The 144,179-nt window shown below is 43.9% G+C and overlaps 1 protein-coding gene across 1 annotated transcript; it reads right to left on the bottom strand.

Moving 5' to 3' along the window:
* Window positions 1–53,367: 53,367 nt before the first annotated feature.
* LOC311144160 (protein shisa-6-like) lies at window positions 53,368–112,837 on the bottom strand (the record flags this gene model as incomplete). The annotated part of the gene is made up of 8 exons (XM_084180153.1): window positions 53,368–53,996; window positions 58,704–58,871; window positions 59,811–59,831; window positions 60,973–61,038; window positions 100,352–100,423; window positions 101,251–101,343; window positions 106,325–106,473; window positions 112,293–112,837. 8 exons carry the CDS (start codon window positions 112,835–112,837, stop codon window positions 53,368–53,370), a joined length of 1,743 nt encoding a protein of 580 aa, XP_084036279.1.
* Window positions 112,838–144,179: the final 31,342 nt, after the last annotated feature.

Consider the following 144,179-nt stretch of genomic DNA (forward strand, 5'->3'; position numbering starts at 1 on the left):
ACTGTATCTCAATTCCAGTGGGTCAGAAGTTTACATACACTAAGTTGATTGTGCCTTTAAACAGCTTGGAAAATTCCAGAAAATGATAGCATGGCTTTTGTAGGTGTACCTGTGGATGTATTTCAAGGCCTACCTTCAAACTCAGTGCCTCTTTGCTTGACATCATGGGAAAATCAAAAGAAATCAGCCAAGACCTCAGAAGAAAAATTGTAGACCTCCACAAGTATGGTTCATCCTTGGGAGCAATTTCCAAATGCCTGAAGGTACCACGTTCATCTGTACAAACAAAAGTACACAAGTATAAACACCATGGGACCACGCAGCCGTCATACCGCTCAGGAAGGAGACGCGTTCTGTCTCCTAGAGATGAACGTACTTTGGTGCAAATCAATCCCAGAACAACAGCAAAGGACCTTGTGAATTTGCTGGAGGAAACAGGTACAAAAGTATCTATATCCACAGTAAAATGAGTCCTATATCGACATAACCTGAAAGGCCGCTCAGCAAGGAAGAAGCCACTGCTCCAAAACCGCCATATAAAAACCAGACTACGGTTTGCACATGGGGACAAAAATCATACTTTTTGAGAAATGTCCTCTGGTCTGATGAAACAAAAATATAACTGTTTGGCCAGAATTACCATCGTTATGTTTGGAGGAAAACGGGGGCTAATGCAAGCCGAAGAACATCATCCCAACCGTGAAGCACGGGGGTGGCAGCATCATGCTGTGGGGGTGCTTTGCTGCAGGAGGGACTGGTGCACTTCACAAAATAGATCATGTTGAAGGACAATTATGTGGATATATTGAAGCAACCTGTCAAGATATCAGTCAGGAAGTTAAAGCTTGGTCCCAAATGGGTCTTCCAAATGGACAATGATCCCAATCATACTTCCAAAGTTGTGGCAAAATTGCTTAAGGACAACAAAGTCAAGGTATTGGAGTGGCCATCACAAAGTCCTGACCTCAATCTTATAGAAAATGTGTGGGCAGAACTGAAAAAGCGTGTGCGAGCAAGGCCTACAAACCTGACTCAGTTACACCAGCTTTGTCAGGAGGAATGGGCCAAAATTCACCCAACTTATTGTGGGAAGCTTGTGGAAGGCTACCCGAAACGTTTGACCCAAGTTAAACAATTTAAAGGCAATGCTACCAAATACTAATTGAGTGTATGTAAACTTCTGACCCACTGGGAATGTGATGAAAGAAATAAAAGCTGACATTTCACATTCTTAAAATAAAGTGGTGATCCTAACTGACCTAAAACAGGGAATTTTGACTAGGATTAAATGTCAGGAATTGTGAAAAACTGAGTTTAAATGTATTTGGCTAAGGTGTATGTAAACTTCTGACTTCAACTGTATATCATGCAATCAATCTAAGTACCGTACTGTAACACCTTTCATAATGGGTTAAAATATGTGTCACGGTTTCGGCCGAGGCGGCCCCTCCTCCTTGTTCGGGCAGGTTTCGGCGGTCGTCGTCTCCGGAGTACTAGCTGCCACCGTTCTATGTTTCATGTTTGATTGGTTTTGTCTGTTTGTCACACCTGTTTTGTGTTATGTCTCATTAAGCACCCTATTTAGTTCCTTGTTGTGAGTTTAGGTGTTGTGTGTAATTGTTCCCGTTGTCGTGTTGCTGCGCTACCCGTTTCGGTGCGCTATTTTTAGCTTACCTCCTTGTTTCTTTAGGAGAGGATTACGCACATGTTTAGTGCGCCCGTTTGTTTACGCCTGTGTGCGCTTTTCTCGCCTCCGGGCTGTTTTGGATTATATTTTGTGTGATCTACTAAAAGTCTTTATTGGACTTAACTTCTGCGTCCTGCGCCTGATTCCACACCACACCTACCTACAGCAACACCTGACAGAATTACACACCTTCGCATGGAATCAGCAGGAGCACCCACCGACATCATGGAGGAGCGTCTCCGTGGTCAAGACGATCGGATTAACCAGATCGGGCACGCCCTGGACCGGGTGATGAACATTCTCCATCGTTGGGAGACCAGCGATGTACCCACACCTCCACCTACCGCACCATCACCATCGGTCAGCCCGCCCGTCCAACAACCGGAACCCAGTGGGATTCGGCTCTCGCTCCCGAGGGCGTACGACGGCACCGCTGCCGGGTGTCAGGGGTTCCTGTTACAGGTGGAACTCTACCTTGCCACCGTACACCCGGCGCCCTCGGGACACGAGAGCATTTCCGCCCTCATCTCCTGTCTCACCGGCAAGGCGTTGGAGTGGGCCAACGCCGAATGGAGGAGAATAGACGCCGCCACTGTCACCTATGCGGAGTTCTCCCGCCGCTTCCGTGCGGTCTTCGACCATCCACCAGAAGGGAAGGCGGCGGGGGAGCGTCTATTCTACCTCCGACAGGGGATGAGGAGCGCTCAAGAGTTTGCGCTGGAGTTCCGGACTCTAGCGGCAGATGCAGGGTGGAATGAGCGGGCCCTCATAGACCACTTTAGATGCAGCCTCCGGGAGGACGTCCGCAGAGAGTTAGTGTGCAGGGATACTACACTATCATTTGACCAGTTGGTGGACATGGCCATTCGGCTGGACACCCTGCTCGCGACCCGCGGACGTCCCAGGTGGGGGTCGCCCATTCCACCCTCCAGCGCCTCCGAGCCGAGCCCGATGGAGCTCGGAGGTGCTGGCGCTAGAGGGGGGAGAAGAAGGAGCCCGAGGGGGGCGGTCTCCTGCACCAACTGTGGCCGCGGAGGGCACACCGCGGCTAGGTGCTGGGGAGGGTCCCCTGGTGAGGGAGACGGCAGGTCACACATTGGGGAGTCCTCCCAGGTGAGTAGGCGCCCTACTTACCCAGAGCTTTCTGTCGTACACATAACTATACCTGTTTGTTTTCCACAGGTTGCACCTCGTTCCCAGCATAAGGCGCTAGTCGATTCAGGCGCAGCTGGGAATTTTGTAGATCGTAAATTCTGTGTTGAGTTAGGGATTCCCCTCCTTCCGGTTGATAAGCCTTTCCCTGTACATGCCCTAGATAGTCGTCCGTTAGGATCTGGGTTGATTAGGGAGGTCACGGCGCCACTTAGGATGAAGACGCAGGGGGGTCATGAGGAGACGATTCAAGTCTATCTGATCGACTCTCCTGCGTATCCGGTGGTACTGGGGCTTCCCTGGTTGATTACCCATGATCCTACGATTTCGTGGCGAGAGAAGGCTCTTAAAGGGTGGTCTGCTCAGTGTGAGGGGCTATGTCTGGGTGTTTCCGTAGGGGCGACCTCGGTGGAGAGTCCGAACCAGATGCCAGCACTGCACATTCCGCCTGAGTATGAGGATTTGGTATTCGTATTTAGTAAGACAAGAGCGGCACGGTTGCCGCCTCATAGACAGGGGGATTGTGCGATAGACCTCCAGGCAGGAGCTGCGCTCCCGCGAAGCCATGTGTATCCTTTGTCACAGGAGGAGAAAGGGGCAATGGAGACATATATTGCCGAGTCTCTGAGACAGGGATACATACGGCCCTCCACTTCTCCCGCGTCCTCAAGCTTCTTTTTTGTGAAGAAAAAGGATGGAGGTTTGCGTCCGTGTATTGATTACCGCGGTCTCAATCAGGTGACTGTGAAATATAGTTATCCACTCCCGCTGATTGCGACCATGATGGAGTCCTTACACGGGGCACGGTTCTTCACAAAATTGGACCTCAGGAGCGCATATAACTTGGTGCGCATTAGGGAGGGCGATGAGTGGAAGACAGCATTTAGTACTACCTCCGGCCATTACGAGTATCTCGTCATGCCATATGGTTTAATGAATGCTCCATCAGTCTTCCAATCTTTTGTAGATGAGATTTTCCGGGACATGCAGGCGCAGGGAGTAGTGGTGTACATAGATGATATTCTAGTATACAGTTCTACTCGGGCCGAGCATGTAGCCCTGGTGCGCAGGGTATTGAGGAGATTGTTGGAGCATGACCTGTATGTCAAAGCCGAGAAATGTCTGTTCTTTCAGGAGTCAGTCTCCTTTTTGGGTTACCAGTTGTCTGCGTCAGGGGTGAGAATAGAGGTTGACCGTGTGTCTGCCGTGCGTAATTGGCAAACCCCAACTACGGTTAAAGAGGTGCAGCGGTTCTTGGGTTTTGCAAATTACTACCGGAGGTTTATCCGGGGTTTTGGACAGGTGGCAGCTCCCATAACGTCTCTTCTGAAGGGGGGTCCTGTGCGCTTGCGGTGGTCGGCTGAGGCGGACAGGGCTTTTGGGAGACTGAAGGACCTGTTTACCTCGGCTCCAGTGCTGGCGCACCCGGATCCCACTTTACCCTTCCAAGTAGAGGTAGACGCGTCTGAGGCCGGTATCGGGGCAGTTCTTTCACAACGGTCCGGCACACCACCTAAACTCCGCCCCTGTGCTTTTTATTCTAAAAAGCTCAGTCCGGCGGAGCGGAATTATGACGTAGGGGACAGGGAGCTGTTAGCCGTAGTACAGGCCCTAAAGGTGTGGAGGCATTGGCTTGAGGGGGCTCAACACCCTTTCCTCATTCTGACTGACCACCGTAACCTGGAATACATTCGGGCAGCTAGGAGACTGAATCCTCGCCAGGCTCGATGGACTATGTTTCTCGCCCGGTTTGTGTTCAAGATCACTTACATCCCTGGGTCCCAGAACGGGAAGGCAGATGCCCTTTAGGGCCTGTACTACGGCTAACAGCTCCCTGTCCCCTACGTCATAATTCCGCTCCGCCGGACTGAGCTTTTTAGAATAAAAAGCACAGGGGCGGAGTTTAGGTGGTGTGCCGGACCGTTGTGAAAGAACTGCCCCGATACCGGCCTCAGACGCTTGCCCAGGGGTAAATTACAACCCCTGCCCGTTCCACAACGACCCTGGTCTCACCTCTCGGTTGATTTTGTTACCGACCTTCCCTCCTCACAAGGGAATACCACCATCCTGGTCGTTGTGGATCGGTTCTCGAAGGCCTGTCGTCTCCTTCCCATGCCGGGTCTTCCTACTGCCCTACAGACCGCTGAGGCTCTATTTACTCACGTCTTCCGGCATTACGGGGTACCCGAGGATATAGTGTCTGATCGAGGCCCCCAGTTTACCTCCAGAGTCTGGAGAGCCTTTATGGAACGGTTGGGGGTTTCGGTGAGCCTTACCTCGGGTTACCACCCGGAGAGTAATGGGCAGGTCGAACGAGTCAACCAGGATGTGGGTAGGTTTCTGAGGTCATATTGTCAGGGCCGGCCGGAGGAGTGGGCGAGATATGTGCCCTGGGTCGAGATGGCACAGAACTCTCTCCGCCACTCCTCCACTAAACTAACCCCTATCCAGTGTGTGTTAGGGTACCAGCCGGTTCTGGCACCTTGGCATGAGAGCCAGATCGAGGCCCCTGCTGTGGATGAGTGGGTGTGGCGCTCGGAGGAGACGTGGAACGCTGCACACGTCCATCTGCAGCGAGCCATCCGTCAACAGAAGACGAGCGCCGACCTCCACCGCAGTGAGGGGCCAGTGTACGCACCTGGAGATCGAGTCTGGCTATCAACCAGAAACCTGCCCCTCTGCCTGCCCTGCCGGAAGCTGGGTCGGCGGTTTGTGGGGCCTTTTAAAGTCCTGAGGAGATTGAACGAGGTGTGTTACAGGTTACAACTGCCCATTGATTACAAGAATATTAACCCCTCGTTCCATGTGTCTCTCCTCAGGCCGGTGGTAGCTGGTCCACTCCAGGACTTTGAGATAGAAGAGACTCCTCCGCCCCCGTTGGACATCGAGGGGGCTCCGGCGTACACTGTTCGGACCATCCTAGATTCGAGACGCCGGATGGGGGGTCTCCAATATCTCGTGGAGTGGGAGGGGTACGGCCCGGAGGAGCGGTGCTGGGTGCCGAGGAGGGACATTCTGGACCCGTCCCTGCTGACCGAATTCCATCGTGGTCATCCTACGCGCCCTGCTCCGCGTCCTCCTGGTCGTCCCCGAGGCCGGGGGCGGCGCACGGCTGGAGCCGCGCGTCAAGGGGGGGGTACTGTCACGGTTTCGGCCGAGGCGGCCCCTCCTCCTTGTTCGGGCAGGTTTCGGCGGTCGTCGTCTCCGGAGTACTAGCTGCCACCGTTCTATGTTTCATGTTTGATTGGTTTTGTCTGTTTGTCACACCTGTTTTGTGTTATGTCTCATTAAGCACCCTGTTTAGTTCCTTGTTGTGAGTTTAGGTGTTGTGTGTAATTGTTCCCGTTGTCGTGTTGCTGCACTACCCGTTTCGGTGCGCTATTTGTAGCTTACCTCCTTGTTTCTTTAGGAGAGGATTACGCACATGTTTAGTGCGCCCGTTAGTTTACGCCTGTGTGCGCTTTTCTCGCCTCCGGGCTGTTTTGGATTATATTTTGTGTGATCTACTAAAAGTCTTTGTTGGACTTAACTTCTGCGTCCTGCGCCTGATTCCACACCACACCTACCTACAGCAACACCTGACAATATGACAGTCACAGCATTTTGATTTATAGCCTTGTCACTGTACTCTGGGGATTTGTTTTATGAGAAACAGTTTTATGAGAAACAGTTTTTGGTGGTACGTGATAATATACTGATCAGTATTAACATATTCTAGGAAGCCTTAATTTTGCTGCTCTCACAGTTCATTATAAAGTGATGTTTACTGAGGGACTAACATACTGAATAATTCATGAGTGTGTTATTTTCCCCTTGTATCAGTTTTTGCCTGCTACAAACTGTCTTCCTGCATTTTAATCATTGTTAAGCCTCTTCAGACTTCAGGGACAGCTCAGCCATAATAATAAAAAAGGATTTGACCTTAACGCTGTTATCTTTTCACAATGGGAAATGCACATTCATTACTTCTGTGTGGTGTTTATCAAATAACATATTAGTCGGAGCTTCAAAACCAGTTTAAAGGTCAGTATACAATTTATTCTCAAAAGATCTTCAGTTTTACCCTCTCCTTTTCTCTCCAGAGTTGACGGAGCAGCAGTTTAGCCTCAGTGTACTTTGACTCAATACTTAAGGGATTCTTCACCACAAAAACACATTCCTTTTTAATTAAGATAAGATGAGATGAAAGGTGTGTTCTCCAGTATGGACTCATAATGGTGAAGGAGTGACAAAGAAGGTTGAGTCTTCTAGAGGTGGGGTTTAGGCTTTTTAATAATCCGCACTCCATGGATTTCACTCCTGCAGAAATCAAGGTCACGGAGTGTCTTCAGAATCTAGGACGCCTCGCCCTGTGAGACCTGCCGTTCATCTCACACCTATTATCATGGTGTGGTGGCAGAACGGTGGGTACAACACATGTAGACCGTGTGCACCACAATACTGCTATGTTAGTTCCAATTGGGGAGATAACAGGATGTTCATTGTGTAGGCAAAAAGGTCAGACCTCCTCAAAGTTTACAATGCAATCTGCTCAAATGTTGGTCGGAAATTTGTTGCACAGGGAATAGGGAAATGGGACATGGGGACTTTGATATGAGTTTTGGTAGATTGGAGGGGAATTTATGGCATATATGCCAACCATTCTAGCTGAATTTCAGAAACCTGTGTGTGCATGTGTGAATGCGTGTGTGTGTGTTAAATATACCTAGTGCTTGGCGAATGGGTCTTAGGCCTCATGTTGCACTCTCCACTCCAGCATTGTTGACTAATTGATTGACTATGTGAACTTTTGAACTACCGATCTGCTGGAGGCTTTCAGTGTTGTCTGGTTTAGAGAAACTTAAAAGAGAACAAGAGTATTTTTCCTTTTGTGTGCTTACCAGTGCTCCCGCAGTGTATTCCTCTGAGGGATCTCAGCCTAGTTGCCTAGATTCAATTGTTCTGCCGTAGAGCAGAGCTGTTAAACTAGCAGAGAGCTCTTGCAAAAGTAAATTGCCCCCTCTGCAAATATTAAAAAATATAGAGTGAACACACTTCTTAAGACCTTCATGGCCCTTGATGAGAATGTGTTTGTTGCATGCTCTGTACACAAGTGGAACCACAAGAAGTTATGTAATACAGAGGATTTCTCTCTCTTTCTCTCTGCACGCACACACACACACACACACACACACACACACACACAATGGAAAACACCTATGTTGGTGGTTAGTCCCACATCTTGTTGACAGAGGAATTTGCTGTGAACGCTCCATTTCCAGCATATTAAACAACATGGAGGCTAACACCTTGAATTTAGTTCTCTCTTTAGACAGAGGAAACTGGTCCCAGCTCTCCTGCTCCTCTGTTACCATCAGTAACAGTGTAGTTGATTCAAACAGACCTGCTCAGTTAGGGAGAGATTGAAATGTACACAACAGTTACCCGGAGGAAAATGGGGGAGGTTCATGCTTTTTCAATTTCAGTCAGGGGGATGGTTTAGTATATTTTTTAATGTAATTGTAATTGTAGTTTGTAATCGATTAAATGTCATATTGCTCAGGGTTTGAGAATTAGTTGCTTATTATAGTACCTCATGTGTGCCTGATGATGCCCCTCATCCCTGATTCTCTGCTGGGAGAGCAATATCAACTGAGCCTAGTGTGGTCTCAATAAAATGATCCATAGCCTATACTATAGGCTATAGGCCTAGGCTATATGAAGAGCATGCTCGGAGAAGCACAGGGAAAGGTTCTTTTCCTAAGAAATTGTACTTCCTTCCCGAGTTTTTATGCTGCTGGGATCGTGTATATAAAATAGGCTACACTGCGTTATACACTGCAATGGATAGGCGTTCCCAATCATGAGCCTCGGCCTGCCCTTCTCTTGCTGATGTAAACCCTTTTGTGCTGCCAAACCAATGATTGTGTTGTGTGCGGTGGCACTTCAGGAGGCAAGTCAATTTGTAAAAAAAATATTATAATAATATCTGTGCACGCAGACTAGGCCTACTGATGTCCTGTTCAGTTTGAGAGGGAGACCGCAAAGATGAGAAGGACCGGAGTTAAGCTTGCTACGGCTATAATTCATTTAAATAAAAACAATATGTTTCGTTGCCCATAATGAAGCTATTTATCAGAGTTATTGACCTCACAATAAGCCATGTTCGAGTAATTTACATAACTTACATTACTATGAAGCGGCAGTCGCTGAGATGGACAGCGCATGGGTGCTGAAAGTAGGCTAATTCGAGGAGGCCTAATTCATTTAAACAGTCTTCATTTTAATTTGACTTTAGGCTACTAACAACAAGAGGTCTTTGTGATGGAGCCTATTTCTTCCTATTCAAGAAATAAGAGGTAGGCCTACCTGTTTGACAGACAAAATTATAGTCTACTATCCATAGATTCTGTCAGACAATTCCTTCAGTCACCATTAGGGTTGAATATTTTCCCGGTATTTTACCAATGTTCCATCCCGAAAATAAATTTTCTCCCGGTATTTCCCGATAAAACCAGAAGTGTCATTCAAAAGCATATAAATACTGTATGTCTGGATTTGATTAGAGCTTTGATCGGCATGAAAATTCAAGCCTGATGCTACCTGAGCCTGATGAACCATACATTAAATACATTTTATGAGCCCTACATTAAATACATTTTATGAGCCCTACATTAAATACATTTTATGAGCCCTACATTAAAGACATTTTATGAGCCCAAGCCCAAAAAAGCCCAAATGATTGTGGCCAAAATATCCATAGATAGCTATGCTCTCTTGGGTAAATAAATGAAACAACCTCCAGTAGGCTAATCTTTTTGAGTGTGGACTGTATTACTGTACTGTATTGTATTAATCTGTATTATATGTGCTGAAATTACGCACCTTGTTCAAACCATAAAGCTGGGAGAGAACATGCGATGCTGGTGCAGGACATGAGGCCTACAAAGTTACAATTATAGGCTAGCGATTAGATTTTAATTTTGAAATATAATAGGGCCTATTTCCCATTTATGTAATTAGTAGGCTGACACATATATACCTTTCATAATATTTCCCCCAATGTTATTAGCCTACATCCTCTTTCTCCCTCTATTGTTGCTTCATTCCTTCCTAGCTTTCAACAGTTAAATGAAATAAGTTTCGTTGTCCTTACATTCATCATTGTAATGACATGTTTGAATAATATAGGACTATAGAATAAGATGCAGATGGCTTTCACTTCTCTTCATGAAGATTGAATGGTTATTGGTCTGAATAAATAACTGCTATAGCCTACCACCATCGCGCATTCGCTCTTCTTTCAAACCACCCATTCTATTGGCTGCCGTATTTAACATTCAGCAAACAAGAGCTGCATCCCTCTTCGAATAGTCTATTAAATAAGAAATGCTAAACAAAAATGTCCAGCAAGCTATTGTAGCCTAGCTTTTCCAAGGACTCCAGTGTTTTTTAAGGAGAGGCCAACGGAGCACAGGTGCGTATTGCGCAGGAGACAAGAGGCTATAAGTTAGAAGCTTAATATGCATAACCCATCATTTATTAGCTAAATATAATGATAATACTGCATTGAATTTATTACCTGAAAGAGGTAATCTAGGACATCTATATATATATATATATATATATATATATATATATATATATATATATATATATATCAATCTTGAAGTGGATGATCTATTCTGGATGCAATTTGAATGGAATTGATGGAGAGAGAGAAAGACTGCGAGAGAGTGCTAGTGTGTGTACTGATTTAAAGCAACGATATTCGTGTGATTAGGCTGTTTTAAAACTCTAAAATTTTCTTAAATTATGTTTACAATAAAAAAATAAGGTGACCCTCGAAAGCCAGATGGAGATGTGTAAATTAGATGCGCACTCAGTCCGTATATTACTGTAGCATGGAGTATGCTGCAGCAAATGCAGGCCTACCAGTCATAAGAAAAAAAGTTACCATGATGAGATGATAGGTCTACATGCATTGTGAACTGCGCTCCATACTGAGATCATGCAGATAGCAGAGAGAAGGCCATAGAGAAGCCAGATTTAGACATTGCATATCATTTAACAGTTCCATTTTACATCATGCTGTTCATATAAATAATGTATTATAATTTACCAGTTTATCACAGTTATTTATTCCTGGAAAAGGGAGTGGGAGTGGCCAATTACGCACGGCTGAAATGCGATCTCCCTCCATCTCCACACCTGAGGTGGTAATGCGGTATCTGAGGAAGGAGATGGAGTACTGAAAAACATACACTTCTTTGCCTTGGCATAAAGGTCATTTTCCAACAGTCGGGCCAGCACTTTGCGAAGCAGGGACACATGCTCGGCGCGCGTAGCGGAATACACCAGAATGTCATCGATGTAGAACACTACACCGCGACCAAGCATGTCCCGAAACACCTCGTTCACAAAGGACTGGAAGACGGATGGACATTCATCAAATTCGTAGGACATCACCAGGTATTCATAATGCCCCGTGGTTGTGCTGAATGCTGTCTTCCACTCATCCCCCTCTCGGATACGTACCAGGTTGTACGCACTCCTGAGATCTAATTTGGTGAAGAAGCGCGCCCCATGCATTGACTCGATCACTGACGGAATGAGGGGGAGAGGATAACTAAATCTGATCGTCTCCTTGTTCAGTGGTCGATAATCAATGCACGGGCGCAGACCGCTGTCTTTCTTCTTCACAAAGAAGAAACTAGAGGAGGCGGGTGAAGTGGAGGGACGTATATACCCCTGGCGCAGGGACTCAGTGACGTATGTTTCCATAGCCGCCACCTGCGACAGGGGGTACACATGACTCCTGGGAGGTACAGCGTCTACCCAGAGGTTTATCGCGCAATCCCCCGCCTGATGAGGTGGTATCTTGGTAGCCTGCGTTTTTTGAAAATGCGTGCGCCAAATCGAGGTATTCGGGGGGAATGCGCACGGTGGAGGTACTGTCTGGACTTTCCACCGTTGTTGCACCAACGGAAACACCTAGACACCTACCCTGACACTCTCGCGACCACCCCGTGAGAACCCTCTGCGGCCATGAGAAGGTGGGGTTGTGGAGTGCTAACCAAATACCCTAATACCACAGGGAAAGCAGGGGACTCAACAATAAAAAAAGTGATCTGCTCACAATGAGTCTCCTGGGTAATCATGGTGACTGGTGCAGTAACTTCCTGAACAAACCCGGATCCTAATGGTCGACTATCAAGTGCTCTGATGGGGAGTGGAATGGATAGGGGAACCAATGAAATGCCTAGACGGCGTGAGAATGCCCTGTCCATAAAGTTCCCAGCTGCGCCTGAATCGACTAGCGCCTTACACTGGGGAACTACCATGTGATCGGGAAAGTAGATGGGTAGGGTACAGTGCACAGCAGAGGGCTCTGAACGAGTGTGGGTGTTCGATACCTGGGGTAATGCGAGAGTGGCCTGCCTGCCGCCTCCAGTCCCTTCGTGCCACCAGAGTGGCACTGTTGCTGTCATCCTCCGCTCTCTCGGACGGCGGCTCCACCCAGCTCCATCAGCTCGGGATCTGAGTCGGCTGGGGTGGGAACGGGCAGACCCCTTCCAGGATGTCCTCTGGCTGCCAGCAGGTTGTCCAAACGGATGGCCATGTCCACCAGTTGCATGAAGGACAGCATGGTGTCCCGGCAGGCTAGCTCCCGTCGGACGTCCTCCCGCAGATGGCACCGGAAATGGTCGATCAGGGCCTGCTCGTTCCACCCGGACCCCGCTGCAAGAGTCCGAAACTCCAAAGCGAAGTTCTGTGCGGTCCTCGTCCCCTGCCTCAGGTGGACCAGCCACTCGCCCACCTCTCGACCTTCGGGCGGGTGATCGAAGACAGCCCGAAAGAGGCGAGCGAACTCCTCGTAGTTCTCCAATGCGGCTCCTCCTTCGTTCCAAACCGCGTTGGCCCACTCCAGGGCTTTCCCCGAGTGGCCAGCTAACCGGGTGGCCAGCTGGTCTCGACAGATCGGCTCCTCTCCTCTCCAGGCGTTGGACAACCTGAAGAACCCGATCCATCGCTTCCCCCAAGCTGGCCAGCATCGTGGAATGCTCCTGGACCCGTGCCACGAATCCAGGCATGCGCTCCTCTCCCGCTGACTCCATTTCGGGTGGGTGATTCTGTGATGAGTGTGATTAGAAGGAGTCAGGCGCAGGAGGGTAAATCACTGAATACAGACTTTATTCCGTCGTACACAGTTGCGCTGGATAGTGACAACAAAATACAGGCACAGGGGAATAATCTACCCCGGCAATACAAGGTACGAGTAGCTCCACCGAGCTACATTCAACTCACATAAAACAATCACCCACAAGGACAAGGGGGCAGAGGGAACACTTATACACAGACTAATGAGGGGATATGAACCAGGTGTGTGTAACTGACAAGACAAGACAAATGGAATGATGATATATGGAGCGGCAGTGGCTAGTAAGCCGGTGACAACGAACGCCGAAGCCTGCCTGAACAAGGAGGGGAGGCAGCCTCGGCGGAAGTCGTGACACATGCACCGAATACAACAGGTGTATACCTTACAGTGAAACGCTTACAAGCCCTTAACCAACATTGCAGTTTTAAGAAAGAATACCTAAAAAAAATAAGTGTTACGTGAATTATTTAACAAACTATTTTAGTGTCTCTGTGCGTCTCCCAAAAGGTTGTAAGTCTTTTGGGATTTAAGTAACGGCCAGAGTCCCGGTCTGCATAGTCAGAGATATTTATTCATTGAGAATTCTGCCATCACAATTTCAGAGTCCATCTTTTATACTCATACGTCATACAAAAAGAAATCCCTTCCCTCTGTAGGCGGGCTGTAGTTTTCCACTCTAAAACTGCTCTACTGACCTTCAGTTCACACACACACACACACATATACACACATGCATACACACATACATACACACACACACACACACATATCCTACTCCCTGCTTTACTCAGTTATTGCCGTTCTCACAATATTCTGCAACATGTTTTCATAACAGTTTCTCCCCTCCCTAAATTGGGATGCCTCTTTATCTTAGTTTCTCAGTTGTCTTTGTTGTCTGGCCTAACTCTTACTCACATTGCTAAATAGTGGCTCAATGCCATAGCCTTTACTGGTCCTACACTCACACATTTCTAACACATTATACACAGTTTCATGGTGTAATAATTAGTCATTAATAATAAATCTATCAATTCCACCCTTTGACTAAATATTACACACATACAAAATATATGTTGTTATAGAAATGAATCACACTCATTGAAGTATATAAGTTGGTTTGCATATAAAAACATTACAGGTTCATCAGTGTTACCCCATGATTAAAAGCGTAACGTTACTTTTTAGCAATGGTAACTAGTACATCATACTTAAAACGAGACTTTAATACACAAAAGATCATTACAATAACTTTTAAACTAGAGATTTATAGTTCTAGGAAAACATCCAGTCTCAAACTATCTGGATCGTCGTCGTCCTCCACCAAGCCTGGTAGGTCATATCCTTAATTCCTTAGGTCGGAGTCCGGGATTGGGCCGTATCTGTCACGATCGCCTAAGAAGTATGACCAAAGCGCAGCGTTGGGAGTGAACATCTTGACTTTAATAATTCAACACGAGAATACAAAACAAACCACGATCGTGAAGTCCTCAGTGACAACTACTGAACAATGAACAAAAACCCACAACCCCAAGGTGAACAATGACAGTTTAAATATGGCTCCCAATCAGAGATAACGAGCCGACAGCTGACACTCGTTACCACTGATTGGGAGTCACTCAACCAAACACAGAAACAACCAATAACCACCCAACCAACCCAAACACAACAATACTTAACACACTCTGGCTAAAATACCAAGTCCCGGAACCAGAGCGTGACAGTACCCCCCCCTAAAGGCGCGGACTGCGACCGCGCCTCAAAAACCCAAATAGGGGAGGGCTGGGTGGGTGTTGCTCCTCGGAGGCGGCTCCGGCTCCGGGCTTGACCACCACCCTACATAACTCCCCCCGTAATGGCCCCGGTCCAATCCAACCCAGCTGGCTGGATCCAAACTGATGACGCGCACCCCTAGCTTGGCGCGTGAGACAGGAACGGACCGGACCTGGCCGACGATACGCACCCTCGGCTTGGTGCGTGGAGCCGGAACGGACCTCCTCAGGTTGACGACTCGCCTCCCTGGCTTGGTGCGAGGAGCAGGAATAGGCTGAACCAGGTTGACGACTCGCCCCCTTAGCCTGGTGCGAGTGGCAGGAACAGTCCGGGTTGGGCCGGCGACGCACACCGTAGTCTTGGTGCGTAGAGCAGAGACAGGCCGGGCTGGGCTGGCGACGCACCCCCTAGGCTTGGTGCGTAGAGCAGGGACAGGCCGGGCTGGGCTGGCGAAACGCACCACAGACTTGGTGCGGGGCGCAGGAACAGGCCGGGCTGGGCTGGCGACGCACCCCATAGGCTTGGTGCGTAGAGCAGGGACAGGCCGGGCTGGGCTGGCGAAACGCACCACAGACTTGGTGCGGGGCGCAGGAACAGGCCGGGCTGGGCTGGCGACGCACCCCGTAGGCTTGGTGCGTTGAGCAGGGACAGGCCGGGCTGGGCTGGCGACGCGCACCGTAGGTTCAATGCGAGGAACAGGAACAGACAGAACCGCACTGGGGACACACACCCCTGGCCCTACACGGGGATCAGGAACGGGCCGGACCGGACTGGTAACACACCCCAGTACCTCTCGCCATGCCTCCACACTTTCCTTCCCCTTCGTAACCAGTGGCCCCCTTAAACTGGCGGCCATATCTGCCAACCTCTTGCACTCCTCCGGGCCGTACACCTTCTGCCCCGACGTCGTGAGCCCCCCCCTAAAAATTTTCTGGGGGTCTCTCCTCCCCGTGGACCAGGCATCTATCTTCCTCGCCAGACTCTCCAGACTCTCCATCCTCTGCTCCCAAGTCCAACCTCTCTCCTCCTCACGCGGCTTGACCCAGTCGAAGTGGATATCCGCTAGAGTTGCTTCTGGCGTTGGCTCCTGGACACGCTGCTTGGTCTCGTTGTGGTGGGTTTTTCTGTCACGATCGCCTAAGAAGTATGACCAAAGCGCAGCGTTGGGAGTGAACATCTTGACTTTAATAATTCAACACGAGAATACAAAACAAACCACGATCGTGAAGTCCTCAGTGACAACTACTGAACAATGAACAAAAACCCACAACCCCAAGGTGAACAATGACAGTTTAAATATGGCTCCCAATCAGAGATAACGAGCCGACAGCTGACACTCGTTACCACTGATTGGGAGTCACTCAACCAAACACAGAAACAACCAATAACAGCGCCGGAAGAAGATGGCTGCCGTTTTACAGCCCTCTAACCAATTGTACTATTATGTGTGTTTTTCCGCGTTATTTGTAATTTATTTTGTACATAATGTTTATGCCATCGTCTCTTATAACCAAAGAGAGCTTCTGGATATCAGGACAGCGATTACTCACCTCGCGTTGGACGAACACTTTTTCTTCAACGAGGCGTTCGCGAAGGATATTCTACAGACTCCAGACAAGGCCCAGATCCCCGTCATTCGCGTGAGGAAGAGACGGAGATACCGTGGACGTAGGTCGGGGTGCCTTGTAAAGATCCGACGGCGAACGAGTAAACTGCCTCTCCCATCAATCCTATTAGCCAACGTTCAAGCTTTGGATAATAAAATGGACGATTTAAGATTACGGTTATCCTACCAACGGGACATTAAAAACTGTAATATCTTATGTTTCACGGAGTCGTGGCTGAATGACAACAATGACAACATTCAGCTAGCAGGCTATACGCTACATCGGCAGGACAGAACGGCAGACTCGGGTAAGACGAGGGGTGGCGGTCTCTGTATTTTTGTAAACAACAGCTGGTGCACAAAATCAAATACTAAGGAAGTCTCAAGGTTTTGCTCGCCTGAGGTAGAGTATCTTATGATAAGCTGTAGACCACACTATTTACCAAGAGAGTTTTCATCTATACTTTTCATAGCTGTCTATTTACCACCACAAACCAATGCTGGCATTAAGATTGCACTGAATGAGTTGTACAAGGCCATTAATCAACAGGAAAACGCTCATCCAGATGCAGCGCTCCTAGTAGCAGGGGACTTTAATGCAGGGAAACTTAAATCCGTTCTACCTCATTTCTACCAGCATGTTAAATGTGCAACCAGAGGGGAAAAAACTCTAGACCACCTTTACTCCACACACAGAGACGCATACAAAGCTCTCCCTCGCCCTCCATTTGGCAAATCTGACCATAACTCTATCCTCCTGATTCCTGCTTATAAGCAAAAACTGAAGCAGGAAGCACCAGTGACTCGGCTAATAAAAAAGTGGTCAGATGACGCAGATGCTAAGCTACAGGACTGTTTTGCTAGCACAGACTGGAACATGTTCAGGGATTCTTCAGACAGCATTGAGGAGTACACCACATCAGTCACTGGCTTCATCAATAAGTGCATCGATGATGTCGTCCCCACAGTGACCGTACGTACATACCCCAACCAGAAGCCATGGATTACAGGAAACATCCGCACTGAGCTAAAGGGTAGAGCTGCCGCTTTCAAGGAACGGGACTCTAACCCGGACGCTTATAAGAAATCCCGCTATGACCTCCGACGAACCATCAAACAGGCAAAGAGTCAATACAGGTCTAAGATTGAATCATACTACACTGGCTCTGACGCTCGTCGGATGTGGCAGGGCTTGAAAACTATTACAGACTACAAAGGGAAGCACAGCCGCGAGCTGCCCAGTGACACAAGCCTACCAGACGAGCTAAACCACTTCTATGCTCGCTTCGAGGCAAGCAACACTGAAGCATGCATGAGAGCACCAGCTGTTCCGGACGACTATGTGATCACGCTCTCCGTAGCCGATGTGAGTAAGACTTTTAAGCAGGTCAACATTCACAAGGCCGCAGGGCCAGACGGATTACCAGGACGTGTACTCCGAGCATGTGCTGACCAACTGGCAAGTGTCTTCACTGACATTTTCAACATGTCCCTGACTGAGTCTGTAATACCAACATGTTTCAAGCAGACCACCATAGTCCCCGTGCCCAAGAACTCTAAGATAACCTGCCTAAATGACTACCGACCCGTGGCACTGACGTCTGTAGCCATGAAGTGCTTTGAAAGACTGGTCATGGCTCACATCAACAGCATAATCCCAGAAACCCTAGACCCACTCCAATTTGCATACCGCCCCAACAGATCCACAGATGATGCAATCTCTATCGCACTCCACACTGCCCTTTCCCACCTGGACAAGAGGAACACCTACGTGAGAATGCTATTCATTGACTACAGCTCAGCATTCAACACCATAGTGCCCTCAAAGCTCATCACTAAGCTAAGGATCCTGGGACTAAACACCTCCCTCTGCAACTGGATCCTGGACTTCCTGACGGGCCGCCCCCAGGTGGTAAGGGTAGGTAACAACACATCTGCCACACTGATCCTCAACACGGGGGCCCCTCAGGGGTGCGTGCTCAGTCCCCTCCTGTACTCTCTGTTCACCCATGACTGCATGGCCAGGCACGACTCCAACACCATCATTAAGTTTGCCGACGACACAACAGTGGTAGGCCTGATCACCGACAACGATGAGACAGCCTATAGGGAGGAGGTCAGAGATCTGGCCGTGTGGTGCCAGGACAACAACCTCTCCCTCAACGTGACCAAGACAAAGGAGATGATTGTGGACTACAGGAAAAAAAAGAGGACTGAGCACGCCCCCATTCTCATCGACGGGGCTGTAGTGGAACAGGTTGAGAGCTTCAAGTTCCTTGGTGTCCACATCACCAACGAACTATCATGGTCCAAACACACCAAGACAGTCGTGAAGAGGGCACGACAAAGCCTATTCCCCCTCAGGAGACTAAAAAGATTTGGCATGGGTCCTCAGATCCTCAAAAAATTCTACAGCTGCACCATCGAGAGCATCCTGACTGGTTGCATCACCGCCTGGTATGGCAACTGCTTGGCCTCTGACCGCAAGGCACTACAGAGGGTAGTGCGTACGGCCCAGTACATCACTGGGGCAAAGCTCCCTGCCATCCAGGACCTCTATACCAGGCGGTGTCAGAGGAAGGCCCTCAAAATTGTCAAAGACTCCAGTCACCCTAGTCATAGACTGTTCTCTCTGCTACCGCACGGCAAGCGGTACCGGAGTGCCAAGTCTAGGTCCAAAAGACTTCTCAACAGCTTCTACCCCCAAGCCATAAGACTCCTGAACAGCTAATCATGGCTACCCGGACTATTTGCACTGCCCCCCCACCCCATCCTTTTTACGCTGCTGCTACTCTGTTAAGTATTTATGCATAGTCACTTTAACTCTACCCACATGTACATATTGCCTCAACTGCCTCAACTGGCCGGTGCCCCCGCACGTTTACTATGCAACGGTACCCCCCTGTATATATAGCCTCCCTACTGTCACTTTATTCTATTGTATATATAGCCTCCCTACTGTCACTTTATTTTTTACTTCTGCTCTTTTTTTCTCAACACTTTTTTGTTGTTGTTTTATTCTTACTTTTTTGTTTAAAATAAATGCACTGTTGGTTAAGGGCTGTAAGTAAGCATTTCACTGTAATGTCTGCACCTGTTGTATTCGGCGCATGTGACCAATAAAATTTGATTTGATTTGATTTGATTAACCACCCAACCAACCCAAACACAACAATACTTAACACACTCTGGCTAAAATACCAAGTCCCGGAACCAGAGCGTGACAGTATCTCACCATCTGTTGGGAAACCACCTTCTCCATCTCCTTTTCTCACCAACCCTCAGACACAGGAAATAAGACAACATCCACAAAGAACAAGTATACCCATAGAAGCTATAACTTCACCCAGAATAGTTACAACAATAGTTTTCCATTTACCAAATATGTTATCAAACCAACCGTTTATGGAGCTATCAATACCAGAGTTCTCAGCCAGTTCGTTTGCCAGCGTGGTGAGTCCCTGAAGCGCTTTGGTCACGGACCCGTCCGGTGCTGTATTGTTGGGGATGAAAGTACAGCACATAGATCCAAACAGAACACAAACTCCATCCCGCTCAGCCAAAAGCATATCTAAAGCTATTCTATTCTGCCATGTCATTAAGCTAGTTGCCGCTGTCTGCTCAGCTAATCCCTTTGTTGCATCACAAGTGTGGTTTATAAATCTTTACTGGTTATAGTACATATAATTTATCCAACCTACGCTTTTATTAATTGTTGACCACCAGAAAATACTTGATTCAAACCCAGCTGCGATTTGATTCCTAGCTTTGAATTCTTCTGGAACCCCTCGAGGTACTCCTATCCCATCAATATATATCCTTTCATCAAAGGATCCCGGGAGGAGGTCCCACTTTCTACGTGACAACTCACCAATCTCTGACACGTTTGATTGTTTGCGTATGTAGGTGAGTTCACAATCTGTTATCACCACACAACCATCAGATGTCAGCACGGGCCTGGTTTTGGTTCCTAAAATCCTCTGGCTGCAACAAAGAGGAGAGATTAGTCATGGTCTCTTTAGTTGTGACATTCTCTGTGTGGGAGCAGGAGCTAAGATGCCCAACCCTGTATCCTATCTTACTAGTCCTAGAAAAACAATAAGAATCCCCTGAGACTTCAAACGGAGGCAACCTAGGTCGGGGTGACTTTGTTATCGGGGGATACAGATAGTGCAAGTTACTACAAGACTCCTTCACCACAGCCCCGGTCTGACTACCTCCGTCAGAGAGGTTTACAATATAGGGTGCCCCAGTTGAAGAGGATATCTCACTTGTTCAGGTCTGTAACCTGTTTTAGCGTAATTCAGACTTTCAGACAGTACCTACATTTACATTTACATTTTAGTCATTTAGCAGACGCTCTTATCCAGAGCGACTTACAGGAGCAATTAGGGTTAAGTGCCTTGCTCAAGGGCACATTAACGTCATTTAGCAGACGCTCTTAGCCAGAGCGACTCACAAATTGGTGCGTTCACCCTATAGCCAGTGGGATAACCACTTTACAATTTGGGGGGGGGGGGGGGGTTAGAAGGAATACTTTATCCTATCCCAGGTATTCCTTAAAGAGGTGGGGTTTCAAATGTCTCCGGAAGGTGGTGAGTGACTCCGCTGTCCTGGCGTCGTGAGGGAGCTTGTTCCACCATTGGGGTGCCAGAGCAGCGAACAGTTTTGACTGGGCTGAGCGGGAGCTATGCTTCCGCAGAGGAAGGGGAGCCAGCAGGCCAGAGGTGGATGAACGCAATGCCCTCGTTTGGGTGTAGGGACTGATCAGAGCCTGAAGGTACAGAGGTGCCGTTCCCCTCACTGCTCCATAGGCAAGCACCATGGTCTTGTAGCGGATGCGAGCTTCAACTGGAAGCCAGTGGAGTGTGCGGAGGAGGGGGGTGACGTGAGAGAACTTGGGAAGGTTGAACACCAGACGGGCTGCGGCATTCTGGATGAGTTGTAGGGGTTTAATGGCACAGGCAGGGAGGCCAGCCAACAGCGAGTTGCAGTAGTCCAGACGGGAGATGACAAGTGCCTGGACCAGGACCTGCGCCGCTTCCTGTGTAAGGCAGGGTCGCACTCTCCGAATGTTGTAGAGCATGAACCTGCAGGAGCGGGTCACCGCCTTGATGTTGGCGGAGAACGACAGGGTGTTGTCCAGGGTCACGCCTAGGCTCTTCGCACTCTGGGAGGAGGACACAGCGGAGTTGTCAACCGTGATGGCGAGATCATGGAACGGGCAGTCCTTCCCCGGGAGGAAGAGCAGCTCCGTCTTGCCAGGGTTCAGCTTGAGGTGGTGATCCGTCATCCATACTGATATGTCTGCCAGACATGCAGAGATGCGATTCGCCACCTGGTTATCAGAAGGGGGAAAGGAGAAGATTAGTTGTGTATCGTCAGCGTAGCAATGATAGGAAAGGCCATGTGAGGATATGACAGAGCCAAGTGACTTGGTGTATAGGGAGAAAAGGAGAGGGCCTAGAACCGAGCCCTGGGGGACACCAGTGGTGAGAGCACGTGGTGCGGAGACAGCTTCCCGCCACGCCACTTGGTAGGAGCGACCGGTCAGGTAGGACGCAATCCAGGAGTGAGCCGCGCCGGAGATGCCCAGCTCGGAGAGGGTGGAGAGGAGGATCTGATGGTTCACAGTATCAAAGGCAGCAGACAGGTCTAGAAGGACAAGAGCAGAGGAGAGAGAGTTAGCTTTAGCAGTGCGGAGAGTCTCCGTGACACAGAGAAGAGCAGTCTCAGTTGAATGACCAGTCCTGAAACCTGATTGGTTTGGATCAAGAAGGTCATTCTGAGAGAGATAGCAAGAGAGTTGGCTAAAGACGGCACGCTCAATAGTTTTGGAAAGAAAAGAAAGAAGGGATACTGGTCTGTAGTTGTTGACATCAGTGGGGTCGAGTGTTGGTTTTTTGAGAAGGGGAGCAACTCTCGCTCTCTTGAAGACGGAAGGGACATGGCCAGCGGTCAAGGATGAGTTGATCAGCGAGGTGAGGTAGGGGAGAAGGTCACCGGAGATGGTCTGGAGAAGGGAGGAGGGGATGGGGTCAAGCGGGCAGGTTGTTGGGCGGCCTGCAGTCACAAGTCGCAGGATTTTATCTGGAGAGAGAGGGGAGAAAGAAGTCAAAGCATAGGGTAGGGCAGTGTGAGCAGGACCAGCAGTGTCATTAGACTTAACAAACGAGGATCGGATGTCGTCAACCTTCTTTTCAAAGTGGTTGACGAAGTCATCCACAGAGAGAGAGGAGGGGGGGGGGGGGGGGGGGGGGGAGGATTCAGGAGGGAGGAAAATGTGGCAAAGAGCTTCCTAGGGTTAGAGGCAGATGCTTGGAATTTAGAGTGGTAGAAGGTGGCCTTAGCAGCAGAAACAGATGAAGAAAATGTAGAGAGGAGGGAGTGAAAAGATGCCAGGTCGGCAGGGAGTTTAGTTTTCTTCCATTTCCGCTCCGCTGCCCGGAGCTCTGTTCTGTGAGCTCGCAATGAGTCATCAAGCCACGGAGCTGGAGGGGAGGACCGAGCCGGCCGGGAGGATAGGGGACACAGAGAGTCAAAGGATGCAGAAAGGGAGGAGAGGAGGGTTGAGGAGGCAGAATCAGGAGATTGGAGGGAGAAGGATTGAGCAGAGGGAAGAGATGATAGGATGGAAGAGGAGAGAGTAGTGGGAGAGAGAGAGCGAAGGTTGCGGCGGCGCATTACCATCTGTGTAGGGGCAGAGTGAGTAGTGTGGGAGGAGAGTGAGAGAGAAAAGGAAACAAAGTAGTGGTCGGAGACATGGAGGGGAGTTGCAGTGAGATTAGTAGAGGAGCAGCATCTAGTGAAGATGAGGTCAAGCGTATTGCCTGCCTTGTGAGTAGGGGGGGACGGTGAGAGGGTGAGGTCAAAAGAGGAGAGGAGTGGAAAGAAGGAGGCAGAGAGAAATGAGTCAAATGTGGACATAGGGAGGTTGAAATCCCCCAAAACTGTGAGGGGTGAGCCATCCTCAGGGAAGGAACTTATCAAGGCGTCAAGCTCATTGATGAACTCTCCAAGGGAACCTGGAGGGCGATAGATGACAAGGATATTAAGCTTAAATGGGCTAGTGACTGTGACAGCATGGAATTCAAATGAGGAGATAGACAGATGGGTTAGGGGAAAAATTGAGAATGTCCACTTGGGAGAGATGAGGATTCCTGTACCACCACCCCTCTGACCAGATGCTCTCGGGGTATGCGAGAACACATGGTCAGACGAGGAGAGAGCAGTAGGAGTAGCAGTGTTTTCAGTGGTGATCCATGTTTCCGTCAGCGCCAGGAAGTCGAGGGACTGGAGGTTGGCATAGGCTGGGATGAAGTCAGCTTTGTTGGCAGCAGAACGGCAGTTCCAGAGGCTGCCGGCGACCTGGAACTCCACGTGGGTGGTGCGTGCAGGGACCACCAGGTTAGAGAGGCAGCAGCCACGCGGTGTGGTGCGTTTGTGTAGCCTGTGCAGAGAGGAGAGAACAGGGATAGGCAGAGGCATAGTTGACAGGCTGTAGCAAATGGCTACAAAAATGCAGAGGAGATCGGAATGAAATGGGCTAAGCATCTGGGAGCGGAGAGAGCAGGGCCTCCCTCACCAAAAACTTCTACCTCAGAAACTAAAATTGTTTCACTGAACCACCCGAACAAAAACTCTCCCAACTTCCGCCTTTAGAAATCAGAATTGTTGTGAACCACAGCGGTTCAATGTTTAAAGGAATAGACTCAACCCACTTTATTCAGCTAGCCAACTATGACACCATAGCCAACTAGCAAGCTAGCATCCAATAACAATAACACACCGTTTAGCACCAACACTTGGTCACAACAAACCACCAATAATGTGATAACACACTAAACAGATCATTCGTGTCTGTGTCAAGTTCCTTTCATGACGCAGCAATGATTAGACGTTGGCTAGCTAGGACAAGTATATTGTAGTTAGCTACTACAGTACAGCTAGCTGGTCGTGTTGGGGAGCTAGCAATGGCCACTGTGTTGACTTTGTTTGAAGAACGGCTAGCTAGCTAGCTTCGTGCTACAGCCGGCACGGCCGAGGACGCTGCCAAGACACAGTAACTACCCACAACAACCCACGAAGCCTAGCTATGACGCCGTAGCTAACTTGCAAGCTAGCATCCATTAACACACAATTTAGCATCAATACTTGGTTACAACAAACTGCCAAGAGTGTGTTAGCACACTAAACAGATAATTCAAGTCCGTGTCTAGTTCCTTTCATAACGCATAACGCAGCAAAAAATTAAACGTTGGCTAGGACTACATTAACATTGGAAACAGCTCTCCAGCGTTGCTAATCGTTACCAGTAGCTACCCGCTAGCTAGCTAGCCTCGTGCTTCGATACTAACCTACAATTGCCTACGGAAACCTACAATAACAACAATACTAACCTATAATAAATACAATACCTAACTACAGCTAACTACCTACCTACGATCTAATACATGGTTAAGCAAAAAATTAAACGTTGGCTAGGACTACATTAACATTGGAACCAGCTCTCCAGCGTTGCTAATCGTTACCAGTAGCTACCCGCTAGCTAGCTAGCCTCGTGCTTCGATACTAACCTACAATTACCTACGGAAACCTACAATAACAACAATACTAACCTATAATAAATACAATACCTAACTACAGCTAACTACCTACCTACGATCTAATACATGGTTAAGCAAAAAATTAAACGTTGGCTAGGACTACATTAACATTGGAAACAGTTCTCCAGCGTTGCTAAACGTTACCAGTAGCTACCCGCTAGCTAGCTAGCCTCGTGCTTCGATACTAACCTACAATTACCTACGGAAACCTACAATAACAACAATACTAACCTATAATAAATACAATACCTAACTACAGCTAACTACCTACCTACGATCTAATACATGGTTAAGCAAAAAATTAAACGTTGGCTAGGACTACATTAACATTGGAAACAGTTCTCCAGCGTTGCTAAACGTTACCAGTAGCTACCCGCTATTTAGCTAGCCTCGTGCTTCGATACTAACCTACAATTACCTACGGAAACCTACAATAACAACAATACTAACCTATAATAAATACAATACCTAACTACAGCTAACTACCTACCTACCTACCTACGATCTAATACATGGTTAAGCTTTACTCAACACCATATGAGAAGCTTACCTCCAGCTAGAGAAAAACACGACCTCTCCCTCTCCCGACTCCCGACTGGGTCGCACTGCCATTTCTGGTAATTCCCTACTTTCACAATACTACACCTGTCCTTAAACTGTGTATGGAGATTGACATATCCCCCCCGCTTGGTATGAGCAACTACATAGTCCCAGGATATACATGGTGACATACATATGGTGATGTCCTTCCCTACAGTCCCTAGTACTTCCCCTTTCCCTACATCTAGTTGTCTCCTATGCCTTCATAGACTGTGTTAAGGTATTATTTTATCAACTTGTTGTTAGGTTAACTACTACTTCTGGCGGATCAGGAGGGTTTGAGTGTGTTAGGAATATGGCCCCCACAATCAGACAGCTACCTACCGTCAGGAGACCTGTGAATCCCCACCCTCGCCCTGAGAACATGTCAGATGCCAGAGACCAACCCATTGCTTTACCTTCTGTCGAACTCACACAGAGATGATCAGACAGGGTAAGGGAATCTTCGTTAAGGAGCCAACCCCCGAGCCCTAGTGGTGATCGGTTCTTTCTCCTAACTCTGTGTTTGTTCGTCAGGTGTAACTGGGTTTACCTTTTTGCAGTGAGTGACATGCACCAAGGTGGATCTTTCGGCGATTCTTACAGCGAAGGCCGTCACCAACAGGACCTGATATAGACCTTCCCAACGGGGCTGCTTCCAGTTTTTCTTCTTTAGGGACTGGATCCACACCCAGTCTCCTGGTTAGATAGAGTGGGTCACCTTCTCCTTTAGTTCACCTGTGGGGCACAAAACCTCTGACATACAGGTGTGGTTAATAAACTACCTTCTCACGTGTTCTGCTAGGGTGCTCTCTAGTTCTATGTCTGCCTGTCTGGTCCTGCCAACTGTGGCATTCTGTAAGGTCTTCCAAACACTTTCTCAAAGGGGGATAACCCATCTTTATCTGGGGTTACTCTAAATTTCTTCCCTTCACTCCGTGATAACTCAATAAAATCCATTTCCAATTGCTGGAAAGGGTACTTAGCCGGAGGATACTCACCCTGAGGTGCCCTTTGTCTGCCCTGGTGATTATTTTGAGCACAGATAACACATCTTGAACAAAAGTTTTTTTTGTTATTATTATTATTTTTAAATATAATTAGTAATCCCATGTGCAACAAAGTGTTGTCTAATCTGTTCTACCATCCATCCCTCCTTTTGACACATGTCACTGCCCATGTGTCAATATTATCACCTACCTAACAATCACTTAGGTAATATTGGTAATTTATCATCCAATTGCCATCCCTTATTTTTATTTATTGGTAAAATAAACTATCTTAAAGTCCTCCTCTCATGCCTTTAGAATTTACCAGTGTGGATGATTAATTAACACCAGAAAGTTAAAACAGAGTTCAGAGGCAATTGAAATTCCATCCCATAGTATACCAAACATTACCATTATTCTAAATATTTAATACATGTTACTTATCCCAAGTGTTCATTAATCCTCATGACATTCATTCTCATAAGAAATCATATATACCCCAAACTCAGCCAAAACCTAAAAAACTCCATAGAATTCACTGTGTGCTCCTCTAAGACCTATCACCCTTGACCTGCTGAAAACCCCAAAAATTGATACAACAAGGCTTTATAAACATCATACTAGGTGTGTTGTTTTTTATTTGAAAACCCCAATTTAAAAAAACAACAACCAAACAGCCAGGTCATGAGGACTCCTGATTTCTCTCTTCCCCTTCTGCCTACAGTTTCTTAACTGGTGCCCTTTCCTTGCACAGTAACTACACGGTTCCTCACATTCTCTAGCAAAATGTCCCGTTTTGTCACAATTGTAACACTTCCACTCACTCCTGTCTCCACTATTACCATTTCCTTCTTGTCTGTCTTTGCTACCGTAACCTCTCTTCTCTCCTAGGTATTGACTAATAGTCTCACTGTCTCTAATTCAACACAAAACCCCATCATCCAATGTACTCCCAGCAGAACTGAAAAAAACTAAACAGACTGTGATTTCCAGGACACTGCACCTTTGTTTCTGGCCTCACTATCTCCCCGAGAATTGGCCCTCCCTCAAGGTCCCTCACAATCTGCTCTTGGTAAACTGCAAACCTTTTATTGCTTCTGGTTTCATAGGGTATTGCTCTGGAACTTCACAAATGCTCTGGAACTTCTTTTAAGTCTGACTCCTGTTGTTCTGTCAACAGGTATTCCTCTCCTCAGCATCTGCTATTCTCATCTAAATGTACTATCTGTGGATGGGCTGTGTTGATCGCCACTCACAATATTGACCCAATCAGTGATCCTCTTACCCTTGGATACCCACTGGCCCATGTCTTTCCAGTCCTCTGCTGGCTCCTTTACTAGGGACACATGTGGGCTCCATATTTCCCTGAACAGTCTCTGACTTTGGGGCCCTAGTTCCACCTCCACAACTGCGTGGGTGTTGTCATAGTGAAACCATTTCAAGACTATAGTCCTTTCTGTGGTTTTAAATAATGCTTCCTCATATATTGCATCTGGACCTGGGTGTTTGTTATACCAGAGAGTACAGTGTAGGTCATCGGGGGACATTTTAGTGGGGCCTGGTACTACTACATCAGCAAGTTCCATCAAGGTTCGGGGAATATAAATTATTCCCCCCCTTAACAATTCTTGCCTATACCAATAACATGGCTCCCCTTCCCCACAGACCACCATATTGTCTCTGACTATGTGTACTTTCATTCCCCTCTCAGCGGAAATGACAGCCACATTCAATTTAGTCATTACATCACGTCCTAGTAAATTTACCCGACACAGCTTAGATATCAGGATGGGTATGGTTGCCTCTCATCCTGATTGGTCATGTTTTAGGGTTATTGGGGCTGATAACCTTTCAATAAATTGATGACCAGAGGCAGATCGCACTATGATTTTCTCCCCATCAATCCTGACTCCATCTGGCTTGTCTGTTGCACAGATTGCTGTCCTGCAGGCTCCCGTATCACAAAGGAATTTCATTTTCATACCCATTACTGTCAATGTCAAATAAGGTTTCTGTTCCTGTTGAAGTGCTAAGTCAATAGTAGCCAATTCAAACACCTCACAATTTGGATCAAAGGGTTCCTTTGTCTTCCCCCCACTAGAGTCTACTATTTCTCCCTCAAGGACTAGTCACGCCTTATCTTCCTCTTCCTCACGCTCAAAGCTGGGGGATGGACTTCTCTCTCTCTCTCTTCTCTCTTTTCTCTCTTTTCTCTCCCCGGTTTCCCTTCTTGCCCTCTCCTTTATGTTTGCAGCGGGAAAAGTTATGGCCTATCTTGCCACAGTATTTACACAGGGCCTCACATTCTTTGGCGAAGTGCCCTCCCTTGTTACAGTTAAAGCCCCTATTCTCCCCCCCTCCGTGGCCTTCACTCTTTCCTGCCTTATCTCCTCTCTCTCCTAAGTTTCTAGTTCTACCCGCCATCTCTCCCAGAGTGGCAATTAGTTACTCTGCATCTTCCTCTTCTTTCTTGGCTCTGTCCTGTCTGTTATTCTGCTCATGATGGATTGCATGTCTCTCTGAGGCTATTACACAATTCAGTTATTTTCCCAACATACTCTCCGTGATCGGCCCATGGCAAAAGTGTCCTCTGGGCATCCCCTGAAACCCACTGCCCTCTAACGGCAGCCCAAACCTTACTATTCCTGTTTTGGGGTGGGTCATTCCTTCTACCGCTCTGGCCACGTCCTCTGTGTTCATGGCCTGTCTGCTAAATGGCATATTATTATTATTACTGTATACATCTAAGGTTGCTGGGGCCCCTTTCATTCCCCGCCAATAGATTAGGTAAGGCTATCAGTGGGTACTGGCCCCCTCCTACTCTCTCTCTCTCTCACTGCTTATTTCTCCTTTACACACCTTATGTATCTGTTTAAGCATGGATTCGAGTTTATCTGCGTCTAGACGTCCCTCAAAACCATACCTCTCCCTCCACCTGGTTACATAATGGAGATTTCTTCTATCCCTGGATTCCATTTTAATTACATCAAGTATTTCTCGTCCCCAGTAAATTCTGGGACCTCTTGTGAGGATTTGCCCCCCCATGGTTGGTACTGTTAAAAATCCCTTAGCCACCTCTTCTATATAACAAGTCAATTTAACAAGTAATTCAAAATAGCTTCACACAACAACACCTTGAATCACCCCTTCCTGTATATGTAATCTTGACTAGTCCCCCAGAATTATCTCATACTTTTACAGAGGGATTGATCCCCACAATGTAATCTTGATAATTCCTGACAGTCTCATACAACAGGAATGGGTTCTCTATACAACCACCTGGAATTATTCATGTGACTTTTGAGCAAACATTAGGTCTCACACGTATACAACCTTACATGATTATTGGTGTTATATCGGTAACCTGGAGTTTATAAGGCTCCAGAACGGATAGAGTTACAGCAAAATCTACAGTTGTTTGTGACTTTTGACTTTACTAATATTCTATTTCTCACACATGCTATTTTAATTCCTTCTGGTGTACTTTTTGTATTTGTTTAACCCGGATTATTTGTTGACTGTTCAATAATCTCTTACAGGTTCCATCCCATAGGTGTACTTTTAATAGTTCCTTCTATTTCAACACCGGGTAGTTTCTTTTGGTAATGGCCTATTACCGTGAATCGTTACGGACCCACCAACAGGTTGACTAGTCCCCCAGAATTATCTCCTACTCTACGGAGGAGTCTATCCTCACAATGTAATCTTGATAATTCCTGACAGTCCCCTACATTTCACTTAAAATGGCTACGCATTGATCAATTTGCTACTTTTCAATATTTTAGCAAGTTCTCAAATCAATTTCACCAAGTAATGAATAAAGACTACTGACCTTATCCTTGCAGCCGAGATTCAATGTAGGTTTGGATTCCGTCACCGTCTCTGTCATTAATCAGGTGTCCTCTGGCCTGTTTTAACCCTTAATGTCAAAGGGCAGGACTTTCTATTTACGAATGTATCATTCGCCCGTCGACGGTTTTCAGAGTTACCTGGAATGACAGAAACAGGGTATTGGAGTCCGGCTCAGAAGGACCAAGCTGTTACGTGAATTATTTAACAAACTATTTTAGTGTCTCTGTGCGTCTCCCAAAAGGTTGTAAGTCTTTTGGGATTTAAGTAACGGCCAGAGTCCCGGTCTGCATAGTCAGAGATATTTATTCATTGAGAATTCTGCCATCACAATTTCAGAGTCCATCTTTTATACTCATACGTCATACAAAATAAATCCCTTCCCTCTGTAGGCTGGCTGTAGTTTTCCACTCTAAAACTGCTCTACTGACCTTCAGTTCACACACACACACACATATACACACATGCATACACACATACATACACACACACACACACATATCCTACTCCCTGCTTTACTCAGTTATTGCCGTTCTCACAATATTCTGCACCATGTTTTCATAACAGTTTCTCCCCTCCCTAAATTGGGAGGCCTCTTTATCTTAGTTTCTCAGTTGTCTTTGTTGTCTGGCCTAACTCTTACTCACATTGCTAAATAGTGGCTCAATGCCATAGCCTTTACTGGTCCTACACTCACACATTTCTAACACATTATACACTGTTTCAGGGTGTAATAATTAGTCATTAATAATTAATCTATCAATAAGAAATAAAAGTAACAAATAATTAAAGAGCAGCAGTAAAATAACAATAGCGAGGCTATATACAGGGGGTACCGGTACCGAGTCAATGTGCGGGGGCACCGGTTAGTCGAGGTAATTGAGGTAATATGTACATGTAGGTAGAGTTATTAAAGTGACTATGCATAGATAATAAACAGAGTGTAGCAGCAGCGTAAAATAGGTGTGAGGGGGGGGGCAATGCAAATAGTCTGGGTAGCCATTTGATTAGGTGTTCAGGAGTCTTATGGCTTGGGGGTAGAAGCTGTTTAGAAGCCTCTTGGACCTAGACTTGGTGCTCCGGTACCACTTGCCATGCAGTAGCAGAGAGAACAGTTTATGACGAGGGTGGCTGGAGTCTTTGACAATTTTTAGGGCCTTCCTCTGACACCGCCTGGTATAGAGGTCCTGCATGGCAGGAAGCTTGGCCCCAGTGATGTACTGGGCTTTACGCACTACCCTCTGTAGTGCCTTGTGGTCAGAGGCCGAGCAGTTGCCATACCAGGCAGTGATGCAACCAGTCAGGATGCTCTCGATGGTGCAGCTGTAGAACCTTTTGAGGATCTGAGGACCCATGCCAAATCTTTTCAGTCTCCTTAGGGTGAATAGGTTTTGTTGTGCCCTTTTCCCGACTGTCTTGGTGTGTTTGGACCATGTTAGTTTGTTGGTGATGTAGACACCAAGGAACATGAAGCTCTCCACCGGCTCCACTACAGCCCGTCGATGAGAATGGGGGCGTGCTCGGCCCTCTTCTTTTTCCTGTAGTCCACAATCATCTCCTTTGTCTTGGTCACGTTGAGGGAGAGGTTGTTGTCCTGGCACCACACGGCCAGGTCTCTGACCTCCTCTCTATAGACTGTCTCGTCGTTGTCGGTGATCAGGCCTACCACTGTTGTGTCATCGGAAAACTTAATGATGGTGTTGGAGTCGTGCCTGGCCATGCAGTCATGAGTGAACAGGGAGTACAGGAGGGGACTGAGCACGCACCCCTGAGGGGCCCCCGTGTTGAGGATCAGCGTGGTGGATGTGTTGTTACCTACCCGTACCACCTGGGGGCGGACGTCAGGAAGTCCAGGATCCAGTTGCAGAGGGAGGTGTTTAGTCCCAGGGTCCTTAGCTTAGTGATGAGCTTTGAGGGAACTATGGTGTTGAACGCTGAGCTGTAGTCAATGAATAACATTCTCACATAGGTGTTCCTTTTGTCCAGGTGTGAAAGGGCAGTGTGGAGCGCAATAGAGATTGCATCATCTGTGGATCTGTTGGGGCGGTATGCAAATTGGAGTGGGTCAAGTGTTTCTGGGATAATGGTGTTGATGTGAGCCATGAGCAGCCTTTCAAAGCACTTCATGGCTACAGACGTTAGTGCTACGGGTCGGTAGTCATTTAGGCAGGTTACCTTAGTGTTCTTGGACACAGGGACTGTGGTGGTCTGCTTGAAACATGTTGGTATTACAGACTCAGACAGGGAGAGGTTGAAAAAGTCAGTGAATACACTTGCCAGTTGGTCAGCGCATGCTCAGAGTACATGTCCTGGTAATCCGTCTGGCCCTGCGGCCTTGTGAATGTTGACCTGTTTAAAGGTCTTACTCACATCGGCTATGGAGAGCGTGATCACACAGTCGTCTGGAACAGCTGATGCTCTCATGCATGTTTCAGTGTTACTTGCCTCGAAGAAAGCATAGAAGTAATTTAGCTCGTTTGGTAGGCTTGTGTCACTGGGCAGCTTGCGGCTGTGCTTCCCTTTGTAGTCTGTAATAGTCTGCAAGCCCTGCCACATCCGACGAGTGTCGGAGCCGGTGTAGTACGATTCGATCTTAGTCCTGTATTGACGCTTTGCTTGTTTGAGGGTTCGTCGGAGGGCGTAGCGGGATTTCTTATAAGCTTCCGGGTTAGAGTCCCGCTCCTTGAAAGCGGCAGCTCTACCCTTTAGCTCAGTGCGAATGTTGCCTGTAATCTATGGCTTCTGGTTGGGGTATGTACGTACAGTCACTGTGGGGATGACGTCATCGATGCACTTATTGATGAAGCCAGTGACTGATGTGGTGTACTCCTCAATGCCATCGGAAGAATCCCGGAACATATTCCATAGAGAGAGAGAGAGAGAGAGAGAGGGAGAGGAGGAGGACCAGATGGAGAGTGAATTGTGGACTGTGTATGTATGTGTGGTGATTAATGGAAGCGGTTGTCAATAAGACAATGCAGACAGCATATTAATTAAGGTGGCAGAAACCACTGACAATAATTGAAAACACTTCCTGAGAGGTAGTGGATAAGTCGAGAGTGGAGAAATTCAAGCAATTTTAAGACTTTCGACTTCAGCAGTTCATGGTTGATTAATCCGTATGACTGCAGTTGTTTTGACAGGTTCTGAGTCACAACAATACAGAATTCATGACTGACTTTGTTAAACATGATTTAACCCTTAAGGTGGGGAATTCCGACCCGAGTTAAGTGTGTATAAATGGAACGTAATTCCCTTTTATACACTGTTCTCTCTATGCGTATTCTGACCTTGAACTTAAGCATGAGAATAGCATGCTATTCACCCGCTATTAGTTCGAGTGGAGATATAAGAAATGAAAGTGTGGCGGAGGTGAGTCTACGTATTCTGACCTTGATTCAATTCCCTCATAATTCCACCAACTTTGTGGAAAAAGCAGTGGAAAAAGCATCTACTTAATTTTTTCTGATAGAAATAACAGCATTCACCATACACTGTAATTTATAAATTGCTAAGAGCTATTGATAAGAGCAAGGTAAATAAGTAATCTGTTTGGAGAAGGGGATTGTAAATACACATAGCAATTGTTTTGTATGATTTTTCCTGGAGACTAATGTGAAACCAGTCTTATGGAAGCAAACTGAAATCATATTAACATGACATGTGTTGCGGACCCTTTTCCACAGTGAAGTAGGCTATAAATAGCTGTGCCGTTATTCAGAATTTGTATTGTATGCCCTCATAATTTGCGTGGATGAAATTTGGAGACCCAAGCTATAGGCTTCTGTAGGGCTGAACCTGCGCTTTAGAATGTTTTAATTATATGCCCGGGCTTTAATCCATTTTATTTTACAATTTGTATCATGTTAAATATTAGCCACTATCAGGAACCACCGTCAGTAAGACTCACATACATTTATAACTGTCACTTTAGTGTTAGTTTTCTTCAATTTGTAGCTTACATTTTGCATCCTTCCATTCCATTCCGTTTACCTTTCTTTCCTCTATCACGTCCGTGTAAATTGTTCCTGAGGATTGCTAGCAATACTGGATCATATTAAGCTAATTTTGTGCAATAATTTGGGACATCTAGATATTTGAATCATTATGGAACTCAGACCACACGTAGCAGTTTAAACCTGGAGCCTGGTGCACGGTTCACAACTACTGGACCGTTGACATCACAATTCCATGATTAGTGAGGATTAGGGTAGATTAATAAGACTATTGTTCAAATCTTATTGTACACTTTTTTCCAACTTCCAATATTTCATGGATTGAACTTGATTATGAAAACTTTCAGGATGAATCAAACACTGTATATCTGATTAATCAATATATTTTGTGTATAAAGGCTCTCCAAACCTGTTTTTTTCTATGATTCATACATACTTTCCTAACCCAAAATTGTGCCTAAATTAGCCCCCCCCCCAAAAAAAGCCAAATATATTTAAACTCAGTTTTTCACAATTCCTGACATTTAATCCTAGTAAAAATTCCCTGTCTTAGGTCAGTTAGGATCACCACTTTATTTTAAGAATGTGAAATGTCAGAATAATTGTAGAGAGAATTATTTATTTAAGCTTTTATTTATTTCATCACATTCCCAGTGGGTCAGAAGTTTACAAACACTCAATTAGTATTTGGTAGCATTGACTTTAAATTGGTTCAAACGTTTTGGGTAGCCTTCCACAAGCTTCCCACAATAAGTTGGGTGAATTTTGGCCCATTCCTCCTGACAGAGCTGGTGTAACTGACTCAGGTTTGTAGGCCTCCTTGCTCGCACACACTTTTTCAGTTCTGCCCATACATTTTCTATAGGATTGAGGTCAGGGCTTTGTGATGGCCACTCCAATACCTTGACTTTGTTGTCCTTAAGCCATTTTGCCACAACTTTGGAAGTATGCTTGGGGTCATTGTCCATTTGGAAGACCCATTTGCAACCAAGCTTTAACTTCTTGACTGATGTCTTGAGATGTTGCTTCATTATATCCACATCATTTTCCTTCCTCATGATGCCATCTATTTTGTGAAGTGCACCAGTCCCTCCTGCAGCAAAGCACCCCCACAGCATGATGCTGCCACCCCGTGCTTCACGGTTGGGATGGTGTTCTTCGGCTTGCAAGCAGCCCCCTTTTTCCTCCAAACATAATGATGGTCATTATGGCCAAACAATTTTATTTTTATTTCATCAGACCAGAGGACATTTCTCCAAAAAGTACGATCTTTGTCCCTATGTGCAGTTGCAAACCGTAGTCTGGCTTTTTTATGGCGGTTTTGGAGCAGTGGCTTCTTCCTTGCTGAGCGGCCTTTCAGGTTATGTCGATATAGGACTCATTATACTGTGGATATAGATACTTTTGTACCTGTTTCCTCCAGCATCTTCACAAGGTCCTTTGCTGTTGTTCTGGGATTGATTTGCACCAAAGTACGTTCATCTCTAGGAGACAGAACGCGTCTCCTTCCTGAGTGGTATGACGGCTGCGTGGTCCCATGGTGTTTATACTTGCGTACTATTGTTTGTACAGATGAACGTGGTACCTACAGGTGTTTGGAAATTGCTCCCAAGGATGAACCAGACTTGTGGAAGTCTACAAATTTTTTCTGAGGTCTTGGCTGATTTATTTTGATTTTCCCATGATGTCAAGCAAAGAGACACTGAATTTGAAGGTAGGCCTTGAAATACATCCACAGGTACACCTCCAATTGACTCAAATGATGTAAATTAGCCTATCAGAAGCTTCTAAAGCCATGCCATCATTTTCTGGAATTTTCCAAGCTGTTTAAAGGCACAGTCAACTTCGTGTATGTAAAATCCTGACCCACTGGAATTGTGATACAGTGAATTATAAGTGAAATAATCTGTCTGTAAACAATTGTTGGAAAAATTACTTTTGTCATGCACAAAGTAGATGTCCTAAACGACTTGCCAAAACTATAGTTTGTTAACAAGAAATTTGTGGAGTGGTTAAAAAACGAGTTTTAATGACTTGTTTTAGTGTATGTAAACTTCCGACTTCAACTGTAAATGCATGGGGTCCATTGTCCTGCTTGCGAACGTAAGCAACCATTTAAATTTAAACAGGTTTTCCGGCACAAAATGCATATCAGACAATTAAAATCCTTGATTTACTTGCATATGACAGAACGCTAAATTGTAGCTGGTCCCATCAAATAACATGGCACACGTTAACCCTATGCTAACCGCAACAGGCGGCACTGATTATACCCTGGCACAAATTCTTCATCAGCCCATCAAAGATCTTAGGCTTTATATCGACCAACCAATGGAATTTCTTAAATGAGGTAAATAGGTATTTGAAATCTACAAATTCAAGGTTTACTTTTGTTCAGTTGGTCTGTAACAAAATGTTGTGTGCCAACATTGCATTGATGCGTCATTGACTAGGCTACTAGCTACTAGTAGGAAGTGTTTTCCAACATTAAGACTGTCGATTCGAGTCCTATGGATTCGCGATAAACTTCTTTAAAAAAATAGCAATACTGCCATCTGTAGGATGATAAAGAGAGTGCAAACTACAATCCTACTGTGCACTTTGTAATGCTCATCCTACTCATGTCAAATAAAGCATATGTGACAAAGCAGATGATTATAAAAATGCATATAAAACGTTGTAGGCCTACATTTAGATGTACACGTCCATGTAATATAGCCTATGATATGATTACTAGGCAATAGCAGTGTGTTGTGTACAAGGCTGAAGAAATAGGTAGTGGAGAGTGGGGTAATTTAAACAATTTTTTACATTCAGCATCACTCCATCAAGGGAAATATTGTATTATTTCTAACAAAGATTTCTACATATATTTTAGGATGTTGTGTATCCCTGGAAATAATCAGAATGCATGTAAACGTTCCAGTTTTGAAAACATAGCTTTTCAAAAAAAAAGTGGTCTATTGGCACAACTTACTCCGGGTATGGGGTAAATTGAGCCTAGGACAGGGTTAGTTGAGTCGCGTACAAATTTCTGTACTGAATTAAATATTACCACTACCTTTTTAAAACCATGTCTCAATCACAATAACTTTTCTGTCTTTTAATAATTTTAAGCATATTTTAACAAAGGATTAACACGTAACAAACACTTTGTACTTTTTAAAAACACTTTTAACATAGGCCCGGCCCTGTTATTACCTCATGTCCCAGTGATAATGCCTTGCATTACGCCTGGGAAGAAAACATTGGCTCAACTTACCCCCCATGGCCAAAAGCCTCAACTTACCCCAAGGCAAACATTTTAATATATTAACCCACACAGCTACAAGGATGAAACCCTCCCACGACTGTAATATTTATGTGATGACGCTTTGTTTATTATTATGGTCTATGTAATGTGGTTTCTCCTAAACCCATCTCTCTTACTACAGTGCTCCATTGAAAAGCTACTCCCATGAGCTGTACAGTAGAAAGGTTTTCCATTATTACTCCCCTGATTGTTGTAATTAGGGTTATTACAGTAATCATCATCATCATTTGCTGGGCAGATGCCCTTTCCCACTTAGTCCTTTCTCACAGTAGGCTCATAACCTCACACTGTGGCTGAAAGCAGCCAAGGTGATGAGGGCCCAGATCAGCGATATGAGAGAACGTGGAAGGCCGCCCGTGGTCTGGTGGCGCTTAGTCAGGCCTCATTATGAAATGATCCTAATAGTATATCCATTATGTATCATTACCTGCATACAGCCACTTCTCATGATCATCCATTAATTTACCACTCGATGAGGGGAAGTTCTGGCTGGCGAAGCAGCTGAGTGGCCGATGACTTGAGCTGACTGAAGGATCATTATTGGTTTTACTGAAAGTCGAACATCGTCATAGCCGCCCACAGGCCTTTACAACACCAAACCTCACCAACTGTAGTTACACTCGTTATACCCTCTCCCTTCTCCTTCCTCCACCCAACCACACCATTCCGCAGTGAGAATACCTTGGGCGCCTACGAGCCTGCACGCTATCCAATTGACTGCCCTCATTTAAGTGGTGGCTAAGTAGTGTTGGGGGGGATCAATACTGTCAGCCTGTGGGGGCTGTGTGGGGGCTGCATGGGGGATGTATGGGGGCTGTGTGTGTGCTTGGGGGATTTAGTGCTTGGAACAATGCTGGGCGCTGTTAGGTGCATTCATCATCTGACTCCCACGGTCAGCTAGTCAGCACTGAATGTCATGCTGTTAACACTCCTCACACACAGGCCACCCTTAGCACCGACACTTACTCTCTGCATTTACATGTTGCCCACATCCATAGCCTATATTGTACCCATGGGCCCTGGAGCTGCAGTGGTGAACCATTTATTACACACACTCAGTCAATGTCGTCCAATCTTGGCTATGTTTCTGAATAGGTTATTAAAGTTTAATTGCTGTAGAGGAAATGGCTACTATTTCCCTTCTGGTTGGTCAACACCTGTTATTTTAGTTTTTACTGTATTGTAAGTGACAGGGGAGTGTGCTACTTGGTCCCCATTCCTCATAGTATTCCTTCCCTGTACTGTGCTATCAATCCTAAACAATCCTATTCTCCATGGTGTTGTGGATTCTGATCTGATCAGGTACGTAGGTGGTGAGACAGAAGGTCAACCCCAGTCCTCTGAATTTCTTCACCTCACAAGTCAGCTTAACCAACAAATGCCAACTGTAATACAGAAGAATGAAATACAGGAGAAGTCTGTCATACTCTTAAGTTGTCATGTTGCTCAAATTCATCCCAGAAGGATAGAAAGGTCACTCCATAAAAAACCTGGCCTCAAAGCAGTAGTCTGGTGAAATGTGCAGTGAATGACAAGAGCCATGGCAGAAACAACATGGCCGTCTTCATGTTGGCTGTGGCTTTTTCTTTGAACTGTTTACTCTGAGGTAAAGCCACAACTTCTCTGATATCAGAGAACTCCCTTGAGTTGTATGACTTAGAATATACAGATGTAGGATCTACATTTGACCTACAGTGGGGAGAACAAGTATTTGATACACTGCCGATTTTGCAGGTTTTCCTACTTACAAAGCATGTAGAGGTCTGTAATTTTTATCCAGAAAATCACATTGTATGATTTTAAAGTAATTAATTTGCATTTTATTGCATGACATAAGTATTTGATCACCTACCAACCAGTAAGAATTCCGGCTCTCACAGACCTGTTAGTTTTTCTTTAAGAAGCCCTCCTGTTCTCCACTCGTTACCTGTATAAAAGACACCTGTCCACACACTCAATCAAACAGACTCCAACCTCTCCACAATGGCCAAGACCAGAGAGCTGTGTAAGGACATCAGGGATAAAATTGTAGACCTGCACAAGGCTGGTATGGGCTACAGGACAATAGGCAAGCAGCTTGGTGAGAAGGCAACAACTGTTGGCGCAATTATTAGAAAATGGAAGAAGGTCAAGATGACGGTCAATCACCCTCGGTCTGGGGCTCCATGCAAGATCTCACCTCGTGGGGCATCAATGATCATGAGGAAGGTGAGGGATCAGCCCAGAACTACACGGCAGGACCTGGTCAATGACCTGAAGAGTGCTGGGACCACAGTCTCAAAGAAAACCATTAGTAACACACTACGCCGTCATAGATTAAAATCCTGCAGCGCACGCAAGGTCCCCCTGCTCAAGCCAGCGCATGTCCAGGCCCGTCTAAAGTTTGCCAATTACCATCTGGATGATCCAGAGGAGGAATGGGAGAAGGTCATGTGGTCTGATGAGACAAAAATAGAGCTTTTTGGTCTTAAACTCCACTCGCCATGTTTGAAGGAAGAAGAAGTATGAGTACAACCCCAAGAACACCATCCCAACCATGAAGCATGGAGGTGGAAACATCATTCTTTGGGGATGCTTTCTGCAAAGGGGACAGGACGACAGCACCGTATTGAGGGGAGGATGGATGGGGCCATGTATCGCGAGATCTTGGCCAACAACCTCCTTCCCTCAGTAAGAGCATTGAAGATGGGTCGTGGCTGGATCTTCCAGCATGACAACGATCCGAAACACACAGCCAGGGCAACTAAGGAGTGGCTCCGTAAGAAGCATCTCAAGGTCCTGGAGTGGCCTAGCCAGTCTCCAGACCTGAACCCAATAGAAAATCTTTGGAGGGAGCTGAAAGTCCGTATTGCCCAGCGACAGCCCCAAAACCTGAAGGATCTGGAGAAGGTCTGTATGGAGGAGTGGGCCAAAATCCCTGCTGCAGTGTGTGCAAACCTGGTCAAGACCTACAGGAAACGTATGATCACTGTAATTGCAAACAAAAGTTTATGTACCAAATATTAAGTTCTGCTTTTCTGATGTATCAAATACTTATGTCATGCAATAAAATGCAAATTAATTCCTTAAAAATCATACAATGTGATTTTCTGGATTTTTGTTTTAGATTCCGTCTCTCACAGTTGAAGTGTACCTATGATAAAAATTACAGACCTCTACATGCTTTGTAAGTAGGAAAACCTGCAAAATCGGCAGTGTATCAAATACTTGTTCTCCCCACTGTATATTGTCACAGCAAAATAATCCTGCAGCAACAGGAGTTGAACGTTTATTCTATAATGTTGCTTGATTGGTGGTTAGGCTATTAGCTGGCCAAAAGTAGGCTACATGAAAAATGTAATACTGTTAGTGTGGGTTTTCAGTGAATATATGTAAATCACAAAGCGGTTCAGGAAAATTCTCAGTAACTTTCGGTCTGTTAATGTGTCTGACCACTGCTGTTTCCTTCTTATCACACAAGTTCCAATAGCCATGACCTATTCCCATCTAAATGCAAATGGGAGGGTCCTACACAATGTGAAAACCATAGCTGTTTCCCATTTATCTGTACACAATTGTAACCACAAGGCTTTTGTTTTCATGTTGCGAGGAAGTGTTTTCTTCTGACTCTGTGAATTTAAAGAGGCTTTGAAATTGCACTGGCTGTTCTGGAAACAGTGGGTATTAAGATGTGTGTCATCAGAGTAATGGCAGTCATAATGTATTCTGTTGTTACTGTGAGTGCCATTAGGTCAGTGACCTCTGTCGATAGTACAATACAGCAGATTCAAATTCTCAGGGGAAGAGGAAGGGAAGAAGAGCTAATAATGCTCCCCTATTGATTTGAATCATTAATGTGTAGTTAACAACTTTACCTATGTCATATCGAGTAAATGCTGGCAATTATTGCTGATAAACAAAGGAGTCTGCTCATACTGAACCTTTGATCATAAGTTTTATTCATATCACAAGCTTTCAGCATGAGTTACAGGAGTCAAGATCCCCCGGAGAGCAGTGTTCTCGAATTGTGATGGCTGCTCTGCTTTCCTGTGCCCCCAGCATATACTTATAAACAATGTAAAAATATGGGTTGCTCCCTCTGCGGTCCAATCACCGGTCTCCCCTGGGGCGTCACCCTACCACTGGCTACTTTTGACCTAACATAAACAACATTCTTTCAGTTCCACTTAAAACCATTAACAAAGACATAATCCTAATACACGACATATCCCCCCTTCGAGACTAACTAAAAGTCTCGAAAACAAACAGAATAGGATTATGACAAGTAACAATTTATCTTATTGAGTATTTTTAACCTTAAACCAAAAAACATTATTCTCTACAGTGTATATACCTTTCTATGAAATATGAATAACTGTTTATGAAGTGTGAATACATTACTATGAAATATGAACAAATCTTTATGGAGTGTGAGAGCGAAAAACTGTCTGGCAACCTTCATTCCAAATCCATCCATCAATCAAGACAGTAAAATTCTCTCACGGTCCCTCTGCCCCAGGCAACCACCTAGATACTCCAGATAAACTCATAAATCCCTATCAATGCATTTGAAACTATGATGCAATTAAATACACATGTAAGCCCCTGCAAACAAAATACTATCCAAAAAATGTCCACACCAAGGCTGGTCAACCCATCGGACCCTATAGTGGACCTCTCCCTGCCTAGACTCCCTGTCCCTAAGCATTCACGAAATAAACAAAAACATCTAAGTTCCCCACATGTATTCAATAACATCAAATATCATTCTACAAAAATTAATACCTAAGAATATGACACAAATTATGTATTACACATGCAAATATGTCTATATTTCATTGCAGACACTGGAATGTAGTCCACTACACTTCATCTCCCCCGTAGTCTCCTCTTCCAATGTATTGTTGATGATGGAATCGGAATCTTTCCACACCCTCCTTGCTCCATCTCCTCCAGTCATTGTCCTTTCATATTGTCCCTTCATATTGTCCTTGTTTGAGTATTTCAATCTCCACATATTCCCCCAAATGCTTCTGGAAGAAAAGAAAAGACCAAAAGACCATCTTTTGCAAAACAACACTTTCAAATTAAACATCAATATCAACTAAGAATATAAAAATTATATATAAATGATGTATGAATCAATATAAATGATAGAATAATGAAATAGGATAATGTGATCCATTCATACACTTCCCCCCTTTGATTCATAAAATCATACTAAAATCACCCTAATATTGAAAAAAAAAAAAGAAAAATGATCAAATATTCAAAAAGGATATTTATCATCCAGTCCCACTTGTCCATCTTCATCCAGATCAGGAACAGTCAACAACGGCATCTGAGTGTTGTCTCCAGGTATCACTACTCCAACCTATCTCAATATCATAGCTTTCTCAAAGGTCAGTAACAAATTACAAACATCACACACAGTGCTATCAAAACTGCTATTAAAATGTAATCCATCACTGCTCCTACTGGCCTACCTGATCTTGCAACCAAGTCTTCGCTGACCATCCAGCTCCTTCAGATCTACCAAATGCATCCCTTATATTCTTCAACGCATAGTGATACTATCTGAACTATCTGGACTCAAAGTATAACTAATATTATCAATATGATCTTCCCAAATGTTACACCATACCATGGAAAAAGTCCCCCCTTCTCCCTTAGATTTATCCTTCAATGATAGGCTTGAAGACTATGACATGTCGCCATGTCTCTTTTCACCCTATTTTCAACCCTAGATTTATCTGTGTCCGGTGCTACCCCTCTTATAATGGTAGAAACCTCATATGGAAGCTTCAACGTTGACATGTAACAACATCCTGTCCATCCATAGGGTAAGAATATATACGCTTTATCACCACAAACCCTCCAAATATCTCTAAAATTCCCAATAGTCACATTGTCAGGCAAAAGTTAATCTTTCACCATCAAAGTCTTGCTGTTCCTACTACCTGGAACATAAAAAGTAACATTATATTTCTCATTACTACCCTTAAGGTCATGCTTACCCAAAGTTATCATATAATCATCACAATCTGATATTCCCATAAACATACCCCTTATATCATATGTTTTATTAGAACAAAAACAACTTTTAGCCCTCAATGGTTTCACCTCCAATGCTTCAGGGTTTGCTGTTACCTGATTTTCCTTCCCATCTAACAAATTCACACAAGTTAATTCACTTAACCCAATAACACTTAAACCTAGGCTTAAACAAATGTTTTGACAACGACATTATTTTATCTGTTACTGATTGTTGCTGATACAACAGTCATGACAAAGCATAAGATTGACACATACTTGATAGAGGTCGAGCGACCGTCTCTAAAATATTTGGTGCTGGAATTCTCAACAGACATGTACCCTCAAGATTCCTCCCTGATCTTACAGAATGAGCTAGCTGCTGGAACCAAAGATTCCTACCTGCCCATCCATTTTTAATTTTCACAACAGAAGAATCAAACCCATCCATTTAGTTTCTCTCTTCCCTAACGAGCGGTACTGATCAGATACCTCTCCTTGTCTGTCATTAAAATCAAAGACCTCATCCTGTACCTCCATGATAGTGTCCTTCACTATTTCAAATGAATCTATATTCTTCTCTACCACTATCTGCTCTCCTATTTTAACCCTATTCGTACTGTCATTGACAGCACTCTCCATCCGTAACATAAACCCCTGAGTCCTTCTTGCTACCCCCTTTAATTTCAGAAAAGTTGTTGTCGGTGTCGGTGTCATACTTCCTACATTTGCTATTGCCATCGTATCATTAATCCCTTCCAAAGTTACCATTAAAGTAGTTGATTTAGTTGATTTATTAACACCCTTAACTACTTCTAGTGGGAAAGTTCCCGATATCCTCTGTGTATTATTTACTGTTGGAGTGGCTACTGTAATCTACTCCTCCTGAACTCCTTCGGTGACTGTGGAATCTTCAACAGATTTCTCATCTTCCATTTTAAGCATCACTTTACGAATTACATAGCCTTTTAACCAATAATTCTTAACCGGAACCAATTTTAATGCTTGCACTAGATAAGTACACATATATTCTCCCTGATCTTTCTCTGTAACATTACGCAAAATAAATGAACAATCACTCATAACCCTCTTCCACTTCATATCGTTGTACAAAATATACTTCCTTTGACTAGGTGCAACAGCTTCTACATCTGGTCCTGATAACAATACTTCTTCTCCATAATTATCTCTCCATGTGGGAGGAATGTCCCCATCCTAACCCTAATAACAGTCTTTTCCTCTAAAATTGGTGCTGGAGCTATTGGTTCCCTTATAATCAAATGCGATATATTTATGGCTTTAATAACTATCAATGTTGACAGAGTTAAATTGCTTCTCACTGTTGTTTTAATAGACTGACGTGTTAATGTCCTTATTGTTACTTCATCTAGTTTCCCCAAAGCTTTGAACTCTTTGCTTGTACTTCCATCTATCACCACTAGTGTCAAATGACGTCAATGTAACTTACATTCACTCTCTCTCTTCCTACTCTAACTTTGAACCTTAGCTTACTGTCTTAGAGTTCCTTCAACCCTAGTTCTCCTAACTTTTTTTAATCTAATCTTTCCTCCTAACCTTTAAAAACCTTTTCCACTGATTTATTCACAAAATCCTTTACCACCAAATTTTTAGAATATGTGATTGGGAAGTCCCCACCTGCTTCTGACTTCTTTACACACAGACTTGGCAAACGACTAAACACCTTTTAGCCTAGCCTGAAATCTCTTGGTGTAGGAATGTAACCCAGAATAACAGTCACCCCTTTTAACTTTATTTCCCAGACAGATTGTCTAATAGGCAGTCTAATAGATTATCATCCTTCCTATGATATTATCTTTTTAAGCAAATATGATTCCCAAAAACCCTACTTTTTTTTAAAATCCTCTACCAGACAGTCGTCTAGTATACATCTTATTGTACAGTTCAATTGACACAATGCATCTCTTTCCAACAATGCAATAGGTATATGTTCTAATATTAGTATGTCTATTTTAATTTCTCCTTGATTTTTATAGCAGAGCTCAATTGGTTCCTTAAGAGTAATTAGCTGTTTTACTACCTCAAATCCCTATCCTAATTAGTTAATTTTACATAGTGAGATGTTTAACCTCTTTAGGCTGAACACAGATAAAAGCTTTTCCACTATTCACCTCTCCTAGTCCTTTGTTTTTACTTCAATTGTTAGATATTTTCTTCCTAATTGGTGCTATCAGCTGACACCCCCCTTCGTATCTTCTAGGCTCTAGAATCCTTGCTCCGGACCCCTGTAGGGGTTCACCTGGAGAACAGGTGATTTTGACTTGCCCCTGTATCTTCCTCTGAAATTCCCTCTGATGTTTCCTCCTGACTTGTTGCACTCACAGGTAAAGTGACCAACCTGTCCACAATTATAACACTCTTCTGAAAGTTGCTGGAAGTGTAGCTGAAATCTTCCTCCTCCTTCTAAGCCTTCTCGTCCTCTTCCTCTCCAATTCTGTGTCTGTCCAGAAACTGGCTGTGGATATGAAACACCTGGTACTGCCCTTGGTGGCTGGTACAATTGCGGTTGGAACTGTTCTGGTTGAAGCTGTGGCAGTGATTGTTGATTTGGTGCACACTGATTCTGCATAACCAAAGCTTGTTTCTTCTCCTTCTTATTCTCCCCAAGTTGTATCTGATTGAGCTTTCTGAGAGTTTCTTCGTCCTGTTCTTTCTGGTTGAGTTCCTTTTTCCTGTACAGATCCACTTGATGAGCTATATGATCTGTATAGACACCTTTTGTCATGCTTCCAAGTCCAACCACTTCTGCCAGTTTGCTCCTTACTGGTGAGGGCAGTCCCATTTGCAGTTTAGCTCTCAAAATTGACTGCTCAATTTGACTCACATCTGGATCATTTCCAGTAATATTTCTCCACACTTGATGAACTCTTGACACATAGGCTCTCGGATTTTCTTGTTGTCCTAGTGGGTCAATCAGAATATTATCAGGATGCACATTTGTTGGAAATGTATCTTTCAATGCTCTCCACAGACGATTCCTACTTGCAGCCAACAATTCAGGATCGTTCACTGCAGTCCCTACATATCTAATGAGTCCAGCTCTCTGAAAGACTTCTTCCATATCTGGAATCCCAATGAGATTAGCCAAAAGTCTCTTAACGTCTCCTATGGCTGACTGTGTTCCCACCGTAATTTCTTCCAATTTCGAAATCCAAGGATAGGCCCCATTTTGAAGAATAGGCAGCTTCTCAAGTATATTTGACATATCGGTATTTTGCAACGGCTTATATTCTAAGTTTTGACCTTGAATGATAACTGGTGTCATTTTACTCGTGGTCTCTTTCCTTGGCCTTAATGCATATTTTGTCTCAACTTCTTTAGATTCTTTTTTCAGCTGTTTCTCCTTCTGTATCCTCAGCGTCTGGAGTTCTTCCTCTAGCTCTCTTACCTCTCCTAAAGTCCTCGCATTCTCCAGTTCTGATAAGCATCGGTCTATATCTCCTTCTATTTCTTCTGTGCCAGTCCTTGTAGGATAAACTCCTTTTGAATACACAGCATCTTTAGTCTCCTCTTTATCATTTTCTTCAACTTTGCTTTCATCAGAACTAGAATATATTGTATCCTTCTTCTTCAAACGTTCCTCACCCCTTCTCTCCGTTCTGGCCAACCTCCGTTTGATCACAGGATCATATCCACCCATGATCCCCTCTGAATCACATCGTCCTCATCCAGTTTCATCCTACTTAACCTCATTCCACCCTTAGTTTCCAGACATCTCGTTTTCTTTTTACTTTTGGAGCTTGGATTCACCTTTATCGTCGTTTCTGCTTGTCCTCTCTCTATTTTTCGTTCATCTTCATCTCTGATGCAATAATCACCCTGCTGGATGATCACCGGAAGCTGAGAATAAACATCCCTAAGCTCTACTTCCTTCTCGTAAGGTGGGTGTCTTTTTGCTGAATCCGTATGTGAGAAAGGTGTACTAACTTCTGCCATTAGTTTTTCTGTCGCCTTTTCTTCCTTTAGCATTTTCCTCTATACCTTTGTTTATCTTATCGCTGGAATCTTTTATCAGTTTTTGTTTGAGAATGAAGGGCAACTTTTATTTCATTTGCCGGATAACCTTGCAATACTTTAGTTAAAGGATTACTATTTTCAACTATATCAACCGGTGTAATGACTTTCATAGCCTTGCTGTCCTTTCTCCCCATTGTAACTACTCTTTTATATTCCTTTATTGTGACTTATTTTATTTTAGACTATATAGCCTATGGCTTCCCCCCTTTAATTATTAATATAACCTAAACAACAACAAAAAAAAACTTTTTTTTTTTTAATCAATCAACCAAATTATGAATATTAAAAATTCAATTACAAATGTTATTCAAAAAATATTTTTAATTAAAATAAAAAATCAATTAAAAATTATGAATAATTAAAACCAATTTTTTATTTCTATATCCTATCTTACCAATTTTTCAATTAGTGGCTATCTTACCAATCCTAAAAACAAAGCCCTCTACCCTTACAACACTACAATTCCCATAAACCCCCTTGCTCTATAAGCACCTAATTATCTTAATTTTACAGAATAATGTCAGTACTCGATTTCCAACACAACTGCAATCAAACCCAAGTGATGCCCGAGACTCCAAAATGCAAATTTTATTCAAATGATCAGTCTGTTGCCAAGCCTCTGTGAAACTGTCATAACATCAAATATCCCATAGGGGAAGATTTTGCAAACATACCAGTACCAAAACCCCTTGACTCGATCCTCTGTCGCGTCACGTGACGTGATGTATACGTCAGCACCCCCTCTCTCTCTCTCTCCATCGTTCCTCTCATATGACAAAAGAACATAGAAACAGAAAAAGAATTTAGCGGTCATGCAATCACTGAGTTATCCCCATTCAATATTCCCCCACTCCTATTCGCTCTAAGACTTAACTTAGGACTAAATAGCTCAATAACATTTTTATTTATTTTAATCCGTCATTTAATTTAATTTATTATAATCCGTCAACATATATCTAATTTATAAATTCACTACATCTCAACAAATAGTTTCATTTTCGAACAACAGTCACTTTAACGATTAGAAGATTCGTGTCCAAATCTCTCTTGTCTGTGGCTATTTCTCTGTCTCCCCCTGCAGCACAGTCCAACAGAAATATGACACTTTACCCACAAAAATACTTTCTCAAACAATAGAACGCTAGCATTCCGCTACAGCTTCACTATTTTATACCTTATAATCAAACAATAACACTTAACAGAGCTCACATATCGCATAGAACTCTGAATTCTACACATACAAACATAATTTAAGAGGCTTATTCCATCGCAATGGGCCCCCTAAGGACACCCGTTAGCATGTAGCACGCAACACAATTAGCATTTAGCATCAGCATTAGCATTAGCCTTTAGCTAACATGTGGCTGGCACCACGCGACAGGTACCTTTCACTGCCCTTTTTCCTTTGTCTATTTCTCCTACCGTTTGTGATGCCGTGAGTTTAATGACCATCTACTGAGAGATTCCCCCAAGCGGACACCCCGTCGGATGAAAGTCGAGCAATAATCACAATCAGATAAATTCCATCAACCCGAGTTTTTCTTTAAAACACACCGAATGCCCATTCTATCGCGCAAACGGATTTTTGGCCCATTCCTAAAATGGCCCACCCCGGGGTCTTAAATGGTACAGTGCCCTAATGCATACGTATTCCTCTGCCTTGTACATCTGCCAATATCTGCCTTAATCCCTACCATCGATTGCTCTAAAATTCCAAGCCTACTCTCCCCCCTTTTGCCCTGTCTACCAGTGCAACAATTGATAATGATTAGCCAGACCCCCAGTTCTCAGCAATAACGCCACACGAGGCACATTTCGGTCGTAATGGTACATTTCTCCAGTGTACACAAGTAGTATCCAAACTAACAACCTCCAAAGCGGTAAGAAAAACTCACCCTTGTCTGGCCATGACTTCAGAACGAGTTAGCTTGGCGGCAACGAATGAAACAAAGAAGATTTGCAGACCAGCCCCACGTTGGGCGCCATTTGTCGTATCGAGTAAATGCTGGCAATTATTGCTGATAAACAAAGGAGTCTGCTCATACTGAACCTTTGATCATAAGTTTTATTCATATCACAAGCTTTCAGCATGAGTTACAGGAGTCAAGATCCCCCGGAGAGCAGTGTTCTCGAATTGTGATGGCTGCTCTGCTTTCCTGTGCCCCCAGCATATACTTATAAACAATGTAAAAATATGGGTTGCTCCCTCTGCGGTCCAATCACCGGTCTCCCCTGGGGCGTCACCCTACCACTGGCTACTTTTGACCTAACATAAACAACATTCTTTCAGTTCCACTTAAAACCATTAACAAAGACATAATCCTAATACACGACACCTACCAATACAGTTATGCAAACTACGGCATTGGAAGAGCAAATGGCAAATTGACTGGAAGCTTTATTTAATGACAAAGGACAAAGGGATATACTATAGCATGTCTTGTCATCAATGCACTGCATTGGATAAAGATGTTGTTTCTTTATCTTGTTTCATGTGTATTCCAAATGTGTGGATGAGGTTGCAATTTGGACAACTTCTTGCAAAAAGCTCAGAGTAGCATTTAGTTTAGTTAATATAGGTGACAGGATAACTACGTTTTGTAACTTAACCTGGAGGTCCATAGTATTATATCTATGGGGTATATGCTAATTTGATGTTGAAATGTTTAGGTTTATACATTTATTAGACTATCAAGCCAGTTGTATAATTCCATATATAAAGTATATGTGGGTTATGGTTCTCTGTCATTCTTTAGAAACAGTTAGTCAAATGTTTATACCCCAGCCATGAAAAAACATAATACCAATATTACCAATTCACTCTCTAATTCGTGAATGTTGTATAAATGAAAATGTGAAAAAATTCCCAGACTCCATATTTACTAAACTGATTATTGGTTTATACAATACACATGGGATGTGCTTTAATAATTCATTTGTAAACAAAAACATTTGCACAGGAACAGTCATATACTGCTTGCTTTGAAGCTTTTTAAATTAGTCCTCCATTGTTTGTGCAACAAAGACACAAAGGAATTTTCATTCATACCACATTGACACATAAAAATACAAGCTTAATAAATGGAATACTTGCAACAAAAGCAAAACAGTGCTTTTACAGCAGATAGAACATGGGACGCAACAACTTAACAGCACATTAGTCTCAGAACTAACTGCCAAAACTGAGCTCTAGCCTCATGTGTGTGGGAAAAGCTTCTTGTGGACAATATCATTGACTGACTGGAAAGTAAAACCGGAGCTCTGTAATGGGGTGGATGTATTTGAGCCAGACAGATGGTTGCTTAGAGACCTGTCTGTAAGATTCCGGTGGTCTGACATCAGTACAACACAGTGTTGTAGCTCTAACAGTGCCACCATAGCATCCCATGTCAGAGTCAGGGCCATCAAATGTCATTTTTTAATTGCTCTGACATAGCTACAAAAATAAAAAATCACAGGGCTATAAAACTACCATTCCAGCTTGACAAGGACTATGAAACTCCATATTGCACCATTAAGTTGATTTTTTTTTACTCTGGCCTTAACTTGAACTTCAAAAGAAATTACATTTTAGTTGCTATCCTCTCAATATCTTAGCTGATACAGGGGCTTGAAACTAGTGTAATAATTGCTCTTAATATTTCAAGTGCATCAATTTCTACTGTGTCTACATTGCATGTGAACATACAGTATAGTATAGCTAATCATATAATGATATAAGCATATTATTTACTAAGAAAAATTGCAATGTTAGCCTCTGTTGTAATGACAAATTCTAAGCAAAAGTAAGTCTTGAATATGGACACACTGCACAAGTTGTAACAACATTATGCAATGGATACCAAAGCTCTTAACATTTAAGGTAGTACACCAGTGACAACGTTTGAAATTGCCAATGACCAGCACATTTCTATTACAACATCTCTACAGTAAATGTCTAAATACCCATTTCCATGACTCAGGTTTTTACAATAATCTTTGGACTTTCTTGTTAACTGAAGAGATAGTTGAAAAGTAAAAGCTACTACAAAAAATGTACTTTGATGTGTCTGTTACTCTATAAGTATAAGAGGACACAGTGGGAGTCCACAAGGAAGTCTGTATTAATCGAAAAAAGTAGAAGATTTTTTAAATTATCCTGTGATGTACATTTTATATTCTAGTTTATTATGTTTTTTGCTTAAAACAATCACTTAATTTGCTTATTTTCAAAGAGCGTGTTGTTAATTTAAGATTATCATCCTTGTCAAATTTGTGCCCTACAGATTCTGAGGTATATCTCCGACACTGATTCTGTCCTTGGCTTCTGTACTGCTGGTAAATCATCCATGATAAAAAATGACATACACAGCTGGTTACGGATCAACACGTTAGACACAATACATAAAAAAAAGCGTGATTGTACAGTTAAGAACATGAGTATGGGATTCCACACAATAAGGCATTGCTTTAATGAAAACATCTGGACAAAAAATTCACAGTTTTAATCCTTGCTTAGCTAGTGATTATAATGATGTCCTCTTTGTCGATTGTTTCAGGTACGTCAACACACCTGCAACAATGTAACCATTGTAAACACATACCAACAACTATTATTCTACAACTCTGACGAATGCAGTCAAATATACAACAATACTTTATATCAAAATGAAAGCAGCTTTTCCGAACTCAAAACAAAATGGAGGTCATCCACTTGGATTATATAGTGAGGGAATGAATGCAGAAAATTAAGCTATTGAAAGAAGCATTAGTTTACATGTTCACCTGTGGAGTAGTGTGTCTACAGTCTAAAGCTGCCAATTAACAGTGGCATGAGGTTGATTCAACCCTAGCCATATACAATCATCCTACAAGCACAGTTACAAAAATATACACACATACTCACACACATTATTGTACACATTTGTTAGTATCAAGTATTTGTTCAGGGGTTGGACTAATCTGAAATTGTGATCTTTAATTGTGAAAGACTGTAGACTCTTGGGTAGAAACTCAACAATTCCACTTGGCCAGCTCTTCTCATTTAGTGTATAATGCTGCTAATATAGCCTATTTACAATCATTTATGCAACGGAAATTGACACTATATCCACTAATAAGCTGATATGTGCTGGCCGTTACAAAAAATTAAGAATAAATCAACAGAGAAAACCCCCCATTAATTGTGCTTTTTAACCCACAAATCCACTTCATCATTGAAATGGGAACAATTTCGAGAGGCACCTCTTGAAGTTCTAACACCAGTTAAGTTCAATAAGAATCTCTAAAGCTATAACAAGGACTGAAAATACAAATAGTAAATATATGTATATATTTATAAAGTTGATCCAGTACCTTTCCAATTCCCCTTTTTAAAAAATATTGTCTTCTTACGGATAACCTCTGACAAAAAGCATTTCTTATGTGTCAACGTGCAAAGCCCTTATGTTGCCCTATAGAGAAAAGTACAGATGTCTTTGTGGTTGTTGATTCTAGTTGTGATAATCCAAATCTGAATGAAACGGAGAGCTTGAGCTGAAAGCAAGAAGAGTTAGTTGTTGGCTACTTTGAAAAGAAGACCTATGGTGAGGTTGCACACCTCTGGAAGTTTCTGCTGTTTTCAGCTGTTGACAGTCTGTTGACACAGGAATCCTTGGCCAGCCACCCTCTCGTTAAACAGTTACCTCATTCTTACTGGCCGTGCGGTACTGGTTGTTGTGCTGGTGGCCTGGGATGTGCTGCAGATGGTCCACCGTGTGTGTCCGTCGCGAGGCAAACTGCTGCCTCTTGTTGGTGGTCGGGTGGTTGACGGTGAGCGTGTTGTATGAGTCGTTGATGGTAGTGGGATGGGAGTGCATCTTTTGCATCTTAGCGTAGCGCTCGCTTCGGTCCATGACAGGTGTGGTGGGCACAAAGTTGATGTCTACATGGGACATGGCCCGCGACATGGCCTTCTCCCGGAAGTTGGAGCGCCGCAGCGACAGCATCTTGTCCGGCGAGAGCAGGGGGTCCTGGGACTGGAGGCGGTCTGCGGATAGCAGCTGCTCCTCTGAGAGGATGCGGCTGCCGTAGGAAGACACGCCCATGTTGTAGGCTGAGAGGCCGTAGCCGTGGCGTGGGGTCCTCTCTGGGGACAGCACATGGTCCTGGGACATGGCCCTCTGGACGCGGTGAGGCCGCTGACGCTGCTGCTGGTGGGGCTCTGCGTTCAGCTTCACCATGTGGGGCGGCTGCAGAGTCTGCCGACCTGCCAAGTCTTGGTGTCGCTTCCGCATGTAGTACTCATCTACATCCTTATCACCTGAGTGGGAAAGGAGGGAGGGGGAGGAGAGAGGGGGAGGGGGAGGAGAAACATTACACTATATAAATAATGATTCTATACCTCCTCCTGAGTGGATCAGCTCAGCAGTTCTACTGTGACAACTCCTACAATTCCCTTTTGATAATGATTGCATTTTCTGTCGTTATGTTTTCACGGGAGAAGGCAGGGGCTCTCTTGTGTCACAATAATTCCACTCCTGTTCTGGTGTGGAAAGGACTATACAGTGATGGAAAAAAGTATTTGATCCCCTGCTGATTTTGTACGTTTGCCCACTGACAAAGAAATGATCAGTCTATAATTTTAATGGTAGGTTTATTTGATCAGTGAGAGAGAGAATAACAACAAAGAAATCCAGAAAAACGCATGTCAAAAATGTTATACATTGATTTGCATTTTAATGAGGGAAATAAGTATTTGACCCCCTCTCAATCAGAAAGATTTCTGGCTCCCAGGTGTCTTTTATACAGGTAACGAGCTGAGATTAGGAGCACACTCTTAAAGGGAGTGCTCCTAATCTCAGCTTGTTACCTGTATAAAAGACACCTGTCCACAGAAGCAATCAATCAATCAGATTCCAAACTCTCCACCATGGCCAAGACCAAAGAGCTCTCCAAGGATGTCAGGGACAAGATTGTAGACCTACACAAGGCTGGAATGGGCTACAAGACCATCGCCAAGCAGCTTGGTGAGAAGGTGACAACAGTTGGTGCGATTATTCGCAAATGGAAGAAACACAAAAGAACTGTCCATCTCCCTCGGCCTGTGCTCCATGCAAGATCTCACCTCGTGGAGTTGCAATGATCATGAGAACGGTGAGGAATCAGCCCAGAACTACACGGGAGGATCTTGTCAATGATCTCAAGTCAGCTGGGACCATAGTCACCAAGAAAACAATTGGTAACACACTACGCCATGAAGGACTGAAATCCTGCAGCACCCGCAAGGTCCCCCTGCTCAAGAAAGCACATATACAGGGCCGTCTGAAGTTTGCCAATGAACATCTGAATGATTCAGAGGAGAACTGGGTGAACGTGTTGTGGTCAGATGAGACCAAAATCGAGTTCTTTGGCATCAACTCTACTCGCCGTGTTTGGAGGAGGAGGAATGCTGCCTATGACCCCAAGAACACCATCCCCACGTCAAACATGGAGGTGGAAACATTATGCTTTGGGGGTGTTTTTCTGCTAAGGGGACAGGACAACTTCACCGCATCAAAGGGACGATGGACGGGGCCATGTACCGTCAAATCTTGGGTGAGAACCTCCTTCCCTCAGCCAGGGCATTGAAAATGGGTCGTGGATGGGTATTCCAGCATGACAATGACCCAAAACACACGGCCAAGGCAACAAAGGAGTGGCTCAAGAAGAAGCACATTAAGGTCCTGGAGTGGCCTAGCCAGTCTCCAGACCTTAATCCCATAGAAAATCTGTGGAGGGAGCTGAAGGTTCGAGTTGCCAAACGTCAGCCTCGAAACCTTAATGACTTGGAGAAGATCTGCAAAGAGGAGTGGGACAAAATCCCTCCTGAGATGTGTGCAAACCTGGTGGCCAACTACAAGAAACGTCTGACCTCTGTGATTGCCAACAAGTCATGTTTTGCAGAGGGGTCAAATACTTATTTCCCTCATTAAAATGCAAATCAATTTATAACATTTTTGACATGCGTTTTTCTGGATTTTTGTTGTTGTTATTCTGTCTCTCACTGTTCAAATAAACCTACCATTAAAATTATAGACTGATCATTTCTTTGTCAGTGGGCAAACGTACAAAATCAGCAGGGGATCAAATACTTTTTTCCCTCACTGTAAGCCTGCCACGAGGCAAAACAATCAGTGATGTGAGTGTGGCACTGCAGGGTAGCCAGTGGTTTGACTGCCAATAGCAGAGGGGCTCTACAGCGAGTTCTAACACTCTCCTAATGTTAAAGTCATTACATCTGCATGAGAAAAGCGGCGGGCTCCTCTCAAATGACTTTCAAACAGGCTTTTAGACTGGCTAGGCCTGGCGACATCAGATTGATGCACCCTGAAACTACTATCACTAACTGTCATCTCTGGGGGGGTAGATACCTCAGTAGATAATATCCCAGGGCCTCAAGAACACACAGAGTTGGTCTGAAAATGTTGGGACAATACTGCGCGTGACTGAGATTTAGATGATAAGGATTTTGTTTTGGTATGGACATTTCAACCCTCCTCCTTGGATAGATGCCACGCCTGGATAGAGAAGGTCACCTTTTTTTCTCTCCATAAGGATAGGTTGCCCACAATCGACAGGGCATGTCCCTTAGCTTAAATTAAGTGCCTCTTCGTTGCCAAGAGTTATAGGGATTAGGGTTCAGTTTATCCTAAGCCTATAGATCTAAGATTTAGAATTGCATTGAAAATACTATGCCATGTTGAAATAGGGGTTGATTTCATGTTCAGAGACATTTCCATCAACTCTCCTCTCATGCTTTAATCAATTTCAATTTGACATTTTAACTGCTGTTAAAAATGTTAGGCCTTTTGTAAATAATTCACATAGGGCTTTGTATTTCCTTCCTTTTTACTTTTATGTTAAAGAAATATATGCTGGGTTCATTTCTTTACTACTGCGGATAAGACGTTGCACTTTAACTTGCGTTCAATTTTGAGAGGGCAAGGGGTCTCAAAGGTGAGGTGAAACCACAAACATCCCAACTTGCTAGCCGTGGCTAACTGACTAGGTATCCCCTTTCCCTTTCCTTACCCTTAAATAAACTAAAGTCTCCACTCTCCCAGATTAAATTCAATATGGCGAGTATATTCATCTGTGGTAGCTATTGATCCCAATACGCCATCATCCGGCTCAGACGGAGCAGTAATCACATAATGCAGATACACTTGTAAAAAACATGTGAAACATCAATTATAAAGGGATCTTTAGAGGGAATTAAGATAAGCCGTGGTAAGAGAAAGGGGCCCATAATAATATCATTTAGCTTTTTGCTTGGCATGAGGATTAAAGGGGCTCTGTTGTTCTGACGAGTGTTCTAATGCCTTTTAAGTTGATTACAGAAGGAAGGAGAAGACCGAGCCAAATACAATTCCTACTGCCCCATCCCCTCCCTTCCCCTCCACTCGCTGGCTCCTTGGAGGGTCTGAGCAGGTTATTTTAGAGTAGTGTCCTCCATCTCCGGCTCCCTCCAGTCCTATCTGACGGACAGGGGAGAACGAAGGAGGAGGAGGAGGAGGTATCACACACAGACTACAGTATGTGCATTTAGAATCACAAATGAACCATATTAATTAGATTTTCGTCGTCATCTCTCCAGATGGTTTCATTAAAAAAGCAACTCATTATATACGTTTTTGGCATTTTTCCAAAGCCTCTCTCATTGCACAAAGCCACAGCATCTATCAGAGGTATGAGGGAACTTTCCTCTCAGAAGAGCTGTCACTGTACTGTAGGTAGGTAGAGAACTTAAAATGATTCACTTTTCTGACAAATACTTTAGGGTTTATGGGTCCCAGCTCAAACGGAGAGTCTTTTTTTGTTTAATTGGATTCCTCTCTGTGATTTCAGTGTGTTTACAACGCCCTATGAAAATAAGAGAAGAACCCTTGGTTTGATAAGGGAGATACACAATCGACGATCTAAAGGCATGTACCATACTATGAAACAGACTATGAAGGGAGTTTAAATTGGTGCATAACATGTATGAGATTATTCATTTTTTCATCAAGGTTATGCAATCCTTGGATTACTTCATGGTCTTCTATCTACCCACTGGGCACAGACATCAATTCAACATCTATTCCACGTTGGTTCAACGTAATTTCATTGAATTGACGTGGAAACAACGTTGATTAAACCAGTGTGTGCCCAGTGGGTAATGTGTCTATTGAGCAGCACTAGATGAAGAAGCAGTACAACTCATTGCTGAATATAGACAATTCAGATGTTATCAATGTTGTCCACATCACAGGTTTAGTCACATTGATTCTCTGTGTCCACACTAAGCATGACATACAAGCATGCACTAGAATACCACCCCCTTATTTTAATACAGCACTATTGAACATTCGAGCAGGAAGGAACTAATGCTTTTGCATGACACATGCAACGCAACCAACCACAGGATACTAGAGGAGGAGCATATTGTAGATCATGCAGCTCTCATAGGGGATATGGAGAATGGTGAAAGTCAAGCCATCATGCAGAGGAAGTATAATGACAATAATCGGGCTGACCCAGATCTCATCTCAGAGACATTAGTCCCATCTTGTTGGCATCTAGACACATGTGGGTATGGAGAAATGGCTGTTAATATGTCATTACCAGACATTAGCACCATGACATGGGCCACAGATGGAGCCAAATTACATGACAATTAGATGTCAGTCAATGGTCGATAGATGGGGACAATGGGGCTGAATCTAGTGGCTTTAACATGTGCTTCTGCGTTTCAAGAAACCCATCTCACACACAGAGATGTCATCCTATGGATTCAGCTCATAACCCCATTGACATTTTGCTCATGACTTATGTTTGCATCCCTGTAATAGGCATCCATACAGGGATACTATTGCATCACAGTACTTGAATGCAATGTGTACTTGAACGCAATGTGCTAAGATCAACCTTTTCTCCCCCCTGTGTACTGGCAGGGTCCAGGCAGGAGATCAAGCAAACACGATGGTGTATGTAATGAAAGACCACCTACTTAATTTGTGGAGAGAGGAGTATTTACTTAAGTCAGCTTTGCTCATTGCCGCCAGCTCGTAGTTGGGAGGCAGGTGGGTGAGGTTCTGGAAGGAGCGTGAGAAGGACATGTCCAGGTCGTACGGCTCTGTCTGTGAGGTCAGGATGTTGTTCATGCGATGGGGCTTCTCTACAGGGGAGACAGGAGAGATTGACGCAGTGCAATCAGGCTACAATCAGACAGCCGACAGTCTGGAGGATGCCACACAGAGGGGCTCGTACACAGGGGGTCTTCACTGGGGGAGACAGGGGGATACAGAGTGTAGAGGTGAAGAGGGTGTGTGGGTGCGGTAGGGGTATGTGGGTGAGGATAGATTAAGTGGGGACTGCTATGTTCGACTCTTCTAACCTGGATTTAACATGATTTTGCGACTGCGAGTGCACTTGCCACGCTGGCTGTCGCTAGTATGTGTGGCGCCATTGCGGGTGGCTATGCTGCCAGCCTGGCTGGTGTGGCCGTGGTTATGTGGGACAAGTGGTCATGGCGCAGGCAGCTGGAGCATTAGCAGCGGTAGGGTGGGGTGTGGTGATGCCAATGCTCTGAGGTGCTGGACAGCGGTGGCAAGTTTAAAAATAGAGCTGGGTGACTACTGTGGCCGAGAGGACAGGGACACACAACACCAAGGACCATGTGGAACAGAAGTGAGGCATTCCATGAGTGGGAGAGAGAGACAGAGTGAAAGAGAGTGTGAGTGTGAGCAAGAAAAGATGGAAGTAAAGAGAGTAGAATGTGTATTTTGTGTAACGAAGGTCCGGTTCTGAAGCGTTACCACAGATCTTAATGAGATTCTACCATTGCAAACATTGTGTGCGAGCTAACCCAACAAAGAGAGATACTGGAGAGAGAGAAAGAGAGCAGAAGAGAGTGAGAAAGTAAGTGAAAGAGTTTGGTGTGTCAACTCTGGTTCATTCAGTCTGCACTAAAAGGAAGAGTGATCCCCCGCCTTGACCCCAGTGATATACAAGACGTCACTGTCACAACAAGAGGTGGACATCTACAGTACAGTACAGTATGTAAAAGAGAAAGGTGAATACACATGTACAGCAGGTGTATATGCGTATTACTTACCATGTCTCATTTGTCTGTGGGCTACATAACAAATCCAAGTAAGAGAAAATGGATCAGTACAATAACAAACATTATTCATAGTATGTATTTATAACCAAACCAATGTGTCTGACATTTTCTTTTTCAAATCAATTGAAAGTCTACACTAATTATAATGATCATACTAGTCAAATAATGTGATCAGATTCCTATGTATTGGGGCCATTCTCAATAGTAGCTCTTCATAATCAGCTCTGGTTTGATCCACCTTGAAAGCTATCCTTTGGTGTCTGTGTTGGAGAGATCTATCTACTTATGGCTACTTTCAAAAGTCCCTTTGCCTTTGAAAATGTTGGCCTCAAAACATACAATTGGAAAACTATCTTGACAGGAGGTTGGAGTCCACAGCTCCACTGATGTTGAAACATATAGTGTAGCGTGGTGTAGTGTTTCAGTGCAGACCTCTCAGTGTGAAAATCCTAAAATATTAACTTTGTTCTTGGCCTATTATGTAGGATAGAGAGGCATCTAGCAACAATGCACAAATAGCTTTTCTCTCTGAACTCATGGTGTTTCACTGCATTGTTAGAGCTGTGACCACTCAGTAATTTCATGCTAAAAAGCATCTCTCTTTTCATAGAAAATCTAATTGAGGAAAATAGATAGGGCACAATATAAGTAATTTAAGTTTTTCAATAACTTGAGTAAGCCATACAGATTCTATTATCATTCATTTTCCACAAGTCCCCGTTTCATTTGCTATCTAAGCTATTCATTTCCCGTCAAGAAAAATTGTTTTGTCCTCGCTTGAATTCTAAAAAAGAATATTTTGACTTATTTCCAATTTAGTCAAAGTTCATGTGTCATGTTGGAGCTGCTAAAACCATGCATTCAAGAAATCAATATGACCTAATCCTCCCTCAACTTTGTTGGGGTAAATGAAGGCATCTTTGTAGCATACCAAAGAGCCACTATGTGTTGGGTGGCACTATAATCTCACACTTAAAAGGGCATGGTTAGTATCCATAATGTACATTCCATCTACCATATCTCTCTACAGAGGGTTAGTTACTATCTATTTTTTTTATTACTCATTGGAAACAGGGAAATATTAGCAACCAACCACAAAGCAATCTTATATATACTGTACTTATGTGAACATGCAAACCTTAAATATCCTTACCAATTTTAGGTGTGTGGGCCTGGGTAAGATCCAGGTGACTATGTTGATAATCATGTTGGTGATTGCCTATTGGGAAAACAATGAAAAGTTTAGGTTTGGAAATCAAATTAAACATTACCATAGATTCACATTATGTGCATTTCATGTCAAATAAATGGCTGTTAATACATGACAATATTGTCACCTTTTCCCTCATTTTTGTGATCATTGACTCTTGTAAAGCAGGCTGACTGGACACCTCTGTGAATTATCTTTACATAAACCTATGTCCCATTGACAGACATTTTAGTAAACTTATTTTGTGTTTCTAAATCCAAAGTATGAGATCTGTCCAGAGATAGCAGTGGTGTGCTTTGATATCTGACTGATGATTTATGGGATTGTGTGCACCTTTACTCTACTACAGAGTCCACAGTTTTCACATTTTAAGGCAGGCATTTTGTGCTATTCTCTTTTGAGCACTGAAGAATGAGGTAAGACAGATTTAATGAGAATCGTCAACTTCCTGACAGCTGTGGGACTTCATGTCATGTGAGGGAGTGAATATGTTCCCTTTATTCAATTAGGTCTAGTTGGTCAATGTAGAGCACATATTCTCCTCTACTACAGCAGCAGACGCAGGACATGCATATTTGAACACTGTACCTTATTTGCATTTAAACAAATTAATGGATCATCCTATAAGAACCCTAAACACAAAAGAAACTCAAATAAAGTGTGAACTCTTTAGAATGTTTAACGTGAAGTGACAGGAGAGCATCTCCATGATGTAAGAAAAGCAGTTGCTTTCTTTCCATTACTGTGACTTGCTAATGGAGAGTTGTGACAGTTACAAAAGAGATGTGTGGCAACACACTGAGACACAAGCCTTAATTTCATCTTCTGCTCTTTGGATAAGTAGCTGGAACTACGCATACATTTTGCAGGGAAAATGTCTTCCTGTTGGAGAGATTTATGTCAAAGCAATCAGCACAGTAGGGTAGAGTACCTTGTTAAACTGGATTTTACCACAGTTTTAAAGGAATAGCCTTTTAGAAAAAATACAGTGGAGTAGAACAACAACCAACGGACAACAACATCATCCAATTAAGCCAACTTAAATGGCAATGTACCGGTATTCCAAATCCCAATATCCTTTACGGACATAAAACAAGATTTGTGCCCAATCCCCCTTTACACCATGGCTGTATTGCCCTGTTCAATCACCCTGCTTTGATCAAGGGACCAATTACACAATCTTCAGATGGCTGAGCTAAACTAACCCGCTTTGAGCTTGCCAGGCAAAAAGCTTTGGAAAATAAGAGGTTCTCTGCTATCTCCCTATTTGCACAAACTGTCCACCCTTAGGGAAAAATCAGGCCGTCCCAGAAACGTGTTGGAATACTTCAGGTTTCTAAAGGTTGTTAAAAAACTGATTGGAGTGACTGCTCCTATATTTGCTTTCCTATTGTATTTCCTTTGGCTTGTACATGAACGTTGTTAAGAGCACATGATGTACTAATATACGTATTCCGTTTTTCTAATACAGTATGTGGATCCATTTTGTATTCCATCACCATTGATTATCTTCTCAGAGCGTACCTCCTACAGTTGCATGCCTTAAAAAGTTAAGCAAATGAGAAAAACCGCAGATGCTGTTCTTTGCTGAAGAACACCCCCATCATGTTGTTGTGTGTAAGGTGGTGGGAAGATGTCATGCCCCAGGACTCCCATAGTCTACCCACCACTATGTAAATGCATCAACCCATGAATCAGATGTACAGTAGATATTGTGAAGTGAAGTCACACGACTCTCAGAAATTCAGAGGTGTCCAGTCATTTGATTCCAGTCTGTAACGTGTCCAGAAACAACTGCCTGCAGGGCTCTGGTGCATAGAAATAATAATTAATAGGCTTTGAACCTCTAAACCTGGCAATTTGACTGGTAAACTCATGGGTACACATGCCCACCCCATTATGCCATCATTGACTTGAATGGGAATGCCCATTCTATTCATTCTTATTTCTATGCTCTGGAGCGCGTCAGTGGAGGAACTTTGGGAGAATTTGAAATAATTAATGCCATAAAACAGTAGTGTTGGAGCTATACACATCTGCACTTCAAGTTTAGTCTATCTACTGTAATAGAGCTCATTTGGATCGGCTTTGGTGTGTGAAAGTCTTCATCCAGACTTGACAGGTCAATGCTTTACTTGATATCAATAATTGTTCGCATTTTATCCATTATGAGTCCACATTGTACTTCGTCATAACCCTCAAACTGATATCTCTGGTTATTATAATGAATAAACATTGTTATTACATAGGAACTACATACATACTACATATCTAATGTATTAACATCACCTCAACATGTCAAACATGCTTGGTTGAACATAATGCAGGCATTTTGAGCGCCACTGAGTGAAAACCCTTCCAGCTTCCAGTGTCTGGACAAGACAGAGGGGATCCCACTGTTACCCAGATCCATTTTAAAAGCCTCACTCTGCCTCTGTCAGTGAAACCTGATGGAGCGCCTGTAACGATGAGAGCCCACGCCGTGTCATTACCCTGGCAGTGTGTAAAGTGCCATGTGGGCCCTGCAGGGTGGCTGGCTGGCTGGGGCTGAGGCTCACCTCACCTCATCTCTCCCCTTCACACCCTGTGGTGGTAGAGGGAGGGACAGGAGCCTGCTGGGGCAGACAATGCACTGCAAGAACCTACCATCAACCTCCCATCAACACAGACAGGTTCTGCATGGATATGGGTTTGTATCGATATGCGCTGTGACCAGAGCTCTTCACACATTCAGAAGAAATCAGGGACTTCTAATTGTCAACTTCAAGATGACTAACTGCATCCCTGTGCTTCAAAGAAAGAATATTAGTCACTCTACAGACAAAACAACAATAAAGCTCAGAAGAGAAGACAAAACAATATTGTGAGAGTAAACCTCACTTCATGTGGCACATGTCATGAGGCACAATGAAAGATGACACTTTGAACAGGTTGCAAGGCATGCCTGGATACATCACTGTTGCTTTAAGAAACACTGAGACACATGAGGTTGAACTAACGCTGGTCTATAATTGTATCTGCCCTACATTGACAAATCTGTAGGGGGGTCAGGACATTTTTCATCCAGCTCATCTGCCAATGCCATCACACAGTCTGTTAGTTTTCTGCATCACATACTGCAAAGAGATCCCACTGATAAAGCAAACGCATAGTGTAAAAAAACATATTGGGAGAGACATATAAAAACCAACAGTTACATGACATAAACCAAAAACATGTTGCAACTTTACCAAACCTCCTCCGGTCGCCTGAAGTTTGTTGATCTCGTGAGTTGCTAACAAGGATAAGCACAGATTTATCTGATGTCTCCTTCAATTTGAAAGAAGTAACATCATTCAAAGCTGCCTTTATCCGTGCCTTAGCATCTTATCATCTTCTTGAAGGATCCAAGTTGCAAAACCTGGAATCATGTAGGAGTCCTAGGAGAGAAGCCTACAGTATCCACTTGCAAAAACAGCACTCTGTATAGATTGGATATGAAACTTCAAAAAGCCCAAAAAAACAAAATAAAAATAAAACTGCAATTATAATGCCTAAACAACAGAGTCACATGAAATGAATAGATGGGATTGGCTCAGTACTAATTGAAAGGTTATTTTCAAATTCTGAAAAGAAAAGCATGAAGCTCAAAGACACAGAATTCGCCATTGAGCTCTACGAGTTAAGTGGTAATCCAGAACCGACCAAATGTTTGGCATACAGGAACATTTCTCCCATAACCTTCTACAGAAAAGATTTGAGGATCACAGACAAATATCAGCCTTTTGCACACCCTTTCTATGGCTGTTTCTATTGCTAACAGATGTCTATAATAAAGAGCTCTCATATTCATTCAATAAGCCATATTTAAGAATGCTCAACAACCAAATTCATTTAATTTTCAGTGACGCTAATTAAAAATAAAAGGAGTTGGTTTTTCATGCAAAAATCCTACCGAATACAAATTATCAATTAATTTCCCTTTTAATTTCCCTTTCTCTACTTTTTGTTTGAATAATTACTTTCTATGTTTTCCCGGAATTATGTTTGTATTTTCAGCATAAGGCAATTGTTAATGGGAGAGGTGATGAAACATTTTAATGAAGGAGAAATGCCAGGCTTTGTGAAGACACCACAAACTGGAAAAATTACAACTGAAATCCGTTAATGACTTTGCAATTATGAGCTCGGGTTGACTGGGCACTGGCATTTAATCACAAAGGTATGGAATGCAAAGTGTAAACGTTTACACGTTTCAGTAAAATGTTCTTTCATTTAGCTCGGCTAATTTGATTTCACCCACAAAAAGTCCACATTTTGAAGAGACAAAGTCGTGCAGTCATGTGTAGCTAAGGTAGACCGGTAAACAACATTGAGCGTGAGTATTGAAGACTTTGCCTAGGCTTTAGCTCAGAGGGTATAATACCCAGTCAGTCACACATGCACTTTGTAAGTCTTATTCAAATGGAAGGCACTGCTTCCTATATGATCCCCATCTGCTGTACAATTCCAATTGAAAAAATCCAGGGGTGGACAGGAGGTTTTCAAAGCAAGTTATTCCTTGATATGGAGCATTTAGAGTGGCTGCCCTGCTCCTAAGATCTCTGAACACCTCTACTGCAGCTTTGTGGTGTAAGGTCCATCTATTACATTGACAGATCTGTGTCTCTCTGACTGTGTGAGGCTCTGAAGCTCTCTGACAATCCTCCCATTCCTCAGAGAGGCCAATGAAAGCGGGTTGAGAGGGCTGGTCTAGCGTTCCACATGACGTCGTCCCATCATGGGCCCCTGGGAATGAAGCTCTTTGATCCATTTCCATCTATTCTGTATCGCCTTCCCTACCGACTCCTGACTGTCTTAGGCTGAGCTGAAACATGCTCTGGTGGCATGCTGCTTCCAGTCAACTGGAGGCTTAAGCCTTCCTCTCCCCTTCAGCCTGACCTTGTGACTCATGTACAGGAAATCCCATCTAACACTGAGCCCTGGACTGGAGGGAATCACATCTAACACTGAGCCCTGGACTGGAGGGAATCACATCTAACACTGAGCTCTGGACTGGAGGGAATCACATCTAACACTGAGCCCTGGACTGGAGGGAATCACAACTAACACTGAGCCCTGAACTGGAGGGAATCACATCTAACACTGAGCCCTGGACTGGAGGGAATCACATCTAACACTGAGCTCTGGACTGGAGGGAATCACATCTAACACTGAGCCCTGGACTGGAGGGAATCACAACTAACACTGAGCCCTGAACTGGAGGGAATCACATCTTACACTGAGCCCTGGACTGGAGGGAATCAGGGGTCATGTTGTATTCTAGACGCAGTGGACAAACACTCTCAGTTAAAGGTATGAAAAGAGGGTATAAAAAGCTTGAAAAGGTCTCAAAATATGGCAGATTATCTTTCTCGTTCCGCCTAGGTAAGGCTTGCTTTGGTGTCAAAATTCTTGAATGAGGAACGTAGATATGGTTACTAGTGTAAAATATTGATTTGTTTAGCAGAATGGCTTTAAAACTGCACTTTAAGAGCAACGTGGAGGTTTTAGCCCTCTTAGTAAAAATAGTATTCGGTCACCTTGACACTCCACGATAAAGGATAATGATATGCCATCAATGCCCAACTGTTTGACAATTACTTATAGAATCTCTTAGCAGGAAGCTTTGTGTTATTTTACAACCTTTTCAGGGAGTGAAAGATGACTTGGCTCAGTATCCCTTTGTTTATCAGTCGCTTCATCTCACTTTCATGTCCCAGCCTTTCAGACGATGGCTGGCCTCTTTTCCTACCCAACCCAATTTCTTATCCAGCCCCCCTGCGAGTAACCAATCCTGCAACAATCAATCCACGAGATGAGTAGACGAGGTGATTGTATCTATTTACATAATGACTGTGATAGATACTAGTCCTACAGAGTTAAGCTTGTTTATCGTGGCCAAGTATCTGCATGAATTGTTTGCTGTTCATCTTGTTATCCCGTCTTCAAAATATTTACCTCGTATCTCCCATCTAAAGTTCGCTAATGAAATGATCGCTCACAGCCCGCAAACATTTGGGGACGATGATGATGCTAATTAATAGTCATTGGAGCAGTGAGGCGCTACGTGTGACGTGTTGCGATGGATAACATTTGTCTCCTAGCATTTATTAAGACACTTATGATTAATGCTGTGCTGTCCTATGATAGGGTGAGAGCCAGAGCTGCAGCCCCAGACTTCAAGTGATGGAGAGAAGGCCACACTTGAGCGCCGCTTGAGAATATATGGACCACATTGATTAGTAATCTTTCCATGTGCCTTCGCCCATAATGATGAGCACACTTCTAAGTATCTCAGATTAACAGTGTCTGCAATCGGCACTCCAGCGCAGTTATGCCCACATTAATTACAGATCCTGAACACTGGCAGGATTGGAGAGGCTTTTTTGGAAAGTGGTGCGTCTCCCTTTAATTAGCATACTAGGGAAATAATTGCTGCCATATGCCTGTCCCCCATGCTACCGTGGCGGGTGGTGGCACAATGCGCCACAGCTCATCTGGCATTCCACGTCCCACGGTCAACCTTCTATCCCCATGCTTTCTAAATGTACAACCACAGAAACCTGGCATCACAAGGCACTTATTAGTGTGCATACATCAAGGTGATAACTATTGGCTACTATCGGCTCGTAGAGGTGGCTCATTAATTGACTTGTTTTGTGGAGATTGTGTTTGTTTGGGTGTCCAGTGTTCTACCCAGTAACCCCTTCTCTGAGGCTGTGTTGAGGAGTGACAACTAATTAAATAACAGCGGAGTAGCTGTGAGAAACAAACAGGCCTTGTAACTGTTTAAATATCTAACCACTCCTCTCCTCACTACAGTTCCTTTAATCACTATACATACACTACCAGTCAAAAGTTTGGACACACCTACTCATTCAAGGGTTTTTCTTTAATTTTACTATTTTTTACATTGTAGAATAATAGTGAAGAAATCAAAACTATGAAATAACACATATGGAATAACCAAAAAAGTGTTAAACAATATATTTTATATTTGAGATTCTTCAAATAGCCACCCTTTGCCTTGATGTCAGCTTTGCACACTCTTGGCATTCTCTCAACCAACTTCACGAGGTAGTCACCTGGAATGCATTTCAATTAACAGGTGTGCCTTCTTAAAAGTTAATTTGTGGAATGTCTTTCGTTCTTAATGCGTTTGAGCCAATCAGTTGTGTTGTGACAAGGTAGGGGGGTATACAGAAGATAGCCCTATTTGGTAAAAGACCAAGGCCATATTGTGGCAAGAACAGCTCAAATAAGCAAAGAGAAACGACAGTCAATCAATACTTTAAGACATGAAGGTCAGTCAATACGGAAAATGTGAAGAACTTTGAAAGTTTCTTCAAGTGTAGTCGTAAAAACCATCAAGCGCTATGATGAAACTAGCTCTCATGAGGACCGCCACAGGAATGGAAGACCCAGAGTTACCTCTGCAGCAGAGGATAAGTTCATTAGAGTTACCAGCCTCAGAAATTGCAGCCCAAATAAATGCTTCACAGAGTTCAAGTCACAGACACATCTCAACATCAACTGTTCAGAGGGGACTGTGTGAATCAGGCCTTCATGGTCGAATTGCTGCAAAGAAACCACTATTAAAGGACACCAATAAGAAGAAGAGACCTGCTTGGGCCAAGAAACATGAGCAATGGACATTAGACCGGTGGAAATGTGTCGTTTGGTCTGGAGTCCATATTGGAGATTTTTGTCTTTGTGAGACGCGGTGTGGGTGAAAGGATGATCCCCGCATGTGTAGTTCCCACCGTAAAGGAGGAGGTGTGATGGTGTGGGGGTGCTTTGCTGGTGACACTGTCTGTGATTTATTTAGAATTCAAGGCCCACCTAACCAGCATGGCTACCACATCATTCTGCAGCGATATGCCATCCCATCTGGTTTGGGCTTAGTGGGACTATCATTTTTTTTTCAACAGGACAATGACCTAACACACCTTCAGGTTGTGTAAGTGCTATTTGACCAATAAGGAGAGTGATGGAGTGCTGCATCAGATGATCTGACCTCCTCAATCCCCCGACCTCAACCCAATTGAGATGGTTTGGGATGAGTTGGAGGGCAGAGTGAAGGAAAAGCAGTCAACAAGTGCTCAGCATATGTGGGAACTCCTTCAAGACTGTTGGAAAAGCATTCCAGGTGAAGCTGGTTGAGAGAATGCCAAGAGTGTGCAAAGCTGTCATCAAGGCAAAGGGTGGCTATTTGAAGAATCTCAAATATAACAATTATTTTGATTTGTTTAACATTGTTTTGTTTACTACATGATTCCATATGTGTTATTTAATAGTTTTGATGTCTTCACTATTATTCTACAATGTAGAAAATAGTAAAAATAAAGAAAAACCCTTGAATGAGTAGGTGTGTCCAAACTTTTGACTGGTACTGTATATTCATTCACCTGTTCTCCTTACCAATGGGGAGGCAGAGAGACAGAAAGGGAGAATCTGTTTCTCAAAATATGATATTGAAGAGATGGAGATGGAAGTGATTTAATCAGTGGTGGATTATATTAGAGGGAGAAACATTGCTAGATGGCACTGGGAGATATTGATCAAACGTAGAGAAATGCAGTGATGTTTTTAGGGGCTTTCACACCAGACTGGTAGGATACGAACTGATTCCATCCACATAGTTCCCTATCATGGAACATTGTCCTTTTTGTTTTCATAGGACTGTATTAGTCTAAAATCTAACTAGCATAACATAAGAGAAGATGGCACGTCAGGAAGGAAGTGAAGTATTAGAAGACATTGAGCATTTGATGGAGGTCAGGGAAGAGAGGTGAGGTCCTTAGGTTGAGGCTTATCTAAATGTATGCATGTTGAAGCCGAGATGTTGATGGACAGACAATATTTCCAAGGGAAAGAGGAAAATACAGGTCCTGCCAGTTTGAGAGTGAGTCGAGGGAGGGGGGTTAAAAATATTAGCTTTCATGACATGGGAGAGCGTATCATGAGAACACTTTTATTCTGAAATGTGAAAGGTTCAATCAAAAAAGCTGAGATGAGAAAAGGGACAAGAGGACATGAGGGAGATGAGGGATAGGAGAGAGAGAGGCTAGAGAAATGATGAGAAGGAAGGCGGAGTGCATGAAAGAGACTGATGTGGGTGGACGGCTGTGCATCGCAGCAGAGGAGAGTTGACAGGATCAGAGAGGAGAGAGGTGAGGGGGGTGAGGGGAGTCAGAAGGGTGAAATTTACCAAAGACATATGGTGAAGGGAGCAGGAAATGACTAGACAAAGAGAATCAGAAATGTTTGTGGCGGAAAAGGGAAGCCAAGTCAATCAGCAGTATAAGGAGACATTCATAGAGAAGCTAAAGACAATTTAGGTTGATGGTAAAATGCCAAAAGGGGAATAAATTGAGCATATGCTTGCTGTCTGCTAAGGGGGATGAAGAGAGGAGAGGATGAAATGTGATCTGATTGTGAAGGAAGCATAAATACTAATGTCTACATGTCTCTGAATGGAGTATTCACACAATAAAAATGATGTGAAACCTTGTAATTTATTTTGATAAGACCACAACCCTCTAGCTATAGTCATAATCTATATTATGCTTATGTCAGTTCACAAACAGCAGTTAATGTGATTGACATCAATGATTAGCAGTCAGTCTCCAATATTGCTTAGTTCTGTTCTTGGTCATAATACTTAAACATTGTCTGAAAAGGATCAACATTTCTCACACCAAAACCCCAGAGAATCCTCATCTCTTTGTGAGAATCAGTGAATCGAGCATTCTCTGTTATTGTCTCCTTTAGTAATGGCATTTCTATGATCACCACATCCCCCCTGCAACCTTCTTTTCTTCTTCAGGAGAGCCTGAGTCAGATACCTGATGTGGCGACTCAATGGGAAAATCAAAAAGCAAAGTGTCCCTAAAAGCATTTCTGAGAGGCTTTTTCACCACCAATTGAGCCAGACATCCATCACAAAACAATTCTGTATGATGTTTTGTGAGATTGCAGCTATTTAAATAATGTTCTTGAAAATATAAAGGTACCTCTATGATGAGCGTAGGTTTAAGCGTTAAATTAAACTTATAAATGTGGCAGTACACCATTTTCAGCAATGCCTATGAGCTACGACAATCCATACTTACTCATCACACATAATTATCTGCATCCCTATCTCTACCTGAAAGGAACACTGGGAGACCCCAAAGTGCTCAGTAGCCCTTTCCACTCACAGCCCCTGCCATCCCATATACGGGTTGAAAATGGCACATTTTGTCATTGATAAGCGCTTAAATTGGAACGCAGAGGCTGTACAGTAACATTCTGCATTGCTTGCTGTTTGGGGGTTTTAGGTTGGGTTTCTGTATAGCACTTTGTGACATCTGCTGATGTAAAAAGGGCTTTATAAATCAATTTGATAGAACATTTGATTGACTATACATGACGTCAGAGCTCAAGTTCTCCGCTTCACGGGTTTTGACTGACAGCCGTTAGGGAAAGGGAAGGGGGATACCTAGTCAGTTGCACAACCTTCGCATTTAACCCAACCCCTATGAATCAGAGAGTTGCAGGGGGCTGCCTTAATTGACATCATCGGCAACCGGGGAGCAGTTGTTGTGGGGGTTAACTGCCTTGGTCAAGGGCAGAACGGCAGATTTTTGCGTCTTGACGGCTCGGGATTCGAACAAGCAACTGATTACTGTCCCAACATTCTAACCGCTAGGCTACCTGTCACCCCAAGTTATAAACTTGAGCACAGCGCACAACAAGAAGATGCCCCCATCCCTCCCACTAATTGGACTACTTTTGTACATTGTTGTTTGAGTGAGGGAAATGCTGTAAATTGAGAGGAGTCAATGTGTTCTGAAAGATGAGATATTGAGGATTATAATAAATACTGCTTTGATGTCATACAAGCAAACAACACACCCATGAGTCCAAATGTGCACTTCACATTTCCATATTTGAAAACTCATGTAATTTACAGTATCAGCGTTTATGATCGCTATGTTTGATCCACACCCACTGGGCACAGACGTCAATTCAACGTCTATTCCACATTTCATTGAAATGACGTGGAAACAAAGTTGATTCAACCAGTGTGTGCCCAGTGGCCAGTTACAAGGATGAAACGTTATAGCCTGGGTTTTCCTGAACAGAATAAGCCTATGTTTGTCATATTGTGAAGACAATTAGCCACGGAACACACACTTCAATTCACTCATGACTCCATTCTATGCACACCAAAATTACAATATTTTTGTCTGAAGTACTATTTGAAAGCCTAACATTGTAAGATCTATTTTATAACTTAGCTAGCCATGTTGGCATTAGAATAAGCTTTCAAATGATGCGCACCTGACCCAGATTGAGATTTATAATGGAACGTTTTTGGATTGTGTAAACAACAACAGTAATTGTGTGATGGTGGGGACGTGGGGCTGTGTCCTAAGAAAAACACTACAAGTGTGCTTGCTTCAGTTCCTCAATGGCAAAGCTAGGAGAGCTAAAAAATGCACCTTATAGTTGAAGGCTCTTCCCTTGTCATAAAAGTGCATTAAAATTACTTAGGAAATGTGCACAGTTTGGAGAGGTGTGTGGGCACTTGGAGACACCAGTTAGACCTCTCCCTCAAACCCTTGTAATTGTTTTTTTTTCTGATCTTGCACCTACTCCAAAATGTCAATAAATATTCTTATTATGTTACTGAATGTATCCAGAGTATTTTCAGATTTCGATATTGACAAATGCTGTGAAAACTATAGCTAATGTAAAATGCACATAAAATCAACAGTGTAATGTTTGGATTCAGTCTTGTGTCAGGTGAACTGTTGTGTCCTAACCTTTGGTCTGATAACTTCCCCATGATCTCCAAAGTGTTCTCTTTAAATTGCTACCATGGTCATGTATATACTTTGTATAGTTTTTCTGTTAGAAACATTTGAATTTGTCCCTATCCATATAGGCCAATTTCCACGCGTGTTAAGGGTTAACCACACGTATAGAAGAAATCAAACAATTTGAGGGAGCGGTTTGTTTTGAGCTATGACGTGTTTAGGAAGGCATCAAACTGCAGGGTAATTGAAGTATTCGCTATCTCTACACTGCTCTTGTTGTCTTCCGTCTGAAGACTTCTGCTGTCAATATGCCTGCACAGGTCAAATGTTGCTCTTCTCTTTCATGTCTCTCTTTCTTTCTCTCTCTCTTTCTCTCTCTTCCTCCAACCAGACACCTCAGCTCTTTAATTAGACAACAGGAAGAGATCATTTCACTGTGCCCTTTCAAGGCTGCCTGTTTCAAGATGTCCCTGAAAAACCAATTTCCACTGAAAAGAGACCATGCTCAGCAAGGTAGTTTTCAGACTGTTTACAGAAAGTATAGGTCTGTAGCTAATATGTTTTGATCAGAGAGAGATAAAGGGTGCTGTAAATCTGTGTTAATAGAACATTACACCTCATCGAGCTGTGAGATGACTTTGAGCACAGACTGTATGGGCTGAAATGGCTTGAGGGCATAGGGTTTTGGAGACGAAAGCACCCCTATGACTATGAGTGGGATGATTTTACAGATATATTCCTCAAAGGGCAGAATGACATCAGCCTACTCTCAGAGTCTCATATTTCCACCACACTCCTTTTTGCCCATTTTGTGGTGTAAGGCAAATCTATCCATTGGTTTTGTGGGTTATGACTCCTCTGAGATGAATAGTAAACAGGCATAAAATGACTATGATCTATCTGGTCCTTCAATCTCATAGCTGTGCTGTCTGCTCCTGTCTTAGAACTCAGAACACAATGTACTAAGTGGAACTTGGGGGAAAACAAAGAACTGCCTGTTGAGTCAGTCTTACACACAGCATGTCTCATACGGTACAGTACACACCACTCCACCCACCAGTGTGTTTAAATTACATAGCTGACACTCCACACCTGTCAGGACTTCTAAACAGTCAAAGGAGGCGATGTAAACCCAATTACAAAAGGGCTACACTGTCCCGTGTAGCTCAGTTGGTAGAGCATGGCGTTTGCAATGCCAGGGTTGTGGGTTCGATTCCCACGGGGGGCCAGTATACAAATAAATAAATAATGTATGCACTCACTAACTGTAAGTCGCTCTGGATTAGAGCGTCTGCTAAATGACTAAAATGTAAATGTCTTCAGCAACTTTTCAGAAACGCTGATCATAAGTGTGTTAGAGATAATGGGTCTCTTTAAGAACTGAACTGGCTGACACCTCCCTCTCTGCTGACTCCATTAAAAATCTATTGTCAGACTAAACAATCGACGGCAGATATGGAAATTCATCATTCACTTCCCCGTTTGGGATATTTTATGAAATAAAACCGGGGAGCGGCTCATCATTCACAGAGGCAGTCAGAGGAGAGAGCGTTGAGCTGTTAAAACACAGAGCGTAGAAACAGAGACAAATAACAGGGCACAGTGGGAGAGACCATTTCAAATAATGCCATGCTAATTAAATGTTCTCATACGTAAGTCTGGTAAAGGCTATTCAAAATGAGAGCAATATGGACGCATGGCGTTATGGAAATAATTTGTCTGAAACTCATCAGAAGACAAAATGGTGCTATGTGAAATACTTGACGATCATCAATTCACTTTTTCCTATTTTTCATCAGGATACTTAACGCAGGGGCTTTCTCCCAGATGACTCAGTCATCAACAACAAATGTGCACATTTATCTACTTATTTTAGAAACGACCCTCTAAAAGCAAGTAGCTGTACCATTTTGCAAGGGTTTCACAGCATCAACATTTTTCATCTGATTCGGATTCAGTTGTTGATGTATCATGCAGTTTTTGCAAGTCATTCATTTACTTTTCATACCATTAATCACACAAGCACTTCAACATTGCAAGCCAATGTCGCCTTCCCAATCTCACTCTTGTTATACGCACTTCGTTAGAATTCTTTGTTTAGCAGACAGCAATATTATTGAGTAGAACAGATAATCACTGACAGTGACAGCTCACTGGGCACAGACGTCAATTCAATGGCTATTCCACGTTGGTTCAACGTAATTTCATTCAAATTACGTGGAAACAACGTTGATTCAACCAGTGTGAGCCCAGTGGCAGACCTTCTGTTTTGGTAGCAGTATTTGTAGCATATAATTCACTGAGAGAAGACAGGTACATGGTGTCACATGGTGCCACAATGTGTAAAATTATACAATGAGGCCGACTTACACTGATTCCTTCAATCTGTAGGAGATGGATGCTTCAGAAGGAAGAAGAGGCTGAACTTGAGAAAGAGACAGACTGCTGTTAGAGGGCAAATAAACCCGTCTGGGAAGTCTTAAAATACCTCTTTAACTAGGGCAGCCTGTGCAGCGCGAGGAGGCTTGGGGTCGGGTTCCACTACCGCTACCCGCATCACCAACAACCTGTCCACAGACCCAGCAACTTGATCTCATGAGCTCATTTCGAGATTTGTCTGGACCCAGGACAGCACTTACATAACACACAAGACGTCTCAGGACCTTGTGGTCCATAGAAAGGTGCAAGGGAAGGGGTGAGTGCCACGAGTCACTCACAGATATCATGACCTTGGGACCCAGATACAAGTGAGCTGCCCCCAAAGCGACCAGGCAGAGCCAAAGATAAAGTCTGGCACTTCCATTTTAAAGTTTAGGTTGCCAACTAAGCAAGTTCTGTAATCAGGCCTCTAAACCCAGCTGATATAGTAGGGTGTTTAAAGATGCATGGGCTCTGCATTCACAGCCATCCATTTCATTGATGAGGTCTAGCAAGGGATTAAGGATGCCCTGTACATTGTTAAAGTAAATTGGTACCTTTCAATTTGCACAATATTCGCCAGGCCTGTCCACAGTGCATAATGAATTCTAGTAATGAACAGGCGCTGTACAGGAGAGTACAGTATAAATTGTAAAGTGTTGGGCTGTGCAGAACGCATTTGTCACAATTAGCCAATATTTTGTGACTGCCACAAGACAAAAGTGTTCCTTGGGAACAATGAAAGAGGACTGTTCTAATCTAATATGAGTCATGCTCTCCCCAACCTGGCATTACACTCCACAAAACTCTGTTGACTTGTCTTCCACACAGCGCCAGCCATGGGCTGGTCCTGGCCTCTGCTAGGTTCACAAAAACACCCACCCAATTCTTACCAGTTATTTTCCAAGATCAATTAGGTCCAAATTATTAACTGGTTGGAGCATGGTGCTGGTAACACCAAGAATATAAAGTTTAATGTAAATAATCATTTAACGTGTTTACTTGTGTCACGCCCTGGCTCTGGGGACTCTTATATGTTGAGCCAGGGTGTGTAGGTTTCATTGTTTAGTTTTCTATGTTTGTGTTCTAGATCGTTTAGATCTATGTTGGCCAGGGTGGTTCCCAATCAGAGGCAGCTGTAGCTTGTTGTCTCTGATTGGGGACCATACTTAGGCAGCCTGCGGGCATGTTACTTTGTGGGATCTTGTTCCGTAAGGTTTGTTTTGGTGTATAACCTAGGACTTCACGTATCGTTTGTTGTTTTGTTCGTGTGGTGAACTTTAATAAAAGTATGTACGCCTATCACGCTGCGCCTTGGTCCGCTTCCTGTAACGATCGTGACAACTTGTATATATATATTAAAAACATTTCTTTACGTCAGATAGAATTTACAGAGGGACTTATTTTCTGATAATTATTTGACCACACAATAATAAGAGCCTTCAAATTTAGAAAATATTCAACATTATTGAAACAAACTGGATGGTTGGCTGAATTGTCTCTTGTGGCAGGCTATAAAAAGAACTGCTCTCAACCAATTGAAGAGTTTAATGGATTTGTACTCCCTCAGAAACCAAACCTTGCCAAAAATGTACCCCTGTTCAGCCGATGCAACACAGCCAACGTGAATATCAATTATCATCAGATCACTCTATCTTCCATTAAGCCCTGGTAATGAGAATATGTTTCATGCAATAACCACTCCTGACAACATAGTGTGCATTGAAATGTGTTCTGCATTCCAGACATGAAAAGCTAAACCGCTGCCCACTGAGCATCTGTCTTCTCTGGCAGCGTGGTGGGAAAACTCGATCATTTCTCCATCTCATTTAGCCTGTGGATCCCCTGGTTTCATTAGAATCCAGCCACTCCACACAGTATGTCAACAGGCTGGCTGCAACTGCGAGAACATGTCTTGGGGCCTCTCGGCACACAACCCAGGCAGCACCAGAGGGATATTACCATGCATATTGAGTGTAAGCTTCAGGTCCACACCCAACCCCAATTACGGTATATCAAACATCAATCTATTGCAAAACACAATTTCCTGGGCCATGTTTCTATGGTAACCTCATATATGGTGACAGCCTCTGATAATGGTGTTGATATTAGAATAGCAGCTGCTGTGATAATCTGCGCCCTGACAAACACACACACCCACAGAAAAAAAAAAAACATTTAATAAATTATATGAGCTCTGTGCACACACCTAAATAAACAAGTTAGGTCATTGTTGGTAATTGTTGGGTTTAAAACTGTCCACAAAAGCATATGCATCAGAACTACTACATCTTGGTAGAGTCGAGTGGCAAAACAGAACAATATAAAACAATCCAATCTGAGGTCATTTCAAATAAAAAGCACCAGTGAGGTGTCTAATCATAACTTCATTTGTTTCAGTGTTGAAACTAGGCCATGAGCAGCAACAAAGATCATATCATTTTCTCAAATGAACGCAGTCAGTGCAAACGGCAATAAAGCCGAGACACACCTCTCCGCTCACTCTGAATAATGAGGTCAAGTGCCAGCACTCACTGTAGATTTCATTTCTCGTTATCTGGCTTGGGCTTCATTGCGTCTTATTGTCAGTCTGCGTTTTTAAGCCTTTTCCTTGGCTCTGACATTTTAATAGTCTGTGTAGTCACTACCACAGAGTAATGGCATTGCCAAGGCAATATGTCAGACACCTATGCATTACGATGAAGTCATTTCCATCGTAATGTGTGTAATCGTATTTTAAATGGCTTTTATTTTAAAATACCAACACCGCTTTGATTTAACGTGCAGTAATCAGTACATCTATACAATTTGAGGGAGTTTTTTTTTCTTGTTGTAGGCCTACTACTAATTTCATATAGAAAATGCTATGCATTTAGAATGCTATGCAATATTCAAACAGTCTTTTCTGTGAAAAACCATTTACAATTTGGAGTATGTTTCTGCTTTCTTACATCCCAACATGGATGTGTAGAGCTGAACTGCCTTATTTTGGCTATCATAAATAACATTGACAAACTCTCGGGGGCACATTTATCAAACCAGAGTGTGTACACATTTCATTAACTGCAGGGCACAGAGAAGAGATGCCCACACGGCTATATGACCACAGCACAGTGCCTCGATGCATACAACGTCAGAAGACCTGAACAGACAGAAGCTAATGAAATTCTGTTCGCTCTGCCTGACTTTTTGGGCTGATAGCAAACTTCAGCCACAGTCTGAGGCCTTTTAAGGTTACGATATCAAGTCCAATACAGAATGGTGATGTCTTCAAAGAGAAGGCAATCATGTTAAAACCAGCAGAGGTTTTGTCAGATGGGGTTGAATGTGATGTGTTGTGATACGCTAATGTACATAGTTCAGCCGGAGGTCTGGGATAGCCTATTCTCTCTTCCTGTGATGGAATACACTCTCATCCTCTGAGCAACCCCGGCTGTTTGTCAGTGGTTATGATATACAACGATATTGCTGATCAAACTTTACGTTGCCACTGAGGAAACCACTGCATTGGGATGCTGAACAAATCATCATAGGATGAAATGCTATACCCCATCCAGACAGGATTCATCTTGGATCCCTGCCAACCATTTACAGCTAATTGCGAGAACTACTATGAAAAGTTCATCACTCAGGCAGCATTCCGGAACAAGTGATGTAAATTATTTGGGATGCTGCGTACTGTGTGTGTGTGTTGTGCGTTAAAAACCGTGCACAGTCAAAAACAATGAAAATGATGACAATGCCCTTTTAGTTTAAGAGCTGTTTGAAAAGACCGCCTGAAATGTCAGCCTGTTTTGGTGGGATGGAGTTTTGGGCTGCCTGGTGACATCACCAGGTAGTAAATTAGTTAATAGTTTTCACAATTTTCCACTCCCCACTCGGTCCACTTCCAGACAGTCCTAGCAAAATATTGCTTGAGAAATTGCTCTTGCTAAGAAGTTGTTTTTGTTTCTTTTTTACTTTTTGATTGAAAACAATCACAGTAAGGTACTTAATTAGTACCTTACTGTGATTGTTTTCAGATGGCTGCCGTTTGGCTGCCGTTTTACAGCCCTCTAACCATTTGTACTATTATGTGTGTTTTTCCGCGTTATTTGTAATTTATTTTGTACATAATGTTCCTGCCATCGTCTCTTATAACCAAAAAGAGCTTCTGGATATCAGGACAGCGATTACTCACCTCGTATTGGACGAAGATTTTTTCTTCAACGAGGCGGCCGCGAAGGATATCATACAGACACCCGACAAGGCCCAAATCCCCGTCATTCACGTGAGGAAGAGACGGAGATATCGTGGACGTAGATCGGGGTGCCTTGTAAGGATCCGACGGCGAGCGAGTAAACTGCCTCTTCCATCAATCCTATTAGCCAATCTTCAATCATTGGATAACAAATTGGATGACCTAAGATTACGGTTAACCTACCAACGGGACATTAAAAACTGTAATATCCTATGTTTCACCGAGTCGTGGCTGAACGACGAAAATGATAACATACAGCTAGCGGGCTATACGCTACATCGGCAGGATAGAACGGCTGACTCCGTTAAGACAAGGGGTGGCGGTCTGTGTATATTTGTAAACAACAGCTGGTGCACAAAATCAAATACTAAGGAAGTCTCGAGGTTTTGCTCGCCTGAGGTAGAGTAACTTATGATAAGCTGTAGACCACACTATTTACCAAGAGAGTTTTCATCTATATTTTTCATAGCTGTCTATTTACCACCACAAACCAATGCTGGCATTAAGATTGCATTGAATAAGTTGTACAAGGCCATAAATCAACAGGAAAACGCTCATCCAGATGCAGCGCTCCTAGTGGCCGGGGACTTTAATGCAGGGAAACTTAAATCCGTTCTACCTCATTTCTACCAGCATGTTAAATGTGCAACCAGAGGAAAAAAAACTCTAGACCACCTTTACTCCACACACAGAGACGCATACAAAGCTCTCCCTCGCCCTCCATTTGGCAAATCTGACCATAACTCTATCCTCCTGATTCCTGCTTATAAGCAAAAACTAAAGCAGGAAGCACCAGTGACTCGGTTAATAAAAAAGTGGTCAGATGACGCAGATACTAAGCTACAGGACTGTTTTGCTAGCACAGACTGGAACATGTTCCGGGATTCTTCAGACAGCATTGAGGAGTACACCACATCAGTCACTGGCTTCATCAATAAGTGCATCGATGATGTCGTCCCCACAGTGACCGTACGTACATACCCCAACCAGAAGCCATGGATTACAGGAAACATCCGCACTGAGCTAAAGGGTAGAGCTGCCGCTTTCAAGGAACGGGACTCTAACCCGGACGCTTATAAGAAATCCCGCTATGCCCTCCGACGAACCATCAAACAGGCAAAGAGTCAATACAGGGCTAAGATTGAATCGTACTACACTGGCTCTGACGCTCGTCGGATGTGGCAGGGCTTGAAAACTATTACAGACTACAAAGGGAAGCACAGCCGCGAGCTGCCCAGTGACACAAGCCTACCAGACGAGCTAAACCACTTCTATGCTCGCTTCGAGGCAAGCAACACTGAAGCATGCATGAGAGCACCAGCTGTTCCAGATGACTATGTGATCACGCTCTCCGTAGCCGATGTGAGTAAGACTTTTAAGCAGGTCAACATTCACAAGGCCGCAGGGCCAGAAGGATTACCAGGACGTGTACTCCGAGCATGTGCTGACCAACAGGCAAGTGTCTTCACTGACATTTTCAACATGTCCCTGACTGAGTCTGTAATACCAACATGTTTCAAGCAGACCACCATAGTCCCCGTGCCCAAGGACTCTAAGATAACCTGCCTAAATGACTACCGACCCGTAGCACTGACGTCTGTAGCCATGAAGTGCTTTGAAAGGCTGGTCATGGCTCACATCAACAGCATTATCCCAGAAACCCTAGACCCACTCCAATTTGCATACCGCCCCAACAGATCCACAGATGATGCAATCTCTATTGCACTCCACACTGCCCTTTCCCACCTGGACAAGAGGAACACCTACGTGAGAATGCTATTCATTGACTACAGCTCAGCATTCAACACCATAGTGCCATCTAAGCTCATCACTAAGCTAAGGATCCTGGGACTAAACACCTCCCTCTGCAACTGGATCCTGGACTTCCTGACGGGCCGCCCCCAGGTGGTAAGGGTAGGTAACAACACATCTGCCACACTGATCCTCAACACGGGGGCCCCTCAGGGGTGCGTACTCAGTCCCCTCCTGTACTCTCTGTTCACCCATGACTGCATGGCCAGGCACGACTCCAACACCATCATTAAGTTTGCCGACGACACAACAGTGGTAGGCCTGATCACCGACAACGATGAGACAGCCTATAGGGAGGAGGTCAGAGACCTGGCCGTGTGGTGCCAGGACAACAACCTCTCCCTCAACGTGACCAAGACAAATGAGATGATTGTGGACTACAGGAAAAAAAAAGAGGACTGAGCACGCCCCCATTCTCATCGACGGGGCTGTAGTGGAACAGGTTGAGAGCTTCAAGTTCCTTGGTGTCCACATCACCAACGAACTATCATGGTCCAAACACACCAAGACAGTCGTGAAGAGGGCACGACAAAGCCTATTCCCCCTCAGGAGACTGAAAAGATTTGGCATGGGTCCTCAGATCCTCAAAAAATTCTACAGCTGCACCATCGAGAGCATCCTGACTGGTTGCATCACTGCCTGGTATGGCAACTGCTTGGCCTCCGACCGCAAGGCACTACAGAGGGTAGTGCGTACGGCCCAGTACATCACTGGGGCCAAGCTTCCTGCCATCCAGGACCTCTATACTCCTGAGTGGCGCAGTGGTCTAAGGCACTGCATCGCAGTGCTAACTGTGCCACTAGAGATCCTGGTTCGAATCCAGGCTCTGTCGCAGCCGGCCGCGACCGGGAGACTCATGGGCGGCGCACAATTGGCCCAGCGTCGTCTAGGGTAGGGGAGGGAATGGCCGACAGGGATGTAGCTCAGTTGATAGAGCATGGCGTTTGCAACGCCAGGGTTGTGGGTTCGATTCCCACGGGGGGCCAGTATAAAAAATAAAATGTAATCACTAACTGTAAGTCGGTCTGGATAAGAGCGTCTGCTAAATGACTAAAATGTAAATGTATACCAGGCGGTGTCAGAGGAAGGCCCTCAAAATTGTCAAAGACTCCAGCCACCCTAGTCATAGACTGTTCTCCCTGCTACCGCACGGCAAGCGGTACCGGAGTGCCAAGTCTAGGTCCAAAAGACTTCTCAACAGCTTCTACCCCCAAGCCATAAGACTCCTGAACAGCTAATCATGGCTACCCGGACTATTTGCACTGCCCCCCCACCCCATCCTTTTTACGCTGCTGCTACTCTGTTAAGCATTTATGCATAGTCACTTTAACTCTACCCACATGTACATATTACCTCAACTACCTCAACTAGCCGGTGCCCCCGCACATTGACTCTGCAACGGTACCCCCCTGTATATATAGCCTCCCTACTGTCACTTTATTTTACTTCTGCTCTTTTTTTTCTCAACACTTTTTTTGTTGTTGTTTTATTTTTACTTTTTTTGTTTAAAATAAATGCACTGTTGGTTAAGGGCTGTAAGTAAGCATTTCACTGTAATGTCTGCACCTGTTGTATTCGGCGCATGTGACCAATAAAATTTGATTTGATTCGATTTGATTTGATTTAATTGTTACCCAGAAATGATTTGATATTGAGATAAAAATGACTGGATTGGGCCTTTAAGCTATAATACTGCAAATGTCATTTTGTTGATGAATGTGAAAGTGATTCATGTTTGAGATCCCATTAGGAGACATGTTAAGGCATGGTCAACTGGATCAGGCCTCAGGTTGACTTTTCATCTGCTGACTGGAGCTGGTGGATCGGATGAAATGACGGTAAAAACTCTTGTTGAGGTGTAGAAGTGGAGTAGGAGTGGGGTGGTTGTCTTAAGGACTGAGATGTTGAGATGACTGAAGATAGATACTCTTATTCCCTTCCCTCCCTACAATTAATAGCCCTTACCATCATCTGATTATTCTCTGGTGCAAAATAGGGCCTATGATGATAACTTTTCGTCTAGCACGTCTGGCAATTGTCAATCTCCTGCTGTGTATGAAAGACTTTGAAGTGGTCATTGAGCATCACACGCTACGCACTACAAATAACCCGATTTTGAAATGGAATAAGTGGACCACATCTGGTATTCTGTGGAACACTGGGTGAAATAATGTTAGGGAGATAGATGTGGTGAGGAGTTGATTGGAGTCAGAGGGCATTTGAGAAGAGGAGAGAGAATTTGTTAGTTCGGCTCATGGAGATGCCTCAGCCTCGAAGTAAAGCAGAAAACAGGATACATATTTTTATATAATGCGTTACCACACTCCACATATGACGAACACACCAGACTTGTAAGTGGAAATCGGGCATCATGCGCCGTAAGACCAGAGAGCTGTTGAGAGGATTATCTCCTCCCGAATATAACACAGCATTACACTGTATGCAATTTATTTGAAATATTATCTCAGATGATGGAGTGCAGTAATTTGAGTGTTAATGGGAAAACCTCCCACTGAGGGTGAAACATGATGGGGAATACATGAGCGCTAAGATGGCTAGAGTCTCCTTTACAGTACTCATCTCTTCTATGTCTCAATGTTTAAATGTCACCTGGCTGATCTCAGAACAGAGAACATATCTATCCACAAGCTATAGTTACTGTGGTACATTGATATTTATCGTTGTTAGGCATACCGAGTGGTGCAGCGGTCTAAGGCACTGCATCGCAGCGCTTGAGGCGTCACTACAGACCTGGGTTCGATCCCAGGCTGTGTCGCAGCCGGCCGCGACCGGCAGACCCATGAGGCGGTGCACAATTGGCCCAGCGTGGTTAGGGGAGGGTTTTGGCGCATGCATGCTAACTTCGGTTGTATGGTGTTTCCTCCGACACATTGGTGCGGCTGTCTTTCGGGTCAAAGTGTGTCAAGAAGCAGTGTCGATTGGCAGGGTCATGTTTCAGAGGACGCATGGCTCTCAACCTTCGCCTCTCCCGAGTCCGTATGGGAGTTGCAGCTATGGGACAAGACTGTAACTACCAATTGGATATCACAAAAATGGGGTTAATAATAATATTTATTGTTGTTTGAGTAATAAAAGTGTAATATCAAATGTGCACATGTCAATGAATGGTCTAAATGTTTAAGACCAAAACATAGCTACAAAACATTTTAAAGTTGGAGAAATAAAAGAGAAGCCCGTATTCATCTGTGAGAAGTCTAGGGTGAAAGAGGAAATATCTAAGGTATTCTCAGTGAACACAACTATTTTATTCTGTTCTATTTGCTTGGCTGCTGGCTTTTTCGAAATTGGTAACAGTTTATACATTTTATTTGTAGATGCTGGAGCCCATGTCCTTGACAAAGTGTCTTTCCATGAACCTTGCAATAGACCGCATCACAAATACCGTAGATGACTGGAGCTGCATTCCTGCCTAGAATGAATCAGTCTGGTTTCAATTTTGAACTGACTGGCTGGTTTCTCAAAGAAAAGCGTGCCGCTTTCTTGTTCCCCTACAATCTGCCTTCCTCCATTTTCTTCTTCATTTTCTTGGGGGTCCTCTGAAGGATATATTACAAATGATAAAAGTGGGTTTTGCATCCAATCTCCCCAACACAATGCCCAAGCACTCTGCCTTGCCTTCTGTAATGAGGCCATTATTATGCATATCTCAGATATTTGGAGGAATGCGGCTTAAAAGCTTAGAAGTTTTAATTGATTAAGTAATGCAGCCTCCATTTGCAACACAGATGGCTGTGTTCATGAAGGTCATAATATTTAACGCCATATTCAAAGCATTCTAATTAAATATCGCTATATTCTGAATGCTATACAGTTAATTCAGGAAGTATTCAGACCCTTCACTTTTTCCACATGACAAGGCAAAAACAGGTTTTTAGATTTTTTTGCAAATTATATATATATATATATATATATATATATATATATATAAAAATGGAAATATTACATTTACATAAGTATTTAGACCCTTTACTCAGTACTTTGTTGAAGCACCTTTGGCAGCGATTACAGCCTTGAGTCTTCTTGGGTATGACGCTACAAGTTTGACGCTACAAGCTTGGCACACCTATATTTGGGGAGTTTCTCCCATTCTTCTCTGCAGATCCTCTCAAGCTCTGTCAGGTTGGATGGGTAGCGTCGCTGCACAGCTAATTTCAGGTCTCTCTAGAGATGTTCGATCGGGTTCAAGTCCGGGCACTGGCTGGGCCACTCAAGGACATTCAGAGACTTCTCCTGAAGCCACTCCTGCATTGTCTTGGCTGTGTGCTTAGGGTCGTTGTCCTGTTGGAAGGTGAACCTTCGACCCAGTCTGAGGTCCTGAGCGCTCTGGAGCAGGTTTTCATCAAGGATTTCTCTGTACTTTGCTCCGTTCATCTTTCCCTCGATCCTGACTAGTCTCCCAGTCCCTGCCGCTGAAAAAGATCCCCATAGCATGATGCTGCCACCACAATGCTTCACTGTAGGGAGGGTATTGGCCAGGTGATGAGTGGTGCCTGGTTTCCTCCAGACGTGACACTTGGCATTCAGGCCAAAGAGCTCAATCTTGGTTTCATCAGACCAGAGAATCTTATTTCTCATGGTCTGAGAGTAACCTTTAGGTGCCTTTTGGCAAACTCCAAGTGGGCTGTCATGTGCCTTTTACTGAGGAGTGGCTTCCGTCTGGCCACTCTACCATAAAGGCCTGATTAGTGGAGTGCTGCAGAGATGGATGTCCTTCTGGAAGGTTCTCCCATCTCCACAGAGGAACTCTGGAGCTCTGTCAGAGTGACCATCGGGTTCTTGGTCACCTCCCTGACCAAGGCCCTTCTCCCCCGATTGCACCGTTTGGCCTGGCGGCAAGCTCTAGCAAGAGTCTTGGTGGTTCCAAACTTCTTCCATTTAAGAATGATGGAGGCCACTGTGTTCTTGGGGACCTTCAATGCTACAGACACAATCCTGTCTCTGAGCTCTACGGACAATTCCTTAGACGTCATGGCTTGGTTTTTGCTCTAACATGCACTGTCAACTGTGTGACCTTATATAGACAGGTGTGTGCCTTTCCAAATCATGTCCAATCAATTCAATTTACGACAGGTGGACTCCAATCAAGTTGTAGAAACATCTCAAGGATGATCAATGGAAACAGGATGCACCTGAGCTCAATTTTGAGTCTCATAGCAAAGGGTCTGAATACTTATGCAAATAAGGTATTTCTGTTTTTTATTTTTAATACATTTGCAAAAATGTCTAAAAAACAGTTTTCGCATTGTCATTATGGGGTATTGTGTGTAGATTGATGAGGATTTTTTATTTATTTAATCCAATTTAGATTAAGGCTGTAACGTAACAAAATGTGGAAAAAGTCAAGGGGTCTGAATACTTTCCGAATGCACTGTAAATAAATGAATGTCATGCTGCATTTCCTTGGTCCTGGAAAGCAACACCAATATGATATTCGACCAGCATCGCCTTGAGACATGAACATCATATGCCTAGTAAAGCAACTCATTCACTACCTTGCTGAAAAATTTCCATAACAATGTATTCTGGAGAGATTAATATTTAATGTATGCACAAGCCATTTTTGGAGGTAAAAATATCTCCTTGACAAATGATCTGTGGTCAGTTTTTAACTGAAATACTGTTCAGATCAGGGAGAAGCGCTAAGGTTGTTAATCATGACTTGTAGACTAGCCTGGAGTCCAGACTCTCGTAGTAGAGGGGTATTTTACCACTCATTCTCCAATCTATTATCACAGCTTTTTTAATCACTCTTGTTAGTTTGTCTTAATTTTGTTGCAATTACACTGTACTTAAGGTTGTTAAAGGCTTGCCTCATTATCTTTGCATTATCCTTTTTATCAGGATGCTCTTACTCGCAAGGTTTGACAGTTTTCAACAAAATGTTACCCTTTATTATATACTGTCCCCATAGGAGAACGCTTTTTGGTTCCAGGTAGAACCCTTTTTGGTTCCAGCTAGAACACTTTTGGGAAAGGGTTCTACATGGAACCCAATAGGTTTTTTACCTGGAACCAAAAAGGGTTCTCCTATGGGGACAGCCGAAGAACCCTTTCAGGTTCTATGTAGCACTTTTTTTTCTAAGAGTGTATTGTTATATTGTTGCTCCTCTCACCATGTATCCTTGCTTTAAAGTCATTTACGCTTAGCTGAATTAGTGGATGTAAATATATACTTAGTGAAATCATGCTCTATTGGTTGCAACTTTAGACACTTTTTTGACCGAAGAGAGCCTTTTGTCACTTCTAAACTCTAAACCACAACCATCCACCTTAAGGCAGAGTCTTTCAGTGCTGCTACTGTGTGACTGGTGCAATGTGACCTCAATGTAGGTTTCAGGGTAGTTATCTAATGTGGGGCAGCAGAGATTGCATTGTATCCATGGGGCCTGCCAGAGACTGCATTTCTTAGAACCTTTGGAGGGACACAAACTGCTTAAAGCAATGCACTTGTGATGGCCTACTCTCCGCACTGCGTGCATCTGCAGTCTGCTTCAAGCCTCCATCCATCCCCTCTGTGTTGGGTGGGCAGACAATAAAAATATATTTCCCTCTAAAATGTAACAGCCCCCTACAAATATTTATCAGTGTGTCCAGAAGCAGGCTTTACTGTAATTGAATTCTTGAGTCCACTGATAAAATTCTATTATATCCAAAAAATGTGTGAGCGTGTGTTCAGGCGGTGTTCTTAACCTTCTGTTCTCCTGTGTAATCATTGATTTACTGGTTGAAAGTCTATTCCTATAGCAATAATGTGGCTCTTTGAAATATTATCATTGAAAGAATAATAGTGATTGAGAAATATCTGACATGTTTAACACTACATATTTTGTTAGACACTTTTTTCCAAAAAATGTTATCCCTCACAAGAACCAAATGGAAAAGCTGCAATGTGACCCAAGTCAACTGGAGCAGTAATCCAGCCATGTCCATATACATCTTAGTGTGGAAGGAAACTGACCTGGGATGCATTGCCCCTGGGCTCTGTTGTTCCTTTGTCATGAGCTAATGTAAGCATGGACACACACATGCCTCCTCAGGGTGAATACTAGTCCCTACCCCTCGGATCACAAGTTCAATTAATTTCACAGTTGGCGGCACCCACAGTCCTTTTGCCCAGCCTGTTGTCAGGGGCTGGAGAGAGATGGAAGAATATGATGTGCCTCGAGCTGCAGTCTCTCCCCCCATGAAGACTCAACTTGCCCAGGGACCGATCTGGTCTGATAGAGCTGCTGTGCTGCCTGCCTGCTTCCTCGCCTGCCTGCTCGCCCGCCTGGCTGCCTGCCTGCGCTCACCTGCCTGCATGCCTGGCTGCCTGGCTGCCACATATTACAGACACAGAAAATGATAAGGATACAAGAGGAATATGAGAGTGCTACATGGATCATTACTGCTCCATAAAGGCATATGATTTATTTTCCTTTCATATAAAAACATCTTAGATGTTATTTAGTCTTGTTTCTGTATTTTTACTCCATATTATTGAACCATATAACACCAGAAATCTTCTGATATGTGGTAATCCAAACCCAAGCCGATGCATAAGCAAGGATAGCTTGTAACAAGAGTATCAACAAGACAGAAGCAGACTGTCATTTGACTTATAATTATAGTTGAAAGGAAAACATTTGCCAATAAATCATAGATTGCCGTTGTCAACAACTTGGCTATAATATATATTTTTTAATGTTGTAACCAACTTGGCAACTTTGGTGTTAGAAAATGCCATTACTGATGGGCGGTGTCGACAGTTCATGAGAACGTGCACCGCAATGATTTGTTTGAAGACAAATAGCTGCTATTATAAGATATGGCCTTCAAAGCCACTGTTCTCCATGGCCAGATTAATGGGACCAGCCTCTTGCCGATATCACACTGCAACATGTGCCTCAGCCCATGATGAATGGGAACAAAATGGGGGGAAATTAGCATAAAATACTCCTTGCATTCTATCCGGCACCCAATCGGTGTCTACTCTTAATGAGCTTTAATCAAAAGTGGCCACACAGCAGGAGGAAATGGTCCTGATTGATGTCTCACATTATGGGGGATTGAACCTCTCAGAACTCCAAAATCCTTGTTTTCTGCCTGGTTCTCCTGCCCTCTTTCCCTATCTCTATCCCTCTACTCCTCTCTCCATCTCTCTCTACTTCTCTTTCATTCTCTCTCTCCTTCTCTCTCCATCTCTCTCTACTTCTCTCATTTGCTCTGTCAGTACTGCCTGCTGCTGGAGCCTGGTTCCTTCTTTTCCAGGACAACACCCAAGGGACAGTCTACTGATAACAGGCCTGTCATACCGGCACACTCTCGGCTCTCACACCTCTATCTTATTCAATAGCACAGTTCTGAAGTCAACCCGCGTTTTCCTTCATGCCATGGAAATGAGATTTTTCATATCCCTAAGCAACAGCTCCCTTCATTAGGGTGTCTTCAATGTGAACAACACAGAGCAGTGTTTCTGAATGGGCATTGGATTTGTTTAGGATGTCAATACTATGTTTGTGTTACAGGTCTGAGAGAGAGTTAACACGCTGTGCTTCCCTGAATGAGTGAACACTACAGGATACAGTACAGGATATTCAGGATATACACTGTGTACAAAACATTAGGAGCACCTGCTCTTTCCATGACATAGACTGACCAGGTGAATCCAGGTGAACGCTATGATCACTTATTGATGTCACTTGTTAAATCCACTTTAATCAGTGTAGATTAAGGGGAGGAGATAGATTTAAGAAGGATTTTTAAGCCTTGAGACAATTGAGACATGGATTGTGTATGTGTGCCAGAGGGTGAATGGGCAAGACAAAATATTTAAGTGCCTTTGAACAGGGTATTGTAGTAGGTGCCAGGCGCACCGGTTTGAGTGTGTCAAGAACTGCAACGCTGCTGGGTTTTTCACGCTCAACAGTTTCTCATGTGTATCAAGAATGGACCACCACCCAAAGGACATCCAGCCAACTTGACACAACTGTGAGAAGCATTAGAGTCAACATGGGCCAGCATCCCTGTGGAACGCTTTCGACACCTTGTAGAGTCCATGCCCCGACGAATTGAGGCTGTTCTGAGGGCAAAAGTGGGTGCAACTCAATATTAGGAAGGTGTTCCTAAGGTTTTGTACACTCAGTGTATATATACATATACAGGATATATGTGAGGGAAAATGTACTGCTCTAGTGTATGGGCCTGTCCTTCTTCCTTTTGTCACTCGATATCTACTCCGAGGCATTGCCTAATGAAGCAGCCAGCGGAGAGTGTATGATGAGGACTCTGGTAGTGTCATCAGACTACGGATCAGCCGCAATTGTGATTTTTGGACGCCATTCCACCGAGCTGCAATTACCAGCCATTTGTGGCTGGAATGAGAGCTTGTCGCTTGCAGCTCAATGTTCCACCACCACCATTATGCCGAAAAGCTAGAGAATTTGATGTGCATAACAAAACACACATTTCATCGCTCGTTCTCCACCCTACTGGGCACTGATTTGCGCTCACTGCAGATTTCTCTCTCTCTCTGATGAGCTGATTGTGGATATTCCTGTGTGTTTGTGTGTGTGTGTGTGTGTGTGCGTGTGTGTGTGTGTATGTGTATGTGCTTTTGTATGTGTTTGCGTGCACCTGTGTCTCTATTTATGAGTAAATAAGTTCGGGAAAATGTTGACTTACTCCATTGGCTTTCCACACTAGCTAAGACATTGTCCCTCCCTGTACACATCACAGCCAACAAAACCCCAAACACACAGCCTCGCCTGGGCTTGTTGCAGCGTTTTGGCCTTTTGGTGTCAGATATGGTTTGTATCTCTCAACAATTTGCTCCATTTGTGTCAGCTTTGGTCCAGCTTTGAATGAGCTATCCCTTCAACGTAATGGTAGAACCTCCCTTTACAGAACAACAGCCTTTCTTCAATACCAGCACTGACTGTCTGGGCCACATACAGCACAGTACTGTAGCAGTCCTGCTCTGCATGCTAGATCAGCTCTCCCTGTTATTAGTATTCAGACAGGTGTGGTATGGTCACTGCTGTTCTTCTGGTGTTGGCTAGCTCGTTGGCGTCATGCTGACAGAAGCAATTCCATGTCCACCACTGCCCTGTGCTGCTCTCTCCTAATAATAGATATTGACAGGTGGAGTGCGGATAACGCTAATCTCCATCCTAACATGATTGGATATGTCATAGAGAGCTTTTTCATCATTATAGCATTCAATTCACAACTTTGTCGGCCCGCTAATAGCATTTCATGCTAGCATATGCCGTGTCCTGTAGCTGAATGGCTGTGTAATTGTCACCCTCCCTCTCTTCTCTGATTCCTCGTGCTCCAGCCCAGCAGGTAATAAGCCCTGCCAGTGGTCTTATACTTTATCTTTACTTCAACCCCCAAGCTGAAGGCTGCGTGGTCTCCTCATCTCTTGCTAGTGTCCGACTGTTTCCCTGTTTACATAAAAAATGTTTTTTATACCTGCCATCAAAATGCACAGTTGATGAATAATGCATGGCTCTTATTAAAATGTAAAAATGTAAATTAATGACCTTATGGAGGATGCAGCACTAATGCAGATAGAGACAGTAATATATCCCTGCCTAATAAAAGGCGGTGTATCTATATACAGTATATAGATGTAAATTAATCAGTCAAATAACCCGCCTGACATTGTCTTTAATATTAAGTCACACAGAGATAATCACAACGCTATAGTGTACATTGTCCTTGCTTTTCAACATCGTAAGAGGTACATACAGTTGTGAATTGTTTTAATGGAATGCTATGTAAAGGATAGAATGAATAGTAGTCTCTTAAACTTGAGGAGAACTATAATAAGGTATACTAGCCTCCCAAGGACTTTTACCTCATCACACTTAACGTGTGCTTCAATGTGTGAGATCACAAATACAAATTCCCTACAATAGGCTAAACTGTTGTTTGTATTGCTGTGCAAGTTGGTGTATCATTTTCACAAAGCACATTCATGCAACATGATACAAATGTGAAAATAATACAACTGCATAGTAAACACTATAGTAGACACTGAATCCTAACTCAAGCTCAACAGGCACATTGGAATTCAAGGAGGCTCTGCAATTCTATTCTGAAGTGGTACGTCCAAATGTCCTCAAGAATATATGCAGCAACTCCTGATATGGAGATGGGAGAAAGATAATTATATTTCCAATTTGAGATAAAGACACTTTGGGATAAGTAAGCAATGCATGAATGCATATCTAGCCTTTTCCTTGCCAATTCATAATGCAGAGTACCATCAAAATTCAGATGGCATCTATATGCATATTGCACTGGCACGCACACGCACACACCATACATGCTGATCCATCTCCGGCCCTTCAAATGTGATTTCACTGGACAAACACACATAACAGCAGTGCATAATGCATGAAAGGGCCACGGATCACTAGGGGTGTTATGAGGGTATGAGTGTGTTTGTCAGAAGGCTAGCGGATAGAGAGCTGAGCCCCAGGCCACAGCCACCAAGGCCCCTGTTAAAGGCTTGTGGGACTGACCCCAGCCCACTGCCACCCAGGCCCCTGTTAAAGGCTTGTGGGACTGACCCCAGCCCACTGCCACCCAGGCCCCTGTTAAAGGCTTGTGGGACTGAGGGAGCGTGAGACTCATGTAGCCAACCTAATCACTTCCTTTAGCCTGCTTCTTTAATAGACAGGCTGAATAAGGATTAGAATCAATTCATATTGTGCATTTGGCTGTCCCAGATTCCTACAGCACAGAGCAGAGGCTGCAGCCTGCTCAGAGACATGCAAATCAGGAAAGAGAAGGAAAACGCAGCTCGTGCCAATGTGGCTCTTGCTGAGAATAGAAAGGAACAAGGTCAGTGAAAGCAGTGTCGCTCGATAGCCTTTATGGGTTTGTGAACTATTCACAATGCTCTTTTAGATAATACACCTGAATGAATCTATGATTTACCATCACCATGCTGCATTGATTGGCTGATTGATTTTGGATTACGATCGAAAAGAATGTCAAGATCATCTAAACTACCACAGTTGCAAGATATTTATTCACATATCCATATCTAACGCAACATTTGGCATGCTAGGACACAAACAGTTATGTCACAACAGACATGGCCTTAACAAGAAGCAATTTAGATGTCTCGCAAGAGCCCCAACTCTGAATAGTGCCCTGGTATTTAAAGTAAAAATGGATTGCGCCTCTTTCCAAAGACAGGCAACAAAGAGAATATTCTTCCATCAACTATATCACCATGAATAAATCCTTTAGAATTTCTTCCTGTATTTTTTTAGACTGAAAACTCACAATAGTGTGGAGAGAGTCGTATGCGTGAGGGTAGAGAGTTCTGTGCCTCCGTCACAATGGCCCACTATTATTGGATTACAGTCCGTCTTGGTGCTCAGGCCTGTCCATTAGGATCTAGCTGGCAGGGCCAGGCGTGACATGACTCTTCTCCTCCCCTGGCTGTCACACAGCCGAAGGGCACAGTGAAGTGGTCACAGTAGACTGGTCAGGAAGGGCGATGGACGGCTGGGCGGCTCACACTACTGGGAGGTCACACAGGGGTCAAGCTTTTAACGCCCTCCCAGTCTGGTGGGAACAGTAGAGGTCACAGCTAAGACACTCTGCCCAGCCATTTCCATTTCCACTTCACTGCAGGGTGTGGCACCCCTTTTCTCCTCTGCACTGGGTCTTTGACTGTCCCTCTTAGGGATATACTGTATACAGCCTCCTCTCTCACTATCTCCTCTTCAGTACCTACCTCCTCAGTACCCTCTAACACCCCTCTATCCCTCCTTTCTGAGATATCACTTAGCTGAAATGTTTGCCATTAGACCTGAGACTTAGAGAGGTAGTCATGCAGGTGACACCTGCTTGGTTTACTTTACCTCAGGGATTAGAGCGAGAGAGAGGGAGGTGGGAGGGCTGCAGCACCGTCCCTGTGAGACAAGGTCACCTTAAGTGGATTGGGATGAGAAGAAACCAATTCGCCCTGGGACAAAATCAGGGAGCAACTCATGAAAAAATTATTAAGCAGGATGCACATCAGTGGATGTCACAGCCAGAGGGGAGAGGGGGGGAGAAACACGAAAAATCCTTAAGACAAGGGTAATGTTTGTTCACTTGATATCTGAAAGCGTCACAACGCACAAAGGAGAATTAGTTTGACCTCAAAAATAGTTTTGTGAAAGGAGTTACTTTTGAAGGAAAAAGGCCTGGGGTTCAGAATGAGAAGACATGGAAAGACGAAATTACATTTGTAACAATATTATGAAATATTGGACCCACATTAGTCTATGCCCACTGGCAATGCCCTCACATTTTTGTCTTAAGTCAGTTAGGACAAACAGATTAGCATGTATTGCATTCCTGACATGGGCTAGCTTTGGTAAGATTTTAATTTTCACAACCAATTAGTCAATTGCAAGGTTAATGTCTCATTTGAGGACAAATAAGTCTAACTCTAATCTGTCAAAAATCTTGGAAAGTTTTATTGTAACACTAAGATTCTCTCTCTAAAATTCTCCAACAACCTCGCAATGACCTCCAAAAAATGCAGGAAGAACCCACCCCTCTTCGAAAACTCCTCCAAGTGGAGATACAGTGGCTTGCGAAAGTATTCACCCCCCTTGGCATTTTTCCTAATTTGATGCCTTACAACCTGGAATTAAAATGGATTTTGGGGGGTTTGTATAATTTGATTTACACAACATGCCTACCACTTAGAAGATGCAAAATATTTTTTATTGTGAAACAAACAAGAAATAAGACAAAAAAACAGACAACTTGAGCATGCATAACTATTCAACCCCCCAAAGTCAATACTTTGTAGAGCCACCTTTTGCAGCAATTACAGCTGAAAGTCTCTTGGGGTATGTCTCTATAAGTTTGGCACATCTAGCCACTGGGATTTTTGCCCATTCTTCAAGGCAAAACTGCTCCAGTTCCTTCAAGTTGGATGGGTTCCGCTGGTGTACAGCAATCTTTAAGTCATACCACATATTCTCAATTGGATTGAGGTCTGGGCTTTGACTAGGCCATTCCAAGACATTTCAATGGTTCCCCTTAAACCACTCAAGTGTTGCTTTAGCAGTATGCTTAGGGTCATTGTCCTGCTGGAAGGTGAACCTCCGTCCCAGTCTCAAATCTCTGGAAGACTGAAACAGGTTTCCCTCAATTCAATTCTGACCAGTTTCCCAGTCCCTGCCGATGAAAAGCATCCCCACAGCATGATGCTGCCACCACCATGCTTCACTGTGGGGATGGTGTTCTCAGGGTGATGAGAGGTGTTGGGTTTGCGCCAGACATAGCGTTTTCCTTGATGGCCAAAAAGCTCAATTTTAGTCTCATCTGACCAGATTACCTTCTTCCATATGTTTGGGGAGTCTCCCACATGCCTTTTGGCGAACACCAAACGTGTTTGCTTATTTTTTTCTTTAAGCAATGGCTTTTTTTCTGGCCACTCTTCCGTAAAGCCCAGCTCTGTGGAGTGTATGGCTTAAAGTGGTCCTATGGACAGATACTCCAATCTCCGCTGTGGAGCTTTGCAGCTCCTTCAGGGTTATCTTTTGTCTCTTTGTTGCCGCTCTGATTAATGCCCTCCTTGCCTGGTCCGTGAGTTTTGGTGGGCAGCCCTCTCTTGGCAGGTTTGTTGTGGTACCATATTCTTTCCATTACTTAATAATGGATTTAATGGTGCTCCGTGGGATGTTCAAAGTTTCTGATATTTTTTTATAACTTAACCCTGATCTGTACTTCTCCACATCTTTGTCCCTGACCTGTTTGGAGAGCTCCTTGGTCTTCATGGTGTCGCTTGCTTGGTGGTGCCCCTTGCTTAGTGGTGTTGCAGACTCTGGGGCCTTTCAGAAAAGGTGTATATATACTGAGATCATGTGACAGATCATGTGACACTTAGACTGCACACAGGTGGACTTTATTTAACTAATTATGTGACTTCTGAAGGTAATTGGTAGCACCAGATCTTATTTAGGGGCTTCATAGCAAAGGGGGTGAATATACTGTATATGCACACACCACTTTTCCGTTATTAATTTTTTTCAATTCACCAATTTGGACTATTTTGTGTATGTCCATTACATGAAATCCAAATAAAAATCCATTTAAATTACAGGTTGTAATGCAACAAAATAGGAAAAACGCCAAAGGGGATGAATATTTTTGCAAGGCACTGTACATATATCAGCTGGCAGACATATCTTAACCAGCTTCAAAAACACCTTTTATCAATTCAATGTTTGTCATTTAAATTAATTAAGTGGAATCTCCTGAAGCATTTACTGTGTGGCAGCTGCTTGGCCTTAACTGTGTCTAATAAATCTGTAGCGGTCCACAGTGGCTAAATGGAGACATCTGCCTGGCCCATCCATCATGGAGATGGATAGACATGACCAATCCACACCACTCACTGATATCACTTATAAATCACACTCACTGCACAAGCCTTCCACCAGACACTTCACTAGCCACCCACAAAAACGATCTGCCATGATCTACATGAGCTTGCTACTGTACGTTAGCCTGCAGCCCCATAGTGTCTGTGTCTATAGGAGTAGAGTGTACGCTATAACGTTATGTCAGTGATGTATGAATAATAATGTAAACATGTTTTCCTGTTACCCCAACGCTTATTTAAATGTGTACAAATCTTTGTATACAGCTAGTTCTTTGCACTGTGTCGCCCCCACAGAGAATGAAAGTATTTTGTTTAATAACATTTGAGGTCATTCCTATTGTATTAAGCAGTTGTTTTTCTTGTAAAGCAGGGAACAGCTCTGTGTTTGAACCAGGGCTGTTCATTGTCGGTCCTGGAGGGCCTAAACACTTTGGGTTTTCATCATCTCTGTCTAATAAGGACTAATACAGACCTGGAATTGTTTCGGCACTCCAGGACCGGAATTGAACAGCCCTGGTTTAAACTATCTTGATTGTATTAGCATATGGATATTCTTTAATACATATTTACATTTCTACTTGAATGCACAGGTTTATTGTCACATGCACAAGTACAGTGAAATGCTTAACTTGACAGCTCAACCCAACAGTGCAGGAATCATTATCAAAATAGTATAACTAATAAAAAATGTTTGATGCACTGCTGATTTTGCAGGTTTTCCTACTTACAAAGCATGTAGATGTCTGTAATTTTTATCATAGGTACACTTCAACTGTGAGAGACGGAATCTAAAACAAAAATCCAGAAAATCACATTGTATGATTTTTAAGTATTTAATTTGCATTTTATTGCATGACATAAGTATTTGATCACCTACCAACCAGTAAGAATTCCGGCTCTCACATATCTTTTAGTTTTTCTTTAAGAAGCCCTCCTGTTCTCCACTCATTACCTGTATTAACTGCACATGTTTGAACTCGTTACCTGTATAAAAGACACCTGTCCACACACTCAATCAAACAGACTCCAACCTCTCCACAATGGCCAAGACCAGAGAGCTGTGTAAGGACATCAGGGATAAAATTGTAGACCTGCACAAGGCTGGGATGGGCTACAGGACAATAGGCAAGTAGCTTGGTGAGAAGGCAACAACTGTTGGCGCAATTATTAGAAAATGGAAGAAGTTCAAGATGACGGTCAATCACCCTCGGTCTGGGGCTCCATGCAAGATCTCACCTCGTGGGGCATCAATGATCATGAGGAAGGTGAGGGATCAGCCCAGAACTACACGGCAGGACCTGGTCAATGACCTGAAGAGTGCTGGGACCACAGTCTCAAAGAAAACCATTAGTAACACACTACGCCGTCATGGATTAAAATCCTGCAGCGTACGCAAAGTTCCCCTGCTCAAGCCAGCGCATGTCCAGGCCAGTCTGAAGTTTGCCAATGATCATCTGGATGATCCAGAGGAGGAATGGGAGAAGGTCATGTGGTCTGATGAGACATAAATAGAGCTTTTTGGTCTAAACTCCACTCGCCGTGTTTGGAGGAAGAAGAAGGATGAGTACAACCCCAAGAACACCATCCCAACCATGAAGCATGGAGGTGGAAACATCATTCTTTGGGGATGCTTTTCTGCAAAGGGGACAGGACGACTGCACCGTATTGAGTGGAGGATGGATGGGGCCATGTATCGCGAGATCTTGGCCAACAACCTCCTTCCCTCAGTAAGAGCATTGAAGATGGGTCGTGGCTGGGTCTTCCAGCATGACAACGACCCGAAACACACAGCCAGGGCAACTAAGGAGTGGCTCCGTAAGAAGCATCTCAAGGTCCTGGAGTGGCTTAGCCAGTCTCCAGACCTGAACCCAATAGAAAATCTTTGGAGGGAGCTGAAAGTCCGTATTGCCCAGCGACAGCCCCGAAACCTGAAGGATCTGGAGAAGGTCTGTATGGAGGAGTGGGCCAAAATCCCTGCTGCAGTGTGTACAAACCTGGTCAAGACCTACAGGAAACGTATGATCTCTGTAATTGCAAACAAAGGTTTCTGTACCAAATATTAAGTTCTGCTTTTCTGATGTATCAAATACTTATGTCATGCAATAAAATGCAAATTAATTACTTAAAAATCATACAATGTGATTTTCTGGATTAGATTCCGTCTCTCACAGTTGAAGTGTACCTACAGACCTCTACATGCTTTGTAAGTAGGGAAACCTGCAAAATCAGCAGTGTATCAAATACTTGTTCTCCCCACTGTATATATACACTACCGGTCAAACGTTTTAGAACACCTACTCATTCAATGGTATTTCTTTATATTTACTATTTTCTACATTGTCGAATAATAGTGAAGACATCAAAACTATGAAATAACACATATGGAATCATGTAGTAACCAAAAAAGTGTAAACAAATATATTTGAGATTCTTCAAATAGCCACCCTTTGCCTTGATGACAGCTTTGCACACTATTGGCATTCTTGGCAATCTCAAATATAAAATATATTTTGATTTGTTTAACACTTGTTTGGTTACTACATCATTCCATATGTGTTATTTCATAGTTTTGATGTCTTCACTATTATTCGACAATGTAGAAAATAGTAAATATAAAGAAAAACCATTGAATGAGTAGGTGTTCTAAAACGTTTGACCGGTAGTGACATGTGATTGAGGTTGACAAGCCCTCGGCTTTGTAATGACAGTTCGTATAACACCAGGCAGCAGTGATGTGTCCTAACTGGTTGGCAGAGGGTTGCTGTTCAAACCCCAATTGGCCTACCCAATTTCCACGTACAGTATCAGCATTCTTTGTATAAAGATATGAAGATATTGAGCAACTATATAGATTTGCAAGGAAATATTTGAATTTGAATTAGAAGCAAATGTAAAACAGTACTTTTTCATTGCAAGTGTGTATGTCACTTGGTAAAATACCACTTACCTTGCAGAAACCTAAAATGTACAAGAAGTGGTTATGAAATTGCAGACACAATAACACCATCAGACTGTGTCTCGGCACACACACACACACACACACACACACACACACACACACACACACACACACACACACACACACACACACACACACACACACACACACACACACACACACACACACACACACACACACACACACACACACACACACACACACACACACACACACACACACACACACACACACACACACTGTTAATCATGACATAGCAACCATTTGAATGCTTGTCACCCTCCTTATCTATCTTAATCATCTACGGAACCCATGACTGCTTCATACTTGGAGAACAGACCAGCACAGACATTCAAGCCTGCTTTCCACTCCTCCTTGTGGAATTGTTTCTCAATGTTTTGCATTAGGTACATCAGACAGCCATGTATTCTGAAAGCTGTACTGGGCTGGTTGATGATAGTGGCAGGGCGCCTGCTCTGATGCCCTGCATTATGAGGAGCTGGTGCGATTAGCGGCAAAACCCACTCCATGGGCCCAGGGTCTACGTGTGTGAAGTGTGTGACTTGTCCTATCTGGCGGGAGCAGAAAGCAGGTGTGTGGCTGTTCTCCGGCAGGAAGCAGGGGTCTCCATAGTGTTAATATGTTACATACTGTAAGAGATATTAGGAACGTCCAGATCTCCCTGCCAGGACAGTTGCCCTAAATCGTCTACAGAGTGCTGCGCTGCAAAGACAGAGAACAGCCACTTGTTTACTACTTAGCTTTATACACCAACTCTATCTATTACCATCTTATATTACCAGATTAAGAACATTTAGTTTTCTATGTTGCAATTCAGATAGAAACGTGTAGTCTATTTATATTTCAACTGATAAATGTAATAGGTGTATATCATAATGTAGTTCTCTAGGCATTTGACAGGAAGTCGCTTATGTACAACTATCGTCAATGTTTTAAGCCTCCTTAGTGAGCGGAGACGAGACTCTGTCAGCTCAACTGACTCCATTGTTCTCGTACCATAGACAGTCCTGTACACAGTGATCTGGCACAAAGAAGAGGTGGAGGATGTGAGAAATACAGCATGCTGTGCTGATACTGCTGAGTATTATTTCATCCACACATGGCCATTGTGTAAATGCCTGTATGAGTCAGTCAGGGGGAAAACACAACAAAAAGGAGAGAGTACTATTCACCGCTGAACAAAGCAGTAACTCATTGAGGCTTTTCTCTTTTCAATTAGCTTTGAGAAATGCCGTTATTGTTCTGCCAAAAGCTTCAGTCCCATTTCCCAAGGTGACTGCCAGCTGAGAAGTGAGGAACTCAAAGAATTGTATGGACTATTGCACTGTGTTTCCCCCTGATCTACTCAAACAGTGGTTCGAAAAATGGAAGACTTTTTAGACAAAGAGTGGAGGAAATGTGTGGAGGTGAGAGGCAAGGTCAAAATGAGAGTGAGATTTGTGTTAGAAGTTTGTACGTCGACGCTGTCTTTACTCTGTGAAGACATAATAAGTGTCATCAGACCAACAGACAATGGAGATGGACAATACCTTTTAGGTGCGGTCGTCCCAGTGTCACAAATCCAGAGGAGATGAAGTTGTGATCAAGTTGGCCTTGGCGGAAGTTCTCTTTCCCATAGTGCCCTGTGGGAGAAATGCAGAGTTAAGATAGCATGAGAAGAGACCAATACCATTTATCTGACCGAGACAATTCACTAAGCATGTTCGTTGATGCTTTTCGTACCAACACTCACACACAAAATCACAAACAACTGTTTACACATATCAGAGTCTGGGACACTCTTAATTCATCCAAACAGCCTAATTAATGGCAGTATTATATGACGCATTAGCCTTGTTCTTTAGTTAGCTGAATAGCTGTGTTCACGGGAGGTTGGCTTTTATGGTGTCTTAGTTCAGTTCAGCCATTACTCTGCCTCTTTATTTCACTCCCTCTTTGGCTCAGTTAACTGATAAAGGAACAGAGACACAGAGGGCAAGGAAAGTCTCACATTAACAATTTATGCTGTCTGATGTACACTCAGGATCATCACCACCGCAAAGGTCATGCTCCACATAGCTGCGAGCTGGGGGAGCTAGTGAAGACCTTCCCTTCTGGTATCGTTCCCAAATTGAACAAAGATGCCCCTTCAGGGTCAAAAGCCTTGCCCTTTCGACATGGCAGGTGAAACATTAAAACTTTAATTGGTTGGCAAAATGTATTTCAGGCCTGGGCACTTGACCCTGAAGGTCAGTGGAGAGATTCTAAAGAAGGCTTCTAACCGACACACTCTCCTGTGCTTTAAAACTGATTAGTTCCATCCTCAAATTATACAGTAGAATGCTTTTACCCCACATAGACCTACACTACGGAGGGACCTTATATAACTGATTCATATACTGTGTAATTGGATCTAGCTTCATAATCTGTTATAGCTGCATTGTAGTACTGTATCTATGAATTGTCAGTTTATAAAAAATGTGCCTTGCAACGCAACATTTCATCCTGGATTTCCTTGGTCTTAAAGATCACTATGTAACATCATTTGTTCCAAGATGCTATATTGTGTCTGGCTGGAACGAATCCTGTAATTGAGAGTGCAGAGGTCCACAATGGACCGTCAAAGTGCCTGCCAGCAGTCTGACAACTTCCATTTGTCCTGCCAATCAAACACCAAAATGTTGCACACAAAAAGATGCAGGTAGGCTGAGAAAAGAGTGTGTATCAGACAGTGAAAGCTTAAACTGAAAATAGAGGAGAAACAACATGACGGCCTGTCTTACAGTGGCCTATTGAGCTCCACTCCCCCCACTCTCTTCCTTCCTGTTAGTGCCAGTCTGCATTAGCTGGCAAATAGTTCAACAGCCTCATCTCAATGGAGCAACTTCAAAGTCAATAGCGTCACTCAGACCTTTGGGCTATGGAGGCAGATATCGAACCGCATTTCAAATGATCATAATGAGAAGGAACAGCTGGGACCGTTACATTACATTGATGTTTGACACAGGCCTGAGCTCTGTAAAGCTTGTTTGTTTCTGTTTTCAAGCCCAAAGGATACTGTAAACTGATTACTGAAACATTTTGCCCATCACTGTTACTTTGGGATTTTCGTACTAAGAAACTGGTAAATACTTAATGACTCTCAGGATTTAAGAAGTTGACTGTGTCCAATTTATGCTGGATAGAAAGAGGCGTTTATGTGTACGTTTTTTATCTGTTAGTAAAAGTTTGCCTTCATGAAGTCTTCTTGCCTTAGAATAATACCAAAAGGAAAATAACTACAACACATACACTACCGTTCCAAAGTTTGCGGTCACTTACAAATGTCATTTTTTTTCGAAAGAAAAGCAATTATTTTGTCCATTAAAATAACAGCAAATTGATCAGAAATACAGTGTAGACATTGTTAATGTTGTAAATGGCTATTGTAGCTGGAAATGGCAGATTTTTTATGGAATATCTACATAGACGTACAGAGGCCCATTATCAGCAACCATCAGTCCTGTGTTCCAATGGCACGTTGTGTTGCTAATCCAAGTTTATCATTTTAAAAGGCTAATTGATCATTAGAAAACCCTTTTGCAATTATGTTAGCACAGCTGAAAACTGTTGTGCTGATTAAATAAGCAATAAAACTGGCCTTCTTGAGACTAGTTGAGTATCTGGAGCATCAGCAATTGTTGGTTCGATTACAGGCTCAAAATGGCCAGAAACAATGAACTTTCTTCTGAAACTCGTCAGTCTATTCTTGTTCTGAGAAATGAAGGCTATTCCATGCGAGAAATTGCCAAGAAACTGAAGATCTCGTACAACGCTGTGTACTACTCCCTTCACAGAACAGCGCAAACTGTCTCTAACCAGAATAGAAAGAGGAGTGGGAGGCCATTTCTCAGAACAAGAATAGTTTCAGAAGAAAGTTATTTGTTTTTTGAGCCTGTAATCGAACCCACAATTTCTGATGCTCCAGATACTCAACTAGTCTCAAGAAGGCCAGTTTTATTGCTTCTTTAATCAGCACAACAGTTTTCAGCTGTGCTAACATAATTGCAAAAGGGTTTTCTACTGATGAATTAGCCTTTTAAAATGATAAACTTGGATTTGCAAACACAACGTGCCATTGGAACACAGGACTGATGGTTGCTGATAATGGGCCTCTGTATTCTTTGTTGTATGTTTTCTATGTTTCGATCTATTATGTATAGATCTATGTTGGCCGGTGTGGTTCCCAATCAGAGGCAGCTGTAGCTCGTTGTCTCTGATTGGGGATCATACTTAGGCAGCCTATTGGCACTAGTGGGTTGTGGGATCTTGTTCCGGGTAAGGTTCGTTGTATGTACAACCTTAGGACATCACGTTTTTGTTTGTTTGTTGTTTTGTCGTGTGTTTATTCAGTGTAAATAAACATGTACGTATATCACGCTGCGCCTTGGTCTGACCCGTCATTAAACGAACGTGACAGCATACAGCAATTCACAACAGAAAGATGAGTCATGTCAGAAAGGAGGCCACAAGGGATGAAGACCAATTACAGGACTGACATGAACCCAAACAGAGTCAGCCTCTAGGGAAGTATCCAGCACAGTCCACAATCTCTTAATGTAAAACACTGGGGAAGTATCCAACACAGTCCACAATCTCTTAATGTAAAACACTGGGGAAGTATCCAGCACAGTCCACAATCTCTTAATGTAAAACACTGGGGAAGTATCCAACACAGTCCACAATCTCTTAATGTAAAACACTGGGGAAGTATCCAGCACAGTCCACAATCTCTAAATGTACAACACTGGAGTGCCATGGTAGTCTGGAGGTCACTTCAGGGTTAACATGATGGATCAATTAAGCACAGAGCTGTTAGAGGGGATGAAAGCCGAAAAGGGGTTAAACAATCCTAGTTTTGGGCAACTGTGAAATGGCAGTCAAAGTGGTTATTGATTCCTATGAGAACTATTGAAGTGTCAAGTGCTAGAATTCAGGCAAACATAACTGTAACTACCTCTGCTGGATGGCCCTTACAGTAGTTTCATTTAACGAACTGCACATACCAGCAGCTGTGGCTTTTGTGTCCCAAGTCAAGTCTGAGAAAAGCGTCTCACATCCCGTGGTGTAGCACGTAACAGTTCTCCTCTGACACAATCCCTGGATGAGGAGGAGAGTCTACTTTGACACGAGAGTGAAACATAACACTGAATCTGGGACACCATACTAGGGCACTTAGCAAGTGATCCCCGGAGCAGGGATCTGGAGACTGGATAAAAGAAGGAGGAACAGCGTCGCAAGACAGAATTATCTCCGGACAAAAGCAATGTGTCTCCCGAAGAACATGTTCATTTGCATCTCCATTTTGAGCCAATGCTGAGTAGGCTTATGGAACCCCAGCATGAAAATAGACTCAGCCGAGGCCCTTTGTCTAAACTGCTATATCTTCTTAAGTCTTAAAAATATATACTTAAGTAGCAGGGACCCATCATCAGTGTTGGGGAGTAATGAACTACATGTGGTTCAACTAGCAATTTAAATACATTTTACAGTAGCTTGGTGGTAGTTCAACTAAATTCAAATCCTGGTAGTGTTTTCAGTAGTTCATTACTTGTTTTCAATGTAGTGGTGTAGCTTACTACTAGAACTACACACTACTTTTTTTTGCAAAAAGAATGGGTGAAGTAGGGAAGAGTTTCCTTTATTTATGCCTAATTCTAACTCGAAACACTTTTTGTGTGCCTAATTTTCACTTTTTGAGTTTAATAGGCCAAAATACACATTCTGTTAACATCTGTCTCCAGAGTGATCTGTTCTTGCAATTTGTAGTCTGTGACATTTCAGATTCAGGCATGATAGTTTTTCACTAAGTAGTTTGGATGTACTGAACTACTTTTTTAAAGTAACTTCAAGGGTAGCTTTAGTATAGTTTAACTTCAACCAGTGTGGGTAGATTGGTAAACTAGTAGCTTCACACAGCACTGTCCATCATCTATTTCAGTGAGTGTGTCAAAGATAATTTTGAACAATAATGAAAGCAATAAGGTCCCACTTTACAATGCAAAGGTCTCATACCATAGAAATAACATTGTTGTACACATGTCAGCGAAGTGTAATGACAGTAGAGTTATATATACTGTTACATAGAAGCGTGTACAATGGTGATTACTGTGTAATCATAAAAAGCTATTGAAAGTCCATAATAGAATGTCTCCTTATTCAGTCATCTTTGCCTCTCTCGTTTCTATGAGATTTATATAGATCTACCTCCATAATTCCTACCAATTAATATATATGAAATTCAGACTGGATCTCCACCACTCATATAATTTAACTGAGGGCAAAGAATATGGCTTTAATAACACCACCTCTATCATGTTCTCATGACATTTATATTGAACCTCTTTTCATTTCATTTACCTGAAGAGAGTATCTAACTATTTAACATAATCTCTGTTTCCATAGTAACGCTGTCATCTTGGGTATCGATTTTATACAGAGAAAGGACTTTGATTCACCTCATAGTGCACCATGCAGCGTACTAGAGGTAAAGACCATTTTCAGAACCTATGCTTAGGCCAAATACTGTATCATTTTTGCTAGATATTCTTGGATATGTGAAGTAAAAACTGTGCAGGTACCCACCGTGGTTTGCTAGCATGGTGTGAACTGGGGTGTAATGGTTCTTGGACGTTCGGAGAGGTGTGTCTATGTCTTTGGGTGAACCCTCCAACGCTGCAATATTTTCGTTCTCCTGATTTAGTCCTTGTTGCCTCAAAATGTCTGCAAGGGCTCTGCAAAATAAATTAAAAAACACAGATGCAATTTTAGCGTTTTCAGACTATACAAACAGAAACAGAAACACTTTCCTGTTTTCAATCACCGACAACCATTATTCTCAACATCCCCAGAAGGCCTACTTAATTTATTTAGTTACAGCTCCAATTGTGTTGGTGGAGCTCCAGAACCAGGCACAGTGTAAAGTGTAATTACACCCAAGGTGGCCAATAGGCCAGGTTTCAATACTGAGCCACACTGAGTACAGATGGGCCTTTCCCTTCAGGCCATGGGAAAACAGCTAAAGCCATTCATCAATATTCCTAGAAGAATGTTCTGGTAGAGCTATACGCCCCCACTACTAAGGTTCAAATGGGAATCTAACTCCTACCAAGTTACCAATTTTCAAGGGCTCTACACAAAGGATCTTGCTATCACCATTTTCAACACTGGCCCCTATTGAAGTAAAGTGGTGAGGATGGCGGACATATTGCTTTCTTCAAAGAGCTGAAAGGGTAATTTAACTGTGTCAAAGTCGACCTGAGTCAACTTCTTTCCATAACTCTGTGTGACTTTGGGAGCTATGTATTAATAGCCTTTCCCTTCTAGGATGGGCACACTTTAACCATATCCTTTTCACAGACTGAGGCGACCTGGTTTTCATCGCCCCAGTTGACTACTTTGTGTCTTGTATAGCAGGAACACGTACAACCAGTCCCACATAGTGGAGGAATAGAGGGGCTTTTGAAAAATATAGTGTTTGAAAGCCCCGAAGTCTAGACCAGTCACAGTTTCCTCTCCTACAAAATATCTTAGGTAAATCATGTTTCAATAGCACCAGTTCATTTCTATGTATGGGAAGGAAAAAAAACATCTACAAGAAATGGGAACGTATAAAATAATCTTCAAACGATACACCCATCATCCATTGAGGGAGAAAAGTAAATACTCTTTAAAGAAGAGAAGTGAAAATAAATGATCTTCTAATTCCCTTCACACTGCACTTGCAACACATGACAGAGGATGTAAATCTGTCTTGTTGGTTATCAGAGGGTCTTGCATCAACAGTGAAATGGGATTTTTTTTAGCTACTGTTATTTTAACACATTTCTACATTGTCAAAAGAGATAAGGAAGCCTAGAATGTGTTTACAGATATGGCGACATGTTTGCAATTATTTCAGAATGAGACAGAGATTTAATTATTATGAGCATGTGGTGCAGATGTTCAACAAGTCTATCATCTGCATTCTAAACGGATTAGTTTAGTTTATTATCATCCCATTAGCTACTGCACTTGCAGCAGCTACTCTTCCTGGGGTCCACATAAAATGTACAAATACATGACAAAGTACAGAACAGTTATAGACAAGAACCACATTAAATATTACATTAAATTCAAAATCAAAAATGCACATAAAATAAGAGTTATATATTGGAAAGACACCAAGAAACAATAAAAATACTATTTACACACTATTCATATATACATATTCATATTCTTATATACAATACAATTACATCAAATCTTTATAAAGAGGAGAGATGCTGTGATACAATATGTTTTTTTTAAATCTGTTTTTTAAAGCTAAACTTGCTTTTTGCCTGAGTAACCTCTGGTGGCAGAGCATTCCATGATGACATGGCTCTATACATACAGTAACTGAGCGATGCATTAAATCTGTTTTTGGTTTGGGTACAGTGAAGAAACCCATAGTGGCGTATCTGGTGGGGTATATACAGTATGTCTGTTTGAAGTGTATGCATATAGATTATACAAGTGGTTAGGCATTTTCAACACACACACATTTCTTAAAAAGACTAGAAGAGAAGTAGCACATTTCACCTCAACCCTCAACCATGAAAGACTCATGCATGTTATTGATATTAGCTCTGTGTGTACAGTTAAGGGCAAGGCGTGCTGCTTTTTTATTTGCCAACTGCAGCTTTGCTAGGCATTTCTCTGCTGCACCTGACCATTTACCAATTAAAATAGGTTAAAAAGCATTGGGGAGAAAAAAATGGAAACCAATGTGAATTTCTACTCCCCTTGGATCCTGAACTCCACAAACATTTTGCCAAGCCATTATTCATGGCTGAATATATATATATATATATATATATATATATATATATATATTAGAACATTATTGTAGCATTGACCCTGCCTTTCAGGTTGTCATTAATCTCGGTTAACCCAGAACTAAAATATTTTATAATATGGTCAGATGCTCGAGGACCAGTACCAGTACCAGTTAGGTTTATATAGTCTGTCCATGAGAGAACACCAAAATATAAATCTTCCCAATGCGAGCAGGGAGAAGGATATCACTGACATGCCAACCACTAATGGAGTAGAAGCAGAAACTGGAGAATAAATAAATCCATGTAGGTGTGCTTTACATGCATTTAAGTCATACGGGAGACATTGCAAAGTCATACTATCTCACCTACCTCACCCAATCTGCTTTCTCTGCCCAATATTATGGTAAAATCGCTAAAAAATGACATATTCAATCTCGCTGCTTGCAGGTCAATTTAGAAATTCTATTGGAATTTATTGGAACTGACTCTCACTGGCATAACAAAACCTAATATGTGCTCAATCTGAGAGTAGATACCTTTTTTGCAACAGATCCATCTTAAATTGCATCCAGGTTTGCTTTCGAGAAAGTGATCAATAAAGACCACTCAAATCCCTGGCTTTGGCTTTCACCCGACATTTCTTGTGCCTCGATGAAGGTCACAGCAAAGGTCTGCCAATGCCTTAGCATTCCCCTCACAATCCTTCCCCAGTCACTGAGGTAAAACTCTGAATCACTTTACAGGGCTAAATAAATTAACAGAGGAAGCAAACCATTGCCTAGTATATAGTCAATCCCATGTTCCAATACAGCTTTCTAGACACGGTTGTCAGCATGGATGTCTCAAGCCAGCCACAGAAGTTTATTTTTCCCCCCGGCAGAGATCATTATGACAGCACTGTGCCAAATGATTGTTGGAAATAAACAAATCATAAAAAAAGCTATTGAATGTCCGCTATGCAATGTCACCTCGTTTAGTCATCCCTGCTTTGGCTGCATTTACACAGGCAGCCTAATTCTATTTTAATTTTTTTTTACACTAATTGGTCTTTTGACCAATCACATCAGATATTTTCACATCAGTAATTTATTTTTGCTGATCTGGTTGGTCAAAAGACCAATTCGTTTTTTTTAAAGATCAGAATTGTGCTGCCTGTGTAAACGCAGCGTCTGTCTCATCTCTCTCACCACCACTCATACTGATGTGGTGGTGGCAGTAAGCATCTCCATTTGAAAGTATGCCCCATGGCTAGGATAGGAGAGCATTAAGGGGCTATAAATCCTCACAGTTTCCTCAGTTCTGAGTACTGAGATGGAGGCACTGCTACAGCCTCAGAAGTTTAATAGTCTTTAGTGGGATCAAAGTGAGTCGTTTGGTAGGTTGCATGAAATAGCTTTGAATAGAACTGTAGGAATACACTAGAGACAGACAGATATTGGTATCATATTTTCTACTTGTACTGTCATCTTTGAAACTGTCAAGGTAATGGCTTGCACTTAAGGATTCTATATTTGAACGTCACTCTACAGGCAGAAAAATGTGTCTGAGAAAATTAGCTCTTAAACCAAAGGCCTTTACTTGACACCATCTATTGTTGTGACTATTAAATCAATAGCTATTGAGGTTGTAGACATAACCATGACTTTTCTAAAGGAAAAATGAATGGGGGGCACTGATCCAAGGCTTGTTCTCGTGTCTATATTTTGTCAACAGAGCTGTCCACCTGAAAGACTTCTCTTCAGACCCAGACGTTTAGTAAACTGAAGAAGAAAAAAAAAAGTTTCCTTTCTAATGCTTTGATATGCATTGTTCAGCTAGGAGTCAATGACATTTGACAGGTTGAAGCATGGCCTTCTAACAACAGTTTGAGTGTGAGTCATATAACAGCAGAAGTATCAATAGAGAAAAACAGGTGCTGAGGTTAATGGATGTTTTGCAAGAGAGACAGATCCGTGGTTATGGATCCCTGTCATGAGAAGATGGCAGTCAGTGTCATCCTTGGAACTTACCCCATATTGAACATCTGGCCACCACTACAATTCAAGCTGCATTTAACCCCAAACAAAGGTCTTCCAGTCCGCTAGACCAGCGACTATATCCATTAGGCTTGTGGTACAAATTATCTCTAGTGGAGAAACATCCATTTTCTATCTAGGGTTGATGCCATAGGAGGGGCTTGCATGAGAATAGGTACAAATGAATGCTGCATGGACTCTGAGAACAATCAATCTGAATTCCAGTCACTGCCTTGATTTTGTGGAGCCAGCAGGTAACAAGGCTACAGAAGCCAGTCCTAGCAAGGCACAATTAGCCTCACATTGGCTTTAATCAAGATCTTAGCTTTGGCTGAACAGGTAGACAACCCCCTCTGCTATGGGCTAATAGACACCAGACCACCATTAGACAACCACAATGATTGGCTAACAACATGTGGTTTCTCCACCCAAACTGTCTCTTTGGGTACTGTGTCGTTATAGCTTTTCTTGCAAGGCATAGGTATACTACTCACATAGAACACAGTGAGTGAATGAGATAGCTGCTGGCTTAATCTGCAATAATTCCTCATGGCGGGTTGATGTCTGAGCACAGAATCCCTAACATACTCCTCCACTTCGGAAGGTTAACCGTCTTTTAATTCAGACTACGGTACAGTAGTTGCTCTCCTAACTCTAGGAAGTGCTTAACAATATAGTCAAGGCTTCTAATGTGTCATGGAAAAAAGCACCAGCTTCAATAATTGCGGAGGCAATTTGTTATTCTCAGCACATATCCAATTACTTGCAAATTGTTGGACTGCAGAGTGCCTGATTATAAGGATTGGTGGTACAGTATATATTCATTCGATTCATAGGGACATAATATAATTAATACATTGACACATTGATTCCTCAACAGTTAGATGTATTCTACCATGATGTGTTTAGCTCATACTTTCCCAACAACAGTCCATCCATGGGCCATTATACCGTAAGATAAAAAGTAAATCAAAGGAAGGGAGAGTGACATCCTATGTCCATACTGTACAGTATGTTCTCTGGGTTGTTAGCAGTGAAGCAACCCAACCTTGCTCCTAGTCTGATTGTTATACCGTGACCATGAATGTGATGCCTTTTCTTTGACAGAGACATTCAATTCCACACCTGCCTCATGGAGGTTTGTTTGTGCTGCTGATGAAAACGGAGCAATACTTTAGTATACAAGAGACATTTAATGTTCTGGTGGTAGTGGTGGTAGTGGTGGTGGTAGTAGTGGTGAATCAGGTTGACTGTCATTTGGGGGACTGTGTATATCTGCATAAGAGAGGTATTTGAAAGGGAGTTGATTGTAATGATTCGTTTTCCTTTGCATAATGGCTTGCAGGTGGTGTAAAAAAAATGTACAGAGAGGAATGAAATTGAGCATCATTATGAATTATGTCTTTCCCTATTCAAAAGTTGAGCATATAGCTGCACACCTGTGATGATCATATTTATATGCATCTTTGTGATGAAGTGCTCATGATTTAATCTATTCACAAATCTAATTTAGCTTTCTATAGCCACCATACACATTTTTACTGTCATCAGGAGACTTTTAATGTCTGTGAAAACTGAAGCTGGTGTTTCATAACAGTGATGGCACAAACAATCACACAGATACACACACAGACACACACACAGACACACACACACACACACACATACACACAGAGAGTAAAAAGTGGCCACCATAGTAAATTACTGTTTCTTAACCTGAATGTCAGAGTAACTTACCTATGGACATTCATTTCCTGAGGGGGCTTGGTTGCTTTGTCGTAGGCAACTTTTGCAGAAACTCCGAGGAGGATGATAAAAGCTATGACACCACAGGTGATGTATACCGTTGTGTTAGTCTGATCCAAGTCAGGATCGTAAGTGTCACCTGTTGGTGCCGGGGAGGGAGGCTGCGTTTTGATCCAATCTGGGGTGTTATAATTCGTGCAAGTTTTCTGTTCTATGCGTTTCCCTTTTTCTGCACAGCAATAGCGCAGGAAACAACTTCCACAACAGTAGCGGTGCTCAGTGTTGTTGCACTCGAACACTTTATCGTACGCTCCGCTCACGTCGTAGTAGCCCAGGCACGTGTCATGGGTAGCGATTGAAGGTGCCTGGACCTGCGTGTTTCGCCGCGGAACCGCCGTGGGCGCCTCCGTGCTGTTCACCTCCTTCATCTTCTGATTCCGCTTTGGAGCGTTTTTCTTCTTGTTGGCCGTAGCCGCACACATTACATTCAGAGGGTCCAAGTAAATCAAAAGAAGCAGAAGATGCTGTATCCCCATGATTTGAGGTTGTATGTCTTTGCTGATGCGATCGTTTGCCCCCACTTTTTTAGTTGTATGCTTTCTCTCCTCACACGAAGACCTATGCTTCTTTACCTAGTCGTGCTCCTGCCACTGACCCAGTCTTGCGGCTGTCCACAGGAGTTCATTTCCGAAGTCCTTCTCCAACTGTCCACTGCTGAGAGTGTCATGCTCTGGTTGAGGGAAGGACCCTTCTTGCACCAATCAATTGCAGTCGGACGACGGTGTCACACATTGTGCACCATCTTCCGAATTTAAGTGGAGTTCTGTGGTCATCGGGGGACTTTTGGGTGGAGGAAGTGTCATTTGGATTCAGCTTGAGAAATGGGCTGAAGAACCCCCTCCGGATATATCCGACAATGCCATCTACCATAAGTATATCTTTATTAGCAAAGCTCTAAATCTTGTACATTTTTTTTTCCTGTAGAGAAGAAAACAGGAGAGAAAGACAGAGATTCAGTAAATTCCTAATGTAAAAATAATAATTTGTTAAAATAAAATAAAACGAACAAACATTTTGCATAAGAAAAATAACATAACCATTTGCACCAAATTAAATCTAATTTTATGAATTGCGTATCAATGCCAACTAAACAGGTGCATATGAATGCGCGTAAAACCATTATGTTCAGTCAAACAAACGTTCCCTCACAGACGCGCAAACTGTTTCAACACCATGGACAGCGCAACACAGCGCTATGCGAATATATCCTTGAGTAGTTCTTTGTGCTATGCTTTCTATTTTGGAATGTCCACTTCAAAGTTATAACGCAGACAAATAAAAAGTCTTAACACATTTTCCAGATAAAAAGCCTCACATATTCAATGCTGGTTGTTTCCCCCCTCTTTTCTTGTACGAAGTTTACTTTCCTCCAGCTCTATTCATGGAGAGAAGAAGGCGAATCTAACTTAACGTTTGTACAAAGACAACGAAAATCACCCAGCAACGAAACAGATAAGCACTTACCCGTTGGGGTGTCTCGACTCTACCACAGACTGAACCAAAGTACCTCAGCTCGGCGTGAGACCCCGCTCTGCTCCGACCCGACTCCATCCCCCACTCCCCCCTCCACATGAGCGCATCTACGTCACAAATACAGGTACCTCAGTTAATTAGAAACCGGCCCCTGACAGCAGTGCGCTCAGTCATGCCTACAGGCTGCACTCAATAATCTGGACCATTCTAGAACTGCATTAGAGCTTTCTCTTTCAGAGCGCAACATTGGTGGTGTAAATCTTCGCTCTACTGCACAATGCTGCATTCACTCATACCATGTAACAACAGCATGTTGCAATTGTTGGTGCTTCTATATAGTTGCCTTTTATTATGCCCTATTATGCGAGAGATTGGGACTGATCTGTTTTAGGTAATACAATAACATGCCACAATATGCTGGTAATACACAATTTAACATGACATGATAGCAGAGTTTGCCTCCAGGCTATTGGAATGTTCCATTCTGGTGTTCAGAAAAATGGTTATATTTCCCAAGACATTGATATCTAATCTGGAATGTGGCTTGTTGGAAAGAGAGACAACATACATTACAACAGAATGCAGTTGGTTAATATTCAGTGAAAAAGTTGCATTACAGCTTACTTATAGGAGGCTCCAGAAACCGCAGTAGCCTAATTTTCAATGAAAGGCACTGCATCATGTTCAACCTCCATGTAATTTTGGATGAGGCAGTGGAGACTGAAAAAGAACAATGGCCTACATAATTGACACCAGCCCCTAGTTCATTGGAGGTTCCTCGGAGACCTTGTGCAATCTAAATCTAACAATCCCTATCGTTTCAGACAACTCTACATATTTGATGTACTTTCCCCCCTCATTGTTCATTTCTACAGGTTTGTGTACTTTCAGTTGTGTTTGATCCATATTACAAGAAAAGGATGAGTATGATGAGCTACTGTTAATCTCCAAGCACAATGAGTTACTTTGTGGCCCATGGTTGAATGACGTAGCCTTTTTAACCTTGTCCACACATTGAGTTGCATGTTGAAGACAGCGAGGCCTTTGAAGTGAAATCCCTAAACTCCACGCTGCCCCTGACAGTGTTCAGAAGCTAATATGACAAGGAGACACGATAAGGGCACATGGCTTTTGATGAATGTGTTTCTTCACTGGATGCTATGGACGGCAGCATTTGCAAATTAGCCCCCCAACTCTCTGTCAGTCAAAATGGCACATCAGATGTCATATCGAGCACGAAGGGAAGAAGGATTGTCCATTAGTGTTTAACAGCTTAGGGCGGAGAAAGCAAGCATCAGCAAAAAGCATTGACAGGTAACGACTGGGTCGACATTGGCTCAGGAATAATGAGACCATTCCTCAGAAGAATGAAATCATTAGGATTCCAACCTGGGAATTCTGCCCTCTTGTTTTCTCCTAATTAAGTGGAATGAGCAACATCTTGAAACAACAACTAATTGGAAACAATACTGTCTAATAGTATGTTTTATACAAACAGAAGACTAAGTGACAATAATGATGTGTCATTGTTATGATGACATCATGAATATGCCCAACTGTACCACATTTGTTTGCTGTGTGTCTAAACTCTGCTCTTTCAATCAGGGATTGTATGTGGATCTTGTTTGGGCTTCAGCTCAGAGCATAACCAAAATGTCTGCCCTAGTTCTTATGGAAAACAGAGTAGTGTGTAATGTTGAAATGTTTGGGTATGTTTTGAGTTAATGGAACTGTCAAAACATGTTTAATCAAAAAAGCAAAAACTCTTGGAAAAATGAATTGTTTAAGGCATTTGTATAAGATTTGATAAGATCTGAATTCTTAGAAGTACCAACAGCCCACATACATGTATTCCAAAGTCCCACAATCATTGAGTCTGGAAGGGTTATGCTAAATCTATGTGAATGTCCTCTGAGATGTAGAAGTAAACCCACTTCAAACTACCAATACACCTTTCAATTTAATGGGAACATATGTAATGGCACCCTATCTCCCCCATTTTGACAGGCCCAAGCGATCTCCCCTCCACAGCAGATATGCATGGGGAAATTAGTCGATGTTATCAAAGTTAATCATTTGGGACCTACTAGGCAGCTTCTGTGTGGCCTACTACTTATCTCCAATTTCAGAGTAAAGCCAGAACCACATAGTTGTTACTGACTTCAAACACTTTTGCCGTATCTATATGGTTGCTTTCATGCCGTTTTCCGGGGAATGCACCAGCACATAGTAAAGAACCACAACATGGTCCAGGGGGATATGTCAAAGAAAGTTTGGACCCATGTGGCATGTGGAGAGAAAGTGAGCATGGAGGGATGGAAGGAGAGTGTTATGGTTAGAGAGAGGAGGAGGAGGAGGAGGGGGTTCTGGCCTGTGTCTGTTCCACCACACCATGCTATCAGAGAGAGACAGAGTAAAGAGGACCAGCAGCCAGTCTGGGGAAAATTAGAGCAAAGCTGTAGCAGCACTGCCTCTCTCTCCCTCTTTCACTTTATCAGCCCCAGCAAAGCTGCACAGCCAGCACTGACTGAGGCAACTGCTGCTGCTGCTGGCACGCTCAGACTATGAAAGGAGTGGCTGTCTATGTGGTGTGCTGTTAGCGGTTAACGCCACAAACCCTTATCTCTCTCAAACACATCAGTGCTCTGTGATTCAGAGGAAGGGCATAGTAGAAGGGTCGGTTAAACTTCCATGTGGACTGATTGTTACTTACTTGACGTGACACTGTGTGATGTAGTTCACTACTTGGGTATTGAACATCATGATAAGTCCAGGACACAGTTAATGGAAACATAACAACATCATTGCACAATGGGGGTGGACATATTGGATGTGGACATATTGTCGACCTCGGGGGTTAATTTTATTTCTGTAACTGTAAGACACATTATAAGAGTTTATCTTCACACATGGTGGAACCTCAGGGCAGCAAAACACACTGTTGAAAGGAAACAAAATATGTGAGTGTAAAAAGCAACAGCAAAACAGAAACAAACCCCCAGACAGTAGTAGGCGAGTGTGGGGGAACAGAGAACAGGCAGCACCGTGTGTCACAGCTGCTTTTGGATGAACAAACATGCATTTATGGGAAGGCATGATGGCAGCTAAGATTGGTTGTTGTATGGAGGAAAACACTGTTTTAATAACTCCACCACTATAGGGAAAGAACATTCCACATAACCTGGTCCTTCACTAACTGAGACTGTCATTCCATTAGCTCCAGCACAAGTAGGCTACGGACATACAAACACAGTGAAAATGTATACAGAACCATTATGAGTGTTCTCTTTTTTTTCATTCCGAACAACATTAAGGGAACAGACATTACACTTTCTTCTGCCGTGACAACACTGTGTTTCCTTAATTGTCGCTTAATGCGGTTCATGATAAATGAGTAGCTATAAGCACATTGGTATGCACAGCTGTTATAGAGAAGTGTAATGAGGACAATAGCACGAAATGACCACTGCTGATGATCGCCAAGGGTCATGTTTAATGCCCGTCATTACTGCATTTGTCTTTACGATGTCATCTTTACAAACGACCATGGTCAGTACGGTTGAGAAATAATTGTGAGGGACTCTTTTAGCATTTTGTGGAATCCTGGGTGGTTTGTACTGAGGTTGATGCCAGAATTTCCTTGGGAAAAGCTTGACAGCATATGTGAAGGATGGAAGATTACTGTTGCTTGTCTGTCCCTGTTGTGGCGGCCTGGCTTTGCAGCGGTGGAGACTATGCCGCACCAGTAAACACAGCACAGAGCTTGGATAGCATGCACTAGGTTCCTTTTTTCCTGCAGCCGCCAATCAATAGTAGCCTCACTACCAGGGTTGTGCTGGGCCTGGATGTTTGTAGAGTAAGGTAAGCCACCAAGCAGAATGTGGAGAACAAGAAATCTGTTCCAATCTCCTCTTACACAGTTCCCCAGGCTTGGCTGCCCTCTCTGTGGTATGGAACGTGGGCAGTCTCAAATTGGCATTCGGTAAACATTGAGTACAACTCATTTCCTGTTTCCTCTTTCCCACAGCTTGACACCCCCTGAGACGGGTTGTTAAATTGTAGCTGCATAACAACAGCTTCCTCTGAATCAATTACCATTTGGACGTAAATGTCACAGCTTTGGAATTACATCACAAACTATCGCTGGACCCAGACTGAGAGGAAACCAATGCCTGGTGGAAAGAGAGTCTCTGCATGAAACTGTATACATCTCAAATTACCTTAGCACTTGGAGCGACAGTAACCATGAGCAGCCCTGGCAGTTCCTTAGATTTGATGTACATATCAAAACCTTACAAAAGAAATTGCATTTGTCTCTGTATATGAATAATTAATGGTGTAGTGATAAGTGAGGAGTGAGGCTATAGACAACCAGGAAGGTAAAGCTTTCTTTTTGCAATTAAACATTTTTATTAAAAATAGGGCACGGTTATGGGCCAAAGGCAATTTCATAAGATACGCGATGGTCAGTGAATTGAAGAAAAGGAAGTTGACTGATTGAAATGCCAATACATTTACTTTTAATAAGCCAGAAGCAATAACCGTCCTGTGTCATGTTTTATGGAAAAATAACTTTCTGGTTATTGTAAGGAGGTGTTGAAGAAGGATAGTCTAGGGTTGTACAGCTTTAAACAAGCAGCTACAGTAGAATGACCAGGAATAGGCCTGGTCCCATAATGGCCAAACCCTCTCATGTCTTCGCAATAGATTGTTCTTGGGCTCTGAATTTTTAACTGACTGTTTTTTTTCAATGTCTGGGGTAGTAGCAAAACATTCTTCAATGATTCATGTAATGGGCATCTTGTCATGACGTGGTTCATATGAAAGGGTAGTTATCTGTTAATCCTGAACTATCAGCTATTCTTATATCCCAGTCTCTCTCTCATCCTCTCTCTCTTTCGCTCCCTCTCCCTCAGATCACAAGGCATTATTAAGTAGCTTCTGCAAAATGCATCTGGCGGAGTTTTCAAAGTGCTACATAAGACAGACAGTGGATGAGGAGAGAGAGAGAGCACATCCTCTATGGTCTAAGGTGGCTTTCACACATACTATTGGTCATTTGCTGAAGCCCTGATCAGATCAGAGGTCATTTGCAAGTTATTTTGACCCAACATGCCTGCATTAGTTTCACACTACAAAATTAGTAAAAACTATAAAGCACATTTTGATCTGAAATGACCCGTCCAATTAAACCAGGTGTGAGAGCTACCTTAGACCCACAGCCTCAATGTGACTCTCTCCACACGTCAAATCTTCACCCCACCCCAACCCATCACACCAAGTTGCCAACTACCCAATTTCTTTCAGAGACTGCTGTTCCTAAATTATACTGAGAGGCTCAGCTTTATCCCGGCCCTTCAAGAGAAACCTGCCCCTTGTATTTAGTGTGTGGGTGTGTGTGTGTGTGTGTGTGTGTGTGTGTCCTGCTGTGTGTTGGCAATATAAAATGTCCTATCAAGATGGCCAGAAGAACATACAGGCTCTGGCCTACAGGGACCAGGCGGACACAGCAGGGGTGCAGGGGCACACTGACAAAGTCGCAGAGCACACAGCACACATACAGTAAGTCGTTGGAATAAAGCCAAGTAACAAACTGTTTTTGTGGCATCCAAACTGAATTTTTGCACATGCCCTCATGATCTCATAGGAGCCTCTCCTCTCCTTGTTATTGTTTTAAAATTGAATCACACTTTTGTTCCAATATCTTTCAGAGAAAATGGTATGCTATCTGCCAATTACAAGTGTTGTATTGTGCCGTGAAAAACGTTAGTTTAATGATGATTTTTCTCAAATCTTAAGACTTGAGAAAAATACAGCGAATAGTGAAGAAATGACCAAAACAAAATGGACTAGAGAGGATTTAGATTATGCATATTACTTGAATGATACCTTATAGTGTCAGATCAGGAATTAAATGTGGTTTGTCAGTTCCTAGAAGCTCCTAGATAAACAGATACAGTAGGCTATATATTGTACTGTAGATGCACCTTTATATTTGTAGATGTAGATACTGTAGATGTAACTGTACATTTGATGCCTATAGCCCATAATGATTTCATAACGATTGATGTGTTCATTTCTTTCTCTCCCTGTGATGTGGTGATGGAGGATAGTGTGAACTTCCCTTCATTCTGTCCATCTAATGGGCCTGGCCCACCTGACAGGCAGGCTTTATCACCCCCATCACTCCACTTAATCAAAAGTGCTGGCTTAGGAGTTCCTTTAATCAGCTCAATTAGGCACTAAGACCTTGCAATTCTAGGGGACGATTTCTCAGCCCGGGAAACTTTCAAGCTTTCTCTTGAAGTATGTGGTTCATTGACAGGCTCACTGAAGCCCAGCGGTCCTTGGCTTGATCACCTTCAGTCTTTTCTTCGCTCCCATGTCACTGTTTTCTCCATTTATCTGCACTAGTAATTGAAGCTCTGACATACCTCAATCACACAGCCTGTTTGAAACCTGTGAGACCTTTCGAGAGCTAGATATTTTCTGATTGCCAAACTTGAACTGCGTGACAAACTGTGTTTTCACATGACAGGCAAGGCAAACTAAGAGGAGTAATTGTCATGTAGTTGCAATGTGTTTACAAACTATATAATATTGAATAGGTTTTGCTGGCTATGCTATATGGAAGGTTTTGGAAGGATCCTGAGAGTAAACCTCACATTCCTCAAATGTTCACTTTCAAATAAATTACTGATCAAGGAACCATAGCAACAGGTCTTTCACTTCTTTCTTATTTTTAATAGTTTTTGACATTTGACATTTCTGAAACATGTTTAATCTCAACATAATTATAAAAAATACAGGAGCATTATCCATCATTGCCAATTGTAATAACCTCCATATAAATCAATTTCACATGAAAAGATCATCAAGGGGGAGTCCTGTGTTGTATGGAATGGAGAAATTACATCAAGATGCACAGGCCCAACAGCCAGACCCAGTGATTGTACATGAATCTTAATAAGGGCAGGTATCCCCACTCTGACAGCTCCAGGCACAGGACAGAGAACTGACAGGTGCATCAACAACTCTATCCCCATGGATGACTGAACTCTACACACAAGCTGTTCCTATATGCACTATCTGTTGAATGACGCGGCCATAGTTCATATAGGGATGAGGGAGATCACTGTATTGCTACTGTTGGAAAAACATTTTTTAAGAAGATACAAAATAGATCTAGGAATCCATTTGGCATGTAGAGAGCACTGTAATGTATCATTGGATAAACCATAAAATGCTGAGAGGTTTTGGCTCCAACATGGTTGTGACTGAGAGTACATCCTTACAAGTGTAATAGTGTATTGACACAGAAGCAACCTGTGCCAGACAGTCAGTAAAGTTATCCCCCAGTTTAAACACAAAAGGCCCATAGTAAAACAACCTGTCACGCCCTGGCTCTAGGGACTCTTTTATGTTGAGCCAGGGTGTGTAGAGTCTATGTTTTGTGCTTTTGTTTTCCATTCTAGGTCTTGTATTTCTATGTTGGCCAGAGTGGTTCCCAATCAGAGGCAACGAGTGTCAGCTGTTGCTGGTTGTCTCTGATTGGGAACCATATTTAAACAGTCTGTTTTCCCTCAGTGTTTGTGGGATCTTGTTCCGTGTTCCTAGTAGGTTGTGTTTGTGCTAAGGACGTCACGTTATCGTTTTGTTGTTTTGTTCGTGTTATCTTTCAGTTAAAATAAATATGTTTGCATTCAATGCTGCGCATTGGTCCTCTGTTCCCGACGATCGTGACAGAAGATCCCACCAAAACTGGACCAAGCAGCGTGTCCAGGAGCCATCGCCAGGGGAATCGCTAGCGGATCTCCGTGGCAACTTCGACTGGGTCAAGCCTAGTGAAGAGCATAGAGGGTGGACTTGGGAGCAATGGAGGAAGAGTCTCGACTGGGTCAAGCCAAATGAAGAGCAGAGTGGCTGGAGTTGGAAGCAGAAGAGCGAGAGTTGGGCGAGAACTATAGAGGCCTGGCCCACGGAGAGGAGAGACCCCCAGAAATGTTTTAGGGGGGGGCTCACGCCGTGGATGACGGGGCAGCAGGAGGCCGCGATGGAGCGGTCCAGCGGGTTTGCAGAGGAGGCCGCCAGGTTAAGGGGGCCACTGGTCACAGAGGAGAGGGAAAGTGTGGAGGCACGGCGAGAGGTACTGGGGTGTGTTACCAGTCCGGTCCGGCCCGTTCCTGATCCCTGCATAGGGCCAGTGGTGTGTGTCCCCAGTACGGTCCGGCCTGTTCCTGCTCCCCGCACCAAGCCTATGGTGCGCGTCGCCAGCCCGGCCCGGCCTGTTCCTGCTCCCCGCACCAAGCCTATGGTGCGCGTCGCCAGCCCGGTCCGGCCTGTTCCTGCTCCCCGCACCAAGCCTATGGTGCGCGTTGCCAGCCCGGCCCGGCCTGTTCCTGCTCCCCGCACCGAACCTATGGTGCGCGTCGCCAGCCCGGTCCGGCCTGTTCCTGCTCCCCGCACCGAGCCTATGGTGCGCGTCGCCAGCCCGGCCCGGCCTGTTCCTGCTCCCCGCACCGAGCCTATGGTGCGCGTCGCCAGCCCGGTCCGGCCTGTTCCTGCTCCCCGCACCGAGCCTATGGTGCGCGTCGCCAGCCCGGCCCGGCCTGTTCCTGCTCCCCGCACCGAGCCTATGGTGCGCGTCGCCAGCCCGGTCCGGCCTGTTCCTGCTCCCCGCACCAAGCCGATGGTGCGCGTCGCCAGTCCGGCCCGGTCTGTTCCTGCTCCCTGCACCAAGTCAGTGGTGCGCGTCGCCAGCCCGGCCCGGTCCATTCCTGCTCTCCGCACCAAGTCAGTGGTGCGCTTCGTCAGCCCGGCTCGGCCTGTTCCTGCTCCCCACACCAAGCCAGTGGTGTGCGTCGTCAGTCCGACATGGCCCGTGCCTGTTCCACCGGTGCCTGGTCCGGTACCGGTCAGCTGCTCCACGTCAGAGCTAGAGCAATCCGCTCCACCAGTGTTCAGTCCAGCTCCGGCCAGCAGGGCCAGACCGGACCAGGGGTACTGTGGGGGGTTAGAGAGGGAGTGGGGATCATGCCCAGAGCCGGATCCGCCGCCAAGGCGGAGTGCCCACCCGGTCCCTCCCCTGTGGTGTTCTGTTGGCGCGGTCGGAGTCCGCGCCTTTGGGGGGGGGGGTACTGTCACGCCCTGGCTCTAGGGACTCTTTTATGTTGAGCCAGGGTGTGTAGAGTCTATGTTTTGTGCTTTTGTTTTCCATTCTAGGTCTTGTATTTCTATGTTGGCCAGAGTGGTTCCCAATCAGAGGCAACGAGTGTCAGCTGTTGCTGGTTGTCTCTGATTGGGAACCATATTTAAACAGTCTGTTTTCCCTCAGTGTTTGTGGGATCTTGTTCCGTGTTCCTAGTAGGTTGTGTTTGTGCTAAGGACGTCACGTTATCGTTTTGTTGTTTTGTTCGTGTTATCTTTCAGTTAAAATAAATATGTTTGCATTGGTCCTCTGTTCCCGACGATCGTGACACAACCCAGCTGTTTCTAAGGCTCTAATAATGGAGTCTCTCTAAACTACTGATGAAAGGATATGATGTTCCTACAATGAAAGAAAGATAATTAGCCAGCAAAGTAAAAAGGAAGAGAGGGGGGTTCATTTGAAATTAATTGAATTAGGGTCTAATCACACTAAAGGATTAGAATGGATGGTTATCAGATGCTATTAAGGAATTCATTTTCAATATTTCCCAAGCAACTATTATTCAGAATAGTTGAAGTTGAGGGCAAGATGACAGAAGATAGAACAGAGTGAATGGTCAAGACTGCGTTCAACTTCAAGATCTCAAACTTTCAAAGTGAAAATATGGTCTTAATTGTTAAAATTTTAACAAGGTAGATATGAGTTCACAGACATAGCAGCAATGTGCTATATTGCTCTATTCATCTCTCTTGCTGTAAAAATCTATTTAAAATGTTATTTTTAAAGTATTTTTTTCTATTTAATAAGCTCATTTTATTTGATGTTCCCTTCCAAATGTGAAATTGGGTTGCCCTAATCCCTTAGACTTTGTATGAAATTAATATGCAGTCTTTTAAGTGCTAAATCTTGTCAGCTAGTGAGAATCCCAATGTGGTTTTCTGTTTCATCAGGTGCAGTCACTTCCTTTCTCCGACTTGGAGTACCTGGGCACAGATACCATGAATACAGTCTTTCTCTAAAGTGCAGTGTTCTTTTGCCAGGTTGTAGGTCCTCTGCCAAAATGGCTGCCATGACTAGCCATATACTGTTAAAAACAGCAAGTCTCTGGACAAGCTAATACATTGAAAAGCACTAAGTTCACAATTTTTGAATAAGATGTGATGGCATCAGAAGTCAACAAATGTTGTTTTGCCTTTGTCCATCATTAGAAGGTTGGCACTAAAGAATGCTGTAGCAGTGCCAGTGTGGGGGGATGGTGTGTGTGCCCCAGCAAATCAAATGTGTGTGCCCACTGTGGATCTGGTGTCCTCCTCACTGACGCTGTGCTGGTGAGAGTCTATGAACTGGGTCACAGCTGCACAGAGTGGCACCATGGCACATTTCTCATTGCTCTAAGTGGGGACTATCTGAGGGCTGGGTGAAAACAAGCGTGCTTGTTAAACTCTCTCTTCCCCCCCTTGCAAGTGAGATGAGAAGAGCAAGAAGGCTGTGCAATAAATCATTACTCCACCGCAGGGGAGGTGTCTCACTCTCTTTTCATGTAAGGGACACAATGAAGCTGATGGCACTGAAGCTGCTCTCCCAGGCACCAAAGACATGGCACACTGGAAGAAGAGGGAGGGACCAAACAAAATGTAGACAACAAAATATAGAAATAAATCACAAGATATCTTCTGGGTTTCTTCACTAGGCTCCTCAACTGTTCTGGGAATTGGCCTAGAATAAGGGCTGCATTGTGGGTTAGTTTCAAAAGATTACATCCCCAGGAATCATCAACAGAGACAGGAATCTCGTGGATCCTATTGAACAAAGTCACTCAGACCCCTGCCTCTGTCACTGAGAAGCCCCAGAAGGATAGCTCTCACTCACTTAGGTGGCTCTCACTGATGATTCCCATTTAGGGTGAAGACACTGTGGGTTTCTTCTACTTACTACAACTACAATATTTACTGAAGAAGACAATGAAGATAAAGAAACAGGTTCAAGGCTACAGGTCTATATGGCTGCGTTTAGACAGGCAGCCCAATTCTGATCTTTTTTCCACTAATTGGTCTTTTCACCAATCACAACAGATATTTTCACATCAGATCTTTTTCAGAGCTGATCTGATTGGTCAAAAGACCAATTAGTGAAAAAAAGATCAAATTTGTGCTGCCTGTATAAACGCAGCCTGCAGAAATAAAAAATAAAATAAATGTAACATCAAAGGGCTTGTACATGCTATCTAGAACCTAAAAGGGTTCTTTGGCTGTCCCCGTAGGAGAACCCTTTGAAGAACACTTTTGGGTTCCATGTAGGACCCTTTCCACAGAGGGTTCTACATGGAACCCAAAAGGGTTTATGTGTAACCAAAAAGGGTTCTCCTATGGGGACAGCCAAAGAACCCTTTTGGAACCCTTTTTTCTAAGAGTGTACCTTTTAGGTTACATTAAGAACAGAATGGTGTGGGGCAGCCGTGGAGGGAAAGATGTAACAAGGCAGTCAAATGAGTCATTAGTTACAGTACACACCTGTATATTTGTGTGCTTGTGTTGCTGAATGTTTGGTACCCATAAAAGATTAAGCCTATATAGCATGATTTATAATACAATATTGAGTTTTATCACCAGTCACTGTGAAATTGCAATAGAGATTAAGAGAAAGTTCAGGTAGAGGTGATAATTTTCTAGTCACTGGAAAGAGTTGAACTTTTTAACAAGAAAAAAGCATTTACACAGAGTCCACAGATTATCATCAAGACAAAATCTCATGTACTTGTAATATCTAAATTACTTAATCAAACCATGACTTAATGCTTTGAGGGCTTTATACGATAGCTTAAAGAAGAGTATTAATTTGGTCTCTTTGCATTCAGCTCAAGATTATCTTTGAAGCAAAGTTAGTTGTTGGAGATAAAATAGGAGGACTTGAGTTCCCTGGTTCCTTCACTACAGTACTGTTGGTACATCAGAGCCCTGGTTCCTTCACTACGGTACTGTTGGTACATCAGAGCCCTGGTTCCTTCACTACGGTACTGTTGGTACATCAGAGCCCTGGTTCCTTCACTACAGTACTGTTGGTACATCAGAGCCCTGGTTCCTTCACTACAGTACTATTGGTACATCAGAGCCCTGGTTCCTTCACTACGGTACTGTTGGTACATCAGAGCCCTGGTTCCTTCACTACAGTACTGTTGGTACATCAGAGCCCTGGTTCCTTCACTACAGTACTGTTGGTACATCAGAGCCCTGGTCCCTTCACTACAGTACTGTTGGTACATCAGAGCCCTGGTTCCTTCACTACAGTACTGTTGGTACATCAGAGCCCTGGTTCCTTCACTACAGTACTGTTGGTACATCAGAGCCCTGGTTCCTTCACTACAGTACTGTTGGTACATCAGAGCCCTGGTTCCTTCACTACGGTACTGTTGGTACATCAGAGCCCTGGTTCCTTCACTACAGTACTGTTGGTACATCAGAGCCCTGGTTCCTTCACTACGGTACTGTTGGTACATCAGAGCCCTGGTTCCTTCACTACAGTACTGTTGGTACATCAGAGCCCTGGTTCCTTCACTACAGTACTGTTGGTACATCAGAGCCCTGGTTCCTTCACTACGGTACTGTTGGTACATCAGAGCCCTGGTTCCTTCACTACAGTACTGTTGGTACATCAGAGCCCTGGTTCCTTCACTACAGTACTGTTGGTACATCAGAGCCCTGGTTCCTTCACTACGGTACTGTTGGTACATCAGAGCCCTGGTTCCTTCACTACAGTACTGTTGGTACATCAGAGCCCTGGTTCCTTCACTACGGTACTGTTGGTACATCAGAGCCCTGGTTCCTTCACTACGGTACTGTTGGTACATCAGAGCCCTGGTTCCTTCACTACGGTACTGTTGGTACATCAGAGCCCTGGTTCCTTCACTACGGTACTGTTGGTACATCAGAGCCCTGGTTCCTTCACTACGGTACTGTTGGTACATCAGAGCCCTGGTTCCTTCACTACGGTACTGTTGGTACATCAGAGCCCTGGTTCCTTCACTACAGTACTGTTGGTACATCAGAGCCCTGGTTCCTTCACTACGGTACTGTTGGTACATCAGAGCCCTGGTTCCTTCACTACAGTACTGTTGGTACATCAGAGCCCTGGTTCCTTCACTACAGTACTGTTGGTACATCAGAGCCCTGGTTCCTTCATTACAGTACTGTTAGTACATCAGAGCCCTGGTTCCTTCACTACGGTACTGTTGGTACATCAGAGCCCTGGTTCCTTCACTACGGTACTGTTGGTACATCAGAGCCCTGGTTCCTTCACTACAGTACTGTTGGTACATCAGAGCCCTGGTTCCTTCACTACAGTACTGTTGGTACATCAGAGACCTCCCCTTGTCCTCCTCCTGACAGCATGCACCAGACAAAAATCAGCACGACCATGATCTTCTCTCTCTTCATCCTTCTGTGCTGTGGCTTTCATATTGTATTGCTGTTGCAGAAGAAAGGAGAACAATAGCAAACAAACACACACACACACACACACACAAACACACACGCACGCACACTGGTGTTGCGCATAGAAAAAAATTGTTCCCAAAAAGAGTCAACAGCTTGCATATGTTTCTAAAAGGCAGAAATTGCAATGTTTCATGGTTACAGTTGAGTGGTGACAGCTCGATGGCAGAGAACATGTTATGGTCAGAGGCATAGAGAAGGAGGTAGAGGAGGAGAATGGAGAGTAGTGAACATGAATGACCCATGTGGATGACAGAGTCATGATGAGCCATTGGAGGTCAACGACATACTATTATCAGTGAATGTTTTTTCAGTTCTAATAGATTACTGCCAATTCATAGCTGTTTCGTGAAAGAGATCTGCAAATGTCCCTTGAGCTGGGAAGGAATGCACATTTTGGCCAAATTATGGAGTTTGGGAAAGTTTCACTTGTAAAAATAAAGGATAACATTTTAAGTAGCATCCCATTAAGTGGAACGCTAGATCGTCCACAGAGAAACCCAGCCATGTCTCAGCTGTCTCTCGCAATCACAAGCTAATTGCTGTGCAACACCACTGCTAATAGCCTTCAGCTTGTGGCCAGCCTAGCTATTAGCTGATTGCCGCACCTCCACTTTCTCTTTAATATAAATCCCTGGGAGAGAAACCAATGATGGTTGAAACACAATATTTATTTTCTGTGCTATTCAGAAGCACACAGACTCAGTAGGGTCCCAACTATAGAAATCCTTAATGAGTCTTAACCAACCGCCAAAGACATCATCCTGCTGACTGCCCCAATCACACATTTTTGCAGAGGAGGAACTTGGAGAGGTAAATATACTGCATTTTAATTTACTGTTTGGGAACAGGCATAATCCATCTACTTTTGTATCTGCAGCAAATATAATTGATCCCCCATATTTATCTTGCCTGTATGACTTAATATAATAATAATAATATGCCATTTAGCAGACGCTTTTATCCAAAGCGACTTACAGTCATGCGTGCATAAATTTTTGTGAATGGGGGGGATCGAACCCACTACCTTGGCGTTATAAGCGCCGTGCTCTACCAGCTGAGCTACAGAGGACCACCAATATATGATCCTTTTTCCTTGGTCGACTCCTTTTTCCTTGTCACATCTCTCATGCTCTGCATGGTAACGGCTGTGCTGTTCTTCAAGTACCCCCATTTAGCAAAATCTACCCCAATTAATAACAGGCCGACTGCAGTCATACTCAAAATACAAGTCTGGGATTTATCATCAGTAAACAGACACAGTCACAAATCTGGCAATAAGAAAACATCCATTGTACCACTGTACAATGAGGTTCCTGTTTTTGCATTAGTTGTTTGGGATACACCGTTCTCTGAATTCCAAGTTCACATTTGTGCGGAATTAAAGTCTCTACATTTGGGACATTGTCATGATGGACTGTCTGTTTCCCTTGTTCTGATTTAGCATTAGAAAACATGACAACAATTCTGCCAGGGCCCCTTCATGCATGCCATTATTACAACTGGGACAACTCCCTTCCTTCTGTCCCCAGTTCTTCCCTTTCGTGGATAGGTACTACTCTAGCACCTTGCTCTCCAGTGCCCCAGGAATTGACTGTGAATAGTGGAACAGACCCTGTGCAGTAGGAGCCTACACACAGACAGCGTAGCTCCTATTAGATCCAGGGGAGATGCCTGCTGTCACTTCGGCTCTCTGTCTACAGACGATTTACAGGCCCAATCTCCTCTCATGCTGCTCTGTCACCTGCCCCAATATGTCCTCATTTAAGAAATCGCCCAAGCTGATAAATGGCCATACTCTCTCTCACCATAACTAACGGGCCACCAGCAGCCTGTAGGCTCAACAGACAGGTGCTCATTCTACCGTGACAAAATTACATCTCATATTGGCCATTGGGACGCTACCAGGAGCCTTCAGATGGGAGAGAAAATCATAGCGCCACAATAATATAATTCCTCTCTATTGCTTTCTAACTGCATTATCTGGCTGTCTCACTCGCTCACAATATTATCTGCTTCCTTCGACACACTCCCAGCTAGACGAGAACTAACTAGAGAGATCTCCAAAGTCTGGGCCCTTGAATCGATACTAAATCAATGCAGTCCGCTTCTTTGTGTCTTTGTGTGAAAGGAAGCTGTCTACATCAGAGAGGCCTGAGTCTTATCTCCCCACAACAATCAGGCCCATCACTCTGGAGCCCGTTTCCCTGAAGGGAGACTCTGGGTAGGTTTGGTGCAGCAGTGTGTTTACACTGTAGATGGTATCCTATTGGTATATCAGATCCTCTTCTTCTATACACTTGTTTACAGGTTAAGTATTTTGACCCTGATAATGTAGCCTCTATTATTTTGAAATTACAAGCAGCAATGCAAAGTAGCCTAGATTATGTAATCAATCCAACCACCAAATAATTAGCATAACAATAACATATAGTGCTTCAGTCTGCCAAAACCAACTTCATATTTTCTCACAGTAACTGTTCAGGGAAGTGAACCTTAATATCAACAAAGGGAAGATTCTCTTGAATAAAGAAACAGGGGGAGAGAATGGAGAGGGAGAGTGCAGTGGGAGACAGATGGAGGGAGAGGGAGAAGTGGGCCAGGGTATTCCTGGGGAGGCGGAAGTAGCGGCTAAATTTGGTGAAGTGTTAATTTTTGACTCTCCCCTTGTCTGCTGGATGGGGTTGATTAATGTAGCTGTTCATCACTGTTAGACTGGCAGAACCAGGACAGGCATATCCAGTTCAACCTCCATCCTCTCTTAAATCTCTCCTCCACGGCTACAGGTGCTCCTGTTCTGGCCCATCCTGTCTGTTTCAGCATCCTGTACCATGAAAAACAACAGGGAAGATCATATTTTATGGCTATTTTCTCTTTACTTGTATAATCCTATTTAAGTACTACAATTCCATTCATCCTCACTAAGTATGAGAGTTTAATAGTCGCAGGACGTACTAAAAAATGCCCCCAGGCAGCAGTTAGACCTCGTAGAACAATGTTAGCGATAATGCAGAAGGGTAGACAAACAAACTGAGATCTGTACAAACACCTGTTCATAAAGGTTAATGTGGGTGGTGAGGCTGGTAAAACATGATTATCATTCAACCCTGTTCACTTAGCTGGGGGATACAAGGTCAGGCCAGATGTTCAGTGTCAGTGGAGAAGGACAACAGCTTATCAATAGGTGTGTGTCTCTTCATGATTACAAGAGTGTATACTCACACACACGCACACAAGCACACACATACACACACAGACAGACACACACACACTCACACACTCCCTTCCTCCTGTCTTCCTCTTCCTGCTCGACAGTCTCGTCCTGATCTGTGATTTGACGGCGTCTGATCCCACAAGGCAACCTCCTCCTTACCTCTGCAACAAGAAGCACTGCTGTGATGGTGTGGAGGACCAGAGCAATAGGCCCGCTCTTTATCATCTCCATACATCCCCAAGAGAACTTTGAAGGGAAACTTCCCTTAGCTCTGCTCCACCATTTGTCTGTTCAGTCTAAGGAAGCATTCGATACATTTACAAATGTGAAATACTGTATATATCTATAAGGAATGTAACATTGTATGCTCTTACTCTACGTCAACCAACTGTAGGCAAGGATGAAATAGTGACTTAAAATAATTGCAATACATTTACACTGAAGGACACATGTATACAACCACTCGATCTAATAAGTATGACAGTAATGCTGTCTTGCTTGTTCAGTTAATGCATCATTGTTACAGTAGAGTGATTCTTGCTTCCTGTACAGGTTGGATACAAAGAATAGCCATTGTATTAGCCCTGTTTATTCAGCCCATGCTTTTCACGCTCCTAATTAAACTGCATATCTCTATAAGTTCCACTGCATTGTCTTCCATAATTTTTTACATTCTTGGTTTTTCTTCCTTTCCGATTCAATGCTAGTTTGATTGACAGTTTCTTGAAGGCATCAGAAACGTGGGATTTACCACTATTCCAGTTTTACATTCATGTGTAGAGCTAGACTGTTATCACTCCAGTTGCCATGCTGAGCAAAGTCTATCCAGCATGGAGCAGACACAAAGACACAGAGATAAATGTTTAAGTATAGAAAAATAAAGGGGAATCCTCCAGTGCCAAACATTATATTAACAATGGGGTTTTCCTTTGAGTGTACTTCAAGACACCACACATCCAGAGGACACAGGAAGACTGAGATCCTTTCATGAGGAGCAACACTTCATAACGAATTACTAATTTAGCTATGACCCTTTCTATTTCACATTTTCATTCTCTCTCTCTCTCTCTCTCTCTCTCTCTCTCTCTCTCTCTTGCTACAAAATAAATCCAAAGTTTCTGCTGCCTTCAAGAAACTGTCAATCAAACTAGTGTTAAATCGGAAAGGAAGATAAACCAAGAATGTAAAAGTAATGGAAGACAATGCAGTGGAACTTACAGAGATATGCAGTTTAATTAGGAGCGTGAAAAGCGTGGGCTGAATAAACAGGGCTAATACAATGGCTATTCTTTGACGCTAACCTGTACAGGAAGCCCTAATCATTATATTGTAACTATGAAACATTAACTGCAGTGGGCCCTACAAGCAAGACAGCATTTCTGTCACTACTTGGAAGATCGAGTGGTTGTATACACGTGTCCTTCAGAGACCATCGAGAGCATTCTGTCGGGCTGTAGCACCGCCTGGTATGGCAACCTCACCACCCACAACTTTAGGGCTCTCCAGAGGGTGGTGCAGTCAGCCCAACGCATCATCGGGGGCACACTACCTGCCCTTCAGGACATCTACAGCACCCGGTGTCACAGGAAGGCCAAGAAGCTCATCAAGGGCTCAGCCAGCTGAGCCACGGCCTGTTCACCCCGTTACCATCTACAAGACGTAGACAGTACAGCTGCATCAGTGCTGGGACCGAGAGACTGATAATTTCCAGGCCATCACTAGCCGGCCTCCGCCCAGTACCCTGCCCTGAATCTTGTACTTAGAGTCATTGAACACTGGTCACTTTAATAATTTTTACATACTGTTTTACCCACTTAATATGTATATACTGTAATCTAGCCATGGCTCATCCTATATAACTACTGCTGTACACACCTTTTCTATTCATATACTGTCCATAATGTCTATACACACCATTCACATACATATATCTTTATATTCCGGACTCTGAAATTGCTTGTTCTGCTATTGCTCATTCTGGTTTGTCAAAAATTATATATTTTTCAAACTTTTGGTTTATGTTTTTGCTATTGTATTGCTAGATATTGTTAGAAAAATAAGCATTTCACTGCACCTGTGATAACATCTGCAAAAATATGTGTACGCAACCAATAAACTTTGATTTGATTTGATTCAGTGTAAATGTATTGCAATTATTTCAAATCATTATTTCATCCTTGCCTACAGTTGCTGTCATGAGCCTCTCACTCCACCGGGTTACCACCTTAATTTTCTTCCACTCTGCTCACCACTCTCTCTACTCAGCCTAACTAGCTCCACCTGTCCCTGCTCTGCTCTGCTCTAATTACTCTGCCAGCTGCGCTGCATTACCCACTACCTCTCCCAGTATTTAAGGCCCTGTCTTTCAGCTCTCCGGTGTCAGATCGTCTGCAAAGCTCACACCCGGAACCTGTTTGCTCGCGCTTCTGGCTCACCCTGGTTTTGTGACCCCGGACCTGCCTGATTTTTGGATACTCTTCTGCCCCAGGAGATCCAGACCTGCTTCTGCCATTACGACTCCTGACTACTCTTCAATCCCGGTAACTCTGACCAGCCTTCTGCCTTGCTACTACGTATTTTGGATTTCCCTTGAACTGTACTGCTGCCTTGTTTCATTCCGCCCTGTTGTGTCTGTGTCTCCCCCCCCCAGGACTTCTGGACCACCCACCACCGGCTTCATAGGACGCATCGCTGCCACTGGGGGGGGCACAGACCCAGCACATTGGACGGGATCCCTGTTACCCCTGGAGCCTTCATTCACTCCCTACTTCCCTTTTCCCTTAAGTTTTAATAAACTTTCTGGTGTGACGCAATTGTGGTCCTCTGGTCGTCTGTCTGAACCGTGACAGTACGATCTGACCATTATGGACTCAGCGCACACTTTCCCCGACATGGAAACCGATGAGCATGAGCAGCAGTTCCAGCAGCAGCAACAACAACTCGCCATGATCATTCAACTCCTCACCAACCTTACCCCAGCCAGTCTGCCCACCAGCCCTGCCCCCGAGTTACCTGCCCCGGTCATTGCAGCCGCTGCTCCGGAACCCAAGATTGGAAACCCCGAGCGGTTCAACGGCGATTCAACCCAGGTCCGGCCATTCCTGACTAGCTGCCGACTTCAGTTCTCCTTGCAGCCAAGGACCTTTGCCACGGAGGGGGCTAAAGTTGGGTATGCCATCACTCACCTGACGGGCCGAGCTCGACTCTGGGGAACAGCAGAGTTCGAACGTCAAACCCCCGCATGTGCAACCTTCGACCTGTTTGCTGAGGAGATGCTGAAGGTGTTTGACCTGGATTCACCAACCGCAGAGGCGTCTCGTGAACTGTTCAGTATTCGACAAGGCAGACGTACTGTCGCAGACCATTCCATCGACTTCCGAACCCTGGCTAGACGAAGTTCTTGGAACACACCATCGTTGGTGGACGCGTTCTTCCATAGTTTGGCTGACTATATCAAGGACGAGTTGGTCTCCCATGAACTGCCTTCCACTCTTGATGAAGCCATCGCACTGACTGTCAGGATCGACAGAAGGATACAGACCCGTCGTCGTGAGAGGGGGCGCCAAGGTCCACCTACTACCGGCATTCGGAGAGATCCGACTGGGCTCCTGTCATCTACTGCCACTCACCCAGGTCAGCTTGATCAGTCTGAGCCTATGGAGATTGGGCGAGCCTCTCTCACTCCTGCAGAGCGCCAGCGCCGCTTCACCTCAAACCTCTGCCTCTATTGTGGAGGTGATGGACATCGTGTGGTAACCTGCCCTTTAAAGGGCCGAAGCTCACCGGGCATAGGGGGAGTCCGGTTGAGTTCAATGACCATCCAGTCCTCCGACCGCAAACCCCTGCTGCAAGTTCACCTCCGCCTCTCTGACTCAACTCACACCCTGGCTGCTCTGGTGGATTCTGGCGCCGAAGCCAACATAATGGACATCAAGCTGGCACGCCAACTGGGACTGGAGAACCTCCGTTTGACACCTCCTATTCCTGCCCGGGCACTGGACGGACACTTACTCGGATCGGTCACTCATGTCACGGCCCCGGTCTCGATGGGTCTGTCCGGAAACCATCAAGAAACTATCCAGTTTCACCTGCTCCCCTCTCCAGGCCAACCCCTCATCCTGGGTTACCCATGGCTCCGCCGGCACAACCCTCAGCTCGACTGGGTGACCGGGGTGATCAGGGAGTGGGGAGAGGACTGCCACCGAACCTGCCTGCTTGCTGCCGCACTACCCCCTCGGCCAGTACCTACTAACTCCGCTCCTGACCTCTCCAATGTCCCAGAATGCTACCATGGTCTCAGAGAGGTGTTTAACAAAGCAAGAGCCACATCTCTGCCCCCTCACCGACCGTACGACTGTGCCATCGACCTCCTCCCTGGTACAGCCCCTCCAAAGGGTCGTCTTTATTCGTTGTCTGCTCCTGAAAGAAAGTCCATGGAGGACTACATCAATGGCTCTCTGTCCGCAGGATTAATCCGGTCATCTTCATCTCCTGCTGGTGCTGGCTTCTTCTTTGTGGGGAAGAAGGACGGATCTCTTCGCCCCTGCATCGACTACAGGGGACTCAACGACATCACAGTGAAGAACCGTTACCCTCTGCCTCTGCTCACCTCTGCTTTTGAGTTGCTCCAGGGAGCCACTGTTTTTACCAAGTTGGATCTCAGAAACGCTTACCACCTAGTGCGGATCCGGGAGGGAGATGAATGGAAAACCGCATTCAATACACCAACAGGCCACTACGAGTATCTGGTTATGCCTTTTGGCCTCACCAATGCTCCTGCTGTGTTCCAGGCTCTAGTGAATGATGTACTGCGGGACATGTTAAACAAGTTTGTCTTCGTTTACCTGGATGACATCTTAATCTACTCCAGAAACCTGTCTGAACACACCCGCCATGTCCAGCAAGTCCTTCATCGTCTTCTGGAGAATTCCCTCTACGCCAAGGCAGAGAAATGTGAGTTTCACGTCAAGACAGTGGCCTTCCTGGGGTACATAGTGGCAGAGGGAAGTATCCAAATGGATCCTGCCAAAGTATCAGCAGTCACTTCATGGCCAGTTCCGGAGAGCAGAAAGAAGCTGCAACAGTTTCTGGGGTTTGCTAACTTCTATAGAAAGTTTATCCGGAACTACAGTACCGTTGCTGCCCCTCTCACTGCTCTAACCAGCACCAAGCAACCCTTCACCTGGACCCCAGCAGCCGACAAGGCCTTCAGTACCCTCAAGGTGAGGTTCACCTCCGCTCCCATCCTCCAGATGCCTGATGTGGACCGGCAATTCATTGTGGAGGTGGACGCCTCGGATGTGGGAGTTGGTGCTGTGATTTCTCAGTGGGCTGCGGAGGATAGGAAGCTCCATCCCTGTGCCTTTTTCTCACGTCGGTTGTCCCCCTCTGAGTGCAATTACGACATAGGGAACCGTGAGCTGCTGGCTGTGAAGCTTGCCTTGGAGGAGTGGCGTCACTGGCTGGAGGGATCCACCATTCCATTTCTCGTTTGGACCGATCATAAGAACTTGGAGTACATCCGCACGGCCAAACGGTTGAACTCCAGGCAGTCCCGCTGGGCCCTGTTCTTCACCAGGTTTAATTTCACTCTGTCATACCGGCCTGGATCACGCAACACCAAGCCAGACGCCCTCTCCCGTCAATTCCAGAAGGATGACACCCCCTCCAAGGACCCTGTGTCGATTCTGCCAAGTCCCTGCATCGTTGCAGCTCTGACCTGGGCTGTTGAGGAACAGGTGCTGGAGGCTCTCCGTAACCAGCCAGGTCCCAGCACTTGCCCAGCTGACCGCCTTTTTGTCCCCGAAGACCTGAGGTCCCAGGTCGTTCAGTGGGGACATGACTCCCGCCTAGCTTGTCACCCTGGCTCCACCCGCACTTACAACCTGCTCGCCCAGAGGTTCTGGTGGCCCTCTCTGAGAAAGGATGTACGGGAATTCGTCCAAGCCTGCCCCATCTGCAACCAACACAAGTCGTCCTGCCAGCCCCCAGCCGGATTGCTGCAGCCCCTGCCTGTGCCCAGACGTCCCTGGTCTCACATCGCCCTTGACTTTGTCACGGGGCTGCCCCCTTCAAGTGGCATGACCGTCATTCTCACCATCGTTGACCGTTTCAGCAAGATGGCACACTTCATTCCCCTCCCCAAGCTCCCAACCGCCAAGGAGACCGCCCAGGTGGTCCTGGAACACGTCTTCCGGATCCACGGACTGCCTAAGGATGTAGTTTCTGACCGTGGTCCACAATTCTCCTCCGCTTTTTGGAAGGAGTTCTGTCACCTGCTGGGAGCCACAGTCAGTCTGACTTCCGGATTCCATCCCCAGTCCAATGGGCAGTCAGAGCGGGCTAATCAGGAGCTCGAGAAGGCACTGCGATGCATGACTTCACGCAACCCCCACTCCTGGTCGCAGCAATTGACATGGGTGGAGTACGCACACAATTCTCTGACCTGCTCTGCCATCGGTATGTCCCCTTTCCAATGTGTTTATGGATACCAGCCTCCTCTATTTGCCAGCCAGGAAGAGGAGGTTACTTGCCCATCTGCACTTGCTTTTGCCCGTCGATGTCGCCGCACCTGGTCACAAGCCCGAGCCACACTCCTCAGATCCGTTGCCAGCTACACTACCGGGGCCAACCGTCGGAGAATTCCTGCTCCCACCTACCATGTTGGTCAAAGGGTGTGGTTGTCATCGAAGAACCTGCCACTCAGGGTGGAGTCGCAGAAGCTGGCACCTCGGTTCATTGGCCCATTCCCTATCATAAGAGTGATTAGCCCAACTGCTGTCCGGCTCCAACTGCCTAATTCCCTGAGGGTGCACCCCACTTTCCATGTGTCTAAGATTAAGCCCATCCATGAGAGTCCGCTGGTCCCTGCTGCGCCTTGTCCTCCTCCTCCACGGCTCGTCGATGGTGGTCTGGTTTACACCGTCCGCCGCCTGCTTCGGTCCAGACGGAGGGGTAGGGGTCTCCAGTACCTCATTGACTGGGAGGGCTATGGACCTGAGGAAAGGACCTGGGTGCCAGCTAGTCGGATTGTGGATAGGACTCTCATCACCGCTTTCCACCAACGGCATCCTGATCAACCTGCAATCCGTAGGGGCCGCCCCAGAGGGGTCCCTAACCGTCCTGCCCGCTCGGCTTCCTGTCCTGTGCCTGATCCTGTCTCGGGACCTGTCCCATCTCCCGACCACGGCCCTCCGGCTTCCTCCGAGGATGAGGACGTTCACTCGGACCGTTCGGAGGAGTTCTAGCCCTCCTCCGGCTCCCCTCCTCCCGCCCGGCGTGGTGTTGCTCTTGGGACTTCTGGGGCCGTCCCTTGGGGGGGGGGTTCTGTCATGAGCCTCTCACTCCACCGGGTTACCACCTTAATTTTCTTCCACTCTGCTCACCACTCTCTCTACTCAGCCTAACTAGCTCCACCTGTCCCTGCTCTGCTCTGCTCTAATTACTCTGCCAGCTGCGCTGCATTACCCACTACCTCTCCCAGTATTTAAGGCCCTGTCTTTCAGCTCTCCGGTGTCAGATCGTCTGCAAAGCTCACACCCGGAACCTGTTTGCTCGCGCTTCTGGCTCACCCTGGTTTTGTGACCCCGGACCTGCCTGATTTTTGGATACTCTTCTGCCCCAGGAGATCCAGACCTGCTTCTGCCATTACGACTCCTGACTACTCTTCAATCCCGGTAACTCTGACCAGCCTTCTGCCTTGCTACTACGTATTTTGGATTTCCCTTGAACTGTACTGCTGCCTTGTTTCATTCCGCCCTGTTGTGTCTGTGTCTCCCCCCCCCAGGACTTCTGGACCACCCACCACCGGCTTCATAGGACGCATCGCTGCCACTGGGGGGGGCACAGACCCAGCACATTGGACGGGATCCCTGTTACCCCTGGAGCCTTCATTCACTCCCTACTTCCCTTTTCCCTTAAGTTTTAATAAACTTTCTGGTGTGACGCAATTGTGGTCCTCTGGTCGTCTGTCTGAACCGTGACAGTTGCTTGATATACAGTAGGCCTAGATTCTAGAGTAAGTGCATACAGTGTTGCAATCCTTTATATATATACTGAGTGTACAAAACTAATATTGAGTTGTACCCCCTTTTGCCCTCAGAACAGCCTCAATTTGTCAGGGCATGGACTCTACAAGGTGTCGAAAGCGTTCCACAGGGATGCTGGCCCATGTTAACTCCAATGCTTCCCACAGTTGTGTCAAATTGGCTGGATGTCCTTTGGGCAGTGGACCATTCTTGTTACACACGGGAAACTGTTGAGCGTGAAAACCCAGCAGCGTTGTAGTTCTTGACACAAACCAGTGCGCCTGGCACCTACTACCATACCCCATTCAAAGGCACTTAAATCTTTTGTCTTGCCCATTTACCCTCTGAATGGCACACATACACAATCCATGTCTCAATTGTCTCAATGCTTAAAAATCCTTCTTTAACCTGTCTCCTCCCCTTCATCTAGACTGATTGAAGTGGATTTAACAAGGGACATTAATAACGGATCATAGCTTTCATCTGGATTCAACTGGTCAGTCTATGTCATGGAAAGAGCAGGTGTTCCTAATGTTTTATATATATATATATATATATATATATATATATACAGTATATACAGTGCAATCGGATAGTATTCATCCACGACATGGGTCCCATTATGCCTGACGAAAACCAAACACTGCATTCCACAGTAAGAACCTTATACCACCGGTCAAGCATGGTGGTGGTAGTGTGATGGTTTGGGGATGCTTTGCTGCCTCAGGACCTGGACAACTTGCCTTAAGAGAAGGAACCATGAATTCTGCTCTGTATCAAAGAATTCTACATGAGAATGTCAGGCCATCCGTCTGTGAGCTGAAGCTGAAGCGCAGCTGGGTCATGCAGCAAGACAATGATCCAAAACACACAATCAAGTCTACATGAAAATTGTTAAAAAGCAGTCCAGACCTAATCCCAATTGAGATGTTGTAGCAGGACTTGAAACGAGCAGTTCATTCTTGAAAACCCACAAATGTCGCTGAGCAGTGGCGGCTCCTGAAAAAATTCTCAGGAGGGGCAATTTTTCTGATGATTTAGGTGACCTACACACGTGCACGAGTCCGTGCACGCGATTCCAGATATCTTTACCTCTGAATAAACTGCCTTTATTATACCATATCCACCCTGTCCAAAGTCTCTACTTGGTCTCAGTTCTCCAGTAAACTTGTGATTATCAACAGTACACAACGGTAACAAACAATTGGGGGAACTCACGGGGCAGATAGTAACCACTTAAAAGGAAGCGATTCCCAAACCTTCCATAACAAAGCCATCACCTACAGAGAGATGAACTTGGAGAAGAGTCCCCTAAGTAAGCTTGTCCTGGGCCTCTGTTCACAAACACAAACAGACCCCACACAGCCCCAGGACAACAACAACAACAACAACAACAACACAATTAGACCCAACCAAATCATGAGAAAACAAAAAGAGAATTACTTGACACATTGGAAAGAACAAACAAAAAAACAGAGCAAACTAGAATGCTATTTGGCCCTAAACAGAGAGTACACAGTGGCAGAATACCTGACCACTGTGACTGACCCAAACTTAATGAAAGCTTTGACTATGTACAGACTCAGTGACCATAGCCTTGCTATTGAGAAAGGCCGCCGTAGGCAGACCTGGCTCTCAAGAGAAGACAGGCTATGTGCACACTGCCCACAAAATGAGGTGGAAACTGAGCTGCACTTCCTAACCTCCTGCCAAATGTATGACCATATTAGAGACACATATTTCCCTCAGATTACAGCGATCCACAAAGAATTCGAAAACAAACCCAATTTTGATAAACTCCCTTATCTACTGGGTGAAAAACCACAGTGTGCCATCACAGCTGCAAGATTTGTGACCTGTTGCCACAAGAAAAGGGCAACCAGTGAAGAACAAACACCATTGTAAATACAACCCATATTTATGTTTATTTATTTTCCCATTTGTACTTTAACTATTTGCACATTGTAACAACACTGTATTTATACATAATATGACATTTGAAATGTCTTTATTCTTTTGAAACTTCTGAGTGTAATGTTTACTGTTAATATTTATTGTTTATTTCACTTTTGTTTACTATCTACTTCCCTTGCTTTGGCAATGTTAACACACGTTTCCCATGCCAATAAAGCCCTTAAATTGAATTGAATTGATAGTAAGGTCGCAATGACACAGAAAGCAGTTCAATGTCGGGGTACAGAGTCGCTCTCTTACCAGGATCGCGGTCCGCTCTGACCAGGGTGAAGGTGGCCGGCTCCACTTCTCTGTCCGGGACTCATCCAGCCAAGTCTCCCAGCTGTATTGGGATTCAGCTGCCAGCAGCGTTTTCATTATTTAGTCCGTTCGTAGCGGGTATGTACACGATCAACAAGATCAGTCCAAAACCAACCACTGGAAATCCATGGTTGGCAGAATGTTTGTAAACTAAGTCTACAAATTAAAAACATAAAATAACGCCGCACTGCAGGTCGCAACAGAGACGCTTCTAGCCGCCATTGTCTTAGTTACGTTCAACGTTACGTCACGTATGACGAAAGCGCGTAAGTGCAAGCCCACAGACACCCATAGAGAATGTATTGAAAGCTTTGAAATGTGAAAAAAATAGATTTTACATGACAGGCTATGAGAGACTTCTGGGCGATTTTCAACTTGACTGAAATCGCCCCAAAAACGGGCGGGGCCATTTGAAGCACGACTTTAGCCTGATTTGACATTTAGTGGCTGGCAGATCAGACGTGAACACTGATAACTGCTGTTGCCGTGATATAATTGATTAGAAAAAAAATCCCTTCCTTTTCCCGTTTGGCAGTGCGTCGCCCATATCGCCCTATTGAACAAGCCGTCCCTGTCGCTGAGTTAAAGTAGTTCTGCATGCAAGACTGGGCCAAAATTCCTCCACAGCAATGTGAGAGACTGATCAACAACTACAGGAAGCATTTGTTTGCAGTCATTGCAGCTAAAGGTGGCACAATAAGTTATTGAGTGTAAGCGGGCAATTACTTTTTCACACAGGGGCATTGGGTGTTGCATAACTTTGTTTATGAAATAAATGAAATAAGTATGTACAGTGGGGAAAAAAAGTATTTAGTCAGCCACCAATTGTGCAAGTTCTCCCACTTAAAAAGATGAGAGAGGCCTGTAATTTTCATCATAGGTACACGTCAACCATGACAGACAAAATGAGAAAAAAATATCCAGAAAATCACATTGTAGGATTTTTTATGAATTTATTTGCAAATTATGGTGGAAAATAAGTATTTGTCAATAACAAAAGTTTCTCAATACTTTGTTATATACCCTTTGTTGGCAATGACACAGGTCAAACTTTTTCTGTAAGTCTTCACAAGGTTTTCACACACTGTTGCTGGTATGTTGGCCCATTCCTCCATGCAGATCTCCTCTAGAGCAGTGATGTTTTGGTGCTGTCGCTGGGCAACACGGACTTTCAACTCCCTCCAAAGATTTTCTATGGGGTTGAGATCTGGAGACTGGCTAGGCCACTCCAGGACCTTGAAATGCTTCTTACGAAGCCACTCCTTCGTTGCCCGGGCGGTGTGTTTGGGATCATTGTCATGCTGAAATACCCAGCCACGTTTCATCTTCAATGCCCTTGCTGATGGAAGGAGGTTTTCACTCAAAATCTCACGATACATGGCCCCATTCATTCTTTCCTTTACACGGATCAGTCGTCCTGGTCCCTTTGCAGAAAAACAGCCCAAAAGCATGATGTTTCCACCCCCATGCTTCACAGTAGGTATGAGCTGCAACTCAGCATTCTTTGTCCTCCAAACACGACGAGTTGAGTTTTTACCAAAAAGTTATATTTTGGTTTCATCTGACCATATGACATTCTCCCAATCCTCTTCTGGATCATCCAAATGCATTCTAGCAAACTTCAGACGGGCCTGGACATGTACTGGCTTAAGCAGGGGGACACGTCTGGCACTGCAGGATTTGAGTCCCTGGCGGCGTAGTGTGTTACTGATGGTAGGCTTTGTTACTTTGGTCCCAGCTCTCTGCAGTTCTTGTGATCATTTTAACCCCACGGGGTGAGATCTTGCGTGGAGCCCCAGATCGAGGGAGATTATCAGTTGGCTTGTATGTCTTCCATTTCCTAATAATTGCTCCCACAGTTGATTTCTTCAAACCAAGCTGCTTACCTATTGCAGATTCAGTCTTCCCAGCCTGGTGCAGGTCTACAATTTTTGTTTCTGGTGTCCTTTGACAGCTCTTTGGTCTTGGCCATAGTGGAGTTTGGAGTGTGACTGTTTGAGGTTGTGGACAGGTGTATTTTATACTGATAACAAGTTCAAACAGGTGCCATTAATACAGGTAACGAGTGGAGGACAGAGGAGCCTCTTAAAGAAGAAGTTACAGGTCTGTGAGAGCCAGAAATCTTGCTTGTTTGTAGGTGACCAAATACTTATTTTCCACCATAATTTGCAAATAAATTCATTAAAAATCCTACAATGTGATTTTCTGGATTTGTTTTTCTCAATTTGTCTGTCATAGTTGATGTGTACCTATGATGAAAATTACAGGCCTCTCTCATCTTTTTAAGTGGGAGAACTTGCACAATTGGTGGCTGACTAAATACTTTTTTCCCCCACTGTAATTGTTGTATTATTTGTTCACTCAGGTTCAATTGATCTAATATTAGGTTTTGGTTGAAGATCTGATAACATTCAGTATCATAAATATGCAAAAGTAAGAAAAAAAGAAAGGGGGCAAATACTTTTTCACAGCACTGTATATACAGCATATATACTGTATATATTTATGTATTTTATTGAGATAGGACAGTGAAGAGGAGACAGGAAAGTTAAGAGAGATTGTGAGTCAGAAGGGCATAGGGCGGATTCAAACTCTGGTAGCCTAGGCTGTACATGTGTGCCAGGTTACGTGGCACTAGCCGCTGGACCATACAGGCCACCATTGTTGCATTTCTAAGCTAAAAGCCAAGAAAAGTAATCCTAAACTCTTTAAAAAGTCTAAGTAGTTGATAAATGTGCTTTCTATCCTAAAGAAACTGCAGGCCTTATCTCCACGGCCCACCTGACAAGCACTGACATTAAGTTCTAAATGTGTTCATGTTGGTCCATGAGTTAATCCTGGAGAGCACTCTGGATCATTAAGAAAACATTTACTGTATACAGTATTACGTAAATAACGTTTATTAAGTATAGAGTTCACAAAAGTTCACCTCGCCAGTAGCCTATCCAAAGGGGCTTTTTAGAAGTTTGTAGTCGGCATGACAACATTCATTTGGTTTTAGTGCGCAAACAATTTGTTTATTGCTCCGCTAATATTGGGTGTGTTCGAGCAGAAAGGCTAACGATACTGACTATAGATGGAAATTGGCGAGTGAAGTCGGGGAGGTACATCTGTGACAGTTCAAAGTCAAACACGGTAGTGGTTTTCCAACAGCAAGGCTCAGATGAAAATGGCAGTGTCAACATAGCTGCTATT

The sequence above is a fragment of the Coregonus lavaretus genome (assembly GCF_964263955.1).
Source record: "Coregonus lavaretus genome assembly, chromosome: 2".
NCBI classification, from domain to species: domain Eukaryota; kingdom Metazoa; phylum Chordata; class Actinopteri; order Salmoniformes; family Salmonidae; genus Coregonus; species Coregonus lavaretus.